The 112,545-nt window shown below is 35.5% G+C and overlaps 5 protein-coding genes and 1 long non-coding RNA gene across 10 annotated transcripts; 5 read left to right on the top strand and 1 right to left on the bottom strand.

Annotated features, from left to right (window-relative positions):
* Positions 1–1,658: 1,658 nt before the first annotated feature.
* Positions 1,659–10,663, top strand: LOC137391428 (R3H domain-containing protein 4-like). 2 transcript variants are annotated; one of them, XM_068077900.1, is made up of 7 exons: positions 1,659–1,761; positions 4,357–4,499; positions 6,402–6,526; positions 7,690–7,834; positions 8,734–8,819; positions 9,146–9,287; positions 9,905–10,663. In XM_068077900.1, the coding sequence occupies exons 1-7, from the start codon at positions 1,697–1,699 to the stop codon at positions 10,033–10,035; spliced, it is 837 nt and encodes a 278-aa protein (XP_067934001.1). In that variant the 5' UTR covers positions 1,659–1,696; the 3' UTR covers positions 10,036–10,663. The 2 variants fall into 2 exon arrangements, with proteins under 2 accessions (XP_067934001.1, XP_067934000.1); XM_068077899.1 differs by having other exon boundaries at positions 4,357–4,535.
* Positions 10,664–11,483: 820 nt separating this feature from the next.
* Positions 11,484–21,197, top strand: LOC137391190 (uncharacterized). Of its 2 annotated transcripts, none has more exons than XM_068077577.1 (8): positions 11,484–11,614; positions 13,555–13,614; positions 13,801–13,815; positions 14,331–14,411; positions 14,759–14,831; positions 14,960–15,092; positions 16,512–16,584; positions 20,460–21,197. In XM_068077577.1, the coding sequence occupies exons 2-8, from the start codon at positions 13,578–13,580 to the stop codon at positions 20,516–20,518; spliced, it is 471 nt and encodes a 156-aa protein (XP_067933678.1). In that variant the 5' UTR covers positions 11,484–11,614; positions 13,555–13,577; the 3' UTR covers positions 20,519–21,197. The 2 variants fall into 2 exon arrangements, with proteins under 2 accessions (XP_067933678.1, XP_067933679.1); XM_068077578.1 differs by lacking the exon at positions 20,460–21,197 and adding an exon at positions 17,936–17,973.
* Positions 21,198–24,938: 3,741 nt separating this feature from the next.
* On the top strand, positions 24,939–42,264 carry LOC137390000 (uncharacterized). Its single transcript, XM_068076216.1, has 10 exons — positions 24,939–25,045; positions 25,329–25,502; positions 26,382–26,453; positions 31,690–31,815; positions 34,979–35,073; positions 36,518–36,585; positions 37,439–37,663; positions 40,340–40,515; positions 41,428–41,585; positions 42,038–42,264. Exons 2-10 carry the CDS (start codon positions 25,377–25,379, stop codon positions 42,249–42,251), a joined length of 1,260 nt encoding a protein of 419 aa, XP_067932317.1. The 5' UTR covers positions 24,939–25,045; positions 25,329–25,376; the 3' UTR covers positions 42,252–42,264.
* A 328-nt stretch (positions 42,265–42,592) lies between these two features.
* Positions 42,593–70,418, top strand: LOC137389999 (uncharacterized). Of its 3 annotated transcripts, none has more exons than XM_068076214.1 (9): positions 42,593–42,708; positions 47,357–47,965; positions 49,120–49,406; positions 51,928–52,032; positions 65,005–65,133; positions 68,433–68,617; positions 68,851–68,960; positions 69,254–69,372; positions 69,904–70,418. In XM_068076214.1, the coding sequence occupies exons 2-9, from the start codon at positions 47,434–47,436 to the stop codon at positions 70,051–70,053; spliced, it is 1,617 nt and encodes a 538-aa protein (XP_067932315.1). In that variant the 5' UTR covers positions 42,593–42,708; positions 47,357–47,433; the 3' UTR covers positions 70,054–70,418. The 3 variants fall into 3 exon arrangements, with proteins under 3 accessions (XP_067932315.1, XP_067932316.1, XP_067932314.1); XM_068076215.1 differs by having other exon boundaries at positions 42,632–42,772; positions 49,120–49,397; XM_068076213.1 differs by having other exon boundaries at positions 42,632–42,772.
* Positions 70,419–85,732: 15,314 nt separating this feature from the next.
* On the top strand, positions 85,733–86,885 carry LOC137391563 (uncharacterized). Its single transcript, XM_068078075.1, has 3 exons — positions 85,733–85,845; positions 85,951–86,154; positions 86,260–86,885. Exons 1-3 carry the CDS (start codon positions 85,787–85,789, stop codon positions 86,459–86,461), a joined length of 465 nt encoding a protein of 154 aa, XP_067934176.1. The 5' UTR covers positions 85,733–85,786; the 3' UTR covers positions 86,462–86,885.
* A 13,567-nt stretch (positions 86,886–100,452) lies between these two features.
* On the bottom strand, positions 100,453–111,022 carry LOC137391783 (uncharacterized). The gene is made up of 4 exons (XR_010978173.1): positions 110,973–111,022; positions 109,501–109,614; positions 104,036–104,173; positions 100,453–100,566 (listed from the first exon to the last, which is right to left on the bottom strand). It is a non-coding gene; the product is annotated as an uncharacterized lncRNA (long non-coding RNA).
* Between the last annotated feature and the right edge of the window lie 1,523 nt (positions 111,023–112,545).

Below are 112,545 nucleotides of genomic sequence, written 5' to 3'. Positions count from 1 at the left end.
GGATAATAATTTGTTTCTTTTTCTCAACCAAACACGTTCTGCGTAATCGTCACTAAATGGTGCATTGTTCCAATTTTAACATTACCGAAACCATGCTAGCGACAAATAAATACATGTGCACTAATTGGTTTCCTACAGGGCCATATTTGGTACATACATAATGTATGCATGCTCATATATAGTCCAGTGTATGTATAGGCAATTCCACCAATAGAAGAGCCTGATATGCAATGCAAAAAGCAGGTTATGAAATAAATACATACGGGTTTGAAATAAAATCAATGATACTGAGCTATCAAAATCGTTGTTTGGTATGTTTGCGTTCACCCGAGGAATGCATCAAAGTGCTCCCGAGGAATGAATCAAAGATTTTGTAGAACAAACTTAAATCAATTTATATTTCTAACACGTGTATGCTTATTTTGCATATATCAATTTAGGCTTCAGTAGTCTCTTCATTTAATTTAGGTTTCATAATTTAACCAAAAGCTACCATGTCTCACTCTATGTGATCACAAAGCATTTATTACTGCTCATTGATACCTTGCTGATTTTATATTGTCAATGTTTATATATGGATGACATACCTTGGTTACTGTATTGGTTGTTAGTGGTATCCTAGTACTATATAAAAACAGGCACTTTTATCAATAATAGGACCTACCTCAGCGAGGTTATTTAGAGTGATTAATTTCGGGTATAGATGACACATAAATATAGGCCTCTTCCTGTTTCGTTTCAATCTGTTATAGTGCTGTTTTTAGGTAGAGTAATGTGGTATTTATTTTATTAAATAATACTCCCTGTTTAACAGCTTGTTAAAAAGCTTGTCAAAATTGAAGTTTTGTTTAGTAAAATTCACACTAAAACCTAGATTTAAGTTTGTGTTTAGTAAGCTAACTTCATTTAAGGTAAATTCCAAGTTTATGTTATACGTCTGTCTCGGAGGTAAGAGCTCCTTACGGTACGTACTGTACATAGTAATGCTACATTTTATTGCAGACCATAACCACTAAATACACTAAAGCAACTGTAGGTAACTATAGCTACTAAAGTTAATATGCTATTTTGTTAATGATTTTTAATATGTACAATTTTGATGTTTTTATCAGGGGGTGTTTGCATTAGATAATTACTATTATAGGTTTCTATACCCTTTATACAACATTTTTGTCTTACAATGCCAACACCGAAACGAATTAATGTCATATGGCGGAAGTCCATTGTAGTTGTTAGATTATTTATTGAAGAGCAAATTTTGATCATAGCATTAGAGCATTGTGTCTCATTGAGTCAGACATTTTTCTCCTGCTAATAATTTGTGTCTAAACGTGTTGTTTTATGCTAATCTTAGGGTAAATGTCTCTGGGTAGGTCATACAATTCACCTTCTGTTCGTCATTTGATAGTACAAAATTGTCTTCTAAATCATTAGTAGCTGTTTCAAACTTTCAGCAATCTTATTTTCTTTCTTTGGTAATATTATTTTAATTGGCATACTTCCTTAGGTTATAAATATAGAAACTATGTGTGAACAATATGCAACAAGTTTCGAATCAACTCAACACTAAAATTAGAAGGATTATCTTTTTGAGATGTTTCAAAAGGACAGATATCTATAGTTGATTTAATTTGTTAGACAATTATTTTATGACATGTTTTTGTACACTTTCAGCGTTTAAAAGGGACCTGGCAAAATGGGTATACATGATAGGATTGATCCATACTCTAAAGTTATCCATCTCGCCGATCTGGATAACAGGTACCTACAATGCACTTTTTTTTATTTTGGTCACGATATGTCTTATTATTGACGACTTGTGAGACGCTACATTAACTAATAATAATGTGCAATCGCTAACTCTTGCCTGTATCTAGTATGTGAGCAAACTTTGTAGGTAGTCATCTCAGCTCTTGATTTCTATAATATTTCTTTTGTTTTATCCAAATACATGATGTGCGTTTTCTATCCGAATGACTTGTTTTATGTTCCACGTTCAATGAACTGCTTATTATCATCATCTAGGCATAAATGTAATACTGACCATATCACCATTACTTTTTCCTTTCTAGTGTTCTTGTTGTACAGGTACATGTAGATCAACTATCCTCACAAACTTACATCGTAACAAATATATGTTTTTAGTGAAGAATAATTGGTGTTCATTTTTGCACGAAAATGGTCACTCTGGGCGTCAAACCCAGTCAGTCACATTACTGGTTATACTGTACATGTATTTTGTACAGTCACGTTAGGACACTGTGTAATAATTAATGATGGCCTGTCATAACAAAGCAAACGACGTTGTACCCCTAAGTTTAAGGTTGACTTGCAACAAAATTCACATTACAGTTACATGTACTTGATATGAAAATATTCACCATGTCTTACTCTGTTGTGTTGCAGGTGCAAAATATGTAGGAATGTGATTACAAGCTCTTAAAAGCTCAAAAACGAACAGTTAATCGCAGCCACGCGAAACCGCTGTAGTTTGGATTCTCTTTCCAAAACGGCTCAAATGTGACGTAGCTGTGTTAGATGGTTTCCGTTTACACTTTCATGCAACCTTATTCGTCGAAATATTTCACAAATACACTTCACGCATTCAATAAAACCATGTCTATTGTTCTTACGCATCTGTTTTATCGTCATTTTAATGTTGTCACTTTTAGCAGTGATAACTTACCGTAAAAATTCGTTTAATTTTTTAGCCTTAGCTTGAAGGAGTACATATCATTGTCTGATAATCATGACGAGCCTGTTGGTCATTTGTGATAATCGAAAAGCACTGCAGAAGTTATTTGCGAAGTATTGGGTCACATGATCCGATTACGACTTGCCGATTAGACCAAACCGAAACAAAACTGTAAAGTAGCGAGCATCTATATTTGATACGGGGTCTTTGGTAAAACCCGAAGTGTTTGTCATAAACTAGTGCTATAATAAGTTTTATATTGAGCTTTTTATTGGCCTTTCAATTCACGTGATAACATCACGTGACAAGACGATAACCAAATTTCATGACTACGTCAGAGAAATAAAGAGATTCCAATCTACAGTGGTTTTTCGTTTTTGAGCTTTTAAAAGCTTGTAATCACATTTCCACAGATTTGGCACCTAAAACACAACAGAGTAAGACATGGTGAATCTTTTGATGCCAAATAACTGTAATGTGAATTTTGTTGCAAGTCAACCTTTAAGCATGCTATGCGGACGCAACCAACGAGCCCTACTCAACAGCACGCCCTACTAAACAGTGTACCCCTAAAAAGCTGAAAGCCACGCTTGACTCAGCAGCACGCAAAAGTTTCTTTCACTATTAGCTAGCTATACTATTACTTTTTACAATTTTTATCATATTAGATCATCAGTATGGCTGATGCGCTTTGCCTACATTTAGTAGCTCTCGATTGCATTTGCTTGTCAGTGGCTCATCCCAAGGGTCATTCAATTCAGGCATGTGATTAGGCACTAATAGGGGTAGTTAAAGAGGTCAGTTATGTAGGCACTTGAGCAGCGAGTCACGCACTGATCATATGGCACGCAAGAATAATCCAGCTACTGAATTGCTGATTGTAGGCCATATTTCTTATACAAAAATACATATATGTTTTGTTGTCTCTTCGGTGTCATCTTAAACTGACATTTACTTTACTAAGCATTTTCAAAATAAGTTTATGTTCTAACTCTATACGTGTGTCAAGTATATAGAAATAGTTGATTTGCAGAATGCAATACGTTTAATGAGTATTCACAACTCCATTTGAATTATCAGACTATGTTTAGCGTTTATGAACTACATAATTCCAGGTTAATATCGAAGAGCAGCTGCTGGATTATGATCTACTATCTGTATATTTCTCAAAGTTTGTGTGTCTGTGTTTATGTTTGCCAAGCTATAGCAATATGGATATGGATTCCTATATAGGAATCCATATCGCAGAAGATTTGATCTCGGACCCTCCTGTCCGCTAGTCCGATCCCTTACCAATTGAGCTTGATGGATTCATTAGGTGATATATTTTGTTATATGAGTGTCAATACGCCACCGCCCTCCATGATGTTGCGCCATAACGTCATGAAGAACGGTTAGTTAAGTAGCTAGCTCTTATTAGTCAGCTTACTCAAATTATCCATTGGTAATGTGCCAGGCTAATAGCAAGTGGCAGGCATCTACATTACTTCTCATTGTTTATAAACATAATATTTTCCCATTTTAATACCCGTGCAACGCCGGGTGTTTCGCTAGTCCGATATATATTTATTCAAAAGTTTTTTTTATGGTGTCTTGTGCATGGCTGTGGACTATAAAGATGATTCTGCCATAACTATTATGAAAAAACAATCAATTTACAGCCAGGTGCTCAATGGCGAATATACAAGTGATGATGCTTCGAGTGTGAGTTCAGTGCATCCCCCTACCAAGCCATCGACAAGACGAAGTAGAAATGGTCGAGTTGAGGCGCTCAACTATCAATCACTGAGTGAGAGACTCAACTGCAGGAGTAAACGACATGCTAAGAGACACAATCATTGTGAGTTGCTAGTTCATCACACTCATTTTGTGTCATCAAATCAGTCTTACTATGTCTTGGTATAGTCCTGGTCATAAGCGTATTGTTATGCATAAGACCTTATATGTTTTTCTTATGATACGTTTGAAAAGGATGAAAGGTTTTGGCAAGACGTATCTCTACAAAGCCTCTGCTTTCTAATCGAAAGTACCTATATTGCAAACAATCTAGCCTGTCTTGACAAACTGTTGTTTTTGCGGAGTTATCCCCCCGTCGAGCGGGCGAGCAACACAACAGCTTTTCACAAAACGTACTGCACCTTATGCATCAGCTGCACTTATAGGGAGTTGTTCTCTTCCGTCTATGCGGCTTAGTTGCGATGTTATATCGGTCGCTCCATTGGTAATCATAACTGATTTCGCGCAAAAATTTATGTAGAAAAAAATAATATTACAACGTTTACGGTCATATGGCACTTACAGATACTATTATGGTCAGCATTGGAATATGTTAAAATATTTCTGAAATCAACATAACTTTTAATTGATCAGTATCATATTTTAAGGATACAGTACACCTTAATATTATCCTCACAATAAAAATTTATAATGCACTTGTATGTTTTAGATAACTTGAAAATATAAACCTTTCAATTTATTCAACTTTTTACTTTATAGGCTTGCATGAATGATAGCATAGCTAGCTCTAAAATTGTTGTTGGCAGCACTAATCAAATGGGCTGCTTTGAATGTAGGTCAAGGGCAGCAAATTTAGTTCTAGCCTAAATCAGGAGAAACAATCATCTTTTAAATATTGCAAGTTTTTGTCGCACCCTTATGAAGTTAGCAAAAATGCACTCAAACCTCAATGGCTCTTTTCATAAATTTTTGAATTTTTACTATAAAGCTATATCACAGATGGCGAATCTCGATGCACAGTTGACATATTTGCTAAGAGAATCGCTTATCAAGGCGTTAGTTTCTAGTCGTATAGTAAATTCTGATGGAATTGAACACAGTCAAACCTCAACTTAAGATCGTTTCTGCAAACAAATATTTGACATTGAATTTAAAATTGGAGCAGGGTTTTGTCTCTTTTCAACAGATAGCGTAATTTTTGACAAATGATCTCCTAAATTTCTTGAATTATGATGGCTATGTAAATAAAAGCCAAAAAACTGGTAGAAATAAAAGGTAAGGTCTAAAAATGATTAAAACTGTATACAACTTGAATTAATTTAAACTGTTTCCAGATCAACTGTCGCTTAGGTAAAGCAAGAATTAAAAATGTTATTTTACTGATTTTCATTTTGTTAATTGGTTTTTCACAGACTCAACTTTCTTTTCTACATCATTGTTTGCGTATTTATCCACTGCATTTGTCTTAATACCATTTGTATTTACTTGAAATATTAGTCATTGTGTTTAGGGCTTTTAAATGAATTAATTAAATTCCAACATATTTTTATAAGAATATTTGCTGTAACATACTATAGGTTTTACATACGAAAATAATTATAGAGCAGATTTTTTCGACTCTTTCAGATTTTTCAACTTTGAGTATCAATTGTATATGCTTTGTTAGAGATTTGCTATAGACTGCATTATTCATAACTTTCGTATTGTCACATCATCACTGTATTCTGATGTGCACCATTGACTGTATTTTGATGTGTAACATTGACTGTATTCTGATGTGTACCATTGACTGTATTCTGATGTGTACCATTGACAGTGTCAACTACTATCATCTGGGGATGAAAGGGCAACTGCTGATGTATATAGTTCTAAAGCTTTGGCAATCTTTAACTGTTTGTTAATGTACTTGCTTAGATTCAGCGGTTGCAATATGGTTCCTACAACAATATCTTGTTTCTTCCTACTTTAGTGAGCATGGTGCGGACCCTTGTCGGGCTGGAGGAGTCAGAAATAGAAGGAGAGTTTGCCCAGCTTTCTGACAATTATGGCCACTCAATTTTCTCCTCCCTTTTTCTGGAGGCTGAAAAGATGCAGGTTGAAATTTTTGCCTTTTTGTATTTAGTGTATATCCGACCTTTTGGCCTAAAGTGACGAAAACTGATACACTTGCACTTCTAGCATCACTCTCCGCTGGAAAAATTCAGCATTACTCTCTACTGGAAGAATTCAGACTTGTAATGTTCAACAGGTCAATAGATTAACACCAACTTCTTTAATTCCATCTGATCTTCTATTTGCTATACAGTACTTAGCTACATCCCTCTTCAGAGTCACCTCCATATATCTATCTACAGAGTAGTCATTCAACTGTTTTCATTATTTGTCGATTACCATTGTGATCATATTTTTACCTGCTAAAAATTTTAATTTTTATAAGTTGAAATTTTTTTATGAAAATGTTTATAATTTATAACTTATATAACTATAATATACATAATGATATACTTTATCATTATGTAAATTATAGTTTTAAAAAAAACTTGTTCAGACAATCACTGCATTTTCACTGGAAGATTGCTATCTTAGTTGGCATTTGCCCGAGTAGTTTGTAAGAAAGTCTATGATGTGTAATTATTTATTTGCTGTGCTGCAAAATGCCTAGCAACAAAAAAAACATCAAAATTTTAGTTATGTTTTAATGCATCTTATTGTGTTTTTAGTATCAGAGAAAGATAGATCACTATGTGAACGGTCTGTATATTGCTAATGGGCAATAGCACCTAATAGTGATTCCTGTAGGTAAATTATTGACAGAAGTACAAGTATATGTAATGATGGAGGCAGAATTACCATTATTTATAGACCATGCTATTTGAACTTAGGGGTATTATGTGATAGTATCAAGTCTTAGATTACCACACAATGCTTTAATCATACCAGTTTCAAATTCTAAGTGCTTCAGGTTATTAACTTTATGATATAATGGATGCCAAATTTGTATATCTTGGCTTGCAATGTTTGGGATAGACAACCTAGCACAGCCTTGTCGTGGTTCGTTTAACCTAAAAACTTTATAAACTTGTGTACAAAACTGACAGCTGACAAAGATTGAAAAAAGTGTGTGGACTCCTACACTTTATCATTATTTATATTAAATATGCATGTATATATTATATTTATTTGGTTTGGATTTATGATGAAGCTCTTTGAGAGTCATTGCTTTCCCATGTTTTGTAGCCCTCTGTGTGCTGTTACAGGCCTGGAACACATACATAGAGATGTCTGAGGAAGATCAGATGCTGGTCATTGAGGGAGATGTTAAGTCTGAGCATGACAGCGATGAGTCTATCGATGCTGACTTTGTAGAGATAGAGTCTGAGGACGTATCGGACATGAGATCTGGTGAGTTGCTTGTCAAAGGTAACCTTTACTTATTAACGAGTAAACGATCATCCAACAGATATCTCCTCACATGAACACCTTTGGCCAGCTGTCATTGCTTGATATAAAAGTGTTTACATATGCTATTTACGTGTTACTATTTCTCGTGATATGCATAGGACAAAACAAATGCTTAATGCATACGCCAGTCTGCAATGCATATTTTTGGTAGTTTTACAACCCACTTTTCTTAGAAGATATCAAAATATCAAAATTTTAGAGAGCATCTGTAATCAAGCATACATACATATATTTATTTAACTAAAAATAGGTTTTGTTTCATCAATTTTTTTCAGAATATAATATCAATAATATATTATAAAATATAATATTCAGTATATATAATATATATTAAATATATATATTTAATGTATATTTGTATATTATTATATATATTATTACGTATATATAATAAATTTAATATATAAATTATTATAGAATATAATAGTGTTTTTCCCAAAAAAAGATCTAGAAAACTAGGATAAAATGGCAATAGTGGTGATCACCTGTTTTATTACTCATCTACTCGATGCACCAGCATTAATTGCCAGTGCCTCAAGTAGATTCATTGATTCAAAATTATTGTCAAGGCCAGAGTTGGAATTTATTGAACTGTCAAGAATTACCCACTCGTCTTTATACTTCTGACCTGATTTACAACTTGTGTGTTAAATCCTTTGGTTATTGAGAATTTTGTTTTCCAAAAAATAGAAAAAGACCTTCCTTTAGATATATCTCCAACAATTATAGTAATTGACAGTAAGACAAACCGGAGTGGCCATTGAACATCACTCGGGATTCAATACGTTTGCACATAGAACATGCTACCAATAATCTTAGGCGCTTATTTGTATTTACAGTGCATCCCTCTTATAGCAGTGATCGCTGTTTCTTCCAAATAGAACAACGAATTCGGAATTTTCTTAAGAGACGACATGTTCCACTGGTGAGTGGGTTACTCATGCGCAGGGATGAGAAAAAAGTTTTGTGTATGTCCATCAAAATACTGTAGAACTTTCTGGTGTAAATTGCTAGCTGTCGCTGTACTTCAAACAGTGTTGCTGTTGTTAGCTGTTGATATGCTATCATGTAACTCTATGTGGCAACCTAGTGATAACTCTATGTGCCAACCTAGTAATAATTGACATATCTGTGTAAAACTGATTCCACTGCTGTCTATGATTGTTTTATGTCTCTAATGGATACAGATTCTTTTCTAATTATTACAAATGCCTCAAAGTCGTGTACTGTACATCGGAGAATGTATTACAGGGTCTATTGGAGAAAATTGAACTGGATGTGAGGGAACATTTCAGAGAGGCTCCTTATTGCATTTTTGAGGTGACCATGGAAACAAGCTTTGGTCGACTGCTGGTGCATGCTGTAGCCCAGTATCTTGGACTTGACTCCTTTAGTGAGTGTTGCCTAGATTATGCTCTTTGGTACCAGTTAAAATATTATTACAAAAGATTGTTTTATCTATAATATGACAGGCAAGCTATTTCCGAGCATTATCATTTTGACCTCTCACTATTTTTATTCTTTGTTCTTTTTTATTCTTTGTTCTTTGTATATGACACCTTAAAATGCCTTATAATAATATCGAGCCGTGTTTATACTAATTTCAAATGTTTAATTTTGAAAAGGAGTTGCCTGCTCACCACAAGCACTCTCAATGATTCCAAAAGGATTAACAGGCCTTTATTTTTGTACACACTTCTATGAGTCACCATAACTTCAGCTAGGTTTCCATATATTTTAACAACTTGTAAAACCTTTTATAGCGTCCTATTATGTTCATTCATTGTTCTATTTGTTGAAAGTTTACACATTTTGTTTTATGTGATAAAATAGTTGGAGTTATATGTGAAAGAAATTGAACTTCACACCATAACCCTTCATGACATGACCATTTACCACGAGCAAGCAACTTCTATGTGTTGTTTGCATAATTTTGTATTCATTAGCCTTATTTGTCACACAAATTAGTCATATGGAGCTGTGAGGAAATTTGTTGCAATTGTTTGGCAGGCATGGACAACGAGAATGGAAAAAGCCTTTCTGTTGTGTGTAAAGCAAAGGAGTTTAGACCGCCTAAGGAGTTTTTATCCCAGTACTTAGAATGGAAGTCAGGCAAACACCAAGACCACTGCACTTGTTAGGTCCTTTTTTAGCTCATGTGTTGACATTGCGAATGTCTTGTATTTTACCTTTATGCTGTTGTTTGTCATTGTGCTATGACATACATTTGCCAGTGTAGGCTTTTACTAATAGTTGCTGCATTTTTCTGATATCTCATTGGTAGTCAGTAGTCACTTTTGCCTGTCATAGCAGTTCATGTTTCAATATTTTATTCCTGTAATAAATATTCTTTTGCATCCAGAAGGGCTAACATAATTGGATGACTTTTTTAGCTCATGGTGTTCTACGCAAACATTATTTTGGTCACTTCGTGACAATGGAGTGTTTCAATTCTGTAGTCTAGTTGATGTTTTTACAAACTACTAGTATGTCTCTGCAATAATTGAGACCCCACTTGTTTCACAAAGATGCATCAAACAATTCTTTCCATTCCTATCAGTTTGGGATAGTTTCTGTAGTTTTTTTTTTCTGGAATACAACAAAACTCGATACATGATATATATCACTCATATGACTCTCAATGACTACCAGGAAACTGAAATATGTATTTTAGGTATGAGTATCATTGTACAATATACATGTACTTGCAAAATGTCCGGCATTGCATGAGTAATAAAAAAGTTTTTCCACAGAAAATTTATTTTTACTCAACATTAACCATTCTATATTTTAAATGAAGTTGCTTGTTTATTTCTGTGTGTGTTATATCTTTGATTAAGTTTATGCTATATATACTTAATATAGCATCATGGGGGAAATGTAGGCACATTTTTCTTCTTGTAGTTTAAGCAGGCTAATTGAAGTGTGCGTGTTTTAATCAATCGCCATGAAAAGATTGGTGTTTGTAATAAGTGTGCACGCAATTATTCCATAGTATGGCAAGGTGGTCACTTGGTGTAGTGGTTAGCACGCCCGTCTGCAAAACCGGCGTTATGGAGTTTAACTCCAGTGCAAAGTGGTTTTTTCGTGATATTTTCTTGCTATAACTAAACATACGACAGAACAACAAACACTTAGATTTATCTATATACTGTAGATGTGATAGAAATCTACAGTAAGCTACAATATGTGATCATAAAAGATTGTAAAGCATGTTATGCAATATTAATATTACATGTGTTCAATGTGGCATTTGAGCATGGGTATGTATTGTATAGAATCATTAGGTCTAAATAAGTCGTAAATCTGTCTTCAATTCTATTTCAATTTTAAACAAGCCTGATGTTGCTAAATTTCACACAGCAGCTGTCTCAAAAACTTGTATTTATATGTACTGAGTACTCCGATTTTGCGGTGTGATGTTGGAGTTGTCTTCTTTAAAGTGTTGTAGTTGGGTTGATTGATGCATGCGTTCACTCATAATTTATTATTGTTCTTCTATTTCGTCGTTTTAAAATTTGTGCGAAGCGCTGCGATAGATACCCGCATATATGAGCGAGCTAGTTTCTAGACTAGCCTGTCTTCTAATGACACAAATAGCTTGAGAACGGCTGCAATCGAAGGCGGTAAGACAAAGGTATTATAAAGTTCACTCTCCTTCAAGGATCGTCAAGGTTTTTCTCACAGAGCGGCTTTATTTCAACAAGTTTTCACTAACTGGTGAGAAAAATAGCATCATTTCTGCAGTTTTGTGGCACTTACTGCTTGTTTTGAGATGTTCTGTACTCGCGGATCTGTTTAACTTTATTGTATTCCTTGTTTTCATTATTGCTACACGCACATTTCTTTGTATCAAGAGAATTGTTGAGTTTCTTGCTCGCCAGCTAAAACAACAACGAAAGGTATTATGTTTTTGGTTCAGCATAGAAACGTGAGGCAATCGAACGCTCAATGCCAATTCAATGGTTTAGAAGAAACGGAACCAATTGTCATCAGTTTCTTGTCAGTTCAGCTGACTTTTTAACTTTATCCATTATTTCCATTACCTAAAGCCAAAGTTAATACACATGTGAAGTACAGCAAATTTATTTATAGTGCTATAACTCGTGTAGTTTTGAAAAATATGGAAAGATGTTCTTTAATTGTAGAAAATTTGATTTAGTTAATTTTAGTTTTGATTTAGATTTCTATGTTGATACATTGACCATTTAAAAATAACTTGACATGGTTCAAATCAGTTTCAGTGATTGCAGAACTAACTTCGACATACATGTACTACAAGCTTGCGTGAACAAGTTCATTATCTCATTCACAAAATGTTTCTTTTTCAAAAAACATGGTTTTCCCAAAACAGTAAACAGTTTTCCGGTTTTACTTATACAGTACATGTGTATTATGTCGTAGAGATTCAATGGCCAGTCTGTCATTTGGTTACTATGAATTTACAGCACATAATCAGAGTTATGTCTACCAGCTGAATCATACATCTCAGCCAAAACCACTATGATATTATTAAAATGTAACAATATGTTCATTGATGTAATTGTTGTCATTATAAGTAATCCTTAGCGCTCTTCATTACACAGTAGCAATAATCATCTGAACCGTATTTCAGCTCATTATATTAATTGATTATAATTTGAATTAAAATGTACTAAACTTGCTTTAATATTAAATGACAAGCCAAATGATTTGATTGGGTCTGAAGCTCTGTGGTCTTATATAAAGTTCATCAGTTAGTGAAAGTTGTGTCACATATAAAAACAATTCAACTATTATGGCAATATTGTGAAGCGGAACAGGTGCCATTTAGAAGGCTAACTCAAAAGTAATCATAGCTATTACACTTGCTGATCATTTTAATCTAAGGTTATGTAGTATAAAGTTTATTGTTAGAGGAAATATGGTAAGTAGTGAGAAACGCGTGGAACAAAAGCTAAGACTAGGTGGATGCCAAAGATAGTTTCTCTTACTAAACAATTCTGCTAATTTTTGGTTTACTTTTTAATGCAATTATTTCCTTGTCAATTTCACAATAGATGACATAGATAGATGACTGCGGTTATTCTATTTAACACAAAATGTCTCTCTTTATTGAAGTAAATCAATGTCTGTTTCCTTTTCAGTGTTTAATTCAGAACTGTAGATCTCTTCGAGTTTATCACGGATCTCTATTTATCGTGAGGGTTTTTTGTTGAAGGCTAATACCATGTGCAAGTTCAGCGTTCTGCAATTGGATTAATCTATGTTTTTAGCTGTGGTCTCTAGCTAGAATTTCTTGGTAATAAGTTCCTCATAACTAGTTCTACGTAACTAGTAACAATCTTCAATCAGATATATATTGAAGGCAATTTTTATGTGGTATCTTGATTTACATCATGAGCATTAATTCATTTTGTCAATAGCGAAAGATTGCTTTTAAGTGGCAGTTTATCACTAGTTTTAATCTGCAAGTCATTCACGTTTTATCACATCAAAAATCTGATAAAACTCATGATTCATTCTATACATAATTTCTCAAACTTTGATGCTAGGTGTGTTTGTCTGAATCATCAATGTTGTTATTGCAAACTATAGTACTAACTTTTGTAAGTTTCCAAAACACTAGCTTTGCGAGGAATTGAATAGATATATACTGTGATATATCATTCTGTGTTTAGGCCTTCATCGATTGACTAAGACGATGGCAGGTGATAATACTGAATATGAAACAAAAAATAGTAAGTTTCTATCTATACCATTTTTATATAATGTATGCAAAACCTATCTGCCATAACCTCAACATTTTGGTCCAGTTTTCTGACAGGCAACAGGTTGTGTAGTTATTTGGTACTATGCTTTCTTTTGTCATTTGTATGATGACACATGCATATAGTATTATGAAGCTGTTGTTGGTCTTTTTGCAGATGGATCAGTTGTTGGTAAGTAGGGTCTGGTGTACCACCTGTTTCTAGTCTATAATATTCGAGCTAAACGCATTCTGACCATTATTGATAGAAATACATTGTAACTTCTGTGTTGGTCTGGTCAAAAGAAGTAGCGCTATGTTTGTGCACTTACTCAAATACTGAAGTAAGTTTCTTTCAAAGCCTGAAGTAAGTAGCTTTCAAAACCTTATTTTCGGATCCAAACAGTGTTTTTGTATGATTCTGTAAATAGGTAAGTTTAAAGACAACTTATGGCTGACATGTTGTAACAGGTTTTTAGTAACATTTAGCAAGGCTAACCAATGGTTAAGACACGGCGTGTACACTTTGGTATGACTATCGAATAGACTCCAGCTCAAAATGCTACTTATCACATGAGTGTTTACATGTATGCAGGATAGGACACTGTTTGATATCACCTGATAAAGGCATCCGTTTCCTCTCTTGCTTCCTTTTATCAGGTTAAAGTTCAGGTCTGTGTTTACTGTACAACCATATGGCTATTGTAGTATCTACAAATAGTTCAACTCTAGTAACCTCTACGGAAGCGGAGGACAATTCCTCTTCAGGACTTGATGGAAGCCAGATCGGTTAGTTCATTCATTTACTCATTCTCCTCCCCACCTGTGCTGGCTGTGGACAACTCAGCGTGTGCCGATTAGCGTGAGAGTACTTGTTTCTCCCATTCGTACATGGCCAGGTTCTTCAGTACCTCGTTACACAGATACTGTTTAGTATTCCAATGCAAGCGTGAGTCAGAGACCATCGTAGAGTGACAACTAGCAAATTACATTTGTACAGTGTAAAGAGATATATTGATTGATGCTATTAAATCTCAAGTATTAGGATAGCATTCGCATGCAAATATCATACCTTCTATCGAATAGCTTGAGGACATTTGGGAATTGCTGCGCGTATTACCGATGGTATTTTATAGGCATCATCGTGGGAGTGCTGGTGGCCGCTTTACTCATCACGGCAGTTATATTATTTATCATCATTAGAAGGAGGTAGGTTTTGATTATAAAGTTACCTCATAAATGAATGCTAAAAGATTTTATCCAAATTCGTGTTACAGCTGATAGATTTGGAAGGTAACCCCGTATCACATGAGAATTAACTCTTTTTTTTGTACAAGATCTAAAAAGAACAGCCCAACAAAAGCAACTGGCACAAGCGAAGTGTATGGAGATACTACGGCACCTTTGAGAGATGAGAGCAAAGGCATGCTCAAGAATGGAGAGCCAGGCTCAGAGCCTATCGAACTTGAGGTGGGTTGCTATGCTACGTAATGCTAACAGCGCGTCGATTCTCTCAAGCATGAGAATAAATTTCATAAGTATAAGTAAAGTTTATTCACAGACATTTGGTTGCGCAGACGTCAATAAAATTCATCGCGTTAGTTGCCAGCTGTTTTGTGCCCTCGACTTTGCATGTGCATGCGGCATCTGCATAATACGCTGCCGATGTATCGCAGAATTAGTTTTCAAAAAATATTTGCTGATAATTATCTGTTAGCTTGGTTACATTCGAGGTAATTAAGGATAACAGTAAAATATTTGACATACACTATGTATACACACTGATGATTGGTATAGCGTGTGTACACCCGTAAGTCTTAACTTCTATCTGTGAACTCGCTATGCATTTTCCATTGTACAGTAAGCCTTGTATGCATGAGTTAATTACCAGATCGTCAACACAATATTGGTAATGGGATATAGAACATGCCTGGTGAGGGAATTTATATCTCTTGTTTCAATGTGAATGGCAAAAAGTTATATCCAGGTATCAGTACTGTAGGCGTTGCTCCACAAACCAGTGCAATTCTAGTGATTTTGTTTAAGCTTACCTTACTGACCTGGTGGTTTATTACCTGTACGCAGTAATTCCATCGGCTTGCGCAGCTTATATCTGTTCTAGTCTGGCTAGTAATCGCTCTTACATAAATCAGGTGTTGGGCGGAGGAGTGTCTGAAGGTAATCTTTAATTTTCTTTGCACCGTCAGAGGTGAGGTTGAGTGCACCATTCATATGGCAATTTAGAATGATTAATGTTCTATCTGAGACTTGTGGGTCTGGCTAAAAGGAGACAACAGCTGCTGTTTCATGGCTAACTGTTTCAGCTAACTTTAATCTGTAGGTACAGCGCTGTAATCCCTTTGCAAGGATCATTTGTGAGGAGATGAGATGGTAGCGAGCATTAGGGCGCTTCTAAATTGTGTGTGTAGGAGTAGAGGGATGGTTATCGAACTCTAATCACCTATTCCTCACAAGATGATAGTTTTTATTTGGAATGGGGTACACGATAACTCTAGTCAAGTCTGTTGTCAGATCAGTCAGATCTGTATAACTACTTGTAATGTTTTCAGCCTGTGATGCTTCAACGCTTGTTTTATAAAAAATTGAATTCCTTTGCTGATGATTGATAGAATTATAGTTATCGTGTTAACTGATGAAATCGGCATAAAGAAAATAACTCAAAGTTCATGGATCCGAGTTGAACTAGCAAATACTTATGACATGCTTCATTCCATGAAAGATATGTTTTATTATTTGGTCTCATGCACCACTTGGTTATGGGAAGGAAATCCAAAAGCGTACTTACTTGTCCAAGATCTTTTTGTCTGTTCCCCTCATCCCAAAATCTCAAATGATTGTTTGCTCAATTATCTCCGTATTTCATTGTAGAAGAAAGAGCCAGTAGCTGATGGGGAAAATACTACGGAATCTAGTCCTTTGAAGGAACCTGCTTCTGCGACAGGTAATCATTGTGGTTTGTTCAGATTCTGGCGGTTCTTGTTCACAAAGTCTTTAGAATCGCATGAACAACCTGCGCATTGCTGCTTGTCCAGTACTTGCAACTTTTCTCCCCACGCTTCTCCCTCCAACATCTATGTAGAGTAGTATTATAATGAAATTACTAAATCACCGCTATGAGCAAATGTTGTTATTCATGGCCCTCTATAAGTCATATTTTCCAAGTCATATGTATAAGTCTCTATAAGTCATATGTTTCAAGTCTGCCGGTTGTTTCCACTAATCTTTAGCGGTTTTTAATGAGAAAAACCTTTCTGGAGTACTTCACCCTGCGGTCATGTGAGGGTCATTATAGTTCAGCACAAAACTGGTGGGCAATCATAAATTGTTCTCTCTACTAAATTTTGCTGTTGTATGTACTAGGTACATGATTCAACCAGTGTGTCTGTAATCCATGCATCAGTAGCTTAGCGTGGGTAGCATGACAGATGGGTTGCCCTTGATTATACGGTTGGTTGTAATGTGATGACTCACTTGAGATTAATAGGAACTTATCGATAGTGCCTTCTTTTGCTTTGTGATGGAAACGGCGCCAAGTAGCTTGTACCAGCTTTCCATAATGCTCTCAAAAGGAATCCTTCAATGTGTCATTTAAAGGAAACGGTTGAGTTGCAGGGGAAGTACATTAAGACATAACGAAGGCTTCTAAAATGTAGAATAAGATTCCAAAAATCAAGGGGAATGATCAGTTAGTTGTAGGGAGAAGGCAGCAAGTTGTAGGTACAGACCAGTGAGATGTAGGGGCAAATTAGTTCATCATAGGTAGAGGCAAGTGGATGTGGGGCGACCTAAGAGGTATGAGGGAAAGACCAGTGAATTGTGGAAAGAGATCAGAGAGATGTTGGATAGACAAGCAAGATTTAGAGAGATGTAGGTAGAAATCAGTGCATTGTAGGAAGAGACTGGCAAGAGATAGAGAGGGAGGGGGAGAGAGAGAGATCAGTTATGTTTAGTGGAAACAATGAGTGGTAAGAAGGGATACAAATAAATACTGTTTCGTAAAGGGAAAAAAACTTTGGAACTCGGAGTTTAGCAAACTTCCTGTTTGCTAAGCAAGTAGTTTCCTATCTTCAGTAGTCTGATCTTTCCAGTTATTGCCATGGCAGTATTTAGCCAAAATGGTTTATGTATTGCACTAGTAGTTACATAGAGTTGATATGACTGACAATATTGGTATACTAAATCCCGGCTTTCCAGCAAGATATTTTTGTCATCTGCTCTCCATTTGAGAATGTCTAACATTTTTGTTTTATTTATGTTATAGTCTAGAATCTATAATGGCTGTTGTATTTTAGATGCCTATATGTCAACTAGTTGAGGTGAAATGCTGCACCCTTTAATTAATATGACATTTTGCTATTTTACCCTTTGCTCTAATCTTCTGATTGCCACAATTAAATTTACTGATGTAATAAGGTGGAGGGTTTATCAGCATACTCTGTTTATGCTGTGGTAATCAGAAGTAAGCTTTGCACACTCTTGTTGGCTGTTTCCATAACCTGCAAGAAAAAATAAAAGCATTTTTTGCAAAGACAAGATAATGAATATGAGGGCCATTCAATAAATAAGGTGAATTTGTTTTTTTAAATAGACTTTGGTTATAAGTAGGAACCCAATTGTTTTTCTGAAGTATATAATCTCTATAGATAATTCACATAATTTTTTGTAAGCTGTGTGATCACGTGACCCGGTTTTTGAGGTTTTTCAAATGGCCGACATGGACATCAGCTCCAAAAGTGAACAGAGACAAGTTATCAAATTTTTGGTCGCTGAAGAATGAAAAACTAGTGAGATTTACAGGGGAATAGTGAATGTGGAATGTGAATAGTAAATGCAGAAGACAGTTTTGGGCAGAAAAATGTCTTCAAATGGTCAAAATTGTTTAGAAAAGGCAGAATAAGTATTGATGATGAATAGAGATCAGGTAGATTCGTTGATGTGAGAACCTCTAACGTGGTTGAAGCAGTTAATGAGCTTGTTCAGTCTGAGAGAAAGGTGACAGTGGAAGATGTTGCAAAGAAATTTGGTGTGTCAGTTGGTACAGCCTACAAAATTCTTCACGAGGACATGGCTTACTCTAAAGTTAGCCGGTGCTGGGTTTTCAAACAGCTGACCCAAGAGCATAGACAGAAGAGGGTTGAGTTGTGTCAACAGAACCTTTTCTCGGTATGAAAGAAAAGGTGGTGAGCTCTTTAGAAGGATTTTCACCTGTGTTATGACCTGGATTCAGCACTATGAATCCTAATCCGAGCATCAGTTTATACAGTAGAGACAGTGAATCTCTTGTCAAAAAAAGTTCAAATCGCAATGATCTATCATAAAGTCATGCTTACTGTTATTTTGGGACATGCAAGGACCTATCACTATTTCCTGTCATTGGAAAGGCACCGCTGTCCATAATACCACCTACTGTCAACTTTTAAAGCAAGTTAAGGATGTAAAGAATAAACATCAAGGTTTACAGTCAGCTGGGGATCACCTTTCATCAAGACAATGCTAGGCTCCATGCAGCCGCCAAAACAATAGAAGCAATCAATAAATTTCTTTAAAGGTTGCTACCACATCCACCCTACATTTCTGATCTCGCACCACCTGACTTATACCTGTTTAGGCCTGTAAAGTAGTTTTGGAGAGAAACCCACTTCAATAGTGATGACGAGGTTAAAATTGCAGTGAGCGACTTTTTATAAAGTCAATTGAAAGATTTCTACGTTAAAAACATACAAAAGTAGATACCTCGATGGCCAAAGCGTGTCATTGCATGGAGATTATGTTGAAAAATAAAAAATTGTAAGCTTCTTTTTATAATAGAACTTTTTATAAACAATTTCTCCTTAGTTAGTGATTGGCTTCGTATTATTCATATTATGGTGAAGTTAACTCTAGCTGTTCTGGGTCTTACCACCAAGCCTCTTCACTTCAATATTGCTCTTATGTTAATCAGTTCAACTACATGGTCCAGACAAATCAATATTCATAAAGCTATTATTTCCTGCTCACGACAAATGATGTTTTAAACCAGTTACACTGACCTTCTATTGATGCTAACTGCTTGATGTGTTACTCTCAGCTTGATGAGGTATGACAGTGACTGTTTAGTGTGTGCTCTGTCAAAGTTGACTGGACAGTCTGTTGAGTCAGATACTAACTTATCCTGGTATGCGCGTTCTATCATCGTTACATTTACTGAATAAATGGTTCTGTGAGTGTAATATATAGTCGAAAAATTGGCGACATCTTCCATACCTTATGGGCACCCGCATCAGACATTTTTATAATGCTTATTATTGGCCATCATGATCATATACATGTAGCGTTGAAGAAGAGAATTTGTGACATTGTTCCTTTTCGCGTGTTCTTCAATATGATTGTAATCTTTGGACTTGATATGCTTTTAATATGTCAAAAGCGGATTGAAACCATCTGAGTACCTGTTGCCATTTGTAACAAAAGCTACAGGATGTTGCTTGTGTATTTCCCACCAACTTTGAGATATTTTTCATGTATGTTCATGTAAATTTACTGTAAATTCAAATTCGCTACATTCCATACATGTATGTAACTACACTCACTAAACAAAATATATCTACTGGTGCTAATATGCTATAAAGGCAAGCTTTAAATTTGCAGCTATTTCATTGCGCACTCATGCATCAGTCTTCTTTGCAAATCTTCACTTCTGTTTTGACAATGAAGCATGCCTGGGATTGTAATTAATTCAGTTTCAAATTGACCACTTTGTTTTCAACAACTATATTTATATTTCAGAGTATGGTTATCACCGGTAGCCTTTGATTCTATAACGCTTGTATATTTCAGTTGCAGTTGCTAATGAATCCTCAGTTGTCTTGGTGACTGACGATGGTAACGTCTGCTAATGGAGAACGAGTCTTCTGTCTTCATCATGTTCCTTAAAGTCAGCAATTCTGTAATTCCTTGGCTGCCTCATCCCATTGCTAATAATCTCTCTGTCTTTAATGTGCTATGTAATGATAATTATTAATATACTCTTCACCTTCGGCATGCGAAAGGTACATGTATATTTTATACTTACTGATTTATCAAGCTTTTTCAGATTCCTTTGTACAATATAGTGTGTAGCGATTAGAGAAGGTTGTGTTGTTAATCTCTGATCAATTTTTGCTCATTTTGTGTAGGTAGTGTGGTCCTTTAACATAATTTTTATAAATGGTCAGCTATTCTTTGTATAAGGAAACCTAAGAGCTAACCTGGGAGCAAAAGTCAGCAACTTATTTCCAGTTCTTTCTTTTGCTTATCTATCGTAACCAAAAAGGAATGCCATGTACTAATGACTTGGGTTGATTCACCTGCTATTGTTCGCACATAAGATTGTAGTCATATCAATTTAAGGCGGTCAAATCATTTTATTCTATTATTAAACTCCAATTCATTAAACTTTCTCGTTTAAATGTTTTGTATGCTGGTTGTTGTCTCGCTGTTGTCAGTCTATGAGGTTAAAATCCTATGAATTTCATCATGGTGTGGTAACTTATCTTTCGTACTAGCGCTAATAAATTATCTAGGCTAGACCTTGGACATGTAATTAAATTACATGACCGCTACATATAACCATGTATTACTATGGTAACACTTTGGTTGTTCTTGCTTCACTAGTTTTTGAGTCCTTCCAGAATGTATCGCACAGGGTAGGACAACTGATAACTATACCAGCCATCAGCTAATTGCTGGCAGTGTGCTATGTTAGGCTGAATTTATGCATGTCTAATAAGATTGCCACAATAATATTGTAGCAGGCATAGATATAGTAAACCCTAGATTGGCGAATAGCTATCATTACAATGAAGCAAAAGTGAGGCACATAATTGGCTGTTGTTTTCACGACGTTACGTCCGCAGTGATGTGCATCACAGCATCAGAGCCTTCAATTGAGCAATGAGTTTAGTAGTGAAAGCATGCTTGTCATGCTAATTTTCAAGTCATAAACGTAACAATAAGATCAAATTCTTAGTGAAATGTCATCAGAGAAGACTACAACACTCCAGGTATATCCTGAATTGCCCATAACAAGACAGAACTTGAACTCAAAACAAGAAGTTTTCAGCAATATCATAAGCTATCTATGCCGATTAAAGACACCAAGCAGGAAAGCTGCTAGTGGAAAATAATAGGAAAACCTTGATCATTGGTTTTGAGTCAGCAGCAAAATCTGTACATGGCTTTGCTCAATATCTTTTCAGCAACTACCCTTACATCAACTACTTCCTAACCTTTAAGATCAACCAGGATCACATTGAGACTCTGTTTTCCAAGATATGATCTAAGGGTGGCTATAACAATAACTCAGATGTGCAGTGCTTTAGGTCTGCACTTTGAGCACTGCTCATAAAAGCAGATATCGCGCCAAGTCCTAATGCTAACTGTATTGATCTGGATGTAATCGCTATATTAAAATCAGAATACACTATGTCGCTTCAAAGCAGAAATCTAGTTCAACCATTCTTAGACAAAAACTATCTCGTCTAGTTATTTTCAGTCATGACTAATGGGTGTTTAATACAGTGGTCCAGCGTAACTGCTTCTAAATCTCATTTGATTCATTAGTTTGTTATTAGTTTAATTTCTATTTGGTCAATCTTTGTATTATCAATGATATCGAAGCTTCTAAATCATTGGTATTATCCATTATTATGTGTGTAAGATTCTTGCCTTTCTCATCCAAAGTCAGTTTTATATATTTTCAATAAAATATGCAGTCTCAGATGCACAAGCTATGGAATAATTGTGCAGTTTTTAGTGCTAAGTCAATAGGAATTCATAGATCAGCTGATTCACTCTACACATCACCATGACGTCGCATCATCCTAATTATAGGCCTCACCTATTTTGATTATTCGCATATCTAGGGTTTACTATATCTATAGTAGCAGGTAACAATTTAACTGATAAAAAGTCACTCTAGGATTTGTAACAAATGGGCTACTAAGTAACCAGCCATATTGCATTGCTCTAGCAAGCTAAAGGATACCGGCAAAGCGTGAATTACCCTTGATCGGTGGGGCAATTTCTTAGCAACAAACTTTCTTGAAATTGCTTATTTGGCTTTCGGTATTATCAAAACTCGACTATATCTGCACAGGGTTGCACTACTATTGCAAATATAGGACTTGAAGACTGCTCAAATAGGAATTATTAAATTTTGTAGAGTAAATTGCACCAAATCATAGATAAAATAACATTCGTGTGAGTTGTCTGAGCATTTAATGAGAAGGTAACTCCATTTTTTCACTCTGCATTTGACAAATGCGTAATAAAGAATATTAATTACTGGTCAGAGCAGTTACAGAACAATTTTTATGTAGTTAGCAGAAATTTTTACGAATGTTTTAGCTAAATATAAATGTATCCGCAAACAGATGCCTTGAGCCTCTCTTTCACATTATCAATGGAAACAGTTGCGTTCACTGTCACTAAATCAGTTTTCAGTCTACTGCTAAATCATATTACTATTGCAAGATTTCAAAATCGTTTGTGGCGGACCAAACATGTAACCATCTAAGCTTAGTGTATGATATACAGAGCTGTACTCCTAACAGCCCTATTACATGAAGTTGAGACCTGGACACTCTACCAAACACAAGGGAGGAAGCTGCACACAGTCATGTTGAGACAACTACGCAGCATATTGAATCTCAACTGGAAAGATGAGGTCAAAAACATTGAAATCCTTAAAAGGGCTGGCTTCTCATCCATGGCGAATATGGATGAGAGGCTAGCCCTGAAATGGCTAGGATGCTTGCGCAGGATGGGTTATGAACAATTACCAAGACTATTATATTCACAACTCTACGACAGGAAGAGGAATCAGGCAGACCAAGACTGAGATACAAAGATGTAGCGAAGCGTAGCATGAAGTTGAGGGAACTAGACAAGAGACAAGACTATGGCATGTTTAGTTGGCAACTTTCTCTCACCAACTAGACATGGCAAAATAGGTGGAAAACAGAGCTGCATGGAAGTCAGTGATAATGCCTAAACTATAAGACAGAATTTGTTGAAACAACTGACTCCAAGAAAGAGAACTCTTTGTATTCGTTAAAATTATGTCTATTTCTTTACATCAATCAGAGAAATTAGAGAGGTATCAGATGGACTGGTAATGCTTCTGCCTTTAAGGATATGCGAAAAGTATTTTTAGTTCAGGAATTTTGTATCCCATTTTTTAGCAACTGCATTGGTTCATTTGGCTGCGAGGTTGCGCATTACTAGTTTTAAGATTACTGCTAAGCCTTGGAGATAGGCCATTTTTTCCATTCTTCTGTCCAATCAGCAGCATGAAAATCCAATCAAGTTTGTCCGGCAGTACCAACCAATGAGCATATTCAAATTTCAAAAACCCTGCTTTCTCTTATAAATATCATTTTCTGGTATTTTCTAGCCGATTTATTTCTCTTTCATCATATTGTACTGCCGCTATTGTGTATAGGAGTTCTGTAGTTTATTGACGAAGGTGTGCTCCAGATTCCCCAGATAGCGCGACGCCTTCTTGCCCTCTTCACAAGCCAAAGCAACAACTAGCGATAGGAGCTAACTAAACATTGTTAACTTCTGCCTCTGCTACATATATCTTACTCTTGAGACTGCCTTGACCTTTGACCTCTCTCGTTTACCTTCTTCGCAATTTTATTCTCTTCTTACCCTCATCCGGCAATTTTTCTTTTCTAGCTCTCTTGTGTCCCTTGCTTCCTATCCCCTTGACCGTTTTTAGGGTCAACCTTTAAAAAACAGCCTACTATTCTTGCCAAACCCTCAATAAACAGATTGTTCAGCGAGTAGCATAGCATGTCACTATTTCAATAGGTAGAGGCGTAAACTCAAACTGCATTATTTTATTGAAGTGTATTTTAAGTAGAATCACACTGAATTTTTAAGGTTTTATTTTCACCCCTTTCTTACTTTCTAACCCGCTCTTTATTAAGTTGGCAGCTTTGTTATTCACTGACAGCTCATAATGAACATCTTAAATTAAAATTTTCATTGGAAACGAGGTTCTATTTATGATATGCGAATTCCTTGCAATTAACTCGGTCAACAAGTATTTGTCCACGCGAAGCTAATGCTCCACTGAAGAAAAAATAGTGTATTTTTTGCGCGGATACCTTATTGACTGTGCTAATTAAAAGATTTGGAGTTAGAAAACAACATAGAAACAATATTTATAATTATTACTGTACGATAATAAACACAATCATAGCTTGAAATAAATTATAGAGAACTCCATTACAACTTTTTCATTTAGTAGGTCTCCGTATTCCTATGTCGAGGAGAGCTGTAGCTTGGGAGTCTTTTGTAGTTAGTTGAATGAGAAAAGACAGCGGCCTTCAAATCACATGCATCTTTGATCACAAGAAGTATTCGCTTGCCATGTAAGTTAGCTTCCTTTTTTTGTTGTAATAGCTGTTATTACTTGTTAGTCATGAGCTTTTAGCAAAATGTTTAGATTTCAGGCTAGGAAAAACATTCTTAAGTAGTGAATGTGGTTTGTAGCAAAGGTAACCCACAACTAATCTTAGTCTAAACATAGCTAGAACTCCCTATATATATGTGTAGTTAGTTACAATATGCAGTGACAGCAATCTGGGTCAGCATGATCGTTTAGATTTTGTGTTAATACTATCTAAATATAGGTGAAATTGCCCTTGTCCTTAGTTTTAGAATTTAGAACAAAAATTGAGGTTCTAGCTGAGAGCTGCTTGTATGGCGTTCATGAGGAAGCACCGTAAAGGGAGCAAGACAGATGCAGACATTGAAGGGAATGCATATGCTGTGCTCGAAGAGCTGGCAAACTTTCACAGTGGCTGGTTGACTAAAAAGAGTTTTGTGGTAGGTCTTAAATATTAGTGCATCGCTTAAAATCAAACTATACCTTGTTTTTGCACCAAAATCTAGTAATGAACACCCATAGCATGTTCAAAACCAGACAGCCTATGCAGGTGAACAGCCGATCTAGGATTAATATTGGGGCTTTTTGGAAGCTGTTCTACTCGCTTGCCACAAAACGCACTAGATTAAACATCTAACATTCGCGCAGAATGCTCACGGTTCAAACCTTGGTAGCCCTTATCGTTTTTCTGGCTTCCTACAACAGTTGGTTATAACTTAAATTGATTAGGCTCGCTCGCCGTTGTGCTCAGCGACTTTTTCATCACCAACAGTTTCTACTTACTATGAAATGTACGACCCGACCCATAGGTAGAGAATTTTGCAATGAAATGTGTGGCTTAGCTCGTAGGCAAAGATTGCTAAGAGATCATTGAGCCTTTAGTTCATCATAGATTGTATGCAGGCAACTTTGTGACAACCATTCTTGCTAACTTGCGGAGTCAGGATAGGTCTACATAGGAAGTTTGATATTAACTCTCAAAAGCATGAACAGTAGGGATGATCTTCATGAAGCATCCATTTATGATGATACCAAGATAAACCACAGGAGCATCTCCTTGCTTTTTGACTAGACGCTGTTTATTGTAAGTTCTATCTTGTTACTTAGCATGCAAGTAAGCTTTACTGATCTTTAGCTTCGCGATCTCACAATTTTTATCTTGGCCACATTTATATCTGATAACGGCTCAGTACTTTAATGGCCAGATTCCTTGTATGAGTTTTCTTATCTGGAGTAAAGAGTAAAGCTAACAAATGACATAGCCATATAGTCAGCTGCTCTACTATTTGCCGTCATACACACAGTATATCTTATTTTAGAAAAGTAAACAACTATGGTGCACTCTGACTGGAAAGTGGCTGTCCTTTTGGAAAAACACAGCGGAGCACGAGGTAGGATGGTGATTCTATTGTTCACTAATATAAAATTGGTATAAAACAACAAACAGGCAGCGACCAAAGGCATCGAGTTGAATAAATCATTAAACATAACATAGAAAGGCTAACTTTATTGGTCAATGTACAGCCAATGTGCGTATTGAAGCTCACGGCGTCTGTATAAAGCATCCTCAGAAAGACACTGTTGTGATGTCTGCGTTGAGCATTGGTGACCTAAACAATTCGTTTGTGGAATTTTCCCTTGACCTTAGAAAAGGCACAGTTTTTCAGAATTGCGTACTTATCTTGCTGGTTGCTTCCAGTTGGCTCTTTTCTGTATGTAAACATTTGTTTTAGGCTTTTAGTCATTCTGCTACGGCAAGGCTTCTTATTCATTTTCATTGGTGAACTCCATGGACTGGCGAGGGTAATGCCACTTTCCTTGTTTTGAATAAAACAAAAAAGGCTCAAAACATAACAAATAACAGACATGTGTGGAATATATGAAAACAATGTTATTTGAAGGTCATTCTAAGAAGTCTAACGCCTGCCCACAGCAGTAACATATAGAAACAACTCCCTTTATGGTCTTTGGCTTTTTTTTGTCTCTTCTCTGCTATTGCCTGATCGAAACGTGTTTCCTTGTTGGTACGTAAAATGCGCAGATCATTTTCACGATTGATGGCTTTATAATATTTATTTTTGATATTAAGCAGATATGAAAATCCGGATTTACATGGACAAGTTGTTGTGATGACAAATTCACGTTATTTGTCATCACGACTGATTCTTGTGCTTCCAGGAACAACTGCCCGCACCCCAATCAGGAAGTCCTGTGTTGAAAATTTCAATTAAATAACTGCTCCCTGTTGTCAGGTCTTGATAATGATGATAGGTTTACCAATCAGAGCTAGATAGGTATAAGCCACTTAGCCAGCCGAGTGAGAGGCACTTTTTCTGGGGAGCTCCAAGAGCGTACCGCCATGTAGCCCACCTTTAAGTACACACAGCCCTATTAAGCCATTCTATGTGAGAAAATAGCAGTGGTGCGAACTTCTACTCTTTAATTTGTTTCGATCACTGCGTACCCTGTTCATTCATGATGACATTGGAAAAGCTGGATTTTCAGACATCGAAATATAGAAAAATTCCGTAATTTTCACTACATTACGCAATAAAAAACAAGTTGTGATATATCCACCAGCTACTTCTAACATTTACAATCGGAGGTGCTCTATGCCCTTCATATGACCCACTTGCGATTTTATTTGTGGTTTGAATTTGGCCAAGAATCTTTTAGTTCATAGTAAAGTCCATAGTGAGCCATGGCATGTTAAGGCAATCACTAGGAGAGGTTTGACTGAACCAATATTGGGTGAGAGTCAGCCAATATATAAGCAAAGATCTAAGGCACATTGACTTGAGTGTCAAAGATTTGTTATGGTCTAGAATCTGGATGATTCCGTGAGAGGAAGTTAAATATTACTATAATAAGAGCCATGTCTGACCGTCTGAAGCCTCGGTTGGACTTTGCAAAAAAATATTGCATCATACGGGATTTAAACACACGGCTTTGAGCATGGTAGAAAAACACGCTAACAATCACATCACTCGACTGTCCACTAGTATGTTGGAATAATTGTATGCATAGCTATTACATCTGATAATTTGTCTTGCACATTAGACTACCAGAGTAGTAGTATTAATAAATCTCTTTAAGATCTCTACTACTATGTCAATATCATCCTTTCAATTTGCAAAAAATTAGAATAATGGTATTCTGTGTACAGAGTGGAACGATCCTATATCGTATTGTACTGAACAATTTGCTCTTGTCAATAAATCAATCCTTTGATGTACCATAGCCTCCTGTTAACCTGATTATAGTTGTTGCACCCTAGCATACTGTGACTCCGTGATAATGGCTACAATTAGATCCTTGTTTCTTTATGATTTCCATCAGAGTATAATGAGAAGCCATCCATGTATGAGGTTACACTCCACTTGCACCCTAACATCCTACCGGTAATCATGCTATCTCATTTCATATTTGGTGTATATAATGGATAGATGTAGCTTCTTAATTTTGACTGGCTGATCATCTAGTAATACCATTGAAAAACTATAAAGCCATATAATCCTTGAAATGAAGTGTACAAATGGTAAAAACGGCATTTTATAAAAATAGTTGCAGGACAAACACTTTTCATTTGATCAAAAAATATTTTCAAGATTTGCAGTAACATAAGGTCAATGACAAAGCAAATTATTGTCACTATTGCTGTTCAGTTATTTGCTTAAATGACTAAAAAGCTCATTGCTATGAATAATATATTTTACACGGTAATGTTTTTTTTGGTTCTAGGTTTTGACAAAACTTTGTTTAAGATTTGTTTGTAATACGAAAAAAATCGTATTTCAATTTTTAATAAAAAATGGTTCGATGAAATGGTTGGTTGGACAATGAGATGGTTCAACAGGAAATTGGTGTGGTTCATTATGTCTAATAAGGTTAAAATCTACTGGTATAGACAGTCCAATATCTTCTGCTCAAATCTTATTTGAAGCCATAGTTCTTGCTAGCTCAATTGAAGTTGATATCGTGGTGTCTACAACCTCTCTCATAGTATGTCTGTCCAATTGAAGTTGATATTATGGTAGTGTCTACAACCTCTCTCATAGTATGTCTGTCCAATTGAAGTTGATATTATGGTAGTGTCTACAACCTCTCTCATAGTATCTCTCTCTCTCTATGCAATCCCTCTCTTTAGACTAAGATATCTGCTTGCTTTATTGATGTGTTAGGTGTGTTTTAAGATGGCTCCGTAGTCCGATCATTGCTCTGCATTGACGATTGCAATGTGGACATTGGTAGTCATCATTCATCAAAGTATCAGATGAGCTACACCGCACTTTTCGTGCTGCTTTGAGCTCCTCTCTGTGACGCATTTTTTCATTTTCAAGTATCTTCACCCCTTTATGAGTTAGAGTTCTCCATCCAGTTCTTCTCGTGGCATTCCATTCCCAGGTTTCACATCTGATGTGACAACGCTTCAAGCTATCTTTGAGACAGTCTTTATAGCGCTTTCTTTGTCCCCCCTGTGACCTCTTCCCATTTTCTAGTTCGGCATACAGAATCTGTTTTGGTAGTCTGTAGTTTGGCATTCTAACCAAGTGTCCAGCCCAACGAAGTCTGTTCTTAACGATCATACTTTCGAGGCTGGACATCTTAGCTTGTTGATACACACTATTGTTAGTGCGTTTGTCAGACCATTTGATCATTAGCAGTTCTCTCATTTTCCTTATGTGATAGTTCTCCAGAACCTTGACGTCAGTGCTGTAAGTAGCCCACGTTTCTGAGGCATACAGTAGTGTGGGGACAATTACTGCCTTGTACACTTTTAGCTTGGTGTTGACTTGCAAGACTGGATTTTCAAACACTCTTTGTTTCAGTTTGCTGTATGCTATGCTAGCTCCCTGCAGTCTTCTCTCTATCTCCTTCCCTAGGTCGGCTTTGGAGGAGAGATTACTACCTAGGTATACAAAGTCATCTACAGGGCAAAGTGGTTCGCCTCCGGCAACTATGCGTGGAGTGACTATGTTTTTTCCAGGTTTCGGCTGGTACAAAACTTGAGTTTTGTACCAGCCAAAACCTGGTAAAAATACAACCTCTCTCATAGTATGTCTGTCCAATTGAAGTTGATATTATGGTAGTGTCTACAACCTCTCTCATAGTATGTCTGTCCAATTGAAGTTGATATTATGGTAGTGTCTACAACCTCTCTCATAGTATGTCTGTCTAGTCTGTATTGTCAGCTGCCTATTTGAGCATAGGACCTTGCCAAGAAAGTTTGACTAGCCATAGATTTCCTATGTAATCTGTAAGTGAATTATATTTTGTAGTACAAGTGCTTGTCTATTGAGGTATATTTCTATTAATAGAACCAAAGTTTTAAATATTTCTCCTTGGGCTATCAAACTTCGGAGCACTTGATAACTCTTTTTTGTGTATATTTAGAACTTATCTTTGATTTCGTTGAGCTAATGAAGTCTATAGGATAGAATAGTGTTTTTCAAACTGCTCACACGTGTCATGCTTGTGGTAGTTTTGTTAAACATTGAGCAGGTGTAATTAAATTTTCATGCACATTTACAAAAACTCTTAAAAGTGATTTGGTCTTCTAGAATGCTGCACATGATGATCAGCTGTTTAGACGCAGGCTAGGTTTTCTATATGCTAGATATCAAGAGATGTACTTTACTAGCTAACATGTTGGAAACTAACTTCTGAGATTTATGTTTCTCTTAGATTTTAAATGTTTCTGTTCTATGACAAGGGAATGAGCTCTAGAAGTTTAGTGCTCTAGAGTGCCTCGCCCGTAAACAGCAGGGTCACATTTTTATTCCTAAAATGGCCACTGATGATACACGATAAAAATGAACTTTGAGTTACTTCTTTTGCCTAATTCAGCAATTCAGATATTTTGCTGTGGCTACCCTAATGACAAAAATAATTAATACATGAAATTCATCAAGCTTTTAAGGTTCAAGTGGTTCCTACTATATCTACTAGTACCCTGCAGTCTGCCACGAGTGATCATCAGGTGAAATAACCATCTGCACAATTCTTACATTATCTGAACTGAAGCAAGGTAGAGGATTAGTGCAGGTGGTAGAGTGTTGGCCTAGACCAAGCTGAAAGCTGAGAGTTCAAATCCCATTAGAAGCAATCTTATTTTCCAAACCTGTAAGTGTGGCTTCGAACACGGCTCTTACAATTATAGTATTACATATTACAATCCATCTATAATACATCTTACAATTATAGTATATACAATTATAGTAATGATTCTATGAAATAATGGCAATAATTGTGGAGAGAAGTTGAGGAAGTCAAACAAAATTTTCTACATGTACCGCTACGTTTTTATATTGAGAATCATCCTCTCCTAAATGACTCTTTCGCTTCAGATGTTACAGCTAACAAGGTCTCCATCGTTACTAGCATTTTTGGAACTAAGAAACCACATTCACTTCGCTATCACTATATTACACAATCACTGTAACAGCTGCGGCATCAGGATGGTGTTGTGAAGTTTGACTTTGTCTGCTCTGCTCATTATGTTGTATATATAGCTGGTGGTTGATGGAAATCGCATTTAGAGTATAAAGGATAGGTTGTTAGTAGCCAACACTTGACTATATGTAGATGAACATGGCAATATTTATTAGCATCTCAATGTGTTTGCAGGACGCGAAGGGTGGCCAAAGCTCTGATGCCCTTGACATGTGTCTTGCACACCAGGTCGCACGATCTACAAATGCAAAGACTCCATTTGGTATCGATATTACTCTTCATAAAGAGAAAATAACTTTGGTAAGATGAACCATCTGCTCCTCGTTGTCAGTAGCTTTTGTGGAACAACCTTGTTAGAACTTCACATGCTGAATTACAGTTGTTCGACCTCATGGCGCTATGTCTGTGCACGTTTTTGCTGGGTCAATTTAGTTAACAGAGAGCTATGATTATGACAAACAAGGAGGAAGTTTAGTTGAAGAATAATCGGAGAATCCTCCAATCAGAAGTGGGCTAATGAAAGATTATAATCCTAGTGACAATAGCTAGTAAACTACTAGTTTCACAGTTTTCTTTTTCATATTGAGTTACGATGTACTGTATTACATCACTTACCATTTAGTAAGCATACGAACACTCACCTCTGTGCGTACGCTACTGTAAGTATATTGTGGTGCCTCCAACACCTTCTAAAACTTGCACCTTATAGGTCCTGTAGACACAAGTGTGGTCTCCTCAAAGCCAACCTGTTGTTTGTAGCCCAAGTTCCTAAAATGTAACCAAGCACATGGACAAACGCATGCATATATACCGTAACATAAAATACTAGTAAGGCTATTCTATTACAGATGTTTCCAGGTGGCCACATGCCTAGTAGCAAAGCCATTGCAAAATGATTAGAGGTAAAATTGGAAAATGCTTGAATTTTATGATCTTTAAAACGCAAATGAAAAAAGTAGAGTTGTTGTGAATGTGGTTAATCAGCCGGAACTAAAAGCTGAATAAGAATGTCAAATAGTGTTTATTACAAGCGAATTGCTTTGTTTTTACCATGCTCTGCTGTTGGCATAGCGACACAACTCCATATGGCCCTGCAATACCATCATGGAAACAGCTTTTTCGCTCTCAATCTATTGTGATTCAGTGTCGTTATTTGGAAGCGAAACACCTGTGTGATGCGCCATCTTTGTAACATGGAAACGGATTTAGCGACCAATGCCGCCCTTGTTCATGCGCATGGATCTTGCCTTTCTGTTGCTTCATATGCAACAGTTTTTATTGTTGACATAAGGGGTCACACAACCATCGCTCTACTATAGCCCTCGATAGAAACTATGATCTGCTAGTCGGCCCAGCGTAATGCTTCGGCGCAGGCACAACACTAGGTGTCGCTACATTATCACTGAATGGAAACTTAGTACATATCTCAGTTTCAGTCACATGTCATATATAGCAGGTTCAACCAATACCATATATATCATGGTTTTTTAAAAGAAGGCCCCGATCATAGTCAGCGTAAAACTCGTGGGACCAGCCACACAAGTGGCATGACCCTTTGGGTATTTAATCTAATTAGACAGGGCAAACAACTACCTTTATTGACCGGTCATATTATATCCTAGAATTGTTTCCTTTAGAACGTGTGTTGATCAACTTGCTAAAACAAGCAACTCACTATTGTTGTTCGAGCGTCAGCATTTGTGAAGTCTACGGCGGGAACGTATCCAATATTATCATTTATAGCTAAACCCTGGTTACCTTTCATGAAGCTGGAAACATAATGTCAAGCTTTTAGGTGGCAGCGTTGATAAGTTATGATTCACGATGCACATTTGATCAACAAAAGTCTATTTATTAGAAGATAGATATATAACTATGAAATGACATGCTCCAGCAAACATCGACAAAAATTAGACCGGTGCCATTTGTATGATTCATCGTGTCAAAAATACATTGCTTATGAAGAAAAGTTGACCCTGCAACATTGTAAAGCAATAAATATGGCTGACACGAGGTTGAGTCATTTATTGTTGCGCAGTTAGCGCAGTTGCTCAGTTAATAGCAGTTAGTGTGATCAAGAGAGTTGCAGTATTACTTCGGCATTCATCAACACATAGAATGAGAATTGATTGAATTTAGTAAAGTGTCGATCCTGTGAAGTGTCAAGAACAAACAGACAAATATATCTTCTCTTTCTTTCTGTGGTTGTGTCTATAGCGTATGATAGCAGATCTCTACTCAGTTGGGTTACAACTTTACATTTAACAAGATCCTTATTTTAGAATATCGATCAAATTGGCTTTTGGACGTCTCTAAGACTAATTACGAATCTTTTTTGTTTGGTTACGCAGAAGTAAACATACTTATGCTATCTTTAATGCCCTCACATAAGCAAATACTCTGGCTCACTTGAACGAATAAAATATATTATTCAAATAATTTTATAAGACAAGATAAACACCTTTTACATAGAATGAATAAAGTATTTCTACCAGTATTGTTTAAAATTTCCTAGTATCATCACAAAAGGTTAAAGGTGACGCTATATGTTGATCAAACAGAAGAAACAGCTGCATACGCTCATCAGTACGAGTTTAGGACCAGAGTTGACTAATAGAGAAACACTCATGGTGTCATTTACTAAGATGCCATAGAGCAATAGTGTAGCAACACCTGGGTGTATCAGTACTGAAGTAGTGTACTATGCTGGGTCTACAAGCAGATCTTGTTTCCATAGAGCACTATAGTAGAGCAATGGTTGTGCGACGCCATATGTGTGCATAGGAAGCAACAGAAAAGTATGACATAAGCAGACGCCCAAGTGCAACGCTAGGGATCGCTAAGGCTGTTTTCATGGCACAAAGACAGCGTGTCACACAGGTGTTTCACGTTCAAACAGCAACAATGAATCATGATAGAATGAGAGCCACACGACTGTTTTTGTGATGGCATTGCAGCGCCACATAGGGGTATATATCACTGCGCCATCACTGTATGGGAACTTAGTAACTGAGAGTTAGTACTATTGAGCAAAACTAGTGTGTTGTTTTTATTGAAAGCATTCTATTGCAGAACAAGTTAATAACCATGGTGGAGCTATAATAAATGCAAAATATTTCATCGTAATGTCATGAAAACAATTTTGTACAAATACCCTATTTTATAAATTTTGTAATTTTGCAGTTGGTTGGCCAATGAGTAAAAATTGAAATCATATTCAAAATAATTTTGGATTTGGGCAATTGTACATTTTTCGACAGATTCAAAGCTATCAAGGTTACGAGTTGATTATATTCCAAAAAGTGTGTTTGGTGTACATAATTATTGTACCATGCTACAAGCAGATCATCTGTACACATAGAGCGGAGTTGAAATTTTATTCGTTCTTCGAACACAATTTAGGTATTAAAAAATTGCTTTTGTGTGAGTCAAATGTTTGCAACAATGTTGTCTTGATTGACAGGTTGCCCCTGACATGAAAGAGTGTGAGGGATGGATACACAAACTGCAATTAGCTATGCAATATACAAAGAGAGCTGAATCTCTTAGGCAGTCATGGTATGAACATATACTACGCATACTTTGTGGCTGAAATATCCTTAAATATAAATACTTCATGAGAAACGAGGTATTTTGATCTCGATAAGACCCTTGTTAGCAAGTCTAAATAACTGTTTAATTAGTAAACAAATTTACAGTAAACGCTGAACTACTACGCCATACTAGTTGTAAAATTAGGAGTTGCTTCCTCTTTATTTTAACTGATACGGAGAAATGAGCTGACAACTCTCTGTATTGCAAATTGTTTTTGTTGCTGTTTGTCAAGCATAGATGAATGCCTGTCTGAGTTGATGAATTTTTAAAAGTCATGTGAATGTTTTACGACCTTTTCGCTAGTTTACCTAGACAACTGAACAGAGAGTAGTTAGTCACTGCTTCCGAAGCTAACTGCAATCACTGATTACTCAGAGCAATATGATGAAACCCTCCAGCTTGAAATTAGATTTTAATGCACATCTTCTAGCTCACACTAGTTTGTCACCTAGATCATATCATTTGGTGCAAAGCAACTTTTAGTTTGTTTTTGTTAGAAGACATTTGTAGTTGTCTTAAGTTTACGATGTTCTCTAAGTAGTTGTTGCTTCTCTTTTTGTCATCTTCTCATCTTTAAAGATACCGCATATAGGTATCCATTTTTATAAAGATAGCATTGCTTCTTTGTCAACTCAAAAGTCACCTCTCTAAAACATGTGTGGCAAAGTTTGCATCTGTAACAAAAAATTTAAGCTTTACAAATTGCAAAGTTTACACCTCTTTTTACATTATATTTTCATCTTTAAACTTCTTAAAAGATGAAAATATATTTTAGACTAGTTGAATGCCCGCCGTTGCACAGGTAATAAAAACAGCCTATAAACAGGGACAGGCAATGTAGTTGCCTGCCACTTGCAATTAGCCTGGCACATTGCCAATGACTAATTTGAGTTAACTATTATCTGTATTGTTGAACTTACTAATAAGAGCCGTGAGAGCAAGCTTTAGTAACGTTGAGTAACGCAAAGTGCTATGCGTATTTTTACCGAGATAACGACTCATATCGCCTAATGGGTCCATTGCATCTCGCGTAGCTTAATTGGATAGGTTATTGCCTGGTGAACGGGAGGTACCGAGATCAAATCCAGTGCAAAGCGGATCTTTTATTCCTAGATTTTAATAGGTATAGCTGGACAGATCGAATGACTACAGACTTTGAGATTTATATATATAGATGTGTGAAATCTTTCTTGATCATGCAAGGACCTTGACCTTGTAAGCCACCCGTGACCTTCATGTATGAAGGTCACGGGTGGCTTACATAGATTTGTCTTTTGTGTTAATTCACTGAAGCTGACAAAGGGGAAGTTACTGACTTCAGGAACTATTGTTCAAACTGTTCATTTCATTAGCTACTACATTGCAGTCGCTTGCTTGTAAGGTGTTAAGTTTTCATATCTCCTTGCAGCATAGAGCGGGCCAGCATGTCAGGGTCTGAGCCAAGCCCTTGTTTGAAAGATCAAGGCCCACTTTACGGTAAGATTGCTAGTTCATCAATGCATTACAATACATGTACTTTTAAACAGCTAATGCATACGATGTGTATCAGTAGTTATTAATGACTCACTCTCTTTACTAGTGTGCTTTGTCTATTGAATTCTCTGAGCAGGTACACAACAGGTCATTACCTTCTGATGGCCAAGCAGGAGATATATGTATAAGTAACTCATAGACTGAAATCCAAGCAACTCTAAAGACTGTTCACAGAAGCTGAGGCTTAACATTAATCTTATTGCTGTACAGCTGATAAGATAAAACATTTTCTATTTTTACATGAGCTGGTGCAGAGTACATGCAGATCATACGTAAGAGCCAAAAGGTTCAAACTCTGGTGGCTCGTAGTTACAAAAAACAGCATTTACTCTGGCGTTCAACGGCAGTTGAGTATGACTCTGGTCAAGGTTCTCTTGCTATCAAACTCAACAACATCTGGCTAAGTTCATAAAGTGTAAAGGCGCTGTCACAATGCAGACTTCTGCTTGCAATAAGCAAGTTAAGATCATACTTAGAAAGTCATGGGTTATGAAATCCGAAGGCCAGTAAGGGATGTTTAATAGATACCAGCTACAGATTGGCTTACTGGTTTACTTCCGTAATATTTATCACTCTGTTCTATTAACTTTTTACGTAGATATGCATTTATACATAGCTATTTCTACTCAATGTCAAGCTGTCCTTTGTTTGTAACATACATTTTATGATATGATGTAATAATGGGCTAGGAGTGGGTAAGTACATTTTCATTACGGTTTAAGTACGCTGACTCTAAAATATCACAGATAATAAAGGCCACCTTTGGGTAGAGATCTCATCCTGCTTTTAATTCTAGAGGAGTTATCTGATCTTCCTCTATCATCTGCTTCTCACACACCAACCTCCGAAGAAAAGTCAATCGCTTCGGTTCAGGCAACCACGCCAGTACCACCCTTGCCATCAGCGAGAAAGCTTCTGACTCCGACATCACCAACTTCCCCTGCGACAACCCCAGCTAAAAGAGCACCTGCAGGGCCTCTGTATGAAGAGATAGACTTGTCTCATGTTGCCAGCTCTCCAGGTACTCATGCCATATCTCACCTAACAAGACATGATAGAGTCCATATTCATTTGATTAGTGCTGATAAGTGTGTAGGTTGAATGCAGCAACTGAGAGAAGTGTCTTAAATGCACTGTTTTACTTCGTTACTAAAATATGATCATGATAAAACTAACTACAAAGCCAATCTCCTCTTACTATGGCGTACATTCAATATTCAATACCATAGTATATTCAATAATATAATATTTGCTATCGTAGTATATTTAACAATGTAATATTTAATATCGTAGTATATTCAACAATATAATAGCATTTGATATCATAGCATGTTCAATAATAGAATATTCGATATCATAGTATATTCAATAATATAATATTATAGGGAAAAGGTACCGACACTTGTTTATATCTATATTGAAGACGGAACTGCTTTACTTCTTCTATTCAACTGTGCACTCGCATAGGATCTAAATCTTTGACTGCCTCTAGCACTGAACCTGTCTTGCTCTAAAACTTTGGTTTTATTATGTAGGACAAAGCAGATGTCGGCTGATGCCGGCTGATGTGCCGACTCGGCTGATATTAAGGATTTCAAAATATGAGTCAAAGCACTTACTGAACATTGATTAACAAAAATGAAGCCTATTTAAAACACTGAAGATATGAGTAATTAAAATCCTGGACAGTAGTTGTAAAGATTTGCCAAACAAAAGCGAGTATCAAATACATCAACAAATATAAAATAGTCGGGCACTATAATATAATATTCAATATCGTAAGAGTTTCTTTTATTTAATTCTATTGAGTTTTCATGTTATTATTTTTTTATCTGGCCTAATTCATTTTTATCCGCATTCGGTGGTGGAACAAAATAGCAATAAAATCAAATCAACACCATAATGATTTTTGGAGTTGTGACCACAGTATTTACGGCCTCGTCTACGGTAGTAAGTTTTCTTTAACCTATCGTAGTCGTATATTATAAACTTAGCAGCTGAACTAACTCGATATACAAGAATAAATGTTACTGTACTTATATCTTACAGTAAAATAAAAAAGAAAGATAGATTCTATAATAAATCATAAAATAAAAAATAGCTGTTGAAAAGCTGAAAATACATCACATTTTAATAACTCGCAAATAATAAGGGTTTTTATTGTAGTGAATATAGTATATACCGTACAGTATTACAAATGTATGCGTACAGTATACAGTTATAGTATATACCGTACAGTATTACAAATGTATGCGTACAGTATACAGTTATAGTATATACCGTGCAGTATTACAAATGTATGCGTACAGTATACAGTTATAGTATATACCATACAGTATTACAAATGTATGCGTACAGTATACAGTTACAGTATATACCGTACAGTATTACAAATGTATGTGTACAGTATACAGTTATAGTATATACCGTGCAGTATTACAAATGTATGCGTACAGTATACAGTTATAGTATATACCATACAGTATTACAAATGTATGCGTACAGTATACAGTTATAGTATATACCGTGCAGTATTACAAATGTACATGTACAGTATACAGTTATAGTATATACCGTGCAGTATTACAAATGTATGCGTACAGCTGTATACAGTTATAGTATATACCATACAGTATTACAAATGTACATGTACAGTATACAGTTATAGTATATACCGTACAGTATTACAAATGCACGCATACAGTTATAGTATATACCATACAGTATCACAAATGTATGCGTACAGTATACAGTTGTAGTATATACCATACAATATCATATACAGTATCACAAAGCTAGAATACAATGATAATATAAAACTAGAAGGCATAAAATTAACAAATAAGTAGTACATATTTTGTACATAATATTATTTAACAGAAAATGTTACTTGAAAATGCAAAAAAGCTTCATATTATAATTATGTCTTGACCATAATCCTCGGGTGGCCACTTTTAATTCTCTATGATTTATGGCTGTTTTAGATTATGACCAGTTATGATCCGATATGCATCGGAACTTTTTGACTACTTGTAATTATAAATCTCAAGAGCTTAATTGACAGCACAAACTTTTTTGCATTAACAGTAGCAGATAACATTAAGATTGGGGTGTTAATATTGTTTTAGTGTAATTTCAACCAAATACCAGGTTTTATCAACATCTTGAAGTCATGAAAATTAACAGAAAGTTTTGCGATCTTTGCAAAATATAGACAGGAAACCGCTGTGATGCTTTATAACTATGTTAAAACTGGATTACCTAAAAATTATCAGCTCAAAATCCTTATTTATGAAAGCAGAGCGTGTTAATAATTTTTGAACAGATGACTTTCCAGATTAGCAAATTTTTCAATTTTTCAAATTTCAAATTTCAAGTCAAATCTCTCTATTATTCTCCATCATGTAAAATGCAGCATATGAGTATCAAAGAGGCAGCTTTGAAAATCAGTCTTTCAACTTAGCGGTTGACTCCCAACATTCTCGACAGCAGGTTACTCATAGATATATATACCTATATATATGTTTATATATCTATGAGGTTACTACATTGAATAAGACTGTTAACAAGCTAGAGGACTGGCGGAGGTAGCCAGTGCCTTTGTCATACGTTGTCAGTGATGCAGAAACAGGGTTCAGCTTTCATCCTGAACTTGAGTTTTGTAATCTTTTGTCCTGTACTGTTTATTGAATTACAGACAATAGTGCTCCGAGCCAAAATGACCAGCCCACAGTTGAGCAAAAGCTCCTTAAGGGCAAAGAAAATACAAGCCTCTCTAGACCAGCAGCCAACCACACGACACCATCGCTCAGGAAAACACATTTGATGGCTGCGTTGCCGACCTTGAATGAGGGTGACGATGATGTGATGACTGTAAGATTTTGGTAGTCACAAATTAAAAATCATCTTTTAGTAATATCTAGTACGTATTTTAAATGGTACCCTATTCAGCCCGTTCTTAGCTATTTCCAAAATACTCCATGCAGAATTCTTGTTCAACTTTGGTGAGTATCGTGAAAATTTTCCCTTGGTATAAATAACCACCCAGTTTAGGGTACTTACCATTTCCCACATGCCATGGCTACAGCTATTTAGAAAGTCATTTTGTTTTTATGTTGTCCAGCTAAATACTTTCTTTTTAATAACATTACTAGTTTTCACTTATGTTTGAGATTTTTAGCTGTATATGTTAATCTACATTGTATAGCAGGGTACTATATTGTTACTAGCTCATCCCTCCCTAAACAATTCAAGTATTGAAAAGGCTCAATTTTATATTTGATTTTTTATTTTTATTACGTTCTTGGCAGTTATTGCATTTTAAATTGAAACCTTTTTCAAATTATGCCACAAAAGAATGATAAAAAAGAACATCAGTTAGCCATTTAAGAGTCATCTCCACTTGAAACACTTGAAAAGAGAGGCAGTAGTGAACAGAAAACTTCAAAAGTGAAACGTTACTTATTCACCGAATTAATATGTAAAGAAGAAAGGATACATGTATATATGTAATATATTTATGTATTTTATAATTTATGTCTGGATTATAGGGGTGTATCTCTGTAACCCTAAAGGGGTTCAAGTAACAAAAACTACAAGTTTGTTTTATATAAGCTTGGTTGCCATCTATAAAACCATTCAGGTTGTTCAAGTTGTTTATATTGGCTCGCCTGATGATAGCATCTTTGAATTTCAAAGTTCACAAACTTGAATGATTCGGCTCAAGTCCTTTTTGCACTGACAGCCGATCACAAGTTTTAGTTGCTGTGCTCGTATTTGTAATAGGAAACCGTTGTCAAATCTGACGATGGTCCTGAAGTGGTCAAAGTGCGGATGAGGTCTACCGTATCTACTTCTGGTGAAGAAAAAGGTCTACCTTCTGTTGATGATCTTTATACAGCCATAGTAAAGAAAAACAAACTGGATACGGCCCGAGAGGACAGGTGCTGCTTTCCAAATTAACATACGTTTTTTTATGTTGGAGGGTACAAACAGACGACAAAAGACTATTTTAATTGAATATGTTTACTGTATGAAACAAATTTTGTACAAGGTCATTTTAAGGTCATTATAACAGATTTTTCTAGGCTGAAAAATTAAATAACTCGGATGCCCTTCACTTTTGCTAGCATGTGATTGTTTTTCGCAGTAGCTTAGGTGAAATTGAAAACTCTTCCTGTTCACGCTCATCACCGAAACATTTTCAATTTATGTAGTCATCAAAATTCCGTGGAAGAATAATCAAATACTTCTCACATAGTGTTTTACCTTTACTCTTGGCTTCTGTAAGCTTTGTGCTTGACCTATAAAAGTTTTTGGTTGACCTCCAAGATTTTCTCAATAGGCTAGGATTCTGGAAACAGCTTTGAATGCTTCTCTTCTATTATAATTTTAGAATATCTACTATTTGGAATTCGATGGAAGAAACAAAACCAGATCGTTTAATTTGCAAACTTGAGCAAGAATCTCCAGCTATCAAGGAACTGAGACGGCTCCTTGATCAACCATCCCTCGCGCCTGATGCTCAACTAGCAGACAATAATACCGAATATAGTCAACTTGAGCGAGGACCTCATATGCAAGCCTTCTATGAACTGTTGTACACATGAAATATAGTTATATTATGTCTGTATTTGATTGATTGTAATTTACTTTTCATATTTTTAATTTATGTTCTGATGCACTGAATCATTTCCAATTTATGCTGGACTAAACCAAATCCACATCACTCTATTGCCTTAGGAAATGATCCAATCATAGAATTAAAATTCAGTGTCAAGTGACTAATAACTAGGTTGATTGATGCTTTTGGTATGCAAACCATTTACGACTGTTGATAGCCAGTGCGCGATGGCATGGCGAATTTACGTTGAAATAGTCTTTGACCCATGACCTTGCATTTGATGAACTACAATTCACGGTGAATGCTAACTAGCTCATTATAGGGCACAGAGAGCGCAAAGCGGCTACTTGATGTACACAGGACTAACAGGGCACACTGAGAGTGTCAGACCACTCTATAACTTTCGACAAGTAGCAGATATCTAAAGAACTTAATTTACCTTGGTGTGTATATGTGTAATTTCAACAAGCCTGTGTTTTGTTAAGACCGCTTTCAGTCTAATAACAAGTAAGTGAGACTAACTTACCTCCAAGCTTGTTTTATGTGGGATCTACTAACGAGTAAGTGAGACTAACTTACCTATAAGGTTGCTTTCATGTGTGATCTACTAATGAGTAAGTGAAACTAACTTACTTTTAAGGCTGTTTTCATGTGGGATCTACTAACGAGTAAGTGAGACTAACTTACCTTTAAGGTTGTTTTCATGTGTGATCTACCAACGAGTAAGTAAGACTAACTTACCTCTAAATTTGTTTTCATATGAGATCTACTAACAAGTGAAGCTAACCTAGTGGTGAGTTTGTTTTCATATGAGATCTACTAACAAGTAAAGCTAACCTAGTTGTAAGTTTGTTTTCATGTGTGATATATTAGTACAGCTTTTATTTTTACGATGAGGTAAGTTGATGCCATCTTCTTACGAATGAACTCAAAGACGAGACTCGTAGGCCTATTGAGTTGTTTCACTCTGGCTCACTTTAATTCAACACAGAAACTATAATAATCGTTGTTAATGTCTAGACTCACCAAAAAGTGGTGCTATAGCAGATGTTAACCTGGCTTTTTGCCAGACTGAGGTTCAATCTTTTACCAAGGAGTAGATCTACCTTGTCTGTGTCACGGAGACTATAACATTAATGCTAAAAGGCAACTGACTGACTTTCACTTACTGGCAAACCAAAAGTCTATAAATGCGGAGGAACAATGTTTCACCTTTACTGAATACTAAAGCTTGGGTATTTAAGTACACTTTCTAAGCCATGCAGCCGCGTTCAAGATATTTCATACGCTGTAGTGCTAGGCCTTCATCCTCTACTTCGCCTATTGCTTTGATAGCCTACTTTTTCTCTCTAATCTTCTCTTTGATTACTTTGATCTTAACAATGGATTAGTTTTTTGGTGTATATCTAGTGTACAGACGGAGATAAGCTGAATCAGGGATAAACCTTGTACGTGTTGATGGGCCTGTTAAAGGCTGAGTGAGATGAAAAGCTATACATGTGATAAACTGCATTGAGAAAAAAAGAACGAAAACATGACACAATGCCATCGCTCTAAACTAAATATCTCTACTGGAGAAAGAAGGAAAGCAGTTTGTTGATGTTAGTCACGGTGAGCGGTCGAAAAATTTAGGAATAGTGGTAGTTGTATGATAGAGAAGCCTTACCAACTGATCACAGCTTAAAATAATGGCAAAATGGCTGCTCAAGTGGTCTTTTTGCTGGCTTGGTTTAGAGGCAGCATTAAAATACCCTAGCAGATATATTGTGAAAGCTATAAGCTCATCTCATATCAAGAAGTTCTTGTGTCACTTTTTCTATATCTATTACTGGTGAGCCTCCTGATTGGATGGATGGTTGCAAGATAAACAAAGTTCTCTCTACAGATATGACAAGTAAACACAATAGTAATGTAAACAGTAGTGAACTTGCAGTTGTGTAGCACTATGATGTGAATGTCCTGAAATCAAGAATATAATTGATGTAAAGTTCGTCTAAATAGGAGGGAGCAAGGTTAAAGATTGTCAATAAAAATAGTAGCAAAACAGTTAAAGAAATGGCTTGAAGAACAGTGTGCCCACATACCCTAGGACACTTATGTATTCGCCTCATCTAACTTTCGCGTTTTCGCGGAGTCATCTTCTCGCGAAAATTTCATAAGCAAAACTAAACTATCATAACGAACGAGCGAAAACGCGAAATTAAATAGCTCTGTTCATTGATAGTCCAAGAAACAAATGGCAGCAAGCGATCAAATTGCATTATCGATTTCGCACACAATTCTACCTGCGGTTCACAATTACAAACTAGTCCCAAATTGAAATTTTTTTTTCTTACCGGTGAACCGAACCTGAGGAATCTAATTATGTTTGTTCCACTGCATTTATTTTCACATCACTATATTTTCGCACTCATCAGAGCTGCGAAATTAAGTTGTAACGAAATTTTACTCTGTATGCTACTCACGAAACTAAATACTAGCGAAATATAAGTGTCCTAGGGTAGGCAGGGTTTGATAAGGTAAAATCAGTTAGGCTCTATCGAGTACTTCAACATGAAAGTAATTCCTTGGGGCAAGTTCTAGCTCAGTCACTCAATACCCTAACAGTTGTCTGCGGCTTCTCATTTCCTAGGACTTGTGGTATCATCGTGTTCTTGACATCTTCCTAACTGCGGTTAAAAATACAACGACTTTGAAGAGCACAAGTAATGATTAGAAGGGATGAGAATTTGACTAGTTGCTGATAAATGAGCGTGATAAAAATTTAAATAGCCATAAATATTGATATAGACATTCGATTATGAGAAGAGGAGAAATCAGGAGACAAAAGAGGCTTCAGACATTATAGAATCAACATGTAAGGCTAGTACTCTGACTAGTACTGGCAGTAGTTACTACATATTTACTCTCCCAAGTATTATAATGCCAACTGCTAGACTGTATTGTAGAAGTGCATGTAGTTATTTATATTTTATCTCTATATTTATTCCTCATATTGTTGTATTGTACGTGATGTATTTTTGACCTTTGTTAAGTGACTGGTCACCTTGATTGTTACAAGTTTGGGTCCAGTAACAAGTGGTGATAGGCTGTTTTGTGTACTAGATCAGTAAGTAGAAACTGTGCTCTGATGTGACTCACAAATAGAATTAGCTGAACACATATACAGTAGTGCTTATGTTGATAATCTGATTTGCTCCAACAAAAGGTTGTTAGCTAATATTGAGGTTAGCTGATTCAATTTGTCCCGTAAGAAAGAAAGGAAATGAAATATAATTAGCTCTCATACCCGTTTGATTGGCTACTACCAAAAATATAACCTGTAACAAATAAGAAATACTGTATTTTACGGTGCAGTGAGTATTAAATAAAAATGAAAACATTAAAGAAATCGTTTAAATAAATCGTTGAACTTTGAGCTTTACTTTATTGTTGAGTTTTAGTGAAGCTTTACTAATGAACAAACGATGTCTTATGCATAACGATGTCTCTTCTATAACTGAAGCTGACAGCATGGGTGACATCTTATCGTCGGGTCGATGTTTCTTAACTGATCATTTGGACATTAACAAAAACAAATTTTAAAAAATCTCCGGGTCATCGCTCATCTTGTACTTCAACTGAGCTGCCCACATCTGACAAAACACAGTAACTCAAGTTTCTGTAAAAAATTTTTTTACGAACTAATTAATTAAGATATAATTACATAATATATTCAAATTATAATTCTACATGTGTGTTTTTTACCTATCTTATCTATAACTCTATGATTTCAAATGCCACTGCTACTGTGTAAAAACAGTAAAAAATTCATCAAGTGGAAAATATGCGAATTTGAGTTACAGATTTATCATTAAGCATATCGTACTTCGACTGAGGTAGATGTTAATTGAGGCTCTGTTGTATATGTGTCCGATTGGGAATTGGGGTTAGATTTGTCCTCTGTATAGAATGGTTCACATAAAGTGTACATATGTAGACACGCCATGCATGTCACTTTTTGATTATATGGTGCTTTTCAAAGTAACTGTGGTGGACTGATATGTGTTGTTGGTTTAAAAGAGAGAGCAATTCAAGGTCTTGACCTTTCTGTCATGACTGGTTGCCTTTACTGAACCACATACTGAATCGCAAGCTGTTGTTTTTGTGGTTAAGAGCTTTAGACCATTAGGCTACAGTTGCTTCCCAAACTCTACTCTTTAGTAAAAAAGACTTGAACTCACTGCATAATGCATACCGAATAGACAACTCCACGTACATCACAAAGTATAAAGAGAGTCAATGTTACCATTTGCTTATGTAGATCATACTATCATAGTAAGTATTCCCTATACAGTAGACACTTCTACAAAGTAAAAAAGAGCTTCTACTGTAGTCTCTTTTAAGAGCTACCTAGGTTATGTCAATTTGATTGATGCACTCATACTAAGGTTGGCTAGAAGCATAAACATATTCTACATCAGCTGTCAGGGCTAAAGTTACAGTTGTTTGACAAAGTTTGAAAACCTTTACAGTTGTTTTTTTTTTACTTTATTTAAACTGCACAAAACACTTTTCTAATGACATGTAGTTTAAAAGTTAGAATGGTAAATGTTGTATATGTTGAATGAAATAAATTTTCTGTCCAATGACTTTTTTATTATCCGGACAACGCCGGGCATTCAACTAGTATTATTACATATATTATTATTATCACAATAAACAATGATGAAAAATGATATGAAAAAAATTTTCAACAATCTCACGAAAACTTTTCTTGGAAATTTTAGTCGAATCAGAGTTCATAAATAGTCAAATGAACTGAAGGGAAAGATTTCAGCTTGCCGTGTTTTTCCACAGACCAATAAACTGGCAATTTATGGCAGTCAAACATTTGCTAAGGTTAACCCGTGCATTATAGCAGCCCACCTGATGGGCTTATTTACACATTACTGTGAACTAGAAGTGTTACGAGATGTTAACAGCAATTCTTTTGTACTTAGAAGGCTGCTGCTGCCTCAAGATTTGGCACTAATAGTAGATTAATAGAGCTATAATCAGAATAGTAGTCCATCTCTTCTTCTTCAACTCTTCTTTCATTTGTTATTCTAGGCAAACTCGGTTAATACTGCTATCTGAAGCTGAAACTGAAGAAATTGGAACAGCTAGTATATTTCGCCTTCCTTTAGATGGATGACTGGTACAACGACTCTTTACCTAGGTATCCCAGAGTTTTAATTCAGAGAGAGACAAATCCGACAGTAACTGAAGTTGCGAGCAACAGAACCAATGGAAACGTGATTAGAATAAGAGTACACGGTCGTAGGAGTGAAGGGGAAGAGGTAGAACCACCCCGTGTCACAGTTCATAGATATGAAGTACAGTCTACGCAGCCAGCAAGCAATGTTCAGGTTGTACCAGTACCTGTGCAGTTTAAACGCATGGCCTCGTCTCCTATTGCCAACACTGCACACGCTCACAGACTTTCTACGTATAAAACACAAACGAGTGGTTTCTTTGAGCCAATAAAAGCTTTGCCTCTGAACAGTCCATGGACAGATTTAAATATGAACCAACCAGAAGCTGTCTGGTCTAAGCTGATGCCTAACTCAGGAGAAAAAGAATTTCCTCACGTGCAAAGTGACTTTTCGACATCGTTTGATAAATTTACCTCTGAATACACAAGTTTTGTCGGTACGAAATCCTCTGACCAGAACCGAGGTGAGTGAAGTCAGTAGATTGTTGGGTGCTCAGCTTTCTACTGAATAAAATAAACCGGAAGATTTCAGCTTGCTGTGTTTTACCGCCGGCCAATAACCTGTTGATTTACGATATACTATGTTTTCATGGAATGGTTGGTACGGATTTGAAATTGTGCACACATTTAATTACCCTGCGATAAGTATTTCAGTCAACATTCACATGTTGTGAATTAACTGGGCACCTTGTTAAATAAAAAGGAACTCTACGCTAGGGGTCACAGTAGTACTCTGCAGTCTCATCAAATCGAAATAGGAATGACTGAAACGGTGGAAAATGTTTAAAATGGAACAGCTTGCACGGCTTTTTCTTGCACATCATTCACAAGTGCCGTTTCCATCTTTCGCAAACATGAAACATTCAGTAAAAATTTTCGCGTAACAAAACTTGTTTGACTTAAGGTTTTCACTGTTTCCATCTCGCAGAACTTGTGGGTTACCCCGTCATGGAGACAGAGTGATAGTCAGGAATAGGCTAAGGTTTGCAAACTTTAGTAAATGAGATACTCGGTAGAAGAGAATTGAATAGCTCTTTAACTAGTTGGGTTTACTACGATACATAAACGAGTTACTTCTTAAAAATCCTAAACTTATAAAATAACAAGATGTTTAATATTTTAGATTCCAAATCATTTGAAATAACTGCAACGTTTATGTTGGTTCAAATGAACTTAGAATTGTGCTTACATCTTTTGTAATGACGATGAAACATATGAAGGCAGCGCTGCGATAGCAGAAGATAATCTTGGTTTCTATAAAGTATTCAGGATGTCATGTAATGTAGCTACTGTAAAACCTCTATTTGAACGCCACCTCTAATAGAATGCCATTATATGGGAATGGTTGAAAAGTACATCACCATGGTGCTCAAATAGAGGTATTACGGGACCTCTTATCCATTAATAGTTAGGCAAGTCAATCGTTTTACTAGCTGTCAACTGGGTCTGTTCTAAACTGAGAAGAGATTGACAGTTTGGACAGTTGCAGCTACCGCTTATATGATATGACATGATTTCATTACCACAAGTGTGGAATTCTAGTAATGATCTCACATTACTTCTGCCTTTTTGGCAATGTATGGTGATAGCCTTGACCTTACAAAAATCTTGTGTTTAGAGAGCAGTAACTACGCATTCCGGAGACATGCCTCTGAAGATATCAATAGGCAAAGACATAGATCTGTGGGTTCACAAGGAAAGATGCAAGCACGGGCTTCCTCACCTAGCCTATTTGTCTCTACCTACTCCCAGGCTGCTGGCAGGCACAAATCAAGCACTAGGTCAACCAACGATGACACCAGTGAAAATAAACATATGACTGCAGGACCAGCATCTAAAGATACAGCTTCTATATTGAGGGCCAAACAAGTCATAGACAGAGTTCTAAAAAATTTGGTGAGTAAGGTGGGTATAACATGTTGAGAGCCCCCTCCCTTCCCACCTCCTCTGTCTATTACTGTTGCTGCAAGACACACTCCGGGCTAGCTGATTGCTGAACATGTCAGTAATTGAGGAAAACTTTCTTAGCATCCATTACTAAATGTATTAAATTTTAAAAAAGCTTTGTGAATGGCATAGAGTTATTCTTATTATAAATGATAGCATTATTCTTACTATAAATGATAGAGTTATTCTTATTACAAATAATAGAGTTAATGTTATTATAACTGATAGAGTTATTCTTATTATAACTGATAGAGTTATTCTTATTATAACTGATGAGGTTATTCTTATTATAACTGATAAGAGTTATTCTTATTACAAATGATAGAGTTATTCTTATTACAAATGATAGAGTTATTGTTATTGTAAATGTTTGGGTTTAAAGGGCAATGTGTCCTAGCTTATTTCAAATGATTAGCTTCAAAACACTTTCCAGAAAATTATTCTCAAGTGACAAACATAGTGACTCGTACCAGTCTGGCTTGCTCCTTGAGTGGTCTACGTAACAGCAGTATGTTCTTGCTAATGTCACGGCTGCATACTCCTACTGCATGATCGGAAGATTTTCTTATCCAATGTATCAGTTGCCTTCATACTTCTGTTGGAACAATAATGTACAGCGATCATTTTTACCTATGCAACTAAACAATCCTTTATTGGTGCTTTCAAACTCTCCATGATGTGCTGAAATAGATAAATACTATAGTACCCTGGCAGTCTAGTGAGCTGCACAGAGAATAAATATCCCTACAAATATTTAAAAGTTTAGAGTAAGGTTGATTGATGCAGGTGGTAGAGTGTGTCAGTTTCCAAAGCTGAAAGTCGTGAGTTCAAATCCCAAGGGATGCAATCTTTTTTCCCAACTTCCAACTTTTGCTTCAGATAAACGGACAGACAAACACGGCTCTTATTATAGCAAAAACTTGAATGTTTTTAGGCTACAATAACCAAACACTTGCTTTGTTTGTTGTGTGATAAAAAATGTTATATTGGATTCACTAGAGTAAATATCTTGTTGACCATGTATCGTTAAAAATGACATAGGAGGTAACTCTGAGTTACGGATACGCGTAGGACTAGCAAATGCTTATTGACAACGTCATTTCACGATAGACGCATTTTCGGCATTTTGTCACACGGTCTCCTGAAGGTACGCATAAAAAATCTGAAAGCATTCTGTATCTATTCCTCTGTCACACTCGAAATTTAACAGCATGATGTAATAGTCTCACCACTTGTCAATCCTTTCATATGTATCTTCGTGAAAATTCTTAACAGATAAATAAGCGAACCAATGAGAGCCTGAGTGTCAAATGTAACAAGTAGCCTAAGCCTCATGTAAATCATGTAGACATAGTAAATGTACAAATAGAAGGCAACATTAGATTATCAACTATTAATTCTTTCGCTACTGTAAGCCAATGTATCGGCTTTCGAGGTAAGAGAAGTACAGACCGTAAACCGATGTATCGACTTATTAACAGGGTTTCACTTTTCTTTTCACTACGAAGCCTACGCATTAGCTAGACCAATCAAATTTTGTCTTCAATGAAACAACCTTGTTGCCAATTACATGTAACCAATCTAAAATCTTTTTGCTAAGCAATTCCATTTCTAATTATTTTTCAAAACGGGAAAACCAGAATGCTATCTTCACGGTAATAAGCAGTTCACAGCGTTCATTCAATGCAAAAGAAGCATCAGAAATTTTTCGAGAGTCGGATTCACTAAACAATTTTATACTTATCTAGTAGAAAATTTTGTTCTGAATTAGATGCATTTTACAGTAAAACAATATCTACATTGGTTCTCGAGATATTGCATCAATACTAGCGGTATATCGAATTTCCAAAAATCCATTTGGATTAATTTGGTCAGAATAGTGATTTTAGCGCAGTAACGAAAGAAGTAATAAACTTTTTGTTAGTACTTCAGTTTTATTCTTCCACAAAATGCTTTTATTAGATGCAAATTATTATGCATTTCTCTCCTAAACAGAACTGCAGGATGCCGAGCGTACAAGAAATGGTTTTGTCATAATCTTTCTGTTTGCATTGAAATTTCCAAATATTACATTCAGTTACCCAACTTAGATACCAAATACCTAATCAGCTGTTTCGCTTGTCAGTTTAATGGCTTAGGTAAAATTTAAGTGATTTATCCATAAGCTCTCATAGATTCACTTGATAAATCAAGTTTCAAGGAGAAACAACATGCATTAATATTCCTAGATGTAGTAAAATAGGTCAAAAGCCTTAGAAGCTAGTACCACTGAGCATAGTTCCTGCGGGCATTCGCCTTTTTATTGCTTATGACTCTATTGAGAGCTAATTGACTTGCTGGCCTTCAGTTAGTTCACTGTTTGATGAGAGGTAAAACTCCTGACTAGAGATGCTCTCGCGCAGCTGTGTGAGAATTTATCCGCTCCTTGCTCTTCTCGCCTCTCTCATATCCTCAAAATGTTCCACATTATTCTATGTAGGATAACATGAAAGGTCACCGGAACACTATCGTAAATGATGATACGAATTCTATTAAAACCAGCAGCAAAGGGTTGGAGGGTGATCTTGGCAGCATGCCATTCAGGGTAAGTATTTATTTATGCCATACCTACAAAGGTCAGTATTTGGCAAAGATGCGGGGAGCATACTTCTTATGGCAGCCCCTTCTTCAGAAGACTCGAGTTTTCTTCTGGAACAGTTTTCCATAGTTCGCATCTCAATGGTAGGTTCTGTTGGTAATGAATACACTTTGTATATTGTAGAAAATTACTGAACATAATAAGCTTTCCATTGTAGTAATTTCTTTTATGACATACAAACAGAAATCTGTTGCCAAAATTAGCCCTCAAATATGAACTTACACGAAATCTTAGTTGATTTTATCAGACAGTATCGGTATGTTTATATCATTTGCAATTGTTTTTGATGTTTGCGGTGATCTGATCGCTAGGATGTTTCAAGATTAATATTGATAAAACTTGATCGCTGTTAAAATGCTCAGAGCAAACAAACATGTGATTATGACATCTATAGTTGAAAAGAGACCAACAGAATAGAGACACGTAATGCTGCAACTCGAACGCAATAGCCGGAAACAACAATCACAATAATAATGGCTAGTGACATCATTTCGCACGTATTTTTCTTCTGAGCGTTTTAATTGCAATCAAGTTTTGTCGATTTTAATCTTGAAACATTCTGACAGACAGACCACCTCAAACATCAAAAACAATCTTAAATGATTGAAAATACCGATACTTACTGATAAAATATACTAAGATTTTGTGTAGGCTGTCTTCAACTAGCACAGACACCTTTGAAACAGCGATTTGTCAAAAACCAGCATGATTCAAAGATTGCCATGCATGGTTGACCTCTACAGTTACTAATCAATAGACACAATGCCTTTTACAGAGAACCGGCGCCTTCAAACCTCTGCTTGGCCCATCACTACGGTTTGCAGTAGATTTATGCCCAGCATTTCCTATTAGAAGTTAATTATAGCACAGTCCAGAAAAATATAATTATTTAAAAATGATATACTTGTCTTGCCATTAGTATTTACAGATGCCTGGTAGGCTGCCTGCAGGGATACTGACCAATGGGTTACTAATATATTATTGCATATGGCTATATAGCAAGCAATGTCAGTATATACTAGATTGATTGATGTCGGCACTATGTATACTTCAGCTTTGTGGCTGTAATTAGTACTGTATGCATATTAATGTATGAATGGAGGTTATATATATCTACACAAACATACCAGAATTAGGTACCTACACAATTTACGCTAATCATTGAGTCCAGCTTCCCTCGAGCAAGGTTTGTTCTGCAGTGACTTTCTGAAAATTAACACCATGTTTGACAACCCAAACTCCAGTAGTTGAGAAGCTAGTAATTTGAGACTCAAGTCACTACATATTAGTGAGGGGAATTGTATCTAACCTGAAATCACTCCCTGTAACTGGGCATGTTCCATTTAATGAGGTTCCCTTACTATTTGGCTCAGACATACCTAGCCAAGATAACTTGTGAAACAATTTTCTTAAAAACATGCACAGTTTCTGCTTGTTGCAAATAAAACAGAGCTCATACACGATAATTGAGGGATTTCCCACACACACATATTAGAAATTTTACAACTTTATCCCACGACCAAACACGAACGAAGCGATTGGTTTGGGAGATTTATGATAAATGCACTTGTGCACACAACTCCCGAAAAATTATCCATTAATGGCCGTCACCAAACCCTTGTAACAAAATCTTATCAACAAATTTAACTATTTTTCTGTAAAGTCATTTAAGTATAATAATGATACAAAACACTTATAAACCTATTTAAATATGTTACCAAGCCTTTGATAGGTTACTGCAAATTCCTAAAACTAACCCATCTGATCGGATTATACATAAATAGACAGATTTATTTGGTCAAAAATCGTTATTAAAACTTGCTAATCCTCACTTTTATCAAAGTTAAGACCGGAAATTAAAACGCCGAGCGACAGAGAGTAGAACGATTAAGTCGTGCGCATTTCACGAAAGAAATAACGTGCACATTTCACTAGTCTATAGCATTGCCGAAGGTTTCTGTAATTAACGTAGGAGTACTGAAATCGTTTCATTTTTGCCGATTTCAAAGTAACTGACATTTTGGAAACTTTTGAGTACTTTGGAATTCTAACTGATGTCTTAACGCAGTGTAAGTAAAAGAAATGACGATGATATTTTTTCTAACGGTTCTTATTAGATTATTACAATAATTAATTATAAGTTTGGATGACTACAGAACGATGACTACGTAGTACAGATTTTATAAAAATCTATATAAATATCACAACTTTTTGATATTGTTAGCTATGAGGTTTTGAAATGTAAACCAAATTGTGCATTAGTTTTATATAACTTATTACTATATTAATAATATTGGTTATTCTAATAATATCAGTGTATTTTACTTGTAATACTGGCCAATATCGCATTTCTCCTATTGCAGGGGGAGAGATAAAAACATATAATCTTTTCCTTTCATTATTGCTATTTGTTGTATATAATAACACCCACACCCAGTACATTACAGCTACCATTGCAGTTATCCTATTGCACTGCAGTGCCATTTGACTGCTAATATTGATTTCTCAAACATCAGTACCCTTTCTTTTTTCCAATATCACTTTGGTCGTGGGCTGTATGACAGTGGAATTTCTAGTATTATCTATATTATATTTATATATTATATATATTAAGTTTGCGTTCAACGATGTATTTGTGGTGAAGTTCTGCTGCCATGGCAATTGCAATGAGGGAGCCATACTAAATATCTATAGCTTTCCTATTGGCTAAGGTGCCAGCAACAAATTAAATAACGCTAGACGCATGGGTAATGAATGCTAAGCAGTAAGCCATGCTAACAACCACTCAGCACCTACTCGCAAAAAACATGAACGCTACAACCATGCTAGTGTAAACGCTCCTTTAGACTTGGTATAAAGATTTCAACAAAATTTTGCTAATTATTGTAGATTTTGAGAGACTTGATTGAAGCTTTACATAGAACCCTTTCTATCTTATATATAGTTTTGCCACATATAATTTACAAAGGTCAAAGAGCTGCTATTCTGGTAGTTGCTGCAGTGATTAAACTTGGCAAGAGAACCTTTCTCTCTATGACCTATCAGTCACTATAATGCATTTATATCATTGATGAACACTTTATGTGAGAACTGGTCTCCTTTTGAGGGACAGTTGTAGCCAGCCAGTTGCAACCAGGGGAATTTCTTAATATAATTATTAAGGAGTAAAAACTACTGATTTTGAAGATTGATTTTTAAAAACGGAACAAAAAACTTTACTTTCATTTTTTAAAGTTTAAATTTTATAAATACTTTAATATAGATTGATAAAAGGTTTTTTAGCTGTATGCCTATCAAAGCAAGGTTTAAGAAAAAATTGATACTGAACAACTGGTAATACCAAGTTTCACCAATGATACATGATATCTTTCTCGAAATAAAACAAGTTATTTCATGGAATAAAACGCTGCAGTTTGTGAGCAAAATAAAAAAGGGTAATGATAAAAGGACGTGTTTAATTTCACAAATGTTGTACTTTGTAGAGTTAAATCAGAACTATTTACACGTATACAACAAGCAAGTATTTGACTTTCACAGAATATTGAATTCATAGCGCATTTCCCTTCTGTGACACATTGTTTTGAAATGCAAGATCGTCATCAGGTCTTTGCGGATATGAGCACCAGGCTTTAGCCTTCTCGATATGCTACTCAACTGCCTGCCCCACATGCTGACTAAACCTCAATGAAGATCAGATACTAAGACATTTAGTGACTAAAGCTTTCAGAGAAATAATGTACCATCCCTTATCAATAGACCCATTAGATGAAAGGAAAACATTTGTCTCGCGATTTTGTTTTGACTTCTCATTGACTGCACTTGATGAAAATTATCTGTGTATATCTATTTTAGCTTTAAAACTTTGTAAAGTTTTATTCAAAGAAAAATTCAGTGAAATTCAAAGATCTTTAAATCTTTTAAATTTGGTAGTAGAATGTCTGTTATATACAAGATAAATGTAGCTAGTAGTAAGTCTGTCATATACAAGATAAATGTAGCTAGTAGAATGTCTGTCATATACATGATAAATGTAGCTAGTAGTATGTCTGTCATATACAAGATAAATGTAGCTAGTAGTATGTCTGTCATATACAAGATAAATGTAGCTAGTAGTAAGTCTGTCATATCCAAGATAAATGTAGCTAATAGTGTGTCTATCATATACAAGATAAATGTAGCTCGTAGTAAGTCTGTCATATACAAGATAAATAAAGCTAGTAGTTGTCTGTCATATACAAGATAAATGTAGCTCGTAGTAAGTCTGTCATATACAAGATAAATGTAGCTAGTAGTATGTCTGTTGTATACAAGATAAATGTAGCTAGTAGTAAGTCTGTCATATACAAGATAAATAAAGCTAGTAGTTGTCTGTCATATACAAGATAAATGTAGCTAGTAGTATGTCTGTCATATACAAGATAAATGTAGCTAGTAGTATGTCTGTTGTATACAAGATAAATGTAGCTAGTAGTAAGTCTGTCATATACAAGATAAATAAAGCTAGTAGTTGTCTGTCATATACAAGATAAATGTAGCTAGTAGTATGTCTGTCATATACAAGATAAATGTAGCTAGTAGTATATTTTTATTCGGAGGTATGTTCATTCTCATAAATGGTTAACCATTGAAAAAAATGAATGGCGATAAAAATATTCCACATTTTCGTCTTTAGTGTCAAGGGTAGACAAAACTGATTTGTTGAGGCTTAGAGGAGATAAGGAAGGTAACCTTAGGCAAAATCAATGTGGCTCAGGAGTGCTTATCAAAAAATAAGTCGTCGGTCATATATATCGCTGTTACATCGACCGCTCAGGAGACTGGCAGATGTTCCACTTTTTACTTGTTACAAACAAGAAAATTCTTTAAGCATGCTCCTAGAATGTATTGCTAGCGAGTGGCTCCAGGCCAGAGAAAAGGTGGAGCCGTGTCTCTACTCTTTAGTGTATAAGATGGCTTTGTTCGCCGACTACATCCATTTTCGCTCATAACCATGATGGAATAGCCAAATTTATGGTAGCTAAAAATAGTAAATTACAATGGCAATGCAGCCTTGTTTATGTCTATAAAAGATAGCTAGGCGTGTGATTTCATTGGTCTTTTGGTTGAGTAAACTTAAATTTGTTTGGAAATTGGCAGTTATTCTGCAGAGCTCTCAGTGAAGGTTTTAGAAATAAGGCTTCTTTTAAAATTTAATCCTTATTAAATCCAATTATATTGCATTGTAATATGTTTGGATTTAATATTCATACTAATCTGTTTTTTTTAATGAATTTAATGACAGGTTTGGCTATTTAGATTGACTTGAATGCTTTTAAATATGCTCAATTGATTTGTAAAGGTCAATATTTTGTGAAGTAATTCTTTTTAGAAATCTCTTAAACAAAAAAACGACGATGTTTTCTTAGTGTTTGCATCTCTCCTATAAAATAACAACTTGCATGAAATTCCAGGTTTTTCCGCGACGGGTTTCATATATTTGGACTATATATAGCCAAAATATAAAAACCCATATATACATGTATATATTTACGTGTACATATATACTTATATCTAATAGCAATGGTGGGTATTTCAATTAATTGCGATGGAAAACATCCTTGAGTGCATCTACCCGCAATACCTAACCCTTACAGTAACTCTAACATTATGTCATTTACACATTTGGTGTAAAATTTAATACTAGCTGAGGCCATGTAAGGTTTCCCTAATTAGTGGCACAGCCAGTGCTCTGCTAATTGGCTAGCCTCCAGCATTCCTTGTAACGATGATAGCAGTTCATGGATGTCGATGTAGTTATTCGGCAATAAATTTCTACTATCCGAGTGCTATTCCAGGTCAGCTCCCAAATGCTTAAGAATGTCTATAAGATAGCTAGTTCACACCCAAACAATTCAAGTCCTAGATAATATCTCAAGCTAAGATCCAACCAAGGTGTGCACCAGCCAATAATCTGTTATTCGCTTTTGACCATTTTCTGTGATTACAAAATTTTTTTTGCAAATGATTGTGCGCACGATCGATTTATGTAGACTGCCGATTGATACTGTGTGAGCTGATAAGTTCGTCATTCTTCTGGCTACTAGCGCACATTTTTGCGAGAAAACTGAGCTGTTCGCAATCGACTCTGATTGGTTGCCACTATCGAACAATAGTTTAAAAATTGAACAAGTTCATATAGCAGTTCAGCCGATTTTTCAAAACTTTTTTAGTCAGCTGAAAATGACAATTTTTCAACAACTTGTTATTCTACCCAGATTTTGGCTAGTTATGCATGATTACTAGCAAGAAGGCACATAGCTTAATGCACTGGCTGTGTAATGCACTTAAAAGATTTAGGGGTCTTTCAGTTACCAATATGACGACAGCATTTATGAAAGGGAGAAAATGGAACTGTGTTTGATTTGATCTGATTGGTTGTTGAGATCAAACAATTGCATACAAATTCAAAAAGTTCAATTTACAGCTCAGTCAATTGTTCAAAACATTTTTGGTCGGTCGAAAATGAAAGTTTTTCGAAATTCGTCAGACAATCAAGATTTTGTCAGAACTTGATTACCAGGTGAGCAACTAGTCTACATACAGCTCTTGGGTACGTGTTTCTCTCTGAGGCGTGTATAAAAAATTCCTTTACAGGATATACGCAGTGAGCAATCATTGGGGCCTTAGAGTTATTATCTGGTTACCACTTTCATCAATATATGATCAACACAGTAATGCTTCTATTGATTAGAGAAAGACCTGTCAGTGAATTCAATAGAAACACTACTCTCAGCATGCAGTGAGCGCACGCAGTTACTGTAGCCCAAAAGTGCTGACTACTGTATTTGCAAAGATCTCAGGCAACTGTTTGTGATGATGTATAAGGAGGCATATGTTTATCTATTACCTACGAGGCCCAACAGATTAGATTACTACATACCATTGTGTACTTGAACTAATGAAAAACTACAGCAATTCTACACTTTTCAGTGGTATGCGATTGTAATCTGTACCATATTTGTGTACTGCTACACATATATGTACCCTTGCTGATAGGAATCGGAAAGCATCCTCGAGCCTGGTACACATCGGTCACCCTTTACAAGTGCTAAGTAACTAAAGAAGGAAAAGATTATATGCATGAAAATAGGAAGTTCCGCATAATTGAACTTCTCTAATAAAGTTTCTTGATTTGCTAACACAAGAGTTGCCATTCATCTGTAAAATGAGTGATAAATGTTTTGCTGTGCTGACCAGTTCCCTAATGTACACCTAATGCTTCCCAATGCTGACCTGTTAACTAATGAACAGCAACCAATGTAAACTAGTCTTGACCTTTGTGTTATATTTAACTTCCAGCTAGCTACGATTTCATGAATTTAACAATGAAGCAAAATTTTTCAAAAAAGCTTGGAATTCAAGAAACAAGCTAATTAGAATCATTTTTAGTACCCTAGGACACTTATATTTCGCTAGTATTTAGTTTCGTGAGTAGCACACAGAGTAAAATTTCGCTGCAACTTAATTTCGCAGCTCTGATGAGTGCGAAAATATAGTGATGTGAAAATAAATACAGTGGAACAAACAAATTAGATTCCTCAGGTCCGGTCCTCTAGTAAAAAAAGTTTTTATATTTGCGACTAGTTTGTATTTGTAACCCGCAGGTATAAATGTATGGCAGAAATCGATAATTCAACGTGATCGCTTGCTGCCATTTGTTTCTTGGACTATCAATGACGACTCGGTCCTTTCCGTCGTGACCGATATGGTACCAATATTAGATCTCAAGTATTTATAGCAAGCGATGGCCATGGCACGTTTTGAGTTCACAATATTTCAAATTTAAAAAAAATCAAATACAGTACATGTCTCATAAAAAAGAAAATAGATAAAAACCAACATCACAACCAGAACTGTATAACATGGTTGGACCTGGTGAGGGTTGTTATCGTTTTTGGTTGGCAGTAAAATTCATCACTACAATAAGTATTATTTAATTGTATGACTTCACCTACCAGACTTTCATCCTCATCAGTTACAAATTCGGTGACTAAACTGATATCATCATCTTCTTCGTTTGTCTTGGCTTTTCCAAAAAAAACTTGTTATCTTAATTTGCTTTGCCATGCTGCTCATTCGGTGTATTAACGAATTTACTAGAAATTTCCCAATGAGCTCAATCACACACAAAATTATCTGCATTTCTAATATGACGATTTTGTTGTGGATATCAATGAACTACAGGGCCGTATTCCCTTGGACAGCTGGCCGGCTAAGACGCCCCAACTTTTTAGGAATTTCATAGTCCAACGGCTATAGAAAGGTTTTTATCGCTGTAGAATATCACTTTATTCGAAGCCATAGATACAAACATCAACTTTTAGTAGTTCTTAGGCGTCATTATTATCTTCATCAGCGGCAAAATATTCTTGTTAACGACTTTTATAAAGGTTTGCAAAATATCAAGTTTTAGCAAACATCTGCTTGCCCATATCCTACTTAATGAACTTGAAATAAAATCGGCAAAAATGATCTTTGTTAAAACGCTTAAAAGAAAAATATGTTTTCTTTCTGAGCTTTTTAACTGCATACAAGTTTTGCCTGTTTTAATTTTAAAACGTTTTGTCAGTCACATCAGCTAAAACAAAGCAAATCTCAAAAAATAGAAAAATGTTGATACTTGCCAATAAAATTTTTTAAAACTTCACGTGAGAGGCCCGGCTGAGGCCCTACATAAGAGAAACCTGTTGGGAGCTTACAGCACCCCCCCCTCCTTCTCCACACCCCAGATGTTCATAACTAGTCGTCTAACATTAGCCCCCCAACTTGCAACCAGTGAATACAGGCCTGTGTAGAACATAGCTATTTAATTTCGAATTTTCGCTAGTTCGTTATGATAGTTTAGTTTCGCGCATGAATTTTTCGCGTGATGATGACTCCGCGAAAACGCGAAAGTTAGATGCCGCGAATACTTAAGTGTCCTAGGGTAGCTACAAAAGGGTGATAAAGATACTGATCAACTAGTAATCATTTTTAGTAGCTACAAAAGGGTGATAAAGATACTGATCAACTAGTAATCATTTTTAGTAGCTACAAAAGGGTGATAAAGATACTGATCAACTAGTAATCATTTTTAGTAGCTACAAAAGGGTGATAAAGATACTGATCAACTAGTAATCATTTTTAGTAGCTACAAAAGGGTGATAAAGATACTGATCAACTAGTAATCATTTTTAGTAGCTACAAAAGGGTGATAAAGATACTGATCAACTAGTAATCATTTTTAGTAGCTACAAAAGGGTGATAAAGATACTGATCAACTAGTAATCATTTTTAGTAGCTACAAAAGGGTGATAAAGATACTGATCAACTAGTAATCATTTTTAGTAGCTACAAAAGGGTGATAAAGATACTGATCAACTAGTAATCATTTTTAGTAGCTACAAAAGGGTGATAAAGATACTGATCAACTAGTAATCATTTTTAGTAGCTACAAAAGGGTGATAAAGATACTGATCAACTAGTAATCATTTTTAGTAGCTACAAAAGGGTGATAAAGATACTGATCAACTAGTAATCATTTTTAGTAGCTACAAAAGGGTGATAAAGATACTGATCAACTAGTAATCATTTTTTAATCAAATTGCAGTTTTGATTAAATCTTAAAATTAATCTTTAAGACCAGTTTTGATTCCCGAGGCATTTAGTTGACGCATTTCAGCTTCTGCACAGCATATACTGTGATAAATAGTCTCCTTTACTCATCATGTCTTGCAAAGGTTGTTGGTAGTGCCCCAAGCATATCAGAAATGTTATGGCTCTTGCAGGAGGCTTTGAAGAAGAGTTGTATGTTCATAGTGCAGACTGTAGAATGACCTGAGTGTTTCACAATACGCTGTCTGTATTGTTATTGTTTCGATTTAATTTATGTTAATATTCTGAAGAAAATCTTATTGAGTGTTTTTTTAATTATCTTAATTGTGAATTATTTTGTATTATTTACTCACTATATTCATACGTAACAATAATTGTATAAAACTGCTTATTAACGAGGATTAAATTTTACATTGCAGCATACGTGTCACATTTAAATTTTTTGCAGTACAGTTAGAAATAATTTTTCTAAATTTTTATTGAATATTTTTTGCTAATCTTTATTGTATATATAATGTACATAGAGTGTATATAGAACAAATTTAAAATATCCCAAAATAAGACCGTGTAAAGGGTAATGGGCCAGCGTATAAAGGGTTGGTTACTGGTTATTAGGCGTGGTTTTTATACGCATTTTACTTGTCTACTATCTGCTATTTCTTGCATAAATGAAAGATCGTTGAACCAATGCCTTGCAGGTACAAGGGGAAGAGGCGTGGTGTGGAGGGGCGGAGAGGGGGCAAAGCGGGAAGAGGGTGGGATTACTGTATATCAGAAAAAAATATTCTCAACTCTACTCATACCATTTGGCTAAGAGCATCAACTAATGAACTTTTACTAACTAATCAACTTTTACTTCCTAGTTGCTATAGCTAGTGACTAGAAAATATGTGACAACTACGGCAACTATAAACAAGAAAGTTCTGTTGTCAGAATATTTAGTTTGAAAGTAAAAATGTATATCAAAAAATAAAAAATTGCGAGTTTCGCATATGGCCTAAATTCTTTTTTTCTCTCGTTTTTAAGATATTTTTCTTTTTTGTGCTTGCTACGTTAGCATCGATTTTATGATAATGAAATAAACACAAATTCTCTATGGTACTAGATAATGACCATATCTGTAAAACTGTAAAACAAATGACTGAGTTTGCATCTACAAATATGTTGGCCATGCTCTGATAGACCCAGTCTGTCAGTCATCCTCCTCGTCTAATGGTACCTCCAGAAATAAGGTTAAAAAGGCAAATGTCTATAAAAGCACAGTCATATTAAACTGCAACAACTGAGCTGACGCACAATTATTTACTTCTTGAACCAGACGGTGTGATGACTTGGCTCTAATCAACTGCAGAAGCTCTCACATTCCAAAGTCTACTCCTTTTTCTACATTTAAAATGTTGGTTGAAAATTTTCCATCAACTATTCTGTCGGCTTATCGTCAGGCCACGTCTGTGTATTCAACAAATATTTTGAACTCTAATTGTGTTAGCTTTTACAATGACCTTTGACCGTGAGAACTTGCTAAACCAGCCGCTTGTAGATTTTGCTACTAGTCCCTGGATGCGCATTTCAAGATTGGAACGTGTCATTCTAAATACATGTACTAGCCAGCTGTATTTAATTTGGCAGACCACTATCATTATATTCCCGGAGTGCAGCTTATGCAGGTTTGGAGTTGTGTGCACATAGAGTTATCATGTTATAAGTGTTTCAATGGACATTTACATGTTGAGGATTTATGTGGGTGATTTGTTAATTTGGTCTATGCTTCTATGGTCTTTGGTCTATGCTTTCCAACTAGGAACGATAAAGTGTGAAAATTGTTTTAGAGTATGCTTGCACGGCATTTTCTTGCGCATCATTCGCAAATGCTGTTGTCATCTTTCGCAAGTATGAAACATTCGACAAAAATTTGCGGGTAATAAAACTTGCTTGACTTGCGGATGACTTGTGGATTAGTCGTGTCATGGAAACATACTGTTAAGGCATTTGCAACGAATGTTCCGCTTCATCTACCTATGTTTATTTTCAGCAGCCAGAGAACATGTAAATAAAACATTTTAACCATTGTATCTCTTCTCCATGATCATAAATGTTAGCATTATAAATAGGTAAAAGCAACAACCGTTATTACAAGCAAGACTGAGTTCCAAGATTGTTAACCCTAACAGAAATGGTACGAAATAGGGAGGCGACTGCATAGGTTAATGTTTTAGTGCATCTGTGCACCCATGTTGAGCATTGCTCTGCCCACAGGCTAATGTGTAAGTGCATCCATGTTAGGATCACTATGGGCCCAGGCTAATGTTTTAGTACATCCGCGTTGGGCATTGCTCTGAGCACAGGCTAAAGTTTTAGCGCACTCATGTTGGGAATCGCTCTGAGCAAAGGCTGAGATTATATGTCAATATTTTCTTCATAATTTATCATAAGTAACACCTGCTTTTCACAGCTACTTACGCTGTTTAAGCCTGGTTTCCGTATGACAGCGCAATGATCGCGCGCGGCCCAGTGATCGTGCGCAATGCATTTCTTGGGCCGCGAGGCAGTGTTTCCATATCGCGCGTAAGCTCCATGCTTGCATTGGACAGGGTGGATATTTTCCTTACTTTTTCGTAGGAGAGACATATTTCTTCGGAAAAAACAGACCTCCGTTGCGAGATTACGCTGTCATCTAAAAATCAGGCTTACTCTTTCGTACGGGAGACCGATTTCTTCGGAACAAAGCCCTTCGCTGGAATTGTGGGATAGGTTGAAAAGGTCTAGCGGTGTATTGTGGGATACATAATCGCACGCACCCATCGCAAGGATCCATTCTGTTGGATACTTGCGATCAGGGTACGCACGTCGCGCGACCGTCGTGCGTTGACGTTTCCTTATCACAACTGGCCTATGCACGACGTCGTGCGCCTTGTTGCGCGCCTTGCGCTGTCATATGGAAACCAGGCTTTAGTGAACAAGTTTGCTGTAGGTCATTTAAAATTATGTTTTAATAGTTATGCAACAAATTATTGTTATGACAAGTTTACTGTTTCTGGTTAGTTTAAAAGAATTGATAATAGAATTAGCCAATAAAACGTGAAAAATACAAAAGTGTTTCGAATAAACACAAACATGCAGGATATCAGAAGTTTAATAAACTGGGTCAACAGCGAGGAACACGCTTGTGTCTTCCATAGTCCCTTCAATTTGTTTATCTAGCACACATGCATGGGTACATGGCATGACAGAGCTAGTTGTATAAAATATCATTGCCTAGTGTAACATAGCATGTTTACTTTATAGGATGACAGTGACTCAGGCTATTGTGGCTCGGGAGACTCAGCTAACGTAGGATTCACCTGGTCCTCCGTTGAAATACAAGAGAATGTTCGTAGATATAACAGCACCCACCGGAATAGTCAGTTCACTCAGGTAGGCTTTTACTCTCCTCTCCTTACTGGGAAGTTGGTATGGTACTATAACTATTGCTTTACAAAGAGGAAATAGTGTTACCATTGGTAGCTGTTGTTGATTCTCCGACAAGAGACGTTGTGTTTATCATAGGCCAGCTATTCAGCGCTAATTATTGGCGATGGTATACAAATTAGTACATTTTTAAAGCGTGACAAGGCAGTTGTAATGATAATATGATCTACCAAAATTATGAGCCAAACATAAAATTTGTTTGATAAACTGTCAGCTGGTCATCTATGAAAACAAATTAGCATACCGAGTATATAAAAAGTAGCAATAAAATCAGTGATGCCGAGAATTTCTTGTATATTCAATCAGATAGCTTGTAGGGGAGCGTTCAAGAGTGTTTAATAACCTAGTGAACGATGGGTGTAAATTTGGGATGAAATCTGTCAGAAATGTAGAGAGACATAACATTTTCGCAGACTAACAGACAGACACACAATGACAAAGTAGGGTTTATTATAGCCTGTCTGGACAAACTGTTGTTTTTGCGAAGTTGTCCCCTGGCAAGCGGTGCGAGCAAAACAACAGCTTGTCACAATATGCACGCCGCCTGATGCATTAGCTGCACTGAAAGGGAGTTGTTCTCTTCCATCTATGCGGCTTGGCTGCGATGTTATGTTGATCGCTCCATTGGTAATCATAATGGATTTCGCGCAAAAATTTATGTAGAAAAAATAAGATAGGAACGTTTAACCAGAGACCAGTCTCTGCGGTAAACTTTAGTAGAACTTAAGAACTTAGGTAACAACAGCAACTAAACATATTGTTATTTGTGCGCTCGGTCAGTTATATTTGTATTTTTGTATCAGTCAGTTTTATTTGTTCTTAATGTCTTAATGATTTTATTTTTAATTTATTTTATTTTCAAGTTCTACTAAAGTTTACCCCAGAGACTGGGCTCTGGTTAAACGTTTTTATCTTATTTTTTCTACATAAATTTTTGGGCTAAATCCGTTATGATTACCAATGGAGCGACCGACATAACATCGCAGCCAAGTCGCATAGACGAAAGAGAACAACTCCCTATAAGTGCAGCTGATGCATCAGGTGCAGTGCGTCTTGTGACAAGCTGTTGTTTTGCTCGCGCCACTCACCTGGCGACAACTCCGCAAAAACAACAGTTTGTCAAGACAGGCTAGGTTTATTAGTACAAATGTCAACAAAAACAATCTACTTGGAGAACAAACTTGGAGTATGTTTTTATGTCATAAATGAGCTAATTTTGTTTTGAATTAACATTTTGAAATTCGGTTTTTGATTCATTTTGTTAGCAGACTAAATGCTGATGTGCTGATTTTGATTGATGAACCAAAACATCTACATATTTGACTGATTGACATTTGACCTATTTACACCGAACCAGCTATCTTAGTAGTTTAGAAATTTAATATTTTATGTACCCAAACAATCAGCAAATTGTGTATACGAATACTAACAACTATTATATTCACAGCTGTACCTTCGGATAAACTGCAGATAATCATGCAGTTTACGATAAATATGCAGTTTGATAATAATGTAGACCACCGCAAATAAAAAATCTTTTACTTAATGGCTGATAGAAGAAACCACATGGCTTCTGTACTTTAGACTGTGCAGTGGTTAGTTCTTACTAATGATGCTGTCACTCCAGTCGGTTGGTCCTATATTCATATCGGTTCTTGGTGATGTCAGTAATTTTGGTGACATCTTATCAGTGGCACTTGAAGATTATTCAAGTATTGGGAAATACAAACATTCGATGTCTTTTGTGTAGCAAAGTGAGTGAGAGTGGAGTCTGCATCTACAAGCATTAATCAAATTGACTTAGAAAACTTCTTGCAGATTTTACTATCAACATATCAATCTGTAGCAAGGGAGAATTTCTGATTTCAATCGATAAATAATCAGGAATATGCGCATGCTATTTATAAATGCAGCCCACGGATCTTTACTAATAACTCTTCTACGAGGTCACAAACAATGCAGCTTGTAAATGGTGTGATTTCACATTACCCCCATAAACTAATATTTTTTCTAGTTAGTAAAATGTAAAACGTCTCAAAAATATTCACTCACGAAATTATTTTCGTAACAGTGTGTTGTCATAAAATAATTTGCCTCACACTTTTTAGGAATGATACATCTATGATTCTAGTTCATTTAGTAAATATTTAGTAAAGCAACATGTGAGCTCAAGAGAGGTTAAAACATACAAATAGAGATGTTAGGCTCATTGTAGTTTATAAGATCGTCAAAAAAATATAGAGAAAAAGAAATTCCAAAATTTTTGCTATATTTTCAAAATGCGATCATGTCTTTCAGAAAAGCTTTTAGTAATATCTTGATCAGCAATAATCATCTATTTGTATTACAATCTGTCTCACTTTGTCTATGTCACGGATACCAGAATTGAACCAACTTGAAATGCATTGACAGTCTTCATCTCACCACTTGTGGCATGTGGCACTCGTATCGTATCGTATCGTATCGTATCGTATTTTTGTCATTTTATCCTCATGAACTCTATTCCATAGTCACATCTCTGCTTACTTTAATTAAAGTAAGAGTTGATTACTAGTGTTTACTAGCGCCAAAGAGAAGTGTACATTTTTGATGCATGTAAACCATAAAACAGTAAACCATCACATTTTTATTTACAGAGATTGATTTCTCATTTTTCACAGTTAATGGAAGCCGGTGCCCCCCCCCCTTCTCGTGGAAAGTGAAAATTTTCGAAATAAAAATTAGTAAACTCATATCTAATGAAGGCACTTTTGCATTAATCTTAGCATTTTCCTCTCTTTCTTGAGTTCATTAGAAATTTTAAGAGTCGATTAAGAAGTATAATGAAGGGTGTCACCAGCAATTTGCACTTCTGCACTTCACAAAATGTAACAGGAAAAGAATAAACCCTGACAACCGCTGTCACAGCAATGACACTTGCCGAGGGACCTAACTAGACAAAACTATGGAGAACTTCATGTATTTTAGTTTTTTATTTTCATTAATATTTTATTTTTAATGAGGAGGTTTTATCACGAGAAGTAATGAAGCCACGAAGTAGCGAGACAATCACTGTGTTAAAAAGTGTACTACCAGAAGAAAGTGTTATTCTACCTGCTGTCGCCATAGGAAAACATTATTCTATTTGCTGTCACTGTACAAATGAAAGTCATGAATATTTTAAATTTGCCTGCTAAATCAGTTGATAATACTGATGACTAGAGCTGATTAAAGTTTGCTGACAATTACATAATTGTGTTTCATAGGTGGGAGAGGATGCTGAGACATTCCAAGGAGATATACAGATTTACTTGTGCTTAGAGGATCCAGTCAATATGCTGCTAAACATCCGGCCATCACCAATTTTTCATGGTGCCGGTAAAACAGAAGAGAGAATCACAGCTTCAACTACAATCCCAAGTAATACAATCACCAGACTACACATAACTAGGTAATTGATATACTGAATGCAGCATCATTGATTGCTCAAAATTTAGACAGAGTTTGTGTACCAGAAGTAGATAGAATGACATAATTATTATAGCCCGTTCAGTGTATTACCAACAAACTTGCCTAGTCATGATAGATCTTACACGCCTTTGACAACTTGATATCTTGTAGATTAAACAACAAAGCTGCCCAAACCAAAGATGTTACTCATTCTTAATGTATTGTTTATTATAGTAAGGATACCACGGAAACAGTGGTAGAACAACTCCTCAACAAGTTTAGTATTGTCGAAAGTCCAAAACACTATGGTCTGTATGAGCAAACTCTGAAAAATGAAACAGAAGGTAAGAATTTTGCTGTTAATTTTTGTTTATCCATACTTATTTCACCACAAGCTAATTAAATGTAAAATTAAATTAAAAAAATTTAAATTAAAATTTGCAATAATTTTTTACAAATTTTCAACTTTTGTAAAAAAAGAAGTTAACTCAGTTTTTGCAACTGTGTATCATAGCTTTTCAGCTTTTCACTTCTTTTTTATGTTTGATTATGTTTATAATAATTATGCAGCATAACATATATTATTTAAAAAAATTCATGACTCACAATTAAATTTAATTTTGAAAAATTCTTGCAGTCAAGTTAAGGAAAGCTGCAGTCTCTGAGAGACCATTATTAAATTTCTTGCGCTGGAATACAGAATCTCAAGAACAAAAAAGATTTATACTGAAGGAGACACATGACTCTGATATAGTGGTGAGTATTATAGCTACCAGCATTCAGTTACTCACCACCCATGTCTTTACTTGAATCTGTCTGTTAAAATCTTAACCCTATTGTTGCTGGGGAAGCTACAGTGCTACAGTGGAGCGATGAAGGGCAATTATTGGACTGTGTCTGAACAAGGGTTTGTGAGAAGCTCCAAACAAAGTAATTTACTTTAATAGAATACAAACACATCCAAAACTATCCTGTAAATATCAGCTTAAAGCCATGTATGTTCATAGAACAGCACTTTTATTGAACTGTCAACAAAAAGTTACACGACTTTCAGATGTTTTCCGGAGACTTTTGTCCGGTGAAAGAATTAAACATCTAATAAACCTTAAGCCTTTAACAAATTCAAGTTGAAGCTGGCAAACACCTGCAGTCTATCTTAAAGTTTGAGAAACAATCTATTGTTTTAATCATTTTGACATTGTGTGACTAGACTTTGAACTGTGTATGCTACCAGCATGCTTTGATAACTGAACTCTGTGACCCCTGAACCATTTTTTGCTATTTTAGTGGGAATCATTTAGTATTCCAGAACTAAGCAATTTTTTGATGATGCTAAAAATGGAGCGAGATGAGCGAGTGAAAGAGGTCAAAAGGAAGTACACATCCTACAAGCACAATCTTGAGACTCGTCTGAAGGAGCTGACTCCCTCCGTCTAGCTACTGATGACGCGTCATTTTCTTACTTTAAATGGAGACTTTCGATGATGATTCTGTTCCATTACATTAGCTCCAAATTTGATAGGAGACATACGTATACATATTTTCTTATCCGCTATGCAGTTTAGAATTTTAAAGAAAATATTTGCAGCATTATCAACTTTTTAATTCTTTGGCTATAACAGTCTTCTGTGTATGAAATCTGCTGGTTACTGTTTTTTTCTCATCAAATTCGTTAGGCTTTTTGCTATTCAATAATTTTAGAATGTTCATATTGACCATTCGTCTAAATTCTGCAGTATTTGTGATTATTTATTTTTATAATGAAATATCTATGAATAAATAAAATAACTGACTAGATTTGGTATACATTACACTCATGTCTCCATGAAGTCTTCTGATTTTGTGATAATACGTAGTATACTTGGGTAGACATCCATTGATTTTAATTATAACAGAAACAAGGATAATTTTACATTTAAAGCTTGTATGGCAAATAAATGTATGTGTTAGAGCGTCATGAGAAGCAAGAGCCTGACATATGCTACGCAAGGACATCTTCAGTGTAATTTTATTTCTCGCAAAATTGTGAAGTAACTGTAGCGCAGCCCATTAATTATTTCTCAAAATTACAGGAAAGGTATGGGAGACAGTTGTGGTCAGACAGAACAAAAATATTAATCAGACCTGTTGAATTATGCACTAGTATTAGTATACATTATGTACTAGAATTATGTACTAGTAGTAGCCTATTTGTACTACCATTATGTACTAGTATGTGTACTAGAATTATGTATTAGTGTTAGTATGTGTACTAGCATTATGTACTAGTACTAGTATGTGTACTAGCATTATGTACTAGTATGTGTACTAGCCTTATGTACTAGTATGTGTATTAGAATTATGTATTAGTGTTAGTATGTGTACTAGAATTATGTACTAGTGTTAGTATGTGTACTAGAATTATGTACTAGTGTTAGTATGTGTACTAGCATTATGTACTAGTACTAGTATGTGTACTAGCATTATGTACTAGTATGTGTACTAACATTATGTACTAGTATGTGTACTAGCATTATGTACTAGTATGTGTACTAACATTATGTACTATGACTAGCATGTGTACTAGCATTATGTACTAGTACTAATATGTGTACTAACATTATGTACTAGTATGTGTACTAACATTATGTACTATGACTAGCATGTGTACTAGCATTATGTACTAATCTATATATATATATTTCTCAAAGTATGTTTTATGTCATATGTCTGTTTGCATTCCGGCTATAGCTATTATTAGATTAACCTAGCTGAGCGACAATGCTGATGCAATGTCATTGCCTACTGGCATTTGAAGCTTACTAACTAGGTTAATGGAATTTTTCATTGGCAATGTGCCAGGCCACTTGGCACTGGCCTGCCACTTGCTGGAGAGTTGCCTGCCAGCAAGTGGTAAGCAAATTTCATCACTTCTTATTGTTTATAAGCTGATTTTTAATACCCGGGCAATGCCGGGAGGAACAGCTAGTACTATATATATGTAGGAAAAACTAGATGCTTCATTCTCAAAGATAAGGAGATGTCGGAAGCTAGCCAGTTGCATACAGAAAAGTCAGAAATTTTTTTTAATATGGCTGTCAGCTTCACATCCCAAAACAAAAGGATATCAAAAGCTGGCAGCTGGTTTGTAGCCAACACTTGAAGATAAAACAGGAATGTGAGTGACACTGGCTGCTAGTTCTTCTGGCAAATAATAAGATGGCGGAGCCTGGCTGCCAGTTGCATACAAGAAGATCAAAAAGAAGACATTTAAAACTGGCTGCCGGCTTCACATCAGAAAACAATAGGATATCAAAAGCTGGCAACCGGTTCTCTAGTACTAGTATATATACTAGTACTTTCCAATCATTCTTCTATGACTGCTCCAAACAGGCCTTGCAAGTAGAATGTCAACAATTTCACTGCTATCCACATGTTAGTCTACAATTCACTGAAGGATATAATTTACCTGCTCCTAGCAAACTTACAATTGTCATCTTCAAATAGACTAAAACTAAACATACTAGCATAGTAGATTAACAACAGGTTGTTTGGCCATACGACTCGAGTCATTCACAAGCAAAAAGTCAGAGTAGTTGTTTATAGCTTAGATTGCTGCCAAAACACAGGAGATGACTTTCACAGGAGCAGTAAGGTCGCCTGTTTACATCCAGCATCGTAAAATCTAAACAATTCATAATAAAATTGCAGAAGAAGCTAGCCTGAGGTGAAGAGAATGTAAGTCATGCAAACTTAAAGCTTACGGTGAGTGAAACATGTATATAAATTGCTTGAACCATATTGCGTAAATTATATATTTTTGAAGTTTTTGGTCTATTTCTATGTTTGCTGATAAAATACCCCCCTAAGGCCAAGTGATGGACTCTGAGAAACGCATCTGTAGCAGATTCTACTACAGATGAGAAGAAATACTGCTATCTTATTTGATATGCCAACTTCTATAAAATCTCTCCTATCCCTGCATACAAGCTCCACACTTTAAATAGGAGAAAGACCCACCAGCCTCCGCTACAGAAAGAGAAGGCATGCGGTGTTAGTCATATGCCAGCTCCACAGTACTTACTGCAACTAGGTTGAGCCTTAATGTTGGCATACTGCCAGATAAAGAGGTAGGAAAACATTTGTTAGAGGTTTTTCCTCAATGAAATACTACTTATGAATCAGACTAATTTATGTTTATGACTATATTGGCTCTCTTTATCGCTGTATTATATTATTGTTATATGAAAAGCAATATTAATCTAGTCGCAAGCTCATACAATACAATGCTTCTTTAAAACTATATTTTATTTTATATTTAAATCAACCTATATTAGAGATACCTTATTGTCCAACTTTGTCAACTATTGCATTATTGTTTAGTAACAGTTTGCTAATACTCTTACATAACTTAGGTGTTGTCTTCCCCTGGTTAAATAAGCCATTCCAAGAGTTCGCAACTCCAGCTGTGAATCAATTGAAACTAGCTATGAATGTTTACCTGTTCTATGTCTTACCTGTTAAACTCTCTTAACTAGTAGTAGTAACTTTTTCTGTGCTATTGTGTACTTATCATCACGTCTCCGGCGCACAAGATTGCAATTTCCCTTTGTAACGTGAAAAGATAACGTGCAAAATAATCTATGCCCTAGATTATTGTACTTGCATTAAATTTGTTGATATATAAGGCTTATTTATTCTATTCTGTCATTTCTTGAATTTGCCTAATGCCTAAATAGACAAGATTATATATTCATTGGACATCAATTGGCACAACTCTGCATATAGCAGCTACAGCAAGCTCGATGCTGATGGTTAAAATGCAAGTAGAAAACTTTTTTCAAATAATTTATTTTTCACTTCATGCTGCGCGTTAAAACAATTTGTGAAAGAAATTTGTTTGCCCGGCATTCCTTTCATTCTCAATCAGACAGCCTACATTTATGTAGACACATTTTGTGTGTCACACACCGCACACCCGCACGAGCACGCAAGTGCACACACACATATGCGGGCACACACACGCATACACACAAAATGAGATTTATCAATAGAATTTATTATGGCTAGCTTTTCTATTTTCACATGTTTTCAACAAAACGTTTTTTGAAAAATAATTGATTATTTGTGATGTTATTTATTTTTACAAAATAGCAATCACCTTTTTTCTTATTTTCACAGTTGCTACCATTTGCACTAGTCTTTTTTGCCGCCAAGGTTTTATAATTATATATATATTATATAATAATAATATAATATAATTATAAAACACGCGTACAAAACACATTTAAATATTACTCAAGTTGAACCAAATTGTCTAAAAGAGAACTGTGTTCATATGCAGTGATTCATTAAACTTCAGGCATTGTATGTTAAAGATTACTTTGTATGTCAAGGTATTTGGCTACTAGAGACTAAATCTTTTTATCAGTACTACACACTAGAGATTTCTATAAAGTCTGACCCAGCGAGAAGCATTGTAACATACCCCTATCATTCCATTTTTAAATTTAATATATTGGCATGTTTGTTAGGGACTCCAGGACTCACGCAGGCATTCTAGTAAAGCAGATGAACACAGATTTGTATATTTATAATTACAGTCAATGATTGCCATTTGAGGTGAGGTTATTTATGTGTCAATATGGTAAATCTTTACATGCGCTAAATGAAGTATATACAGATTAACGGATTAACCAAGTTGGATTAACAAGTAGTAACTTGTAATACTGTGGGTTATCTATTGTAATTACTCAAGGGATGATCTGGTTACATCATTTTGAAAGAAATATTATGCTTGTGGCTTATTAACAGAATAAATTTATTTTGCACCAAAAAGTTGCAGACAGGAAAGAGAAAGTATTAGAGATTAGAAATTATAAAATGACGGAGAGGTGATGAACAGAAAAGTTCTGATTGGTTCTCATTAACAATCCAGTTATTCACTACGAAGTCTTTAGTTGTTCAACTGCTAAAATAGTTAATGCACTTTTGTAAAAATAAACTGGAATAGAGAAGGGAGCAGGTTTAACACATCCTATGCGCTAAATTTTGTATCTGTATAGCCTTACAAAAATATAACAGAAGAAACAGCCTATGAGAAAATGCAGTGACCTTCATAAGCTGTGTATTAGATTCATGCACAATACTGAAAAATATTATGAAAATGATTACAAGATGGTCCCAATAAATATTGCAATCATCATAGCATTACATCATTTCATAAATTTTCAAATAGAATAAAACCACTTTAAAAGTATGATTTAATTATCAAATAAAAACTAGACATTAGTTCAACTCTATAAGATATGGTAATAATCAATTTGCCATTTCTCAATCTTAAGCTCTTCTAGGTCAAAATTCTAAAATAGATTTTTAAGACAAAAGAAGACAAGAGAGAAACTGGAAGAGTTAGCAATCCCAAATCTAGCTGGTCTTGTATGAAGGATAACGTGATACTATGTGGGCATGCTTTCCTTTAGCCCCATGTCTAGGGCAATGAAATTAGACAGGAATGGGACAACTAACATGCCCCTGCTCTTCCTGAATAGTGGGATGTAGCTATAATTGTGGTGAATCTCCATCATTACGGCAAAATCGACATAAAGGATTCATCTTTCTCTTTGTCCATGCTCGTATTTGGCTCTGAAGTCTGCAACAATATAAATTCTATAGGACCAGAACAAGAGCTGAATGTATCATCATATTCAGAAATCAAATATAATATAACATAATCATCATATATCAAATTCAGAGTCTCAAACCAATTTTCAAATAGATTTCCACAGACATTCTAGGAATATAAATGAAAGCATTAAAGAAGGTTGTGTAATGATAAAATAGAACTGCATTTCCTTACCTTTCACTAATTGTTACTGAACCTAACTTCAGTCTTAATATCGACTCTGCAAAAATACATCTACCTTCAAATACTGTAGCCCACACAATTAAAAAAATACGTGATAGATGATATAATGTATTAGCTTTGAAAATAATTGAGATCAGACTAACCCTCTTCCCTGTAAAGGGTGTAAGGAATTTTACAGTATACGAACAGTTGCATAATTCTGTCATCGTCACCGTAGACATTCTGGTAGGAGAAAGGAAAAAGTTTTTTTTAAGAGTGTAATTAGATATACCATAGTTGCTACGTGTACAGATCATTTGTAACCTAATTGGCAGCAGAGTCAGCGCTTTGTAATCAAATACGTACAAGCTTCAGGTTTTGAAGGACAGTGAAGTACAAGATTTACAAAGTTCACAGACTAAACTTATAACTACTAAACATGTAATAACCAATTTTATGAATGCTTCATCAATCACAGGCTATTCAAGTTCTCAGCCATAAAATTGTGAATGTAATTTTGTAGCAGTGTAATCAGTAAACAAATGAATTCACTAAATCAATCATCTGATTATCTACCTAATTCCTGACCAGCGTTGCCAATGTAGGACGCTGAGTTTGAGATGCTCCATATTTAGCTGACCAGCTTTGAATGGCATCATCAAAGATATTGAAAGGAGTGAAAGTTATGGCGAGTTTTACAAACTGTTACAGAACTCTTGGACACGCCACTCTTCTCATCTACCCAGCATTGAACATCTTTTTCCTATAACTAATGGCCAATGAGCTTTTGGTCACAGCTTTTTTTACCCTATTATTAGTTGAGCTTCCATATGTTGCACCTGTTCATACTGTTGTTGAACTTGTATATTCATCCATTATATCAGTTTGTCTATCATTCACATGATGAAGCAGTTCCAAATCTTTTCAGAAAGCATGTAATGTACTCTCAATGACCTAACCACACGCGCAGATCTCTTAAGTACCGTATATCCCATCTTTGTTGCCATTTATGTTTTTTTAACTTTCCTGGTTTGTCGCACCGAAAAAGACTGCCACAAATTTTCTGAATATACACAAAATTTCCTTTATATACACAAAATGACTAAAAAGGCTTTTAATAATCGAAAATATTTTGTTAATAGCATAATAGCACACATATCCTGCAAGCTTCGGTAGAAAGCTACCTATAACTGGCTTTCTCATATTAGCTAGAAAGTTAGTCATGTAACACTAGAAAAAAACCAGCTATTGTATGGGCTTTGTGCATAGTTATTACATGTTTGTCTTTTAATAGTTGTTCTGCTTCTCTAGCATCTGCATAATAAAGTAATTTAACTCTAAGGTAATCTATGACTGTCCACCATATATGGTGAGAAGACTTCTATCTATGCAGACTGTTCATAGAATAATCTCCAGTACTGATAGTCTAGAAGAGCAAGTATTAAAACCATTCTAGAAGCTGTAGAAATGTAGCCTTTACTGTAATAAGAGCAGCATCCGTCTGTCTGTCTGTCTAAAGCCTGCATGTGTTATATATGCTAAAAAAATTACATAGTATGTGTTCTCCATTCTAGTTCTGAAGTATATTACACTCTAGTAAGGATGGCTAGGAGAGATACTGTTATTAAAAGTTTGTTCATGAGTGTTGCTAAAACACATTAGTAGGATTACCACATTAAATTAAAAAATTTACCATATTTGGAGGATATGCAATAGCACATGTATGTCTAAAGTTGGTTCAGTTTATCTACATGTATTGTCTCAGAACTTTCCGCATATTGGTAGCAACATAAAGAATAGCGATTTGTCTATCCATCGGTTTTTTTGACGTCATCACCCTGCTTGCACATGCGCTCGTCTACGAAAAAGTCACCATATTTGTAGAAAACGATCGTTATTTTTTTGATTAATAGTATTTTTCGGTCTTTTTTTGAAACTAAAATAAAAAATTTGCAAACAAAAGCATTGTTTGCAATAATTACTTGCAGAAGCTTTGTATTTTTAACGATAAAAGTTGTCCATAATGATGGCAGACAACGATAGAATGGCGTCACAAATAAAACGAAGGATTGCTGTCTAAATTGTTGGGCTGTTATTCATAGTAGGATTTCATAAACTGTTTAGCGATGTACAGATTTAGGCATCTGATAGATGTTGTGCTGTATTCTGTTACACCAGTTGTGAACTTCATGTGAGTTTTCACGGTACACATAATCAAAAACTAATAATATTTGGTACATTGATTCAAAACGCTGACCTTAAAATTACATGTAAACGCTTTGTTTGAAAATTGTCCACATACACATCTGTTAGCTGGACACATTACCAGTGATAGTTAAATGTTTTCTGAGCTATCTGGGAGACACCTGACAGACATTTGGCAAGCACCTAACAGACACCTAGCAGACACCTGATGAACACCTCAGTTACTCATGGTCAGCGTTGCAGCTGTTTATGTAGAAGTTAATCTTATATCGATCACCTGGTCACATGGTGAAATGGAAATCCTGTAGGATTAGAATATGTTTGAAAGAGGTTAAAGGTTATTTATTGTCTATCTATTGTTATCTATCTTTGTCATAATACAATTAATTAAACATTAATTAATTATTAAACATTAATTAAAAATAATACAATTAATTTCATCTGGCAGCACACTCACTTTAAGCTGTAAAAAGACTATGTGCTACATGCAGGAGTAAAACAAACATTAAAACTAGAATCTCACCGATCTTACCTGATTTTATAGACTGCGTATATAAACCATTGGCAGCTCAATTCTGACCGTGAATCTGGGCTATTGTTAATCTACTAGGTAAGAATAAGGGCTGGTAAACGGCCCGTCTGCTATAGCTGTTGAGAAAGCTAGAGCTTGCTTTGTGCATAGACAGAGTCTTGTAGACTAAAAGCACACTGAATGTAGATAATGTAGAGTTGTTTTCTCAGTAGCAACAAAACACTAAGGTTTTCTTAGTGTACATAGGAAAATTGCAAGATTAGATTTTTTAATCTGCTCATTGCATACAGCCAACAGATGAAAAAATTTAAGTCCTTTTGAAATAACAATACACTTACAAGACTGAGTTGTCTTCTCATGATTCAAGAAGATAATTCTAAATAGATATTCAGGTTTAACCCCAAGCAGCACCCACATAGTACTTAAATCTAGCACACTGTGCAACTGGTAAAGGTTTCAAAATTACTGATCTACTTACTACACATATAAAGTGTTACCATTGTGGTTCATGTCAAATATTAAATAAAGAAAAAAGGCAGTTCTGCTCAGAAAGATCTTTATTACAATGTGTAGTATTTTCAATTGATCAAAGTTGATCAAGTTTTTGCAGTAAAAATTATTTTTTAAAATCTAAAGTAATGATCACATGTTTTAATAACATATTCTACAAGAAATCAGAATTAGCATAGACGATTGTTTGTAAACTATAAGAGAATCAAAAGCATTAATTTTTTTAACAAAAATAATATGTTGCATCTGACTATATTATTTTGTTAAGAAAATCTTTGTTGTGAATCTATTATAATCTATGAGTTACATTATTCAGTGGTTGTTAAAGCCAACATGGATTATTGATATTATTTACTTATAACAGGCTATATTTAAATTTCATCTAGCCATTTAAAAAAGATTTCTATCATAAAAAAATGTTGCTACAACTTTGCGGGTCACTGGAACAGACCAGACCAAGCATCTCTTCTCTTTTCTGTTTTATTTCTTCTTGCATATATTTGGCTTTTTTCGGACCCTATTTTTTCACGTTTTATTTTGATTTCTTATGACTTCAACTTTTTTGTATATAGTAGTTTGTGTTACCGCCACCTTCCAAGATGGTTTACCAAAGAAACTCTAGACTTACTTTACCGAATTGAAGCAATATTCCAACATAGCTAATATTAGGTCGGTAGTAAGGCTTGTTAAAGGTATGTAGATTATGTTTCAGAATGAAAACTTGTTTGAAATTATTGTGCAAGGCTCCAGAAAAACGAGAAATCAAATCTGGTTTGACCACAGATTTATTAACTCCCATTAACCAAACTATGGCAAGGGCCATAAACCTAGTGGCCGACTTGGCCTTGTGGATCGCGATCTGCAAATACGGAGAGGTAAAGAAGAGGAGATTTTTTTAAAGACTACCAAACAATAGAAGAGTGATCAAGCTAAAATTAAATACTTGATTTCAGTTATAAAGTAGATGCTTTCCTTTTTTAGGTGTTTTCTTAAGTTACATTTCTTGATCAGATTTTTAATCAAATCAATTTCCAGATTGTAGCAAAAACTGTTTCCAAGTCCGTGACGTAGCACTCCAAATGTTTGAGGATTAAATTTAGCCCATGGAATTGTTTGTATACCACATGTGGCTGTAGACCTATGGTAGTAGCTTTTTCACTTGCTGTAGATCTGCCTCTTGTTATTGTATAGTTGTTTTGCAGGTTAGGGAAGGGGGTGCTGTAAAACAGAGTTAACTAACTAATTCAAAGGTAATTTCACATCTAACAAGATGTACAACCCTAAAGCATACATATAGTCACCATACACCTTAAATTCAAACCATTAGATACCTACAAAATCAGTTGTTTCCATAGGTTACGTGGCTATGACCTACTAACCGAACAAGGGAGTAGCTGAGAGAGAGACATTGTTGAAATTTTAGATTAGTTTCTTGCTGTGAATCAGTATATTATAAAGACAGTAGCCAGATGAATAGAATTTTCTTCTAGCTTTTCTTGCATTGAAATTTTTAGAAAGCCTGCCACTAAGTTTAGGTAAACTTGTTCAATAGATGAGACCAAAACAATAAAATTCAATCTTTTTAATAAGCAAGCTTCGCGATTACAAAATATGAAACTAAAACTTAATCATCGACAGAAATGCTAACAAACTTGTCCGTGTACCGGTGGCTGATATGAAATAATATTAATTTAAAGGTTGACTTGCAACAAAATTCACATTACAGTTATTTGGTATCAAAAGATTCACCATGTCTTACTCTGTTGTGCCGTAGGTGCCAAATATGTGGAAATGCGATAACAAGCTCTTAAAAGCTCAAAAACGAAAAGCCGCCGTAGATTGGAATCTATTTATTTATCTGACGTTGTCATTACAGTTTGGTTATCGTCTTGTCACGTGATGTTATCACGTGAATTGAAAGGCCAATAAAAAGCTCAATATAAAACTTATCATAGCACTAGTTTATGACAAACACTTCGGGTTTTACCGAAGACCCCCTATCAAATATAGATGCTTGCTACTTTACAGTCTCGTTTCGGCTTGATCTAATCGTCTAGTCGTAATCTGATCATGTGACCCAATACTTCGCAAATAATTTCTGCAGCACTTTCCGATTATCACAGGTGACCAACAGGCTCGTCATGATTATCAGACAAAAAATTAAATGAATTTTTATGGTAAGTTATAAGATATCACTGCTAAAAGTGACAGCATTACAATGATGATAAAACAGACACGTAAAAACAATAGACATGGTTTTATTGAATGCATGAAGTATATTTGTGAAAATATTTCGGCGAATGAGGTTGCATGAAAGTGTAAACAGAAGCCATCTTGTACAACTACGTCCCATTTGAGCCGTTTTGGAAAGAGATTCTAATCTACGGCGGTCTCGTGATGGCAGCGATTAACTGTTCCTTTTTGAGCTTTTAAGAGCTTGTAATCACATTCCCACATATTTTGCACCTACCACACAACAGAGTAAGACATGGTGAATCTTTTAATATCAAATAACTGTAATGTGAATCTTGTTGCAAGTCAACCTTTAACCAAAGTGAAATATGTGCCAAAATTCTTTTAATTCTAGTGCCACTCAGCTTGTAAATAAAGACACGAAATATGTAACATATTCAGCAAAGGTTGTGTGCTCATTAAAACTTTGCCGCTCACTACATGTAGATAGGCTGACCTTAGGTGATTCAAATCAACACTACATGCCTGTAAAGTACTGTATGTTATGTATAGTGCAATTCTATATGTTAATGTATTGGAGTTGTGCACCTATGCGGTGACCTCACAATGTGGCTGTTGTGAGCGGCAAAACAAATTGTTTTATATCCCCCAATATATAAATGTTATTGGTGGGTGCTGCTGGCTGTTGTTTTGAAAATTATTTGTTTTGTTTCTATCTAAAAGAGCTGTCACTACAGTCGCAATAAAGCAATGAATTCACTAAAAATGTCATCTGATCGCCTACCGACTCATTCCTTAACAGTGCTGCCAATGTAGGGTGCCATGTCTGAGATTCTTTATATTTACATGTAGCTGACCATCTTGAAATTGAAAGTAAAAGAAAAAGGCCAGGGTGAACTTTATAAACTGCTTCAGAACTCTCTTGGATGCTCTACTCTTTAGAGCTACTCAGCCTTTGGACTGCCTTATTCAGGAGAAACAATTCCAGCATAGATTTCTGACTCGTAATGTTGCATTCCAAATGAACTACATTCGGATTTGGCCCACTGCTCAGCTCATCAGCCTGCCCATTGCAGTACGATGCTCAGGTATTCCTTTTTCTTCTGGAAAGACAGTGAAATCCAAGATTTAAAAATCTCACAGACTAAACATGTAATAGCCAATTTCTTGAATGCTTCATCGAATCACAACTTATTGAAGTTTGCAGCTATAAAGTTGTAAATGTAATTTGGTCGCAGTGTAATCAGTAAATCGATGACTTCACTAAATCTGTCATTTGATCACCTATCGACTCATTTCTGACCAGTGCTGCCAATGTAGGAAGCTGAGTTTGAGATGCTCCATATTTAGCTGACCATTTGTGAATGACATCATCAAAGAGGTTGAAAGTAGAGGATAAAAAGCTAATTTGAGTTTTACAAAATACTAGGAGTGTCGGGTCTCAAACCAGAGATATGGTACTAACGTAAATGATGTGATTATGTTTAACCTTAAAAGTGCTAAAGCCTAAACAATAGCAGTGAAAAATATTCTTAAACATTTGATGGAGAAAACTAACTCAACCAATGGTAGACATACTATGTATGCCAATTAGTCTTGACCAACTAGAAGTCACGTATAGAGAGATGGTATCTGAAAAAATGGTGTGCGAGCAAATAAAATGCTATTGGCTGCTAAAATAAATATGTATACAGGTACAACCGTACAGGTTAATTCTTAAACAAGCCATATGGTCGAGACACAACCTAGAATTGCCCACAAGTATCATTAAAGATATATGAATACAGAATCACTAAATATAAATAACATATTTGACAGATCCTTCACAGACAATCAATCAATGCCAAAAATCAGGTCGTGTCAAACTTTCATGCTATTCCTCTGCTGACGTGTCCAGGCTGCCATCATAAGGTGGGCAAAGGAAACTTTAATGGAAGCAGATACAGCAACCAGAAATGTGCTAACCATGCACGGATCTTTTCACCCTGCACGCTAGTCTTAAATACCCACTCCTTACGGGTGTAAACATCTGGGAGGGATCCTTAGACCTTCAGACAAGAAAAAAGTGGAGTGTGGCTGTCAATTTCTTTAAAAAGGACGAAGTATTTTTGCTACTTGCTTCCTGATCGCTAAGTTCAAGGCCTTCATTCCACGTAGAGCTCTACCACTCAAATTCATAATCCTGTTTGCTGGCAGATGTTGATTAATAAAGAAAGTATTTATGAGCCACCGACTTGGCAACTCAAAGCATGGGTGAAGTGCTGGAGGCAAAAGCCCTCAAAGTTACAAAAGTAAGATTTCAAAAAAAGGGAATGAAATGTTCAAACAGAATTCAAGTTCTTGAAAGTTATGCAATTGTGCATTATTGCATTGCATTATTATTGTACAACATTATGACTGCTTTTATTTAGGTCCACCTATGTTCCTTTCCGCATGGGGGAAGGGGGGGTTAGTAATAGTGAACATTTATTTTTAACGGGAATAATAATGCCATTGGCTGTAGTAATAGTGGTAACTCGTCTGACTTTGAACCGTTTTAACTTGACAGCGACGGTAGTACGAAAAGGACAACAAAGTATCCAAACTCATTCTGCAAAAGTAATGAGAAAAGGGTATTAAAAATATGAAAAGGACCTTATAGCTCAGTGGTTAAACACGTAGTTAGGAACTTGCGGTTGTAACCTCTCCGAGTTCAAAACCCACATGGAGCGAGCTTTTCAATCCAACATTTAATAGCTCTAACTGGATTCACGGAATAACAGAGACATAGTATTCATATGTATATCTTCTGGTCTTACTCAATTCTTTGTTGGTATCTTAATATCTCCAAGCAACGGCATAATGTATGTACATTTAGTGGTCTGACTTCATTCCCTGTTGGTTTCTTGTTTTGTGAAATTTCAATATAAAGTTTCTCCAATTGTTAAAGAACGATATGGCCTCATATCGGTGTCGGCGTTCTATGGTAAGGTTGATGTGAGGCAAAAAGAAAATATAATAGAAAACAGATAAAACGGCAGTTAGCGATAGTGGCTAAATAGGAATAATGTAAAAACCATGTACCAGTATTAATGAAAGTTGAACACAATTATTAAAAGCAAGACCATGAGTTAAAATCTAAAACCATACTATTGACTCTTTGAACTCTAACAGCGTAGCGTGTGCCAGAATCTCTAACGGCCGGTATTCCATCATTCACATGACTTTATTTACAAATGCTGTTTCTACATGTATGTATAACAGCGTAAACCAATCAAATTAATTCTTGCACAGGAAGTTAAACCAGAAATTTTACTTCCATTTTCAACAGTTTTAAATTATTTTTACTCACTTCCTTCGTTTTGATAACAATTTTTAGTAGAACGATATCGCGAAAAAATCGATACGACTCATTTGTTGGTAGGTTATAAATGATTTTGATGTAAAAAAAATTTTTTCTCATGATACTAACCATAACTTTCCAGTATATTTTGAGTCATGAAATGATGATGAACAAAAGTTTTGCAAAATCGTACAAACTTTTATAGTTTTCAGCCGAATAATGGTGAAGTAGGGCCTACAGTTTTTTTTCTGCTTGATGACATTTGCTGTGGGTTGCCCAATTTTTTTGCTAGTGTTTCACCAAATGTCATTGTATTATGAGCACGCTTAGATATATTTAATAACAGTTTAAAACTTCGGCTCGTTGGACATATTGCCTCGGGTTACTGACAAGCATTGACAAAAACGGCTAGGGTTCAAATGGTTAAGCATTACAAAACTTATTTTTTTGATTTTCTCAAAGCAATAAGACATATATGAAGAGTAGCAGAAGGATATGGTTGCTAATTTGCCATATAGTTATAGGCAAGTGTCAATTGTCATTTCGGAGTCACATATTACTGTCCTATTGTTTGTATCGCGTCTTCCTTGGCGCAGTAAATGGGTCCTCTTGTTTATGTATATCAGTATGTATGAGTAGTAGTGGCGGGCTATTATAGTATCCCGCCGGCTACTATACTACGGCTACTATATGATGTTATAACTATAATACTGTAATAATACTATAATAATACCATATTATTATAATAATGGTGGTTAGTCTAATAGTCAAGGCAGGAAGCTAAGTCTTGAAATAGAAACTTCATATAACATTATAGCAAAAACTGGCGTACCTCTGGAAATTCTAAAACCACCAAAATACATGTCAGGGCGTGTATGGTTCAGCTGTGTATAGGTAACATTTTCATTCTCAGCTATCTCCACTATTCTCCGCTTTCATTTCTACTTACAAGAAGAAAGACAATTGTTCAAGCATCTATGTTCATCACTAACCTGTCTTATCCTAAAATAAAAAGTCATAATAAAAATTAAAGTTTTTTAACGTGAGTTTATTTTTTGGTATGTGCCATGACTATTAACGATAGAGTCTATCCTAAAAATCAAAAGCCAATTTTCATTACATGTTGTGAGGTACGCCACCTTTTTCCTACAGTGGCTTATCTCAAGGTTAAGCTATCATGGGTATGACTCATTGCCTTAGTTAGCCACTTGGCTTGTCAAAAAGCATTACAGCGCTCTGTACCTGTCAAGGAAATGTAAATGTAATGCGCTCAACTACATATCCTTATCAACATACCTGCCAACTCACACGCATTGGGTGTGAGACACACGCAATCACCCCAAAGAAAAAATGAAAATGCGTGAGAAATGCGTGAGATTTTTGCCCTAATTTCCACAATTTTATATATACTATCATTGATACATCAATTGCCCCAAAACCAAATCTCACGCATTGCAAACACTCTTGGGTTGGCAGGTCTGCTTATCAACCATAACCGAAGCGTGAATAATTACTGGTAACTGTAGGGTATAATGACGATGTTTTTTTGTTGTTCCTAATACTCCACCGTATTCCAACGAGAATGGCAACGCAGTCACTTGTTGACACACTAGCAGGGGAGTTGTTAACACTTGAAAGAAGGTGAGTTACTCTATTAATTAGGCTTTGGGTCAAGTAACAAATTACTAATAGTGTATGCACTAAACCAGTTGCTTTTGGCTATTCGCAATCTATCTGCATCTGTAGGCTCAATGAGATAAGACAGCGTGAGCTGCCTGTGAGGCATGAACCCTCTACATCGGTGGAGGTCAGCACACAAACCGAGAGGGCATTGCAGCGAATCGTCCCTCCTTCTACACCCAGGAGGCTGACCAGTGTGCCTTCTTTACGTATCACCCGGCCAAGGAGACATGGGGGCATGCTCCTGTCAATGCTGTCAGCTCGGGCCAGGTAAGCGAGATAGATCATTGTGTTGTGTGCATGCAGGCGTCCTTGACCTTTATCTTGTGTCTGCATTAGTATCTCGATAGTAGTTCCGTATCGTTTATCTTTTAGGTCGCAACAGTCTTTACCCGCCTTGCTGGTGGGTGAAGAATTGTCAGAAGATGAGCTGGCAGGGATAGAAGAATACAGGCTCGAATGCCTGGCCTGTATTCGGCGTGGCTACATCCGTTGCCAGCACGGGGCGTGGTTTTGCATGAACTGTAACCAATTCACCACGAGAGACTTGTGGTGTGATTGCGCTGATGGTGTATAATTCAAAATAAAATTTTAAATCATCGCAGATCTGTATCTTCTAAATATCAAGCCGTAGCTGTGAAGTTGTCCTTTGTTTTTTGTTGGCAATAATAGGATAGTGGGAGAGAACTGTAATTAAATCCTTAATTCTTTTCGATGGATGTTAATTGCGTAGGCTCATTGAATGTAATGGGAATATTCTGTAATTATTCGTGTTGTCAGCGTGTCTGTCTATTCAGTCTTTGTATGTCGGTGTCAGTCTTTGGTATACTGTGAGTGCGTCGCATCCACTCTTGTCTGGAGGTTATAGTTTATTAGAGCAATCACAAATTTCCACTTTGACGCTGTACATGTATTTTCACCAATGCCAGCTTTACAGGTTGACTTGCAACAAAATTCCCATTACAGTTATTTGGTATCAAAAGATTCACCATGTCTTACTCTGCTGTGTTGTAGCTGCAAAATATGTGAAAATGTGATTACAAGCTCTTAAAAGCTCAAAAATGAACTGTTAATCGCCGCCATCACGAAGCTGCCGTAGATTAGAATTCCTTTCCACAATGGCTCAAAAGGGATGTTGCTGAACAAGATGGCTTCTGTTTACACTTTCATGCAACCTCATTCATCGAAATATTTTTACAAATATACTTCAAGCACTCAATAAAACCTTGTCTATTGTCATTACGCGTCTATTTCATCATCATTGTAATGCTGCTACTTTGAGCGCTGATATCTCAAAACCCACCGTAAAAATTCGTTTAATTTTTTAATCTTAGCTCGAAGGAGTGCATAATCATCCTCTAATAAACATGACGAGCCTGTTGGTCACCTGTGATAGCCAAAAAATGCTGCAGAAATTATTCGCGCTGTTTGGCAGGAAGTATGGGTCATATGATCAGATTACGACTAGACGATTAGACCAAGCCGAAACAAAACTGTGAAGTAGCGAGCATCTATATTTGATAAAGGCTTTTTAGTGAAACCCCAAGTGTTTGTCATAAACTTGTACTATGAGACTTTTTATATAGAGCCTTTTATTGGCCTTTCAACTGACGTGTGAACATCACGTGTCAAAACAATAACCAAATCGTTTGACTACGTCAGAGAAATAAATTGATTCCGATCTACGGCGGTTTTGTGATGGCGGCGATTAACTGTTCATTTTTGAGCTTTTAAGAGCTTGTAATCACAATTCCACATATTTTGCACCTACAACACAGCAGAGTAAAACATGGTGAAGCTTTTGATACCAAATATTTGTAATGTGAATTCTGTTGCAAGTCAACCTTTAAGGATTAGTTCTAGCCACATGTTAAAGGGGGTGTTACATAATACATTACATAATACAATGCAAACCACAGCGCCCCTTGATTTGTAAATCACAATCAGTGCAATCAGAAAATAATAATAGATTACATACTAGCCTAACATATATATGAACGGAAAATATAGATCGTCACAACACAAACACAGCTCTAGTGTTCATAAAATTCTCCATATCTTTCTAGAGGTCGCCTGTCTTTTATTGGCCTGGTATTGGCCACTGCAATATTCTCATTGTCATGATCACTGTCACTCTCAGCATCTGAGTCTGTAGAACTATATTCATTTTTGAAGATGTTGAGATTATCAAAATCAAATTCAACTTCCACAGTATTGTCACTTGACACCCATCACTGATGGTATCCTCGCTATCACAATCAGCTAAGCGTATTTCTGCAATGTGCCTGTTTGTGCTATCGACCCCTAAGACTACATTAGATACCAACGTGGTTACTGTTTTTTTCCCCATACAGTAGTACGTTTAGCATGCATTGGCTTAATGTACACTGTGTCACCAACTTTGTACGGGTTTCTTAACACACCACCACGTGCAAATGTTTGTGGCTCTGCCACAACCTCTAGATTTCTTACTGCATAGGAGTATACCATTTGCGAAGGTACAACACCTTGCCTGTTTGGGGTATTGTTGTATCGAAACACCATTCTGTTAACATCTTGCCTGAACGGCGTGACCATTCTTTTAATTGTCCTATGGTTACGTTGACAATGCCATTACCAGATGGCCTGTAAGCCAACCTAACAAATGATTTATGCTCCATGTCTTTAGCATGCTAGACAACTGCCGCTTTTTAAGCATGGACCGTTGTCAAAAAGCAACTCTTGTCGAGGACCCCATAATTGATTACTCAAAGGCATGCGACCTTGTATTGTTATGGCTGTCAAAAGTTGAGAGTTCAATTTATAGAGCTTGACCCAGATCTTCAGTCTAAGTCTAAATATACTATTTCTCAGATTTTTAATGTAGCAATAGAAATATTCTTTATTCTCATAACTAAAACTTAATACATGGGTAACAAATTCCTAGAATAGAGCAAAGATAATAACAAGTAGTAAAAGCTAAGTAACATAAAATATATCTTATGGCAATAGCCGTATCTGCCCTTTAAACTCTGTCTAGTACGTCTACAAGACTTCAATGTACAAAGAGGATAAACTACTATTATCGTTCTCTTTTACAGGCATTTGATTAGCCTGAGGGTAGGTGTATAAGTGTTCATGGTTGTGTCTTTAGGTTACTGAGGTTGGTCATTGAGGGAGCACTGTCTTTGGGTACGACATCGGAAGAATGCTGCTCTAGTGGGGCGGATGCTGTAGTTGTGTAATATTGCTTCTGTTGGCGCTTGTGTACGTCAGGCAAACTCATCAGAATAATGAGATGGTATATTCAAGTTATTTTGTCAACGTTCGGTGCTAGCTGGGAAGGGAATGGATTTCAAGTTCTCTTGGTGGTTTCTCTGGTATATGATTAACTCATCTTCTGTGGTTGATTCTTCTCAGTTTGAAGTTTCTAATTAGCTTGTTGCTGCTTTTTAATTATTGAACTTTGGATGCCTTCAGGGGTTTTGTTGCTGGGGTGGCTCGCTATCTGCCCTTCCCGTTGTGTGTATCGCATGTATATCTTCTGGCCTTACTCAATTTTTGTCAGTGTCTAAATATCTCTAAGCCAGTGGTTCCCAACTGGTGGTCCATGGACCCCTAGGGGTCCACAGGAGGTTCTGAGGGGGTCCACAGGCTAGTGCCAGCATTGGTTTTTCTAGCTAGTTATTTACAGCTATTTCTGTCTTATAGTGATTGGATCAAAACCCTAAAAGGATAGGCGACGGCTATTATATGGGCGGGGTTTGATAATCGAGCTCTGTTGGGATTGTGCTAGCCTGGGTTTCAGGGCTAATGCAATTCCGGCGGGGTGGTCGCGTTGTCTTAGTAAGTTTCTGGGTTCAGACTTTTATCACCTATGTGCATCAATTGCTGGAGAGTACCTGATTTTCAGCTAGTAATACAAAACAACAAAACCTCTAACCAGCAAACCTGTAATTCTCTCTCCCTCCTCGAGTTCAGCGATACACTAAGATCCATGGAAAATAAAACATTTCAATTTACAATACATTGTTATAAACACTATATAATATGATGTTTATAAAGGGGTTCGTGACTTTTAGATAATGAGCTTAGGGGGTCCATGGCTCCAAGGTAGTTGGGAACCACTGCTCTAAGCAATGGCATATTGTATGTATATCCAGTGGTCTGACTCCATTCCCTGTTGGTATCTTGTTTTAGTGAAATTTCCATATAACAGTGTTCTTCAATGTTGTCAGACCTCAGTTATTAACATTAATAGTTTTAATACCTTCGTTAAACTCACATTTCTTCAATATTAGCTCAAATATTTTCAAGTGATCTTTACTGTTTTTAACTTTCTTGCTATATTCTTTTAACTAATTTATTGCCCTCTGTATAGACTGCTACATCCACATCTCTCAAAAAGTCATCATTTTTGTCGTAATGTAATGGTATGGGGCCAATCACACTTTGATGCCAAACTCAAACGGTTTACTTCTTATCAACTTCTCAGGATGTATGTCAGGAAAACTCATCAGAATAATGAGATGGTATATTCAAGTTATTTTGTCAGTGTCTGGTGTTGGCTGGAAGAGTAATGGATTTCAAGTTCTCTTGGTGGTTTCTCTGATATGTGATTTGCTCATCTTCTGTGGTTGATTCTTCTCAGTTTGAAGTTTCTAATTAACTTGTTGCCGCTTTTTAATAATTGAACTTTGGATGCCTTCAGGAGTCTTGTTGCTAGGGTGGCTCGCTATCTGTATGCCCGTTGCGCCCATCGTATGTATACCTTCTGATCTTACTCCATTCTTTGTTGGTGTCTCAATATCTCCAAACAACGGCATAATGTACAGTATGTACATGTATATCCAGTGGTTTGACTTCGTTCCCAGTTGGTATCGAGTTGAAGGGAAACTTCAATATAACAATGGAAAACTATATTTATTATCATTGTTTGAAGCAATAAATGCTTATCAATATTACATCATTGTTTATCAATAATTCATCAATATTGTTTGATGAATAAAAAAAGCTATTAGTAAGCTAAAAGCCAAAAGGTTTATAAAAGGAACCTGACCCTAAATTTGTCGATATTCTTTTAATTTATGCCGTTTTTTGTGTTGCATTACGCAGCATGAAATCTCACTTCGATTCACTGATAGGTGTTATAGGTAGAGAAAGTGATGCTCCTTATACTAGAGAACAATATACTCTTGTTTGAGTCTAAAACTACAAAGTCTATGCCTTAGGCAACAATTTCTTCTTGACCATAACTTTCACCTTTCATTAAAGTTGTAAACACACTAGGCGATTTTACTTCATGCGCCATGAGGAGCGCAGAGATATCGCTAGTGTGTGCTTAAACACACTTGAACTATTCACCAACAAATGATAATATGGGCACGCTCACAAACTGCCAATAAAATTCCATATCATCAGGTTCTTCGGAGTTGCTAATAAATTTAAGTCAATATGACGCCTTATATGACGCCTTTGCTTTTAGGCCTATTTCACTTTCACGGATTGTACACTACAAGAAGACATAAAAAAACAATTCTTGTGTTTTTAACAGTAATATTTTATGATTTTTATATAGTTTACTTTATAGTAGTTTTTTCATTTTCAGTATAATAAATATTTACCATTCTCAAGATGGTCAACCTGCGCAACGATTGACTCCCAAATGTTTCTTTTCAACTGGGTTTCTTTGTAATTTTGTAGCTTTTATTGAATCTATGAACAATTCAGTGTTCATTTTAATGGTGTTTCAATCATAACATAATAGCAAAATGTTGTTGCTGTATGTGGTGAACTTTGACACGAAAAAATTAGCATCCATAAAACTGCATTATGGGAAACCAACCAATCGAAATGCATCTCACGCGCAATAAAGTTGTGATAGAGAATGTCTAGCGTTATCGCACTGCATGAGCAAGTTCTAGCGCCACACAGCGCTATTTCGCACTAAATATCGCCTAGTGTGTTGGCACCTATAGACCCAGGCATAATGACAGGTTTTTTTTAGTTCCTTGAAATGATTGAAAAATTTGGCAGAATAATGGTAATGCATCTAGCGTGTTTCACCAAAATAATTACATTTATTAAAAGTAAAACTAAGAGTTTAGTAAAAGATGCGTCATTCAAACATAAAAGAGAGACGCACAACTTTTCCTGATTTTCCTTCCTTTCTGATTTTGCCTTCTTCTAAACTTCTTGCTTTTCTTACCCAACTTTTGTATTATGTTTCTTTGTTTTTTCTTTTTTCTCCGTTCTTTTTCTCTTTATTTTCTGTTCTTTACACCAACCTTGCTCTATTCCTCATACATTGGAAAGACTGTTTCCTTACACCAACCTTGCTCTATTCCTCATATATTGGAAAGACTGTTATACCATATTATTTTTTACAAAAACCTTTAACACTAGGCTGAGCTTGACTATATTTCCATTAAAGTTGTGTTATTATTAGGTTTAACATCTTATAAGGTCTACATATAAAGACTAGTACACTGGTAATCTAGTGTGTTGTGAGAGATTGTCATGTGTGCCAGTCAAGCGCAGAGAATTACTATGCGCACAAGTATTCTGTAGTGCTCAGCTGTACATCCAGCTGAATGTCGCAAGGTCGATATTGGCCTTGCAAAATCGATCTTATATCGATATTTTATCTCGGCTTCTCACCAAAGCTTCAGACAGATGGAAGGGCTGATGAACACAACTACTAATATAGTAAAGTTCTTTAATCGTACAATGATACTCATGTCTGCAATATGCGTATACATATGTTACTTATGTCTGTGATGTGTGTATGCTTAGAATACTCATGTGTGTTACATGTACATGTATAGAGTTTTCCACAGGGACCAACATGATAGTTATACGTAATGTAGTCTTGCTATAATATAGCAATGCTAAATCTAGAGCAGAACTTGCTTAATGCTAATATGCTAATGCTAACATGCTAATGCTAAATCTAAGCAGAACATAAGGTATATTATACCTTATGTTCTGCTTAGATTTAGCATTATGGGTCACTAAACTAAATTTCTGAACCTAAAGAAGCCTAATTATAAAATTGATTTGCTAACAAGTATTATACAACAACAATAGAAAGAGTAGTTAACATTTGACCATAATATGCTAATTCCTTGGTAGCTAAATTACGTAGTCTCGCTGTGACTAGCAGTCAGTTTTTGTTTGGCTGTCTACAAGCGTCACCAACAGGGTGCAGTGAATAAATTGAGCGAATAATTTAAAACATTACACTACAAAATTGCCTTGCTATGTAGACTGAGAGAATTTGAGAACTAGTCAGTTTGCAGAAAGTTCAGCATGCTATATTATGTTTAGCCATTGCTACAAAATACTCATAATAACTTCATGAAGACTCTATGGTTCGATATGAATCCAGATAATTTGGCCTTCCACATTTTGTATTATTCATTGTTTATTAAATGATGAAATTTATGTTCTCTTTCATTTTGCATCAATTGTTGGAAAATTATCATTTTATATAAAACGTATTCTTATATAATTATTTATAGGTGGCTGATAGGATGGGCGTGATGAAGATGTTAAGAATTTTTAAATGATGAATCGGATATTAATTCTACTTGTATAATCTGAATCATTGCATAAAGTTATACAAAAGAGATTAGACATTTTAGTCATTTGATGAAGGAAGGAGCGTAACTCAACTAATACAAATTTTTTTCGCTTAATAATATTTATGTTGCTTGACTAGCTTTCTAGCTAATATGAGAAAGCCACATACGTATGTAGCTTTCTAGTAAAGCTTACAACACAAGGGCTTGTACTATTTTATTACTAACCAAATACTCTGCACTTCATACAAGTTTTTATTAGTCATCATGTGTAGATAAGATTCTTATCTAGGAAATGTCTGGCAGCCTGTTTCTGTGTAATAAATCAGGTTAAACCACAATTTGTGATTATTTTAAGCATTCAGTAAAGCTCAGACTAAACTTTAAAAAATAACATAAAATTCCTTTACTAATAACTTTATTATTTGTTTATAGTTTTATGAATGAGTCTCTATCTGTATTCAGTGATGTTCTCCAGAAATTCACTTTTAGAATAGCATCTTTTATCGAGTTTTACAACTGCATTTGTCCATGGAGTAACTGATAACAATAGTAAACCATAGAAATTACTCACAAAAAACTCATGTTCCTTCCACAGGAACTCACCATACTGATTTTACACTTTTTATATTGTGTCCTTGTGACATATTTTATTTTTATCATATACACATGAAAGTCCCTATATAAATTCGGTGACGGTAGTCATAGAGGTAGAAATCATCAAAGCACATAAACGAAAACAATGGAAGCGGTTCTCTATAGATAAGAGTGACTTGACGCAAACTTATTCTTCAAGGTCAGTTGGTCTTGGCATTTCCATGTCCATTTATAAAAGGTGTTTATAAACTTGTTTTTTATGAGAACTGTTGAGTTAAGAGCAAGGTTGCTAAAGCTGAAGAAATAGTCTAGGTCTAAAAAGTAGTCTTTGTTAACACTAGTTGATACAGGCAGCATATACATATACCCTGTATGTATATGCTGAACCTACACTTCTTTAAAAAAGTGTAGGTTTACCTTGAATTTCGATAAAAACAGTAGTTTACCTTTAATTCTGATCAAAATATTAGTTCACCTTGAATTCTGATAAAAACAGTAGTTTACCTTGAATTCTGATCAAAACAACAGTTTAGCTTGAAATCTGATTGAAGCAGTAATTTAATTTACGACTGACTCTAAGTGACCTATGTACTTATGGTCATCAAAAAGCATATAACACCAGGATCATAGTTATATACAACATGATGCGATCATTGATTTACACATGCTTATACTAGTCCATTGATAAAATTAAATGTTAGTATATGCAGCTGATTGATGCATTAATTTTAGCAGAATCGTTTTAGGCAAATATTTTCTATTTGCCTAAAACAGCCGTAGGCTACTCCAGGGGTTATCAGAATCCTGTAATCGGTGCTTTAAGACATCCGACTGTCATTTTGTCATGAAAGTCATTTTAAGATGTAACTTTCAGTTGTTGTATGGAGATACTGCAAAAACAAGATACTAACGGGGATGTAACCAAACCGCAGGATAAGCATGTGATACCCACAAGCAGCAGGACCGCTAGGATACATTAAAGGATTCGCTAGATGGAAACCCCAAAAGTGAAAAGACATCAATCATGGAAAATTCATCAATACCCGCCAGGGGAAACCGCCGAAGGGAAGTAGAAACAATGGCATCTTCCAATCCCCACCGACTACCGCCAAAAATAACTGAACTTACCCTTACACTTATCCAGTACTCCTCCCTGACCCATGTACTGCGCCAACGGAAGTAATATTATGCAATCCTGGTACCAAACCCACAGAATCGGTGCTCTTCAGATGACGTACCCAAAGACAGTGTCCCCTCCAATGGACTTACTCCTACAACACAAAATATGATATGAACATTATATGTACACGTCCTCAGGCTATCCTGAATGCCTATAAAAGCAAACAATTTTAGTAGCTCACCCTCTTTTGACAGTGACACTTGTAGATGTACAAGACGAGCTTAAGAGCCTATACAGCTGTTGGCTTAAGAGACTATTTTACTTAGCTTTTACTACTTGTTATCTATCTTATATTCTAAAATTTTGCTACTTGTGTATTAGGTTTTGGTTCATAAGAATAAAAGATATTTTGAGTGCTATACCAAACATCAGAGATTTAGCATAGCTAGACTTGCACTAAAGATCTAGGTCAAGTCCTATAATTTGAACTCTCCACTCTTGACAAACAAGGCGGCATGCCTGTGCCTAAGCACCCATAGCAACTTGGCTAGATTGAAGTGGATCTGGTAGTTATTAATCATTGATGTTAGTGTGGTATTCAAGTGAAGCAAATTTCTTAAATAACCATATAACGCAGTCAAAGTTTTTGAAAATTTGCAACAAGACTAGGAAAGTAACTCATTTTTATAAGAATGAGTCAATTACATTTGGTATTGGCCAACGGAAAGCATTATAGGTCAGCGAATCATAATAAGGGGTCCATGCTGTAAGGATTAGTTTTTAATTAGTGATAAATAAAAAATGGTAAAATAAGAAATCACTGAACAACTAAGATTAACCACTATAGATCACACGACCAGTAACACTACTCTGATAGCATGTTGGTGAGCGTGATATCTGCTGCCAATAAGACAATCTGTAGTAAGTAGTTTGAAGCTCCTAAATCCGCCAGTGTAAACTTATCTTAATGCTTGGCTTGAAATGTTGTTGCCTCCTGTTATTGTCGTTAAGTAACCATGTTTGACTTCTTATAAAAAAGCTACGAATACTGAACTAGAAAAATGTTGAAGCCAAATAAGTATTTGAACCGAGTTGCACTATTGTTTAAGTTTGTCTCGATATTTTTAATGCGGTAGGAAACATCGGTAACTCACGATGTTAACTTATTCTCATGTGTGTCAGTAAACAACACTCTTCATTTTAGTACTCCTTGAATAGAGACCATAACGAATAACAGAGCATGGGTAGAAATAGAGCGGCATGAAGATGAAATCAACTCATTATACCCTGCTGAAGCCAACGATACCTGAAACACAATCTGCTCGACCTAACAGGAGAGAGCTCAATATTTTTTAGAAAAATGTCTTTATTTAAATCTGTTAGTTTGGCTATGATGCACTAATGTATTATTAATTCCTTGGCAACACTCACAAAATAGACAAGCTTTTTTAGTGAATATAATGATTTAGTATAAAGCTTGTGAGTCAAGCCTTTTTTGAGAAAGGATAAGCACTAATTGCACCAGAATAACAGTTTTTGTAGTACATGTACCGTATATACCAGACATAAGTCATTAGAGTTTAGCTCGGTTGTAATTGTCAGTCATATCGCCACAAAACACTACTTATTGTAAATCATGTAAAAATTCTCATCACATAGCAATAAAAAATGAATATGAAACATGTAAAGTGTAAAACATATAAAATGAATACATACAATGCTAACCATTAAAGGACCCTAAAACTATAGATAAAAATGAACATTGTAGGATAACCGCAAGCCAAGTTTACAGTGTAATAAATAAGAAATATGGATTTAATTTTTTAAGAGCTGTTTGAACGAACCAGTAAAACGTTAGATATAAATTTAGTAATTAGTGGAATAAATATCTCTGATATTCGGGCAAGCGCACAAGGTAGCAATACATATTTAACAACATACAAACATGAAATAATTTGAAAATAGACGGCCAGCGGTGTGGCTAGCTAGCCTAAAATACGAAAAATGGTCATTTCGACCTGCGTAGGTCAACGTTGGTCCAGAAAGCATTCCGATCTAAATAGTGGGTCTTCTGCTTCGTCATTGCTCATCATACATTTCTGCATCAAATGTATGAAGCGCTTTTTGTCCTTGCGAAAATTACGAATGCGCAAAAGGTGTCACATAAAGAAGTTGAACCGGCATCTCTTACATACACACTTCACAGTCCGGGTGGCAAAGAACAATAGCTACACAGATGCCCAGGGATGTAGCAAAATGCCTGGCCGACTTATCAAGGGGCAAAGGCCTCATAAACACCCGCAGGGATGTCCCTCTACATAGCTTGGACCAGCAACACCATCTCATACTTATCAGGCCCTACAACCCTCTCGGCCTTGATGAGTTAAACTTTCTGGGCACCAGCAACTTCCACTTAGATAGGTTCAGAATTCTTCACCTCACGGCCCTTTTAGGCCCCCTACAACTTTTACAGTTCATTCTGCAAGTTATCTCTACTGGTTTCTAGCTTTACAACACATGACTATGTCAATACTATAGGTTATTTAAAACATTTGAATAATTTTCTGTCGAACCAATAGTAAACAAGTTCACCTTGAGTAAATGCTTATTCTTTGCTTGTTGCTTAGGCTCTCTGTAACAATCTTATGGTATTGTATTTGCTGCTACAATACGGTACAATTGAAGCTTCACCAGACAATAATAGCAATACTAAAATTTATCGGTGAATACTGTTGCTAAAAAATTAATATCGCTATCACATGTATTTTTATAACGATAGCGTTATTGGAAACAAATTCTGCTTAATTTTGCCATGATGTGAATACGGATTTAGTGAAAATTAAACAGTTTCCACGAAAACTCAGAAGACAATCTGCAAATCGACAGTAGAGGTGCATTTTCGCTCATTTTAGCACAACCAATCTTTGACAGCCTAACCTCGACATTGCTGTTTATTTGGTCCATATTTGGGGTGGTGAAGTGAGTATTCAAGAAAACCTGTTTCATTTGCTTCGTTCCGATGAACTACGATAAATAATCAAAGTAATTATATATAAAATTAAAGCAAGTGTATTGTATAAAATTGTATAAAAACAAACAAGCAAAAAGCATTTGACACATTTGAAAATTAAATGACTAAATTAGTAAACCGTGTATCATTACTTTGCCAGTAACACGCGAACTGCATTGTAGGTAAAACTTAAGCTTAATGATAAAGTGAATGATAGAAATTATACACGGCATAACTTACTCCAAATTACAATAGGTCTACAAATAAATTAGATTAATTTGTATAATATTTCAACGCTTTATTTTTAACTTTTATGAGCTTTTTTAGTCTAATGGAGAAATTGTAATGTTTGCCACTTGTTTAACAAAATATTTGGCAGTGCTGAAACTTTCTGTCTACCACAGACACTGCTGGCTGAATCAAGGCCACAAAAGTATACCACACACAGAAGAGCTAAATAGGCTATCTCCATGGATAATATCAGGAAAGCCTTATCCAATCTCAAAACGTCAGGAAAGGGTGCTGACTTTAATAGAATCCATCTGAAGAAGTTAAATGACAGTGAACTACCCTAACCACTCATGACACAATATATATATATATATATATATATATATATATATATATATATATATATATATATAGTCAAATTAGATTGAATAGGAGGCCACTTTGAAAAATATATCCACGATATAGGGCTTTCGGATAATAGGAGGCTTCTGATAGGAGGCTTCGCTAGAAACATGCTTAAACAACTCTACTCGTCATGCTGATCGCATACGTATCTATTTTGCATTTTGCATAAATTTTGCCGGAGAGTTCAACATTTTGGAAAATTTTGCAGGTTAGGAGGCTCTGTAGTTTGAAATGGAGGACCTCCCATTAGCGTAAAATTTGAAAATTTTTATACAAAATTCTGAGTTGTCTTCTCTTTTGCAAGAGAAGTTATCTTCTCATTAAATTCAGGGCCTCCTATTATGTTTTTATATCTTGAATTAGATAGTCCTAGTTCCAAGCTCTACTTCTTCTTTTTATATAAATTTAGCTAACTATGATATTTAGTTTGGTTCTTTTTACTTGTAATGAACCTTTATTGCATCATTTAATTTTCTATCAATTGGTTAAAAAGGCAAACTAATCCCTGAAACCCCATTTCAGGGATTTTGCCAACAGAACCTAAGAAAACCGATTTTCAGGCACATCTGTGTGTGCTTTGATCTAAAGTTTATCATACGTATTATTCATAAAATTGAAAACTTATGCTTTCACTTAATACCTTGTTAGTGGGCATGCATGGCAAAAACAAGCACTTTGTCCATTTAAAAAAAGTTGTAATAAGTTGCAATAAACGCTAGGATGGTATTGACATCAAGTAATTGGTATTGAAACCATCCTAGTTGTCAAATATAAAACTTTTAAAACGTATATTAATTAAAACAGTGCATATATTCATGCTGCCAAATATGCCTGGTAGAGTCAGAGACACCCAATTTTTAAAACATAAATGTCAAACATGGGAGATTTGCATACCTGTGGCCACATTTATTACTTATAAAATTTGATTTAGTCAATTCATTGCTACTGAGGCAAAACTGGGAAATATAGCATATGTGGGGCCCTTTGGATTATAAAAGGTTTCAGATAAGAGCTTTCGATGAAACCATGCAGTAACATTGAACACACTGTGCAGGTTGCATGCATGTATATCTAACTCGCATTTATCAACATTGGTCAGCATATTTCTTTAAAAAAGCCCAAACTTACTCAAAAGGAAAAAAATTGACTCTTTAAGCAACCCCGTCAAGGAGTTGAGTTTACAGAAAAGGAAAGCTAAATATAAGTACGTCAAACAAATTGCTCAAGTGAGTGCAACGGTGACAAATAAAATATTCTTAAAACACAATGAGTTTGTATAAATCTAAAAGTCTTTAGTGCAAATGGAGCAACCTATCAAAAGCAGGCCAAACAGCTGTTACATTACCAAAAGATTAAAAATCAAAGCATTCACAAGAATACCATAAAACATTTATCAACAAAATTGGACTATTTTATTTCTGTCAAATAAAGCTGTAGAGCTTCAAAACACTGAGCTCTATAATTGTCTTGCAAATTGTGCGACCATCTCCTGGCACCTCGAGTATAATGTGTGAAGTTGTGGTAGCTGTAACTGATGGCTCTGCACAACGTTTAAAATATGATTTTAGCTAGAGATCTTAGAGGCGATTCGCAAGAGAACTTTGTTGATTGAAGACACGCCCAGCTACCGAAAGAACTTTAAGGTTGGATGTCATTCCAGTCACTTGATGCCTTTTTGGAAATTGAACATCAACTTGTTGTTTGAAGGTTAGGTAATCTAGACCACTTTGCCTCCACTGGTAAATATGCTGCTCTACCTGCAAAGAAACCAGTTATTAACCTGTTAGTATAGTTAAAAATTAGGAGAATGTTGAACACTACTCATTTTACAGACTTTCCCAAGATATCAAACCAGCTTTAAAACAATAGTGACTAAAAAGTGTGCTCCATCATGTTGTTTTATAACGCTTAGGAGATTGGCCAGAAACTTGAAGAGTAGGCTTTTGCAGCTAGCTATATTGGTGGCTGTACTAAATGTAGGTCACACAGAAGATGCTTTCCTACTGAAACTCTGCATAATTATGTTTGCCCTAAAGAGATTGCAGTTCTCACTATGTTGATGTTATGCCTAAAAAAAAAACCTAGTAAGCCTTAAAAAATTCTTGTTTCGATGTTGTTAACACAAGTTAACTCAATAAAAGTAAAAAACAACAAACATTATCATTAATGCTTTCTTTTAAGCTAAAGCTTTTTTGTCAAACTGTTAGGTAAGAATGGTATCTTTTAAATATAAAATGTAATGAATAGTTGGGTTAAGAAAAGCTTTATTTTACAAACTAATAATTACAGCGTTACCATTCCTCTTATTTTTAAGCAAAATGCACCAAAATCTACAAAACTTTACACATTCAGCCTGTACTGTGATGAGAACCGTGTCTGTCCATATAAAGCCACCGTTGGATAATGGAAAAATATTGCATCCCGCTGGGTTTGAACTTGCAACATTTACCTTGCTAGACTGACACTACAAAAACTATGCTAATTAACCTTGTAATAATTTGCAATATTTGAATGCATAATTATTGCAACTGATAATCTTTTACAGCACTCTACACTGCCAGGGTATTTGTTGGTACAAGCCAAGTTGATTCAAAATCTTGAGCTGAGTAAAATTCCTAACTGTCTACACGGTCAATTTTTTTCCATGTACAGATTGACGATGAATTGTATAAAAGTCCCTTTTCATTCAGTTGGCCTTTAACACTGTAAGGTTGGTGTGTATGAATATGCCTTTCACTGCAATGCATACATGTACAAATTAAGCATAGGGTTACTGCCAGGTTACTCTGCAAAGCAGAGTTGTCCTCTCGTGCACTCCAAACAAATCCTAAATATTTAGGATTATACATTAATCATTAATTATATAGACATTATTGAAATTCTTTAAATAGTTTAGAAGTTTCTATTAAAACAGATTTTCAGCTTTTGTTTACACCATTTAGTCTCTGCTTATATGATAAAGCTACTCTTTGCCATTAGCATGTCTGTGCAAATGCACTCGTTTATAACAGTTCATCTTCGTAGACTATTTGAGATGACCAAAATAAATTCTAGGTCAGCAAAAAATTTAACTCTGATGCTCATATCAACTGATTTGACAATTAAAAAACATTCAGTTTTGAAGGTAGTAAACATGAATTTGGAGATCAAACAGAAGGTGAGGTGAATAAAAGCCACAAAAGACAGGCTGATACTTGTTGCGGCTAGCTAACAAAGTAAAATCAGTGTCTGTATGACTTATCATTTATCCATCGTCGGGAAGAGCTTGGGAGCAAGATAGATTTTGATGAGACTAGATATCATGACATTCAGCTTGGTATACAGACGGTCTCCAACCTACGAACGAGTTACGTTCCGAACAATTGTTTGTACAGTGAATTTGGTCGTAAGTTGCTTCAGTGCTATATTTTGTATTATACCTTATGCTTAAGGCCTACATGTATATAAGTATATCGAAGGTTTATATTAGTATGTTTAAGGCTTGTATAAGTAACCTGTAAATTGGTTTGTACTAAAAAAACTTTTTAATAAAATGGAGAGAATACTGTGGTGGACGCCGGGCCATGACACAGCATTTCTTATTGATCGTATGTGTTGTCCTTTTTTATTATATCGTTGTTTTAATCGTTATGCTAGAACTTATCTTTGTTGTCCTTTTTTATGTGTCGTCCTTTTATTATACCGTTGTTTCACTCGTTATGCTATTGTTATATCTGATATCATGTTATAACACTATCATTTATCGTCACTTTTATTGTTGTCATACCAACTCGCTAGCGATCCTATTTATTCACCTTGTTAGCCGGTGTTCTCACCGTTTGCCGTTAGGACGGAACAGTTGATATTACTGAATATAACGGAGCGCTCTCATTTATTTGAGCAGAGCAGATAGATGTACGCTCCTCGAATAGTGAAATTTCCTTCGCTAATAAAAAAGCTGAATGAAACTACACACACTCTCTTCTTTTTATTTATTAGTCTAGATCGTGCCAAGTAAAGGTCGGCAAACTCCTTTACAATACATACAGGAAAAATAAAAAAGTTCTTTACGCACTGGAGATACGTTCACACACTAATGCCCTGCAACGAACTGGGCAGAGGAAGGTGGATGCTAGGTGATGCTTCTATGTAGCGCCTCTTTCTGCCGCTAATAAGTCGGTAATACCGTCGGTATTATCGATGAATATACGCGCAGACCTGTTCGTATGTACCGTTGTGTGTAACTCGAATGTTCGTAAGTAGGAAACCGTCTGTATTAACACTCCAAAGCTTTCACTGATAGATCCCCTTCAAATATTTCTGATTTCTTGCGAGGCGAATCATTTTACATATTTTTGACAAAAATGACAATCTCTAATGACAAACTAGTTTAACAATGTATTGGTATCTATAATAGCGAACCCTATGCATCTCATCATTGCTCAAGTTTGGCAAGAATGTAAGCGATATTTTTAAGGACAACTATGAAAATTTTGTTAATAATTTTAGGAACTTTCACCAACTTGACACTTTACCCTATATGGCATTACTTATGTTGGTCAAACAAAAGCTTTACATAAATTATTTACATTGAGAGGAATTTGCGTTATAATAGGTATACATGTACATTATAGCAAAATTTGCTGTACAGCTATTCCAACCAGATAAAAATCTGACCTATGCCCATACTACAAAAAATTCATAATTTGAGTTAAAATACTTGGATTTAAGTTAGAATATGACCTAAAAGTCAATGAAAGGAACTTAAGTTTACTTTTCACATAGGAAACAAATACATTATGCTTATGAAACAATGCAAGTGTTTTGGCCTTAAAGTTTGGCTTATTAATGAATATACTTAAAAAACATTACTTTTTATTTTGTGGGTTTTCACTGTCCACAAAAGACCCTGGTCCCCGTTAATCCCGAAAATTGAATGGTGACTGCAAAAAACAGCTATGACAGGCCGAACAGGATTTGGAACAAAAGGTACATTTCTCACAAACAGAGATTGTAAATGGTACAAAAATGCAAGTTAAGCAATACAAGTGTCATTCAGAGTTAAAAAAAGCTATAGCTTGTTGCATACTATTAGATACATCGTCCAAATACATATTATTGAAATTTTCGGACTAGCACAAAATTTTTCATCTCAATATTTGTAAAATACATCTAAAAAAATATTGTTTTTCACCAAGGTTCATTCTATGTCACTCAATATTTTGGTGTTTTGACACTCTAATTTACCTTCACTAAGTTCCTTTGTCCGCTCTCCTCTGACCAGAAACCTCCCCAAATATGTAAGCTTTTGTAACCTTGAATCGCCAATTCTTTAGATAACTTGTCTAGCACCAGAGTGGGTGCAGAACATGTTATAGCAACACCCTGCAAATAGTAATAACAAAATAGAAATATCACATTTTTTGAATGAATGATTTTCCGATTTGAATTAAACTCTTTTCATAGCTAATCAATTTGAAAGCTCATTGCTTGCTGCAAAAAAAGGAAAAAACTGAGCAAGCAGAAGTGCATCTGATATTATAGCTTATGACTCTCAATCCCAGCTTTGATATTTGTCACCATTGTGATTTGTAGGCAATAGAAGAACGCGAGTTAAGCAATGTAAAAACTTATTCATATTCTATTAAAAAAATGACTTCAAATATTGAAGTGGTATTTCAAAAGCAATTACTCATTCGTAAAATTGATAGTCAGTAGTCTGACCCTGATCTGGACTTGGCTTTTAGATATTATTGCAAAGTAAAGTTTAGAGCTGGTCACCATAGGTTTTAACTGTGAGTTTCAGTTCCTATCCCAGACACTATGCTTACATATAGTCTGTACAAGTGCTATCATCAGTGGACAGGCAACCAGAATGCAAGAACATGACAACTATAAACATGCAATAATACTTAGTCAATACTAAGAATGATTATGAAGTTTAAGAATATTAATCAAAATTACGTACAGTGGCACTCGCATACCGTTGTTGCTTGAAAGGTATGTTTCCAAAAGAAAATCTTGTCATTTTTCTAAAAGATTACTAATGCTTAAAGGTTGACTTGCAACAAAATTCACGCTACGGTTATTTGGTATCAAAAGATTCACCATGTCTTACTCTGTTGTGTTGCATGTGCAATATATGTAGAAATGTGATAACATGCTCTTAAAAGCTCAAAAGCGAAAAGTTAATCGCCGCCATCACGAAATTGCCGAAGATTAGAATCCCGTTCCAAACATGGGTCAAATGGAACGTAGCTCAACAAGATGGCTTCTGTTTACACTTTCATGCAACCTCATTCATTCAAATATTTTCACAATTACACTTCACGCATTCAATGAAACGATGTCTATTGTCCTCAAGCATCTGTTTCCTCATCACTGTATTGATGTCACTTTGAGCACTGATATCTCAAAACCTACCGTAAAAAATGGTTTAATTTTTAACCTTAGCTCGAAGGAATGCATATCATCATCTGATAAGCATGACAAGCCTGTTGGTCACCTGTGATAGTCAAAAAATGCTGCGGAAATTATGCGCGCTGTTTGGCAGGAAGCATGGGTCACATGATCAGATTGCGACTAGACGATTAGATCAACCCAAAACAAAATTGTGAACTAGCGAGCATCTATATTTGGTAAGAGCTCTTTGGCGAAACCCAAAGTTTATGTCATAAATTAGTGCTACAAGAAGTTTTATATTGAGCCTTTTACGGAACTTACAATTCATGTGAGAAGATCACATGTCAAAACAATAACCAAATCATTTTACTATGTCAGAGAAATGAATTGATTCCAATCTACGGCGGTTTCGGGATCGCGGAGATTAACTGTTTCTTTTTTAGCTTTTAAGAGCTTGTAATCACAGTTCTCCATATTTTGCACACACAACACAGCAGAGTAAGCCATGGTGAATCTTTTGATACCAAATAACCGTAATGAAATTTTGTTGCAAGTCAACCTTCAACAAGCAAAATGATAAGCTCCAGTACCATGCATTGACAACTTGGGCAGCTAAGTCGTACATGCAAATCAGATGAGTATTTTACGGTATTTTGGAAAGGCCAATAATTAACCAATATTTGAGTTTTCATCAAATTAAAGTACATTTAATGGGCCATTTTAGCAGCGCAAAGAAAGCACATTTCTGATGACCATTTGCACCAATTTAGGGCAGGTAGTAGGAGTGAAACAAATTGGTTCGACTTATTTTAGTCAAAAATGGATACAAGTATTAGCCAAATGAAAGTTTGTTACGGAAAGTTCTATCATAAGAACATAATTTGAAATAAATTCTATAATAAACCTCTTGCAGTTGCTTCATTTTGTCCTGCAAACACATTAAAATCTGTAATAGAAAACAAGACACCTATACAAAATCAAAACTGGTAGTTAATTTCTGTTAGTGATGACATATTTTTTATTGTAGTTCTACAATAGCACTATAAGTTCCAAACAGTGCATTAACTATTAATATGTGTCATGATCACAGAATTCATGGTAAGTCGGGATTACTAGATTTAGCAAACACAATTTTGATTCTAGCCTAATTGCAGCAGATTATATGGTCAAAAAACTGAAGCACGTCTACCATTAGTGCAAAAACATAGTTCCAAGAAAACTGGTATTAAAGTTTGAGAAACGGAAACCAATGTAAAGTTTTGTTTACATTTCAAAACGACATAGCAACCAATATCAAGATATTGTGATATTTATCTAGATTTCTGTACTTGGATCCAAAAAACTATGCTGAATTTAAAAATCTAAACAGATTTTAGCTGGTTGTCAAAGAAATAGCTGTATATTTATAAGCAAGTGTATTACTTATTTTTGCAGATATTAAAAACAGCTTGATTGTATCGCGATATTGGGCACACCCAAATCATCAACCAAATCTTTAGAAAATTAACAACAGTAACATATTGCACACCATCGGTCACTATATACTTCGACCTTGCAAACTCGAATAATTATTCTCATAACTAAATCTGATTATAATTTTATAAAAATTGAATAATTATTCTTATTATTAAATATTGTAGTAATCTTGTAAGAATCGTTAGGAAAATATCACCACAACTCCCTTTACTTTCACTGCTTTTGACATCAGTTAGAATACCAAAGTACTCATTACAAGCATCCAAAATGTCAAAGTTACCTTTAAAATCGGCAAAAAAGAAACAATTATTTTTAGCGGACACCATTTTTCAGTACTTCTTGTTTAGCATAGCAACGGTTTTAAGTTTTTTTTCGATGGTAAAATACTTTTATTGGCTAAACTGACTTCAGATTCAGAAAGATCATTATTTGATTGGTCCAGACCTACAGGTTACAAAATTTGTTACCAATATTATAAGTTCAGTTGGTGCAACTTCAAAGTCGAATAACTCAACTTCGTGATTTGCGACTTAACCATGTTTTTTGTGACCGCAACCCATATGATCTACCTGCTGATAACTTCAACTCCTTTACTACCAAATGGATCTCTCTACCGCGACATAAGTGTTTCGTGAAACTTAATTTCTAAAAGAGTGTATAAATGGTTATAACTTTACACTTCAATTGTTTATTAACAATATTTTTATAGCAAGTTTGTCAGCATAAGTTTTTATGTTAGTTCATGCCCCCAAAAATATTACAAACGAGTTGTCGAGTGAGAGGGACCACTTTTCGTCCATTTTGAAATTACTGTGAGGTAAGCACAAAACTCTAGTCGGATGATTTATGAATATTATTAGTTTACATGTTAACTAATCTGATGAACATAATTACTCTCATTAGTACTATTGCTCAATAAAGTTACTCAGTCTATAGATCTGAAGTTAGTAACCATTTATGGCTGTATTGCTTCTGAAATTACTGGTCATCAGTAAGAAGATTTCATAAAACAAGTTTTTGCAAAGCAAAACTATGCTCAGGTTGTAAACGCATTCTTATTTGCTCAACATATGCAAATAATAGCTTTTTTCAATCAGGTATAGATGTAATAAGATAATTTACTAATTAATCAGTAATCGGAAACAATTTGTACAAAAGCTTGCTAAAGCCGCATCATGCAGCACTTGGCCATACAGAAACACATTGCCAAACGAGCTGTACTATTGGTAGTTTAAGAGTTCACACTGAAACAGCTTCAACATAAAAATAAGACATAAGAAATCAGTGCAAAAACTGCTTCGTATTACATTTACTTCATGCCTTGTTGTAATTGAGCATCATACTGTGTGCACAATTAGGAAAAATGGCTGCAAGATCAAAATTTACCAAGTCTTTTATTTGTTAATGAAGCCGTGATAAAAAACAATTTAGACAATTTATGCAGAACTTAAATGCAACTGCATTTCATCAGCATTTTTATAAGCAGGCTTAGTGTAAAAAAACAGAGTAAGAGCCATACTACAAGTTCATGAAGTTTTGAACAAATTGTTACTTTTACCCTTCAATATGTTGTAAAATGCTAAGACAAGGTTAAAAAATTATGGACGCTGTTGGAAGAGAGAACGTTTCAAATGCCTCTAGATTTCATAAAAAAACAGCTAAAAATGATGGCCAGGGTTCTTGAGGACACTTTTATTTGTATGAAAGATTGGTAGATAGAACATTATTACACAAACAGACAATTCCAGAATTAAAGCGCAAACATTGTGGCCATAAAGGGTAAATAAAAATTGTTTCAAAGTAAAAGCTAAAAGGCTATTGTGCCTGGTAGTAGTAGCATCATTACCATATCATTTTTCTATTGAATAACGTAATACACTTTTTATTAGAATAGAACAGACTTTGGTACATTAATTTGTCCTACATGTGATGGCTCTTAATAAAGACCTAATTTTCACCAATGAAGTGTGCCCTCAGATTAAGATGACCCTATTTATGAACCACACCGCCTATCAGAGTTTTTTAACATACACATTAATCAGCAGAAGGTTTTACGCCTAATGTTACCGACAAAAAATCTAAAAAGTGTGTTGCAGTATGAGCTTGGTCAGGTTCTCATCCTCTTTTGCTGATACAATAGGTAGCAATCAGTAGTCCATTTTCCAAAGGTTTATTTATTGCCCATTTCTAAAACCTTGGTAGCTGTAAAGGTCTAACACAGCTGTTTATTGCAATAATAAACTGTAAAAACAAAAATAATGATTCTCAAAAAACTTTGGTCGCTGTTGGCTGTTAACATGTTTTCTATTAGTTAGATGCAGGATGGCGATTGGTTTTTTCCTATTAGGTACACATATGACCGGCTAACTAATTGCCTACTCACTAATAAGAAATGTTTTGTACAAATATTTTTTAGCGCATTGCTCTTGGTTATAAGCGTACATTGTGCTGAGCTGCACTGCGCAGCCTGTTGTACGCACTCAGTTAATGGACTAGACCAAAATCTGATTGTGTTTTATACTTTTTCCATTCAGAAAACCCAGGCTACACTCATTAAGAAATACATTCAATCTTTAAAAATGGTTAATATTTTAATACTTTGATATTGTATTTGTACAATTTAAATATCAATTGTACATGCCACTCCATACATGGTTATTTTGCTTCATAACTATTGTTTTACTGTTTTTGCGGATTGTCAGTGCTATAGTATTTTAGTGTAGCCAACTACCCAATGTAATGACTGCAGTCTCCAGAGCTCACTTTAGTCATCAAAGCCCAATTTAATTATCAGAAGATTAGGACTACAAAAAGTAGAGGACTCATCAACTTACCCTTCAGTTTTTCAAAACACTTGTAGGCCAATATGATTAGTTCTGTGAGAACATGATTAAAGAACAATAGTTCTGCGTGGTGAGCTCATCTTCGTTCTCTAGATTAAACAACTTCTACAAAAGAACAAAGATTTTAACATTGTATAAAAAAATAAGTTGATGAGGACTTTATGCACAGAGTCTATGACCACCTTCAATTTGGTATTGGAAAAAATGTTGAAAGTGAGCTACCGTTAAACCTATATTTGAATGCACCTTGATTTGATTGGCACCGCTATTTGGGACCACATCAGGAGATTGCTTTGAAAATCGAGCGCCATCTTTTTAATGAACGCCAACTCTATTTGAGGAAGTAAGTTACCTTATTAGTATATGTATAGGTTTAGGTATATTCACCTTTTGTGAAAATATAGCAAGGAGCTTTTAAGGTCCAAACACACTAGGCGATTTTATTGCAAGCGTCATGAGGGCGAAGATATCGCTGGTGCGTGCATAAACACACTCGAGCGATTTACTAGCAAAATGATATAATGGGCACGCTCACAAACTGCCAATAAAAATCCGTATCATTAGTTTTTTCGGAGTTGTTGATAAATTTAGGCCAGTCAAAATGTCGTCGTCTAGGCTACAACATAAACAACCTCCACATTTGTTATTAAACCTATCTCCCTTTCAAAGAGTGTACACTGCCTACACTACAAGAAGACAAAAGAAAAACCATTCTTGTATTTTTAGCTGTATTGTTTTTACAATTTTTTATACATATTTTATTTTGTAGTGGTTTTTCATATTTAATATATTAAATATTTACCATTCTCAAGATGGTCAACCGGCGCAACGATTGACTCCGGATGTTGGTTTTCAACTCGTTTTTTTTTTTAATTTTGTTATGATAGACAGAACTGGGAGTGCTATTATTAAATTCATGAACAATTGAGTGTTCGTTCTGAAGATGTTTCGTAACAAAATAGAAAATTGGAGCTGATGAACGTTGTTGAACATCGGTAAGAAATTATTACCCGCCGTAAAATTACATTCTGGTAAGAACTAACCAATCGAAATGCATCTCGTTAGCAATAAAGTTGTGTAGAGAAATTCTAGCTTTATCGCTCTGCATGAACACGCTGAGTGAATTTTAACGCAGATTAGCTCTAACGCAATATCGCTCTAATTATCGCCTAATTTGTTTTCACCTTAAGAGAATGCTTCAGCGATAACACTTGTTCTATTGAGTCAAATATGCTACAAAGCAAAAAATTACTCTGAATTTGTTGTCGGGGTTTTATAAAAACACCATTATCAGCTTTTCAAATGTCTTAACCGCCAGTACATCAGCAGCCATAATTAAACATTGTCCCAAAAACAAGCGGCCTCAAACTGCCTAAAATATCGTACTAATCAAACATTCCATGTTAAGTGGAAAGAAAATGGGATAAACTACAGCATTGAAATTAAAGCACTCTCGCACTCACTTCATGAACAGTTCTGTCAAAATCTTTACTGATAACTCAGCTTGCACTTTTATTCCATAACTGCCAGAGTCACATCTAGGAGCAATAGGTCGGCTTTGCGCTAGAGGACAAGGAAGGCTAAAAGTGATAAAAATTAGATAATACACAATAAACTTTCAAGTTCAATTAATGATGAGGGAGCAAAAGTATCCTTCATGGGAGCTATTGCACACTTTAAACATGATATTTGTACCTCACAAACTCACATGGTCTTTTAGAGTAAAGTATATGCTCCTATAACGTATATCTCCTATAGCATAAATTCTAGAAAAAGTCGGGCAATTTTGTGAAGTTTTTGGTTCGTACCGCGTAAAAAAACTCCATATAACTTAAAGTGTATCATCGGGCGAGTTCTAAAGTTTGATTTGAGTGTTAGTCTGTCTCGGCACACCTGCGAGAAAAGAAAGCGACATACAGCGGTGTCAAAAAGTATTTGTCCACCTCAAACCTCACTGCCCATTTTAGGTAAATTTGTTGTAGTAGTCGTGTAGAGGGATTAAACCCTGACAAACCATGCATCATTTAAAAGTAAATTAACATTAGATCTTGTTGACATCATCAGTAATAAAATTACGGTTAATCAGGGATCAATAATCATTTATAGGCCAATCAATGTGAATCAGTGCTTATTAACTCATTTTCAAACGCAATATGACATTATTAATTTTCAAGTGGAATATTATCACAACAATAAAGATCCTGTTGGACAGCATGTGCAGCAAAGGTTTACAGTTTTGCTTGTTAAAAGAGGAACAGCTAGAGATCCCAGAATTCATACCAGCGTCAACATCAACCATGGATAAGAAATGTGTCAACGACCTCATCATTCGCCTGCATACGATGGGCAATCTGAGCAATAGAAAAATAGTGAAGAAGCTTAGAGTATTTCAATCTAAAGAAAATTAAGTGGTAAAGAAATGAATGCAGCATCAAACCACCAAAGATCTACCACGATCAAGGCGTTTGAAAAAACCAGCTGTCCAACATGATTGCTGGTTTCAGATTATGAACACTCAAGCGCTCGTGAGGCTTGTTCACAGCATGCCTAAGGCTGCAGAATGGTTATAGTCTGCAAAGGCTACCAGATAAAATATTAAAATGCAAAACAACCCCAATGGCTTTTTTCTGGGCCCATAACAGTACAAGACTGTTATTTTCAATTTAGAAAATAATTAAAGAAGAGATAATAACGAAATTTGCGATGACATATTTTCTGGTATGCAGTGTGAATTAGTAGGCAGCGGTTGATACAATAGAAGATATTTGGCAATTTTAAAATCTAGTTATTTCTATTTTTCAGCTCATTAGGATTGTTTTGATACAGGGTTTTATGTATGCGGTGCAAAATATTTCAAATTATGATGAATTTATTGCAGTGCTACACTTACTTAAACAGGCAGACAAAGATTTTTTCCCAACACTGTACATAAAGCATTATACATATAATACATACTATTTCCATGACATTCTGACTCTTGTGATAATTTGTCTGAAGTGACAACGGAACAGAGAATAGGTACATATAGCAGTGCAA

Source organism: Watersipora subatra, chromosome 3 (genome assembly GCF_963576615.1).
Source record: "Watersipora subatra chromosome 3, tzWatSuba1.1, whole genome shotgun sequence".
Lineage (NCBI taxonomy): Eukaryota > Metazoa > Bryozoa > Gymnolaemata > Cheilostomatida > Watersiporidae > Watersipora > Watersipora subatra.
The sequence above is the reverse complement of the archived record's forward strand: the minus strand, read 5'-3'. Positions and strand labels throughout refer to the sequence as shown.

What these genes read in the sequence shown, in the direction of transcription:
- LOC137391428 (XM_068077899.1), top strand. Translation starts at nt 1,697, where the DNA reads ATGGGTATACATGATAGGATTGATCCATACTCTAAAGTTATCCATCTC. An exon ending in TGCTAAGAGACACAATCATT is followed by an intron (nt 4,536 to 6,401) that starts GTGAGTTGCTAG and finishes TTCCTACTTTAG; the next exon opens with TGAGCATGGTGCGGACCCTT. An exon ending in AGAGACGACATGTTCCACTG is followed by an intron (nt 8,820 to 9,145) that starts GTGAGTGGGTTA and finishes AATGTATTACAG; the next exon opens with GGTCTATTGGAGAAAATTGA.
- LOC137391190 (XM_068077577.1), top strand. Translation starts at nt 13,578, where the DNA reads ATGGCAGGTGATAATACTGAATATGAAACAAAAAATA. An exon ending in ACTTGATGGAAGCCAGATCG is followed by an intron (nt 14,412 to 14,758) that starts GTTAGTTCATTC and finishes GGTATTTTATAG; the next exon opens with GCATCATCGTGGGAGTGCTG. An exon ending in CAGAGCCTATCGAACTTGAG is followed by an intron (nt 15,093 to 16,511) that starts GTGGGTTGCTAT and finishes ATTTCATTGTAG; the next exon opens with AAGAAAGAGCCAGTAGCTGA.
- LOC137390000 (XM_068076216.1), top strand. Translation starts at nt 25,377, where the DNA reads ATGGCGTTCATGAGGAAGCACCGTAAAGGGAGCAAGACAGATGCAGAC. An exon ending in AGATCAAGGCCCACTTTACG is followed by an intron (nt 36,586 to 37,438) that starts GTAAGATTGCTA and finishes TTTTAATTCTAG; the next exon opens with AGGAGTTATCTGATCTTCCT. An exon ending in GTGACGATGATGTGATGACT is followed by an intron (nt 40,516 to 41,427) that starts GTAAGATTTTGG and finishes TATTTGTAATAG; the next exon opens with GAAACCGTTGTCAAATCTGA.
- LOC137389999 (XM_068076214.1), top strand. Translation starts at nt 47,434, where the DNA reads ATGGATGACTGGTACAACGACTCTTTACCTAGGTATCCCAGAGTTTTA. An exon ending in ACCAGACTACACATAACTAG is followed by an intron (nt 68,618 to 68,850) that starts GTAATTGATATA and finishes TGTTTATTATAG; the next exon opens with TAAGGATACCACGGAAACAG. An exon ending in CACATGACTCTGATATAGTG is followed by an intron (nt 69,373 to 69,903) that starts GTGAGTATTATA and finishes TTGCTATTTTAG; the next exon opens with TGGGAATCATTTAGTATTCC.
- LOC137391563 (XM_068078075.1), top strand. Translation starts at nt 85,787, where the DNA reads ATGGCAACGCAGTCACTTGTTGACACACTAGCAGGGGAGTTGTTAACA. An exon ending in TTGTTAACACTTGAAAGAAG is followed by an intron (nt 85,846 to 85,950) that starts GTGAGTTACTCT and finishes CTGCATCTGTAG; the next exon opens with GCTCAATGAGATAAGACAGC. An exon ending in ATGCTGTCAGCTCGGGCCAG is followed by an intron (nt 86,155 to 86,259) that starts GTAAGCGAGATA and finishes TTTATCTTTTAG; the next exon opens with GTCGCAACAGTCTTTACCCG.